Source organism: Martes martes (assembly GCF_963455335.1).
Source record: "Martes martes genome assembly, chromosome: 8".
Taxonomy (NCBI): domain Eukaryota; kingdom Metazoa; phylum Chordata; class Mammalia; order Carnivora; family Mustelidae; genus Martes; species Martes martes.
The window spans coordinates 90529437-90641368 of record NC_137895.1 but is presented as its reverse complement, the minus strand read 5'-3'; the positions used below and the strand labels follow the sequence as shown (position 1 = coordinate 90641368).

General features: G+C 34.8%; 7 protein-coding genes across 8 annotated transcripts; 1 reads left to right on the top strand and 6 right to left on the bottom strand.

Moving 5' to 3' along the window:
- Positions 1-18396: 18396 nt before the first annotated feature.
- LOC308347491 (olfactory receptor 6C6-like) lies at positions 18397-19335 on the bottom strand (the record flags this gene model as incomplete). Its single annotated transcript, XM_080810963.1, is given in 2 exon segments — positions 18397-19149; positions 19153-19335. Coding segments are annotated over 2 exon segments (936 nt in total).
- Positions 19336-25701: 6366 nt separating this feature from the next.
- On the bottom strand, positions 25702-26639 carry LOC308347473 (olfactory receptor 6C3-like; the record flags this gene model as incomplete). Its single annotated transcript, XM_080810948.1, is given in 2 exon segments — positions 25702-26519; positions 26522-26639. Coding segments are annotated over 2 exon segments (936 nt in total).
- A 15166-nt stretch (positions 26640-41805) lies between these two features.
- On the bottom strand, positions 41806-108809 carry LOC308347458 (olfactory receptor 6C74; the record flags this gene model as incomplete). Of its 2 annotated transcripts, XM_080810933.1 has the most annotated exons (2): positions 41806-41865; positions 107928-108809. In XM_080810933.1, the coding sequence occupies 2 exons, from the start codon at positions 108807-108809 to the stop codon at positions 41806-41808; spliced, it is 942 nt and encodes a 313-aa protein (XP_080667059.1). The 2 variants fall into 2 exon arrangements, with proteins under 2 accessions (XP_080667059.1, XP_080667060.1); XM_080810934.1 differs by lacking the exon at positions 41806-41865 and having other exon boundaries at positions 107871-108809.
- On the bottom strand, positions 54069-55007 carry LOC308347469 (olfactory receptor 6C6-like; the record flags this gene model as incomplete). The annotated part of the gene is made up of 1 exon (XM_080810944.1): positions 54069-55007. One exon carries the CDS (start codon positions 55005-55007, stop codon positions 54069-54071), a length of 939 nt encoding a protein of 312 aa, XP_080667070.1.
- On the top strand, positions 69754-70695 carry LOC308347459 (olfactory receptor 6C6; the record flags this gene model as incomplete). The annotated part of the gene is made up of 1 exon (XM_080810935.1): positions 69754-70695. The coding sequence occupies one exon, from the start codon at positions 69754-69756 to the stop codon at positions 70693-70695; it is 942 nt and encodes a 313-aa protein (XP_080667061.1).
- Positions 80291-81229, bottom strand: LOC308347477 (olfactory receptor 6C74-like; the record flags this gene model as incomplete). The annotated part of the gene is made up of 1 exon (XM_080810951.1): positions 80291-81229. The coding sequence occupies one exon, from the start codon at positions 81227-81229 to the stop codon at positions 80291-80293; it is 939 nt and encodes a 312-aa protein (XP_080667077.1).
- LOC308347465 (olfactory receptor 6C74-like) lies at positions 93817-94755 on the bottom strand (the record flags this gene model as incomplete). The annotated part of the gene is made up of 1 exon (XM_080810941.1): positions 93817-94755. The coding sequence occupies one exon, from the start codon at positions 94753-94755 to the stop codon at positions 93817-93819; it is 939 nt and encodes a 312-aa protein (XP_080667067.1).
- Positions 108810-111932: the final 3123 nt, after the last annotated feature.

Here is a 111932-nt window from a genome sequence, read left to right as displayed (position 1 = left end):
TCCCACCACCTAGCCACTGATTTTTAAAATTCTAGGTTGTAAGAACTCATGAAATTCAGTCCCTCTGGTTTTCATAGTCAAATATTGTAAGGATTTCATTTTCTCCTTCCAGGCTCCCTAGTGTGATAGTCTATTTCTCTCCTTTCTCCTCACTTATGGGTTCCAGGGTCTGTTTAGCTCCCCACCTGTCTTTGCCCTTCCTACTCTCTTCCATATGGTCTCTTCTCTACCTTTAGTTGTGGAGTTTGTTCTGCCAGACTTGGGGTCATTCTGGATTATTTACATGATGCCAGTGTTATCTAGTTGTATTCATGGAATGAGGTGAGTTTAGAATCCTCCCACTCTGGCATCTTTCTAGCCTTTTGAATCACATTGTCTTAATAACATTTTTTTCCTTATACTGGGTAATTTCTCCTTCTAATATCCAATCAAATATATGTCAGAACATCTCATATGTACATTGTTTTGTGAGCTCTTTCTTATTTATATTATCTTGACTTTCTACACTGTATTCAAAACAATTCATTCAGAAGTATTTTCCTGTTGACACATTAATCCCTTAAATACATCAATCAGTGGTTTAAAGTATACATAAAATTGCATTTCAATTATTTTAACTCTCATTTCATAAGCCTATTTTTCCAAAATGTTTTCTTTAAAACAACAACAACAACAACAAAAAAACAAAAACAACAACAAAAAAAACACAAGTTTCAGGGATGCCTGGGTGGCTCAGTTAGTTAAGTGTCTGTCTACCTTTGGCTCAGGTCATGATTCCAAGGTCCTGGAATCCAGTTCTGGATCTGGCTCCTCGTTCAGTGGAGAGCCTCCTTCTCCCTCTGCCTACTCTTCCCCCTGCTTGCAATCTCTCTCTCTCTCTCTCCCCCTGGTAAATAAATAAATAAATAAATAAAATATTTAAAAAAAAAAGAAGAAGTTTCATGTCTTTGGAAAGCTAAGACTTTGAAAGATACAGGTTACTGAGTTGTGTTTTAAACCAATGAAAGAGGATTGAGGAGAGCATGGAAAGTAAAAAAGTAGTGATGGTAATAATAGCTAAATGTAGGCAAAAATTGATGCTTTTTCAAATTCAGATTAAGAAACAAGCAAGGAGATAATTAGTAGGAATAGAATATTTTTAGGAATGTTATCTCAATGGAAACACTAGTCCAACTTTTAGTCAATAATATCATGAACAATTTAAAAGGACTTATAAATAAGAGTGCATTTGCTACTACAATTTTCAAATTATGGTCAGCTAGTTAAAAATAAATAAATAGAGATTTGTTAGACAACCTGAAAATTTGATTATGCCATATTTGGAAAAAGATAGCACTAAAAATGAGAAATAGAGTCCATAATTAGGAAATTCCATTTGAGATATTTAGAAAAAAAAAGTTCTGCAAAGAACTTATTATTATAGGAGAATTATCTGTACATTTTTGAGACTCTAATCATAGGTTAATGCCATAATCACTTAACCTAAAATAATGTTGAACTTAATAATATGGATGTCATATTCATAGTAAAACAATGATAAAACATTTTTAGTGGAGAAAGGATTTTATACTATTTTTTAATTGACCAAAAGTTGAGATGTTTCTTGAGACAAAGCATGGGAGTTTCCACGGATTCTTTTGAATAACAAATAAAAACCTCTCAGTTGTGAGAATTTTATTTATGATCTGGAAGACTAAATTGATAAATGAACACAAGTAAGACTAAGACCGTAATTAGATAGAGAAGTCCATACTATTCTAATTTATTTTGGAAAAATTAATTTAAACCTACTAAATTCATGGGCAAACCAACTGGTAAGTTTGGCACAACCTTAGTAATTTTAAGCCAAGAAGATATTAAAAAACAGAAGATTACAGGAACTTTAGGTAAGGATGATTACAAGCAGGGGTAAAATAGTACTGTTAGTACTCTTACTTTGTATTCAAAGTGCTCAAAATGTAAACCACATCTCAGGACTGTCCAGAGATTAGGCTTAAAACACAGGTTTAAAAGATATTAAGATTACTCATTGGAGTAATGACTACTAATGCTTCCTGAGTTTAAATTTTCACTAATCTTTTTAGCTATACATCTCTCAAACTGATTTTAGCTTCATTGACCTACCTCTTCTACTGTGCATAATGAATAATAATATGAATATCTTCTATGGTAAATAACTACTAGTAGTTAAATAACTAAAGTGCGGCTTCCCGATGGCGCACAGGAGAAGAATGGGGCACAACCAAGTCAGCTGCAAGAGAATGGGAGCAGGGGATGACAGTAAAAAAGACTGTCGCCCCAAACAACTCCTCAGTCTCATATTTATTAGAAAGTGGGTAAGAACCAACAAAGAAGCCAGAGTAGATTACACATTGACCAGGAATCTTGTAGATACGTAAGAAGAAAGGCAAAATATGTCTGGTTACATAATACATGAACTACAGTGAGCAAGCCGAAACGACAGGCTTGTTTGACTAACTGCTGATGCTCTCTGGGGCAGGAGACATAACAGAAAAATGAAGCAGGTGGCATTCTGCCCTAGGGGCCAGGCATTCCCAACCGCTAGGCTTGATCTGACCTGAAGCAGGCCTTGATCTGACCTGAGTGAGCCATGCATCCCAGCTGCTGGGCCTCAAGGATGGATATCGTCCTCTCTCCCAGAGGCCTGTTGTCAGTACATGTTTTTCTTAAGGATATATCTAAGCATACTTGGTAACTAGTGTAATTTCTCATAGGTTATATTCTAAGCAGTACTTTGTTCTGAGGGATGGTTACACTAAAGCATCTTAGGATGGCTTAATGATAAAATAATGGCTTAACTTGGAAGTATGTTTAAAGCAAAGTCATTTGGGTTGACCCATAGCAGGGTTGGAAAAACAACAACAACAACAAACACTTTGAGAGCCTTAGGTTTTAATCTTATTAAATTATCTCAATATATGTATCTTGTATTCTTTTCTGTGCTTTTTTTAATTTCTAAAATTAGATAATGTTCCTGGATCATTAGATTTATTTTCTCAAAATATAAAAGGTACACATATAAAGGATCATGGAAAAATATAATCAATGGTTTATCTGTTATTCCTGAAATTATTCATGATTTTAATATCTTTTAAGATCTAGTTCATTAATGAACTATACAGAGTATTTAGATAATAATTTTCAAACATTTTCAAATCAAGACCCATAGTTAAGATAAAAAGAAATAAAAAATGGCCTAATATACATATATTTTTATTAAAAATTAAATATGATATAGATGTATGAAGATGTTTTTATTATATTTAATATTATAACACTCTGTTCATGACATAGAAAGTTTTTGAAAATCCTAGATTGAAATCCTAGATTATGATCTATGGTTCAAAAATCCATAAGTAAATATTTATTTTAATTCTACTATTTTGGTTTTACTGGGGTAGCTAAATATGTATATATTTTTGTCACTTCAAAAACTGTTGTTGGGAAAACTGGTCAGCTATTTGTAGAAGAATGAAATTACACCACACACAAAATTAAACTCAAAAGAGATTTAAGATCTATATGTGAGACCTGAAAGCATAAAAATCCTAGAAGAGAGCACAGGCAGTAATCTCTCTGAAAATTGCCAAAGCAACATTTTTCTAGATATGTCTCCAGAGGCAAAGGAAATATGTTTCTGCAACAATCGTTATCATGTCTATAATTTAGATATTGAGACACTTCTCCAGTTTCCAGGATTGTGTGCTCTTAGGGCTGAAATGCCTAATTCTGAGTTTTAAGTTTAATGCCATTTACAGACTTCATTTCCTTCCTAGATTTTGGTGGAAGCTGATGACCCAGTCACTATTCCTGAGCTTAATAAGAGCTATGATTATTGCTATTCTTAATACATATTCTTTTAAATGTGGCCAGAAGAAATAAATGTGTTTCCTGTCTTAGAAATATAAGACTAGAATTGCCTTGGTTGTAAATAAAAGCAAAGTTCTTATTTTGTGGGAAAGAAAACAGAAGCCAGAGATACTAATATTCACATAGATAGATCTATATCAATATATAATTTGTACAGCATGCTGATCCATTTATATCATTTTTATATTTCTAATTTAAAATAGCAATTGTCTCTTTTTTTGTTTTTTCTTTTCTTTTTCTACTATGTTCACCTTGCTTTTTTACTCTCAAATTTCCCTGAGGACAAGAAGGAATTCATAAAGGAGATTTTTAAAAAGATTTTATTTATTTACTTGAGGGGAAGAGACAGACAAAGAGAGAGAGCAGGGGAAGTAGTGAGGGAGAGAAGCTGACTCCCTGATGAGCTGAAAGCCCCACCCAGGGCTAGATCTCAGGACCCTGGGATCATGACCAGAGCTGAAAACAGATGTTTAACCATCTGAGCCATCTAGGTGCCCTATAATAAGGGAGGTTTTTGATGACAAAATATCTCAATATCTTCTTTCTAAAAGACTAAAACATAGAATCAATAAAAATTCTCTCTAAAATTAACTGTGGGGGTGCCTGGGTGGCTCAGTGGGTTAAAGCCTCTGCCTTCAGCTCAGGTCATGATCCCAGGGTCCTGGGATCCAGCCCCACATCAGGCTCTCTGCTCAGCAGGGAGCCTGCTTCCCTCTCTCTCTCTGCCTGTCTCTCTGCCTACTTGTGATCACTGTCAAATAAATAAATAAAAATCTTTAAAATCAACTGTGTAAAAACCACAAATTGTTAAAATGTAATCTATATGACATTTATCCATCATGTTCTTTCTTCATTCTTAGCAACAGCATTTTGTCTATGAGACAAACATGAGAGTTTGGACAGTGAGTCACTTAAAGCACCAAAGCCATGGTATGGTATCCCCTGCAAGTAATGTTTCTAGCTCAGAGAACATGGGTCTGAGAAATTCATACTTCTCATTTTTCAGGAAAAAGAAAAACAGGTTTCTTAGTATCCTCAATATAAGTGTCTAATTTTAGCAAGGCCAAAGCACAGTAGTATTTGACCCTTTTCTGCAATTTCACTTCACCCCATCCACCCTCACCTTTTCCATTCCAGAACACCTGTGCTTTTCTTTCCTTATTTGTTTTAATAATCATACTTTTTCTTCTTCTTTAGGGTGTTCATAGTCACATATGGTCTTTTCCCTTTGGCAATTCAATTCATTTCTATTCATTCATCCATAACACTTTGTTTGTTTTTGTTGAATATTGCTGACACACAATGTTACATTAGCTTCAGGTGTACAACATTGCAATTCAGCAAGTCTATACATACATTGTGCTATGTTCACCGTGAGAGTAAATACCATCTGTCACCACACAGCAGGATTACAATAGCATTGACTACATTCCCTCTGCTGTACCCTTTATTCCTCTGACTTTTTATTCCATAAGTAGAAGTCTGTACTTCCCAATACTCTTCACCCATTTTGCCCATTGCCCCAAAGCTCCCATCTGGCAACCATCGATTAGTTCTCTGTATTGATGGGTCTGTTTCTGTTTTGTTTGCTGGTTTACTTGTTCATTTTGCTTCTCTGATTCTACTATAAGTGAAAGCATATGGTATTTGTCTTTCTCTATCTGGTATATTTCACTTGGCATAGTATCCTCTATGTTCATCAAAGTTGTAAATGGCAAGATCTCATCCTTTCTATAGCCAAGTAATATTCCATTGTGTGTGTGTGTGTGTGTGTGTGTGTGTGTGTGTATACATATGTGCATATATATATATATATATATATATCCTCTTCTTTATTAATCTATCAACATACACTTGGATTGCTTTCATACCTTGGATGTTACAAATAATGCTGCAAAAAATGTAGGGGGGTGCATATATCTTTTGGAATTAGTGTTTTTGATAAAATATTTTTATTGTTTACAATGGCAAGCAAAGTGATTTGTGTTCCAAAACCACTGGTTTCATATCCACTATTATAAGTCACTAACATGGAACTGACAGTTTTAAAGGAAAACACAACTCAGTCACGCTCATGAATTTGTCCATTTCTTCCAGGATACCCAGTTTGTTGGCATATAATTTTTCATAGTGTTCTCTTATAATTGTTTGTTCTGTGGTGTTGGTTGTGTTCTCTCCTTTATTATTCATGATTTTATCTATTTGGATCCTTTCTCTTTTCTTTTTGGTAAGTCTGGCTAGCAGTTTATCAATTTAATCAATTCTTTCCAAGAACCAGCTCTTAGTTTCATTTTTTTGTCTTTATACCATTTATTTCTGCTCTAATCTTTATCTCCATTCTGCTACTGTTAGGCATTATTTGCTGTTCCTTTTTTAGCTCCTTTAGGTGTAAGGTTACATCATATATTTGAGACTTTTCTTGCTTCTCAAGGTATGCCTATACTGCAATACACTTCCCTCTTAGAACTGATTTTAATACATCCTAAAGGTTTTGGGCTTTCATACCTTTAATTTCATTTGCTTCCATGTATTTTTTTTTTTTTTAAGATTCACTTATTTATTTCAAGAGGGGTCAGGCAGAGTGAGAGGGAGGGAATCCTCAAGCAGACTCCCTGCTGAGTGTGGAAGCTGACTTGAGTTTTGATCCCAGGATCCTGAGATCATGACCTGAGCCACAATCAAGAGTTGAATGCTCAACTGACTGAACCACTGAGGTGTCCCCTGTGTATTTTGTTAATTCATCTTTAATTTCCTGGTTAACCCATTCATTTTTTGGTAAGATGTTCTTTAATTTCCTTGTAATTGAGTTCTTCTTTGAATTTTTTCTTGTGGTTAACTTGCAGTTTCATAGTGCTGTGGTCTGAAAATATGCATGGTATGATTTCAGTCTTTTTGTTCTTGTTGAGGGCTGATTTGTCAGCCAGTATGTGATGTATTCTGGAGACTGTTCTATGTGCATTTGAGAAGAATGTGTACTCTGCTGCTTTAAGATGAAATTTTCTGAATATATCTGTTAAGTCCATCTTGTCCAGTGTGTCATTCAAAGCCATTGTTTCCATGTTGATTTGCTGCTTACATGATCCATCTCACTTTTTTTTTTTAATCTCTTGTTTTAAGTGGGGTGTTAAAGTCCCCTATTATTTTTGTATTATCATCAATGAGGTTCTTTATGTTTGTTATTAATTGGTTTATATATTCAGGTGCTTCCAAGCTGGGAGCATAAACATTTACAATTGTGAGATTTTTTTGATGGTTAGACACTTTAATTTGGATATAATGCCCTTCTTCATCTATTATTATGGTTTTTGTTTGTTTGTTTGTTTTAAAGTTTTTTTTGTTGTTTTTTTTTTTTTTTTTTTTTTTATTTGACAGACAGAGATCACAGGCAGGCAGAGAGGCAGGCAGAGAGAGAGGAGGAAGCAGGCTCCCCGCTGAGCAGCGAGCCTGATGTGGGGCTGGATCCCAGGACCCTGGGATCATGACCTGGGCCAAAGGCAGAGGCTTTAACTGGCTGAGCCACCCAGGCGCCCCTATTATTATGGTTTTATTTTAAGATCTAGTTTGTCTGATATAAGCGTGGTTACTCCAGCTATCTCCTGACATCCATTTGCATTATAGGTGGTTTTCCATCCCCTCACTTTCAATTTGCAGGTGTCTTCAGGTCTAAAATGAATCTGTTGTAGGAAGCATAAAAATGGATTTTTTTTAATCCATTCTTATACCCTATGTCTTTTGATTGGAGCATTTAGTCCATTTACATTCAGAGTGATTATTGAGAGATATGAATTTAGTACTATTGTGTAACCTGTAGAATTGGTATTCCTGGTGATGTTTTTAAGTCCTTTCTAGTCTTTGTTGCTTTTGGTATTTTTTTTTCTCCATTCAAAGAATTCCTCTTAAAATTTCTTGCAAGACAGGAAAGTGTTTAAGAATGCGTTTAGTTTTTGCCTGGAAAACTCTTTATCTCTCCTTCTATTCTGGATGAAAGCCTTGCTGGATAAAGAATTCTTGGCTGCAGGTTTTTCCCATTTAGCACATTGCATATTTCCTTCCATTCTTTTCTGGCCTGCCAAATGTCTGTGAACAGATCTGCTGAGAACCTGGTCTTTCTCCCATTGTAGGATAAGGACATTTTTCTCCTTGTCCTTTCCAGGTTTCTTTCCTTATTTATGTATTTTGTGAATTTGATTATGATATGCCTTGATGGTGGCTGGCTTTTGTTGAGCTTAATGGAAGTCATCTGTAATTGGATTTTGATGTCTGTGTCCTCCCCCATATTAGTGAAGTTTTCAGCAATAATTTCTTCCAAAAAAAAAAAAAAAAACAAAAACAACAAAAAAAACCAAACCCTTCAGCCCCTTTCTCTCTCTTCATCTTCTGTGAGTCCTATGATATGAATGTCATTATGTTTCACTAAATCACTGTATTCCCTAAGTCTACCTTCATAGTCCATTATCTTTATTTCCCTCTTCTTTTTTGTTTCATTATTTTCCATACTTTTATCTTCTATATCACTGAGTTGCTCCTCTGCTTCATCCATTCTCCTTTTCATGCCCTCCATTTGTGCTTATATTGCAGTTATAACATTTTTAATTTTGGCTTGACTACATTTTAGTTCTTTTATCTCTGTAGTTAGGAATTCTCTTGTGTCTTCTGAGCTTTTTTCCAGCCTAGTCTGTACCCTTACAATTGTTGTGGTACCTCTGTAAGCAAGCTCTCTCCCTGCCACTGCAACACATGTCTTAAACTTTCTTGAACCATTCTCCAGGGCTTCAACATGAGATCTTTGGTGTTCATTTCCTCAACATTCTCTCTGGTGCTCAAACTTTTCCTTCCTTATGTCTTTTATTATTTTTAAAAGCTATAATTCCTCCATTATCTCCTTTCTTTTCAGGGTCCTTACAGAAATCCTGCTTTCACTTGAACCCTGAGTGATGTAGGACCCATGCTGTAAGAATTTCCTAAATCAAATATGCTAAATGTAGATTTGGCCAAATTGCATGAGCAAAAATGAAAGAGGTTAAGGATGCACACAATAAATTGGGTGAGCCTCCAAAATATGGCTGAGCAAGAGAAACCAGACTTTAAATCTCACAATTTCTGATTTCTTTTATAAAAAGTTCCAGAAAAGGCAAAAATAATGTATATGGCTGAAGAACATCAATGGATACCTGAATCCAATGGCTGGCATGGGGAGTATAGGGAATAGCTCTGAAGACACAAAGGGAATTATTTAATATGATGTGAATATTCTAAATATGCTTTGTCAGTAGTTGTCTAAATATATTGGATTAAAATTATTGCATATGCTTTTATGTAAGGTACATTAATATATTTCATTACATTGACATAACTATAATGAATCAATAATATTTAATTTATAGATGGCTTAAAGTATGGGAAGATCCCCAAACACAGACATAAATAAATCATACCTTGAATTTCTTCCAAGATTCACTAACATTTGTATAATATAAGTGATTTTGACCAAAGCCTGAGCTTCAATTATTTCTACACAGAACAACTGACAAAATTTATAAACATTATATATTGCAATCAACTTCTTCTAAACTCCTGTTCATATTGACCCTTTTTGAATCCTTCCTATGAATCAAAAAATGTTCTTAGTGACATCTAGAGTAGTAAATCCTTATGAGAAAATTTTCAGTTTACTTTGTCTAGATCCATCAGAGAAACCAGTATCCATAGCATCTCTAGCTTTATGAAATGTATTTCTAAGATTATAAGACTTGAAAGCCAGAATTACGCCTTAATCCACATACTGCCGAATGGTGGTGTTAACAGTCATGGAAACAATACTAATTGTGATGTACATCTCCATTAGAGCTCTGGAATGGTCAGGTGCTTGTCAATGAACAACAATATTTTGAAAGGAATCTTCTACTGAAGAGTAGGTCTCAACAGTGAGCTTAAAATATTCATAAGCCATGTTTGTTTGTAAACAGAGGTACTGTCATTCAGGCCTTGTTATTCCATTTATAAAGCACAGGCAGAATACATTAAGCATAATTTTTAAGAGGCCTAGAACTTTCAGAATGGTCAATGAACATTGGCTTCAATTTAGAACCACAATCTGCAATAGCCTTAACAAGAGTGTCAGCCTAGCCTTTGAAGTTTTGAAGCAAGGCATTAGCTACTCTTTATCTGTAAGTCCTAGATGCATCTTCATCCACTATAAATCTTTTTCATTGGCATTGAGTGTATGGTTTAGTGTAGTCACCTTCATTAATAACTTTAGCTAGATCTTCTGGATAACTCACTTCAGCTACTACATCAATCCTGCTTACCTTGTACTTTGTGTTATGTAGATGGTTTCTTTCCTTAAACCTCATGATGTGTGCTTGCTTCAGATTTTTTTTTTTTCTGTAGCTTCTTCACCTCTCTCAGTCTTCATAGAATTGAAGAGAATCAGGGCCTTCCTGTAGATTGGGCTTTGGCTTAAGGAATATTGTTCTTGATTTGATCTATCCAGATCAATAAAAATTTCTCCCTATCGGCAATAAGGATGCTTCACTTTCTTACCACTCATGTCTTTCCCTGAAGTAGCACTTTAATTTCCTTCAAGAGATTTTCTTTGTATTCACAACCTGGCTAAGTGGTACAAGAGAAATAGCTGTTGGCCTATCCTGGCTTTTTATTGTGTCTTCCCCATTAAGCTTGATCGTTTCTAGCTTGACTTAAAGTGAGAAACATGACTCTTTCTTTTACATGAACACTTCCAGTTCACTTTAAGGTGATTATTTAGCCTAATTTCAATATTTGTGCATGTCAAGGAATAGAGAGGCCAAAAGAGAGGGAGAGAGAAGTGGGGAGAGCTGGTCAGTGGAGCAGTGAGAACACACACAGCATTTGCTGATTGTAGTTGCTGTCTTATATGGGCAGTGTTTATGGTGTTCCAAAACAATTACAACAGTAATATTAAAGATCACAGATCACCATAACAAATATAATGATGAAAAACTTGAAATATTGTGAAAACTACTACAGTGCAATACAGAGATGAACAAATGCTGTTGGAAGAACGACGCCAGTAGACTTGATTGATGCAGGATGTCATAAACCTTCAACTTGTAGGAAATGCAGTTATGCAAAGTGCCACAAAGCAAAGCACAATAAAATGAAAATGAATAAAATATACCTCTACCATGTTTTGTTTCTCCATTCATCACTTGAAAGTTACTTATATTTTTTCTACTCTTTGACTCATGCATGATGTGCCTATGAAAATGTGTGTTGAAGTTTTTGTGTGAACATATGTTTTCAATTCCTAGAAGTAGAATTTCTGGGTTATATGGTAACTCTATATTTACCTTCTTGATGAGATACAAACTTTTCCAAATGGCTACACATTTTACATTCCCACCAACAGTGTATGAGGATTCCAAATTCTGTACATCATCACTTGTTATTCTGTACAACAGCACTTCTTACTTTTTGTGATATATATAACCAACATATATGTACTCATATATGTACAGACACACACACGTACATATACACATATGTAACTGTCCTAGTGGTTGTAAAGTGGTATGTCATTGTGGTTTTGACTTACATTTTCCTAAATACTACTATTCTTTTTTTTTTTTTAAGATTTTATTTATTTATCTGACAGACAAAGATCAGGAGTGGGCAGAGAGGCAGGCAGAGACAGAACGAGGGGGAAGCAGGCTCCCTCCCAAGCAGGGAGCCCGATGCGGAGCTGGATCCGAGGACCCTGGGATCAAGACCTGAGCTGAAAGCAGAGGCTTTATCTCACTGAGCCACCCAGGAGCCCCAATACTACTATTCTTGTTCATTTTTTCATGTGCTTTTACCCATGTGTATATCTTCTTTAAGTCCTTTGTCTATTTTTTGTTGAGTGTTTGTTTTTTTATTGTTCAGTTGTAGGAGTTATTTTATGTAAATTTAACCATGGAAGTGCTATATTCTATCCAAGAAAATAACAAAACTTAAAAAAAAATTAAAGATGTCCTAAATAAATAAAAAAAAATCTCATATTATTTAATAGGAGACCCGACATTGTTAATTAAGATGGTAACAGTTTCTAAACTGACCCACAGATTCAATATAATCCTTATTAAATTTTCAAGTGCTCTTTTTGCATAAATAAGCAATCTAATCCTAAAATTCATATGGAATTGCAAGTGGCCCTGAATAGCCAAAACAATATTGAAAAAGAGGAACAAAGTTGAAACAGTCATACTTTCCAACTTCAATTTTCATAAAAGCTACAGTGATCAAGAAAGACAGTATGATACAGGCATAGCAATTGAGCAATAGCTCAAAGGAATAGCACTGAGAGTCTATAATAGACCCATACATTTATGGTCAATTGATTTTTAACTACAGTGCCAAGATTATTCAAAGGGGAAATAATAGCTTTTTCAACAAATCATGTTGTGGTAACTATTTTCATGCAAAAGTTGACTTTAATCTCTACCTCAAACCATACAAAAACATTAACTCGAGGGGGAGGAGTCAAGATGGCGGAGAAGTAGCAGGCTGAGACGACATCGGGTAGCAGGAGATCAGCTAGATAGCTTATCTAACCATTGTGAACACCTACAAATCCAATGGGAAATCGAAGAGAAGAAGAGCAACAATTCTAGAAACAGAAAATAGATCACTTTCTGAAAGGTAGGACCTGCGGAGAAGTGAATCCAAACCCACGGGAAGATAGACCATGGGGGGAGGGGCCGGCTCCCGGCAAGCAGCGGAGCAACGGAGCACAAAATCGGGACTTTTAAAAGTTGGGTCCACTGGGAGACATCACTCCAGAGGCTAAACTGGGGGGAGACCCAGGTGGGGTCAGCATAACCCCAGGTCCCACGGGGTCACAGAAGGACTGGGGGTGTCTGAGTGCCACAGACCACAATACTTTGAAGCTAGAACTCAATCACAAGAGGAAATTTGGAAAGAATGCAAATACATGGAGACTAAACAGCATCCTTCTAAAAAATGAATGGGTCAACCAGGAAATTAAAGAAGAATTGAAAAAAATCATGGAAACAAATGATAATGAAAACACAACGGTTCAAAATCTGTGGGACACAACAAAGGCCTGAGAGGAGAATATATAGCGGTGCAAGCCTTTCTCAAGAAATAAGAAAGGTCTCAAACACAAAACCTAACCCTACACCTAAAGGAGCTGGAGAGAGAACAACAAAGAAAGCCTAAACCCAGCAGGAGAAGAGAAATCATCAAGATCAGAGCAGAAATCAATGAAATAGAAACTAAAAAAAAAAAAATAGAACAAATCAACAAAACTAGGAGCTGGTTCTTTGAAAGAATTAATAAGATTGACAAGCCTCTGGCCAGACTTATCAAAAAGAAAAGAGAAAGGACGCAAATAAATAAAATCATGAATAAAAGAGGAGAGATCACAACCAACACCAAAGAAATACAAACAATTATAAGAACATACTATGAGCAACTCTATGCCAACAAATTTGACAATCTGGAAGAAATGGATACATTTCTAGAGACGTATATACTACCACAACTGAACCAGGAAGAAATAGATAACCTGAACAGACCCATAACCAGTAAGGAGATTGAAACAGTCATCAAAAATCTGCAAACAAACAAAAGTCCAGGACCAGATGGCTTCCCAGGGGAATTCTGCCAAACATTTAAAGAAGAATTAATTCCTATTCTCCTGAAACTGTTCCAAAAAATTGAAATGGAAGGAAAACTTCCAAACTCATTTTATGAGGCCAGCATCACCTTGATCCCAAAATCAGACAAGGATCCCACCAAAAAAGAGAATTACAGACCAATATCCTTGATGAACACAGCTGCGAAAATTCTCACCAAAATACTGGCCAATAGGATCCAACAGTACATTAAAAGGATTATTCACCACGACCAAGTGGGATTTATTCCAGGGCTGCAAGGTTGGTTCAACATCCACAAATCCATCAATGTGATACAATACATTAATAAAAGAAAGAGTAAGAACCACATGATACTCTCAATAGATGCTGAAAAAGCATTTGACAAAGTGCAGCATCCCTTCCTGATTAAAACTCTTCAAAGTGTAGGGATAGAAGGCACATACCTCAATATTATCAAAGCCATCTATGAAAAACACACCGCAAATATCATTCTCAATGGAGAAAAACTGAAAGCTTTTCTGCTAAGGTCAGGAACACGGCAGGGATGTCTGTTATCACCACTGCTGTTCAACATAGTACTAGAAGTCCTAGCCTCAGCAATCAGACAACAAAAAGAAATTAAAGGCATCCAAATCGGCAAAGAAGAAGTCAAACTATCACTCTTTGCAGATGATATGATACTATACGTGGAAAACCCAAAAGGCTCCACTCCAAAATTGCTAGAACTTATACAGGAATTCAGTAAAGTGTCAGGATATAAAGTCAATGCACAGAAATCAGTCGCATTTCTTTACAATAACAACAAGACAGAAGAAAGAGAAATTGAGGAGTCAGTCCCATTTACAATCGCACCCAAAACCATAAGATACCTAGGAATAAATCTAACCAAAGAGGCAAAGAATCCATACTCAGAAAACTATAAAGTACTCATGAAAGAAATTGAGGAAGACACAAAGAAATGGAAAAATATTCCATGCTCCTGGATTGGAAGAACAAATATTGTGAAAATGTCTATTCTACCTAAAGCAATCTACACATTTAATGCAATCCCTATCAAAATCCCATCCATTTTTTCAAAGAAATAGAACAAATAGTCCTAAAATTTATATGGAACCAGAAAAGACCTAGAATAGCGAAAGGAATATTGAAGAAGAAAGCCAAAGTCGGTGGCATCACAATTCCAGACTTCAAGCTCTATTACAAAGCTGTCATCATCAAGACAGTACGGTCCTGGCACAAAAACAGACATATAGACCAATGGAACAGAATAGAGAGCCCAGAAATAGACCCTCAACTCTATGGTCAACTAATCTTCGACAAAGCAGGAAAGAATATCCAATGGAAAAAAGACAGCCTCTTCAACAAATGGTGCTGGGAAAATTGTACAGCCACATGCAGAAAAATAAAATTGGAGTATTTCCTTACACCACACACAAAAATAGACTCAAAATGGATGAAGGACCTCAATGTGAGAAAGGAATCTATCAAAATCCTTGAGGAGAATGCAGGCAGCAACCTCTTTGACCTCCACCGCAGCAACTTCTTCCTAGGAACATCGCCAAAGGCAACAGAAGCAAGGGCAAGAATGAACTATTGGGATTTCATCAAGATCAAAAGCTTTTGCACAGCAAAGGCAACAGTGAACAAAACCAAAAGACAACTGACAGAATGGGAGAAGATATTTGCAAACAACATATCAGATAAAGGGCTAGTATCCAAAATCTATAAAGAGCTTATCAAACTCAATACCCAAAGAACAAATAATCCAGTCAAGAAATGGGCAGAGGACATGAACAGACATTTCTGCAAAGAAGACATCCAGATGGCCAACAGACACATGAAAAAATGCTCCACATCACTCGGCATCAGGGAAATACAAATCAAAACCACAATGAGATACCACCTCACACCAGTCAGAATGGCTAAAATTAACAAGTCAAGAAATGACAGATGCTGGCGAGGATGCGGGGAGAGGGGAACCCTCCTACACTGCTGGTGGGAATGCAAGCCGGTGCAACCACTCTGGAAAGCAGTGTGGAGGTTCCTCAAAAAACTGAAAACAGAGCTACCCTATGACCCAGCAATTGCACTCCTGGGTATATATCCTAAAGATACAAACGTGGTGCTCCGAAGGGGCACGTGCACCCGAATGTTTATAGCAGCAATGTCCACAATAGCCAAACTGTGGAAAGAGCCTAGATGTCCATCAACAGATGAATGGATAAAGAAGAAGTGGTATATATACACAATGGAATACTACGCAGCCATCAAAAGACATGAAATCTTTCCATTTGCGATGACGTGGATGGAACTAGAGGGTATCATGCTTAGCGAAATAAGTCAATCAGAGAAAGACAACTATCATATGATCTCTTTGATATGAGGAAGTGGAGATGCAAGGCGGGGGGGGTTTGGGGGGAGGTAGGAAACGATAAAATGAAAAGATGGGATTGGGAGGGAGACAAATCATAAAAGACTGAGTGTTGCAGGGGGGAGGGGGGACGGGAGAGGGTGGTGGGGAAATGGACATTGGGGAGGGTATGGGCTATGATGAGTGCTGTGAAATGTGTAAACCTGACGATTCACAGACCTGTACCCCTGGGGATAAAAATACATTATATGTTTATTAAAATAAAAAAAATTAAAAAAAACATTAACTCAATAGAAACTAAAGACCTAAATGTAAGATATAAAACTATAAAGTTCTTAGAATAAACAGCAGGTATACATCCTTGCAATTTTGGATTAAGTAATGATGTTTTAAATATGACACCAGAAGCACAAGCAAGGAAATACAAAATAAATTTAAAAATTTACTTCATCTTTGGGGCACCTGGGTGGCTCAGTGGGTTAAAGCCTCTGCCTTCGGCTCAGGTCATGATCCCAGGGTCCTGGGATTGAGCCCCACATCAGGCTCTCTGCTCAGCATGGAGCCTGCTTCCCCATCTCTCTCTCTGCCTGCCTCCTGCCTACTTGTGATCTCTGTCTCTCAAATAAATAAATAAAAATCTTAAAAAGAAATTTACTTCATCAAAATTAAACATTTTATGAACAAAGGACACTATCAGGAAACTGAAATGACAACCCAAAGAATGAGAAAAATAAAAACCAAATCTAATATGGGTCAAATAATTTTTAAAGTGCTTATTGGAAAGTTTTGAGGGCCTTGAATATAATAACATGAACTTATTCCCTTGTAATTGCCTTAGAAAGGAAGATGGTTAACAATGTTGGCTTAAGGGGTATCTGGGTGGCTCAGTGGTTAAGTGTCTGCCTTTGGCTCAGGGATCTAACCCCACAGGAGTCTTCTCATTCTTTTCCTTCTGCTGCTCTCTCACTCTCTCTCTCTCAAATAAATAAATAAAGTCTTTAAAAACAAAAAACAGGGGCGCCTGGGTGGCTCAGTGGGTTAAGCCTCTGCCTACGGCTCAGGTCATGATCTCAGGGTCCTGGGATCTAGCCCCGCATCGGGCTCTCTGCTTGGTGGAGAGCCTGCTTCCCCCTCTCTCTCTGCCTGCCTCTCTGTCTACTTGTGATCTGTCTCTCTCTGTCAAATAAATAAACAAAATCTTAAAAATAAATAAATAAAAAAAATAAAAATAAAAACAAAAAACAGTGTTGGCTTAAAATAGTAAAACAAATCAGAACACAAACCTGAGCTTAAATTGTTTTCTTCTCAGGGCCACATGGATAGGATTACAGCATTAAGTACCATAATGATTTTTTCACTCATATTTCTCTGATGGCACATTATATCCAATACAGAAGACATTATATTTCATGAGTTTCTTTGCACATCCATTTTTATTTTTATTTTTTTATCTGACAAGATACTGGTAATACTTCTTTAAAAGCATTTTAAGTATGAGTGAATACGTGGAGGAGTGGGCAGAAAGGAAGGCAAAGGGAGATCCAAATCATTTTTTAAATATTTTTTCAATGATCCCATATAACCAAATGTCCAACCATTCCTCTTTTTTTTTTTTTTTTCCTAAATATCTCTGGAACCATTTCCTGGAGCTTCAGATTCCTTTACATTATTACTTTCAACTCTCAAATAACCCATTTAGTTTAAAATATAAGCCTTCTAACTTGTCTCCCAGATTCCAATATCCAAAAACCCATCCTCAACACATTTAACATAGTGTCTTTATAAGGTAAAAATCTGCTTGCATAGGTTTTTAAAAAAGAAACTCTCAATGGTGCCACCTGCATTAGAATCACCTACTATCCATGTTTCTATATTGTACTCCAGGTAAATTGAAAAGACATTTTTAAGAGTGAGAACATTGACTTGTGTGTGTGATAAGCAAATCATGTGTGTGATTCTTAGTCATTTCACATTTTCAGGTCTCTAAACCTACCAGATAACATCCTGCTACATTTTAGAACATATGAGCATTTTATGACTTGAAGCCTGCCTTTTTTTCTTTCCGTGTTGAAACAAGTGAGTCACATTTGAAGAACTTCCTAGAGTTCCACTAGTGTATATTGTTATATTGATGTCTGTATTATTCTTTAAAATTCTAATGATGAATATCTATTTAAAATCATTTTTTGAGGAAGTCAGTACCGTGTTTTGTAGAATAAAAGAAATTTCACATTTGCTTTGATAACTCAAGATAATACTCTACTATAGCACAGAAAGGAATGCATTTAATCATAAAGAGAATTAGGAAGGAAAAGATGCACTGTGCCAAAATTTTTGGTTAAAATGTTGTGAGGTGAAAAAATATTATGAGTTGAGCTAATTGAAGGACAGAATAGGTAAACTTATAAGATGGGTCAAAATGAAAAAAAAAAAAAGATGGGTCAAAATGTTTATTTACTTTCTTCTTCAAGGTTTTAAAATTAAATTTCCTCTTCAATTTTTGAAAAAAGATAAAATCTTTTGGAGTGTGTCCTTGAAAGCTTGTTTCACTTGCTGGTTTCTGAGAGTGTAAATGAAAGGGTTTAATAAAGGGGCAGCTGAGGTATAAATAACACTTACACCTTTGGATAAAGTCACCCTTTCCTTAGCTGTTGGCTTTATGTAATTAAAGATAAAGCTACCATAAGTAAGGGAGACTACAGTCATATGAGAAGAACAAATAGAAAAAGCCTTTGTTCTTTTCTGAGCAGAGGGGATTTTTAGAATGGTCTTGATAATATATGTGTAAGAAAGAACCAGTAACAGCAACGTGACTAGGAGATTTATAAGAGATAAGACAAATGAAAGTAATTCCAGTAAATGAGTGTCAGTGCAGGAAAGCTGTAGCACAGGGGAAGTGTCACACATGAAATGATCAATTACTTTGGAAGCACAAAAATCCAGTGTCAGTCCTGAGGCCAATGGTGGAAACGAAAGCAGAAAGCCAACTGTCCATGAACTGAATAGAAGTTGGTAACACACTTTGTTGTTCATAATGATGGGGTAATGTAGAGGTTTGCAGATTGCTACATACCGGTCAAAAGACATGGCAGCCAGAAGGTAAAATTCTGTGATTTCTAATAAGAGGAAAAAGAATAACTGAGATGCACAACTATTGTAGGAAATTATTTTGTTTTTAGTCACAATGCTTATCAGGTATCTGGGAATACAGACTGTTGTCAATGAAACTTCCAAGAAGGAGAAATTTCAGAGGAAAAAATACATGGGAGTCTTGAGGCGGGGATCTAGCAAGGTAAGAAGGATGATGGTTAAGTTCCCCACCACACTGAACAGATAGTTTAGAAAGAAAAATATAAAAATCACAATTTGCAATTGTGGGTCATCAGTCAATCCTAGGAGAATGAATTTGATCTCTCTTGACTGATTCCTCATTTCAGACCTGAGTACTATTGAATAGAGATAGGAAGACAACTTTAGAATTGGAAAAAAGAGCATTTTTACAAAAGCTACTGGCAGGGGAAAAAAAAAAAACAACAAACGTAGTCAGAAATGTAAAGAAGTTTAAAAAATTGATCCAATTTAACAGGATAGATGATACTTAAAACTGTATTAGCCTAGGTCAATCTAACTGATTGCTGCATATAAGTGACAGTTATGATAAGAACACTACTAAACTTTTTCTTTTTCCCTATTTGAACTTGAAAGATCATTTAAATTTTAGCTGATTATTTCTGAATGAGGTAAATTCTCTTTCATGTCTAAATAGAACAAAAGCTTGACCTTAAGTGTATTTTCTATGTCTAGCTTAAAAATCATTGAAAAATTTCTCATAACATCCAGAAAATTAATACCAATATCTATATGTAATTTGCTCTTCAAAAATTCTTAGCTCATTAAAACACTTAAAAATTTGTGAAATATGGAAGTAATGACAGTTACATACTGTCTCTATGATTGAAATATTCAGATATATACCATTATTTTGTCCTTATGCAGTACTTTCCCATTGTTCCTTTATCTCATTTCACTTAATTATTATTTTTCATTCATTTCAAATACATCAGTCTTCTCAGCAGTTGCATTTAATCAGGAAGTTTTGACTGTTACATCTACATAAAAATAGAAAAGTAAATGATAGTTCAAAAGTCCATGGGTATTACCTGACTTTTACTTGTGGCAATGCTTTAATTTATAATCTAGATATTAACTGCAAATTGTAAGTGACTTACCATATCTAGAATACATTGATATAATTTTTCCCTTATGGGAATATGGTAGAAACAGGGGTCAAAAGTAAATGATGACTATTCTATCTTTAATAATGTTACAAAAAATTCAATAGTTTAAGAGGAAAGTTAATTCCAAAGCATTTCTGCAGAAAGATTCTAAAAATATATATGCATTCTGGAAATTATGTTAATCTGTTAATAACTTTCACTCTCACTGATGGTCATTAAAATGACAGGACCCAGATATTACAAATAATTAGAATCCTCTTTCAGGCTGGATGAGATTGATTTTCTGTCTTTTTTCTTATATATTAAGATGAAGGTAAATGTCTCTATAAAAATATTAAGTGAAAATATAATGGTCTAAATGAAAAGTGATTTGGGGAAATCCCTCATAGGAAAGAAACCCAAATTTTGTGATAAAGAATTCTTGCTTCAAATTGTGCACTAACAAAAGGAACAGTTTTATTACTTTGCTCATAGGATACACAGGGGATTAATTTAAAAAAAAAAAAAAGAAGAAGAAGAAGAAAAGAAAAAGAAATGCCCCCTGGAGACTCATATCAGGAATATCAGTGATGTGAAAAATAAGACAACAACCAAAAAAACAAAAAAGGAAGGAAATAAAAACTACTGTGAACTGCCTTAAGCACAAAACTGAATTTCTTTAACTACAAAACATATTCTCCCAAAAGAGAACTAGAAGTAATTTAAACCCTATACTTAATGCCAACAAGAATTTCAGATATTCCAGTACCCTGGGACAGTATAACTATTTCTACACATTAAGAGGGTTTAGCCCAAATGGAAACCGTTCTCTTGCTTCCCCAGTCAATAGTAGGATTTCATTAACTAGTGAATTAACTATGCCCCAAATTGGAGGTGTAGGGCAGTACTTAATATTTTGCTATTTTTAAAATTTTGATATAAAATATAAAGAAGAAAACCAACCAATAACCATGAAGATCATTTATTCCCAGATCATTAGTTGATCCATCTGCTATTCGATTTAATAGTATGTGTTTATAACAAAAAAGAATATTCTACTAGATAAGCATGATATAGCCATTAGTGTCAGGGCATTAACGTTTGTAGATTATTAACATACTTCTCCAATGCTATTTAAGTTTCACCAGTGACTAAAAGTTTTTTTAATAGAAGATAATACAATTTAGACTTATGTCTTAATTTAATTACCATAATGTTTTAGTTTCCTTTAATTTGGAAAATTCTGTAGTCTTTCCTTAACTTCAAGAATATTGATTGAAAATTTTTCTTTTTTTTCTCTTTAAATTAACTCTAAGTACATTTTAAAAAATGTACTTTAAAATGTACTTTAAAAAAATTTAAATTACATTTAAAAATGTACTTTAAAAAAAAAATTTGAACCCAGTATAGTCTACCTACAGTTTTATATTAGTTTCAGGTGTACAATGGAGTGATTCATTAATTCTATACATTACACAGTGCTCTTCAAGGTAAGTGTGATCTTGATCCCCTTCTGTACATGCACACTTGAGCTGCTTCTATATTTTGGCCATTGTAAATAGTGCTTCAAAGGCAGAGTGCACAAATCTTTTTAATTACTATTTTCATACTCTTTGGGTAAATGCCCAGTCGTGGAATTAATGGATCATAGAGTAGCTTTATTTTTAAGTTTTTAGGATGCCTCATATTGTCTTCAATAGTGGCTACAACAATTTGCATTTCCACCAATAATGCACAGTTTCCTTTTGAATTTATTTTTGTGTTTGATATAAGAAAGTGGTCCAGTTTCTTTCTTTAGCATGTAGCTTTCCAGTTTTTCCAACTCCATTGGTGAAAAAGACTGTCTTCCCACTGCTTACTTTTGCCTTCTTTGTCAAAGAGTAATTGTATCCTGGGTTTATTCTGTTCCATTGATCTGTGTCTACTTTCCTGCCAATACCATACTGTTTTGATTACTATAGCTTTGTAATATAACTTGAAGTCCAGAATTGTGATAACTCCAATTTTGTTCTTTTTCAACTTGCTTTGGTTATTTGGGTTTGTGATTTTGGTGGCACCCCTATCTAGAACAAATTTTAGAGTTGCTTGTTTTAGTTTTGTGAAACATGCTGTTAGTATTTTGATAGGGATTACAGTAAATGTTTAGATTGCTTTGGGTAGTATAAACATTTTAACAATATTTGTTCTTCCAGCCCATGAGCATGGAATACCTTGCCATATGGTTGTATCATCTTCGATTCCTTTCATCAGTGTTTTACAGTTTTTAGAGTACAGGTCTTTGATCTCTTGGTGAGGCTTTTTTTCCTTAAGTATTTTATTATTTTTGGTGTAATTGTAATTGAGCTTGTTTCTGTTGGTATGATTTATCCATTCATGTAAAATAGGGTGTGAAAGTCACCTACTACTATTGTATTATTATTGATTAGTTCCTTTATGTCTGTTATTAACTGCTTTGTGTATTTGGTGCTCCCATGTTGGGTACATAAATACTTAAAATTGTTTTATTTTCTTGTTGGTTTGTTCCTGGCATAATTAATTAGCATCATTTGCCTCCTTTTACAGTATTGGTATTAAAGTCTATTTTATCTGATATAAGTATTGTTATTCCAGCTTTCTTTTCACATCCATTTGCATGATAAATGAACAATATATATTTCTTTGAGTATACAGAGTAAGAAAGGAGCAAATATATGAAGAAAAAAATCAACAAGGAAACAATAGCATTGATGACACAATGGATGGACCAGATGAATTTAGCAGTTGTATTCAGAATATTCCAGCCTAAAACAACAGAATACACATTCTTTTCACACGCACACTGACTACTCTCTGGTATAGATTACAGGTTAGGCCACAAAAGAAGTCTCAACAAGTTAAAAAAGATCAAAGTCATACCACAATGCTGTGAAACTAGACCACAACACTACAGATCAACCACAAGAAAAAAAAAGCAGAAAGGACATGAATACACAGAAGTTAAATAACGTGTTACTAAACAATAAATGGGTCAACAAAGATAGCACACAGAAATTAAAAAAACTACAGATCAACCACAAGAAAAAAAAAAGCAGAAAGGACATGAATACACAGAGGTTAAATAATGTGTTACTAAACAATAAACGGGTCAATAAAGATAGCACACAGAAATAAAAAAAAAAAAGTACATATAGACAGTGAAAACGAAAACCCAATGGTTTAAACCTTTCAGGTGCAGTAAAGGTGAATCTAAGAGGAAAAAAATATCAGAAGGTGTTTTAAAACTGTCTGGTATGGTTTCTACACAGATTTTCTGTAGCATAAACTACATATTGTTTTATATGTTCTCTCTGCTGCTGGTTCACTGGAAATAATTCAGTATATCAAAATTGCTAGAGCAGGACTGCTCATAAAACACTAAGGAATATAAAAGATCATATACATTAGTATTGAATTTGAAAAGGAATCTTGGGGACAGTGCCCAATGAGACAGGGGAAAAAAAAACCAAAACAAGCAAACAACCACACTAAGTAAAGTTTGCTTCCCTTGACAATATTTTTCAGAGATTAACAACCAAACATCTAGTTCCTAATGCATATCTCTACTGAATGTGCTACCCCCCATGCCAATGTTTAAAAACTGGTAATCTACTACATAGTACTAAGTCCATTCTTGTTTTTAATTTAAATTCAATTAGCCAACATATAGTAGTACATCATTAGTTTTGAGGTAATGTTCAATGATTCATTATTTGCGTATAACACCCAGTGCTCATCCATCACGTGCCCATTTTAATGCCCATCATCCAGTTATCCCATCCTCCCATCCCCCTCCCTTCTGCAATCCACAGTTTGTTTCCTAGAGTTAAGAGCCTTCAGAAAGGATGAATACCTACCATTTGCATGACATGGATGGAACTAAAGGGTATTATGCTAGGTGAAATAAGTCAGTCAGAGAAAGACAATTATCATATGTGGTTCCATTGTTTACTTAATATTTTAATCTGCCTTCCAATAAGAAAGTTTGGTAATATAAGACTGCTAATACTTCATACATTTTTTCCTTCCCACTCTGTTGCTCACCAGCAATGGACCTCGAAGAGCTTCTTGTTTTGTTTGATTAGAATTTTAATGTATTTGCCAAGTATAATATTAGGAATTAGTACCTTCCCCAACTAGACTATAGTAATATAATCATGCCCAGATGAAATAATGTGAGTGTAAATACCAAAAAAATTGTGCAGGTCCTAAGTAAAAGCTGTAGATTCTTTCAGGTTCCCACAGTTTTAAATATGCATGAAATAAACACAACTTTTTGTCTCTGTTTTGTTTTACAAACCAGTTACCACATTGGCTGTTATACATCTAAGACAAATTACTCAACCTTTCCAAGTATCACTTTGCACACCTATAACAGAGATAATCAGCCTATGTTACCATATAGCTGTGAAGATTAAACATGATATTATCTAGGACATACCTGGTTAATTGTTCTCTGGAGAAGAGATATTATTATTTATGAAATTCCTATCAAACACTCATGTGGCATAGGTGTAATGGTGACTGCCTACATCTCCATCTGTTTTATATTTAAACAAATAATACAGATTTGGGAAGCCTGGTGGCTCCATTGGTTAAGTGTCTGACTTCAGTTCAGGTGATGATCTCAGGGTCCTAGAATTGAGACCCATATCAGACTCCCCACTCAGCAGGGTACCTGCTTATCCCTTTCCCTCAGACCCTCTTTTTCTCCTGTTCATGCTCTCTCTCTCTCTCAAATAAAAAAAATAAAATATTTATTTTTTATTTTTTGTGATTTTTAAAGCTTTTATTTATATATTTGACACAAAGAGAACACAAGCAGGGGGAGCAGCAGGCAGAGAAGTAGGCTTCCTGCTGAGCAAGGGTCTGATGCTAGGCTTGATCCCAGGACCCTGGGATCATGACCTGAGCTGAAGGCAGCAACTTAACCAACCGAGTCACCCAGGAGCCCCTAAAATCTTAAATAATAATAATAATACAGTTAAACAAGAGTAGTACACAAAAAAGATGTAACACATGCCCTGAGCATAGCTAGAAAGAAGACATATGACTTTTAAATAATTTATAAGCAGTAAAATAAACACTCAACTGAGCATGAAGAATGGGACAGATCCTGCAGTTTGTGTGCACAAAATATGATTGTTGGATAATTTATTTCATACGTTTTGTAGCTTTAAGAAAGAAAATGTAAGAAAAGGAAAGAAATGTGATATTAGTAATGGAACACAAGATTTTAGAATCAATCCATGAAAAGAGTGTTTACTCAAGTCTTTACAGTAAAAATAAGTATTTTTATTATTTGGAACATTCAGGAAAATGATTCTTGCTTTATAGCCACTGATGTCCTATCTAGTCTTACAAATCAATGAGGAAATGGAACCTATAGAGGGTTTGAAAGAAAGACACAACAAAGTTGCTTTAGGTTTAAAAGAAAGCTTAAGGAAATGAACACATCATAGCAAGTATTTGGGAGATAGATATTAGAAGATACTCTAGAAGTTGAAATTTTATTTGCCCTTTATAGGATCTTCACAATGACAACCATTCATGTTAATACATGATTTCATTTGTTTCTAGAAAGCAGTACTTTATGAAGCAAGTTTCTGAAAGCTTGTTTTACTTGCTGATTCCTCAGGGTATAAATAAAAGGGTTCAACATGGGGGCAATTGAGGTGTTGAGAATAGCTACTCCTTTGGTCAGTGATGCTCTTTCTTTTGCTGAAGGCTTGACATACATGAATATACAGCTCCCATAAGAGATGGAAATGACAATCAAGTGAGAGGAGCATGTGGAGAAAGCCTTTTTCCTCTGATTAGCAGATGGGATTCTCAGGATCATGCTAAGGATGCACAGGTAGGAAAGAATCACTAAGACCAAAGTGAAGATCAGAGTGACAAAAGTGTAGTAAAAGCCAATCATCTCTAAAAGCCATGTATCCGAGCATGAGAGTTGTAAGATGGGGAAATAGTCACAAGAGAAATGATCAATTACACTGGAAGCACAGAAATCTAGCTGGAGGATGAGCATGAGTGGTGGGAAAATGGTAAGAAATCCTCCTAGCCAGGACCCAAAGACAAGCAGCGTGCAGATTTTTTTGCTCACGATGGTGGTGTAATGAAGATGCTTGCAGATGGCAATGTAATGATCAAAAGACATGGCAGTGAGAAGAAAAAATTCAGAAACACCCATGAAGATGAAGAAAAACAGTTGAGCTAAACAACTGTTATAGGAAATGGTCTTGATATTCGTAATGATTGCCCCCAAAAATCTGGGGATAGAGACACTGGTGAATGTGATTTCTAAGAAGGAGAAATTCTGCAGGAAGTAATACATAGGAGCCTTGAGATGACAGTCTATCAAGGTGAGGATGATGCTGGTAGGTTTCCAGAGACACTTAATACATAAGCCATAAATAAAAAGATAAAGATTACAACCTGAAGCTGTGGGTCATCTGAGATGCCCAAGAGAAGGAACTCTGTAATCATTGTATGGTTTCTCATACTGCTTTTTATTTTCTTTAAACAAAATCTGTTGAGAAACAAGACAAAAAGAGTGTGTGAACAGTAAAGGAATTGAAATTTTAAGAGTTCCTATTATTAGCTCCAATGAAATGAAGAAATGGAACTTTTTTCCGTGTGCGGTTTTGCAATATCCATTCAGCCTGTTAAAGCATAAATATTTTACACATCCTCTCTTGAAATGGAAAACCGTATTCACAGTTCTATGTTAAAAGCCCCCTCATGAGTGACTTTGCATAACACCTGTACCTATTACCAAATTGTCTACATGTGCTATATATTTCTTAATTTTTATTTATTTATTTTTAGTTTAATTTCAGTATAGTTAACACACAGTGTTATATTCATTTCAGTTGTACAATATAGTGAGTCAACAATTGCGTACATCACCCAGTATTCATCAGGACATGTGCACTCCTTAATCCCCATCCCCTTTTCTCCCTTTCCCCCTTTCTCTTCTGGTAATCATCAGTTTGTTCTCTACAGTTAAGAGTTCCTTGGTTCCTTGGTTCCATTCTTCACATTGGATACTCCAATGGGAAAAAAGCAGTCTCTTCATCAGATGGTTTTGTAAACTGGTCAGCTACATGCAGAAGAATGCAACTACACCACTCTCTTACACCATACACAAAACTAAACTCAAAATGGATTAAAGTTCTAAAATGTGAGACCTGAAAGCATAATAATCCTAGAAGAGGACACAAATAGTAATGTCTCTGAAATTGTCCATAACATTTTTCTAGATATGTCTCCAGAGGCAAGAGCAATATGTTTCTGCAAGAATCGTTATCATGTCTGTAATTTAGAAACTGAGACACTGTTTTCTAGTTTCCAAGGTTGTGTGCTCCTAGGACTGAAATGTCTAATTTTGAGTTTTAACTCTGATGCCATTTTCAAACTTTGTTGTCTTCTAAGATTTTGGTGGAAGCTGAAGACCCAGTCACAATTTCTGAGCTTAATAAGAACTATGATTATAGTTATTTTTAATATATATTCTTTCAAATGTGATCAGAAGAAATAAATGTGTTTCCTGTCTTAGAAATATAATACTAGAATTGCCTTGGTTATAAATGAGAGTAGAATTCTTTATTTATGTGAAAGAAATCAGAAGCCGGAGATATTATTTAATACATACATGAAGCCATACAAATAACATAATTTTTACAGCAAACTGGTACATTTATGCCATCTTCTTGTTCCTTATTTAAATTAACAGTTGACATACTTATCTGTTTTTTTTTTTTTTCTTCTTAAACTATGCTCACTTTGTCTTTTTGCTCTCCAAATTTGTCTGAGGACAAGAGGAGTTCATAAAGGAATTTTCTGGTGATATTTCCTTGTCTTTTCTCCAGAAGACTAAATAAGTAGAATCATTAAAATTCTTTGTAAAATTTACTTTTAGAAACCACAAATTATTAAAATGTTATCTGTATGACTTTTATCCATCACATTCTCTCTTTATTCTTAGGAACCAGCGTTTTTTCTATGCCGTAAGTTCTTGATAGTATTATCAAGTATTACCAAGTATTATTTTTTTTCTATGGGATGAACTGGGTAAGTCTGTAGGGGATAAGTGTCAAGTTTGTATTGTGGCCTTTTTTCTTTTAATTTTTCTTGACAATCAACATTCTCTTCTTTTAGGAATAGACACGTATTTGTTATGACATACCAGCAGAATTGGCAGATCAAAAGGCAGAGATTGTTACTGTGTTTTGAACAATGACTGGAAATATTAAATTATACAATTAGTAACTGTACATATACTAGTTTGATAATTTGGGGATCCCTGCAATTTATTTCAACAAAATAACCTCTGGAATGGAAGAGAAATGAACACATTCATTGACAAGTGTAGAACGTACTTATTTTTTTGATATGTCTAATGACACAAGTCTTAAACATAACCCCAGATTTTCTTAATTTTGCCGCTTCCAGTCGGCGAACAAACGGGTGAAGAATGAGGCACAAACAAGTCAGCTGCCAGAGATTGGGAGCAGGGGACAACAGTGGAAAAAACTGCTGCCTCGAGCAACTCCTCAGTCTCGCTTTTATTAGACAGAAACAATAGCCCACAGAAGAGCCGATGAAGGTCAAACGTTAGTCATATGCCTTGTAGATAAACAAGATGGAGGGCAAAACATGTCTGTACAAGTAGTATAAAGTTTATAGTTGAACAAGCACATTCAAAGGACTCATCTAAGTAGCCACAGGTGCTCTCCGGGGGAAAAGGGGAGATAATGGAAAAATGAAGCAGGCTGCATTCTGCCCTGAGCAAGCCGGGCATTCCCAGCTGCTCAGCTTCAAGGCCTTATATCCTCCTCTCCCCCAGAGGCCTGTTGCAGTATTTGTTTTTCTAAAGGCTCTATCTAAATGTGCTTGGTAACTAGTAAAATTTCCCAGGGGTTTTATTTTAAGTAATACATTGTTCTGATGGGCAGTTGCATAATTTACTTAAAATGTGAGAGGCGGTGCATTCATAATCTATTTCAGGTTTTTGTCATGAGTTCACCCTTGCCTCTGTCATGTAAAAGCCTCTCACATTGAGAAAATGCAGGCTTGATTGTATGCAAGCTTTCTATAGTTTCTGCTCTAAGCAAAGAAATTTCTTTTTATCACTTTTATCTTTTCATATTACCATAAACATTGTTCTGACCTGAACTTCAAAAATTACTATTGTAAGCCTGTGAGTTCTTTAAGAGATTTCCAGGGAATAAAGCCTTCCTTCTTGAAGGTAAAATATTTCACAGCTTCCTGGATAAGATGAAGATTGACTGAATACTATCCAAAGACAAAACAATTTTACCTTCTCTGGTCATGGTATAAATCCCTGAGAGACCAGAGTGGAGACAGGAAAAGGAGATAACCTAAGAAGTATAGTGATGCCATGACATGCATCTATCCAGACAGCTAACAATATAGTGACATAAAAGCAAAAGTGTACCTACCAGCTGATCCAATCAATCTGGTTTCCCTTTGTCTGTCCTTATTTTTCCTCATATTCCCGTGGAACTCACTTGACACTCAGCAGATAATTTATTCTCCGTTCCTTTGGGACTAGTTAAATATAGTGCTGAGCTGCATAGTAGTGGACCCTTCAGTGAAGGTAGCAGCCAGACTTTATTAATTTATACATCTCCACCTGTATAAAGAAGAATGAATAAATAAACAATTTATTTTTGTTGTGTACTTTTATTACTAACCTTAAAATGAAAATAGAGTTCTGAAGTAAAAATGTCCAAACAGTTACCAGATTTGTTAAAAACAAAAAACAAAAAAACCCCAAAACATTTTCAGACATCAGTGTTAGGCTATTGCCCATCTTCTTCCAAAAACCATTCAGGATTAAATCCTCTGCCAGATCTAAAAGCCTCTCCAGAAATCCCTCATCCTTTCAAATCTCTGCCCCAACCTGCTTATTATATCCACACTCCACATCACTAATTTTGGATCTCATTATTCCCTTGAAAAATGCCTTCTCTGTGCTCAACAGATTTACCTATGCTTTCTTTTTAAAGTTATTACTTTAAAAAAATGTGAATATAGTTGACACACAATATTATGTTAGTTTCAGGTATACACTTAGTGATTTGACAAGTTTATACATTATGCTGTGTCCTCCACAAGACTAGCTACAATCTGTCCCCTTACACTGGTTTTATAATATCATTGATTGTATTCCTTCTGTTGTGTTTTACTCCCATGACTTATTCATTCCATAACTGAAAGTCAGTATCTCCCTCTCCCTTTCACCCCTTTTACCACCGCCCACCTCTCCTCTCACAACCGTCAGTTTATTCTCCATATTTAAACTTCTGATTCCAATTATTGTTTCTTTATACATTTTTAAAAATAAGTCACTTATGAAGAGAATCATATGGTATTTGTCTTTCTCAATCTGAGCTATTGCACTTATGATAATACCCTCTATGTCTAGCCATGCTGCCTCAAATGGCGGGATCTCACCCTTTTTTATGGCTGTGTATTTTTCCATTACATATATTGTGTATACATACACACACTAAGAGATATATATATGTACAATACATATATATGTACATATATGTGTGTATAGATATAGATATATCACCTCTTCCCTAGCCATTCATCTATTGTCAGACACTTAGGTTGCCTTCATATCTTGGTTATTGTAAATAATGTAAAATAATGTCAGTAAGCATATGGGTGTGTATATTATTCAAATTGGTGGGTTTTAAGGAGGGCTGAAAATACCCAATAATAAAATCATTGGGTCCTAAGGTATTTCTATTCTTAATTTTCTGAGGAACCTCCATAATGTTTTCTACAGTGGGTGTAATAATTTACATTCTTACAAACAGCATATGTAGGGTCCTTTTTCCCCACATCTTCCCAACATGTGTTATTTTTTGTCATTTTGATTTTAGCCATGCTAAACTGGTGGAAGGTAACATCTCAGTGTGGTTTTGATTTGTATGTCCTTATTGATTCATGATGTTGAGTATCTTGCCAAGTGTCTATTGGCCATCTATATGTCTTGTCTATTCAGGTCATCTGCTCATTTTAAAATCAGATTGATTATTTTTTGGCGTTTAGTAGCATAAGTTCTTTATATATTTTGGAATTTAACCCTTATCAGATATATTGTTTGCAAATATCTTCTCCTATTCAGTAGGTAGACTTATTATTTTGTTGATGGTTTCATTTGTTGTACAACAACTTTTTGTTTTGCTCTAATCCCAGTAGTTTATTTTCGCTTTTGTCACCATTGCCTAAGGGAACATATCTAAAAAATTGTTGCTATAGTCCCTGTCAGAGAAAATACTGCCTGTGATTTTTTTTTTCTAGGATTATTTGTGGTTCCAGATCTCACATTTAGTTTTTTAATTCATTGAGTTTATTTATTTATTTTTTTTTAATTTGAGTACACTGGGTTGGAAAGTAGCAGGTTTCATTCTTTTATATGTAACTCTCCAGGTTTACTAGCACTTTTTATTGAAAATACTGTTCTTTCCCCATTGTACTTTCTTAACTCCTTTTCATAGATTAAGTGACAATATGATCATAGGTTTATTTCTTGGGTCTGTAGTCTGTTCTATTGATGTATGTGTCTGTTTTTGTGCCAGTACTGTACTATTTTGATTACTATATCTTTGTAGTATAACTCGAAATCTAGGATTGGGATACCTTGAACTTTATTATTCTTTCTCAAGATTGCTTTGTCTATTTGGGGTCTTCTGTTGTTCCATACACATTTTACGATTATCTGTTCTTGTGAAAAATGCTATTGGTATTTTGATAGGGATTGCTCACTGAGGTCTCAGGCCACTGGATGCAGATCCTAGTCCAGTCTGAGCTTGTAGGGTATATGGGGAGACAGCATCCCTGCAGCTCTTTGGTGCTTTTAAACTGCAGCTTTTTCTTCTGTGCCCGAAGACAGAGGAATCTATTCCCAGTCCCGCAGTACTAACCCTCCCACTTATGTTCCTAGCAAGGGGGTGGGTCCTCACTTCATTACTGGGTCTCCTGTTTATTCTGTGCTCTTGACTTTGTCTTTGTCTTTGGTTGTTCAGAAGCTGTTCAGTCAGCCCTAGTTCTTCAGAAGGAATTGTACTACTAATAGGTATAATTTGGTGCAGTCTGTGAAGAAGGTGTGTTCAGGGTCTTCTCGCCACACCATCTTCTCCTATCAAAGATGCATATTAATATCTTGAAAAATCAGAAGAATATTTGAAACTGTAGCTTTTCATTTTCAATTATAGGAGTAAATTGCATAGAATACCAGAGGAGACTTTTATGTAATTTAACAGTTGTTTTGTTGGTTAAGTTTTAGGAAATCGGGTTGCTACCAATATCACATCACTAGCTATAGTGCTAAATCCATTTGTATGAATCCCTTTGCATATATACAAATACTTGTAGAATATTTATGTGTGTCTAAATTTTGATAACTATTTCAAAATTTTCCTCCTACAGACAAAAATAAAAACCCATTGCATGCTAACAATCACAGATATTAGAAATCACTCATATATTTTATAAACGGGAAGACAAAATGAAGCCACACTTCACTTAGTAATAAAGACAGTCTCATAAAGACCAGATCGCAGTGTCCAGATGTTGAGGTTAAAGAGACCCAATATCTTTGTAAACTTGCCATCTGTCACCATATAACAGGATTACAATAGCATTGACTACATTCCCTCTGCTGTACCTTTTATTCCATAACTAGAAATCTGTACCTCCCACTCCTCTTCACCCATTGTGTTCATCACGCCCAACACCTTCCACATGGCATTTGTGATTTTGTCCTAATATATGTTCTCCATATTGTTCTCTGCACTGATGGGTTTGTTTCTGCTTTTTTCCTGCTTTACTTGTTCATTTGGCTTTTTAGAGTCTACATATAAGTGAAAACATCTGGCATTTGTCTTTCTCTATCTGGCATATTTCAATTGGCATAGTATCCTCTGTGTCTATCAATGTAAATGGCAAGAACTCACCCTTCTTTATAGCTGAGTAATATTCCATTACACACACACACACACACACACACACACACAACCACTTCTTTCTCTATTCATCTCTCAACATACACTTAGGCTGCTTCCATATCTTGACTATTGTGAATAATGCCACAAAAAATGTGAGGGTGCATAAATCTTTTGGAATTAATGTTTTTGATAAAATATTTTTATTATTTATAATACTAAGCAAATGATTTATGTCCCATAACTACCAGTTTATATTCACAATTATAAATCATTTACATGGAACCTACAGATACTTTAAAGGAGGACACAACTCAGCCACTTTCGTGATATATAGAGTGTTTAGCAAATGAGCTCAGGATTTCCTATAGCTGTGACATGGATGTGGGAAGATAGCAGATTAGAAGTTTAAATTTTTTTCTCTTGTTAAATCTTCATGATAACATTAGTTCATATTAATCAGAACTTTTTGATTTCTTTGTATAAGACAGTACTTCAAGGACCAAACCTTTGAAGGTTTGTGTCTTTCTGGTTCCATAGAGAGCAAATGAAGGAATTCAGCATGGGGCCAACAGAGGTATTGAGAACAGCTACTTCTTTGGTCAATGAAGTCCTTTCCCCCCCTGCTAAGTAATTAGCATATATGGAAATGACAATGAAAATCATGTGAGAAATATTAGTGAACTAAACATTTTTTTCTTTCACTAGCAGATATGATGTATATTGGACAATATCACAAATGCCAAAGTAAATAGCAAAGTAACCAAAACAAAGGAAAAGCCAATTACTTCTAGGAGCCATGCATCTGAGAAGATAGTTGTATAAGGAAAAGATAGGCACAGACAAAGTTATGACATTGGACGCACATTTATCCAGCTGGAACAGGAACATAATGTGTGAGGAAATGGTCAGGAACTTACACAGCCGTGCATAGAGCACAAACAGGATGTATAGTTTCCTGTTTATGATGGTGATGTAATGAAGGAGTTTACAAATGGCAACAGAGTGGTCAGAGGACAGAGCAGTTAGAATGGGAAATTCATTCACCTCCATGAAGATAAAGAAAAATTGTTGGACTATATAACTGTTATGAGAAAGGATTTTGTCCTTGGCGATGATTGTCCCCAGAAATCTACAAATACATAGAGTGGTAAATGAGATTTCTAAGATAGAGTAGTTTCATCTAAGAAACACATAAATGTCTGTAGATGGAAGTCTATGAAGTTTAGAGTAATGACAGCCAGGTTGCCAGTGACACGTAATATGAATGTGATAAATAAAAGAGTAAAATCACAAGCAGAAGATCAGGATCATCAGAAAGGCTGAGCAGGACAAACTCTGATCACTGTATGGTTGTTCATCCCCCCCCCTTTTTTTTCCTTTTTTTAAAGATATGTGACAATATTGATGAGTCTGGGGGAGTTTACGTTAAGTGAAATAAGTCAGTCACAGGAGAACAAAAATTGCATAATTCCACTTATATGAGGTGTTATAATTAGTCTAACTCATGGAAATGGAGAGTAGAAAATTGGTTACTTTGGGATGGATCAGGGTGGGCAATGGGGAATTGCTGTTAAGTGGCAGGAGTTCAGTTCTGTATGGTAAATGAGTAGCAAAGATTTTGAAGATGAATATTGTTGAAGAACATTGTTTTCTGTGCTACATTTCGCTTAAAGTTAACAGTACTGTATTGTAGATAGTCCAAGATGGTGGATGAGTAGGAGACATTAGTTTTTGTCTGGCCCCAGGAATTCAGCTAGATAGCTTTCAAAACATTCTGAACACATGTGAACTCAACTGGAGATCTCAGAAAAGAAGAGCTGCAACTCTACAAATAGAAAAGTGACCAATTTCTGCAAAGTAAGAGATGTGGAGAGTGAATCTGAGGTGATCTACAGGTTGATAAACTGAGGAGGGAAGGAGACTTCATCAGCCAGCTACTGGAAAACAATATAGCAGAGAGCCTAAAATCAGAACTTTTAGAAGTCTGCTCCATTGAGGGCCATCCCTGTCTGAAAGGTGCTCAGGTGGTAGAAACAGGGTAGGATACTTGGTGGCACAGTGTGGTCTCAGGATCCCCAGAGTCACAAGAAGACCAGGATGTGGCAGAGTTCCCAGACGTCAGAGCAGGGAAGCTGGCTGCAATCAGTGATCCCAGGAATGGACTCTCAGGTCAGGTTGCCATATACCATGAAGAGCAGCATGGCTGACCCACCGCCCTTCAAGCAGGGGCCCAGCAAGAGGCAGAACTGTTGTGAGACCCCCTTTCCACCTGTGGAAGGAGTGGCATGAGTGTGAACCACAGGAGTCTGCAGGGTTTGGAGACTCCAAATGGGGATACATGCCTGGGATAGAAATGCACTCTCACAGGCTGGGTGGGCACTAAGAGTGGATGGAGACCAGGGAGATGGGAGTGATTGACTACTTTTGTCTGAGGGAACACTGAGGAGTGGGACCCTTTTCTTTAGTCTCTGGGGATGGATACTGGGAGGCTGCCATTTTCATTCCTAACCTCTAAAGAGGCAGGGAAAGCCTTCAGGGAACAAAAGCCACAGGGAGCAATCAGAGCAGATTACTTAGCCTGATCCTTTGGCAAGGGCAGTGCCAGTCTGTCTGGGGCAAATACACTGGAGAATCGGTGATCTCAGGAAGATCAGCAAGAACATCTGGCTCAGACCAGGTTTACAGATCATAGGAAATTGCAAAACTCCAGTGCTAGGTGAAAACAGTATATAGAATTCATGGTTTTTTCCCCACAATTCTTTTATCTTTCAATTTTAATTTTTTTTCTCCTTCCCTATTCAACCAATTTCTTATTTTGTCAACTCTTTTTTTTTAAAGGACTTTATTTATTTATTTGATGGAGATCACAAGTAGACAGAGAGGCAGGCAGAGATAGAGAGAGAGGAAGCAGGCTCCCTGCCGAGCAGAGAGGCAGATGCGGGGCTCGATCCCAGGACCCTGAGATCATGACCTGAGCTGAAGGCAGAGGCTTAACCCACTGAGCCACCTAAGCACCACTTACAACTCTTTTTTAAAAATCTTTTTAATGTTCATTTTCACCCTTACATTCTATCCTTTTATTATATTTAATTTTATTTTTGTATATATATACACATACATATATATATATATACACATATATATGTATATATTTTTTTCTTTTTTTACAATTTTGGGATGCAATTTCTTCTAACAAATAGGCAACAAACAGATACACCAAGAATCTAGTATATAGCAGTACAAGCCTTTCTCAAGAAACAAGAAAGGTCTCAAATATACCATTGAACCTTACACCTAAAGTTGCTGGGAAAAGAACAGAAAATAAAGCCTAAACCTAGAAGGAGAATAAAATTAATAAAGATTACAGCAGAAATCAATGAAGTAGAAACCAAAAGAGCAGTACAATAGATTAGCAAAACTTGCACCTGGTTCTTTGAAAAAATTAATAAGATTGATAAGCCCCTGACCAGACTTATCTAAAAGAAGGAGAAAGGACCCAAATAAATAAAATCATGAATGAAAGAGAGAGATCTCAACCAACACTGAAGAAATATAATTATAAGAACACTTTAGGAGCAACTATATGCCAATAAATTAGGCAATGTGGAAGAAATAGATGCATTCCTAGAAATGTATATCCTACTAAAACTGGAACAGGAAGAAACTGAACAGACTCATAACCAGCAAGGTAATTGAAGCAGTAATCAAAAATCTCACAACAAACAAGAGTCCAGGACTGGATGGTTTTCCAGGGGAGTTCTACCAAACACTTGAAGAAATACTATTCTTCTGAAAGAAAGCCTGTTCTTCTGAAGCTTGTTCAAAAAATAGAAATGGAAGGAAAACTTCCAAACTCTTCCTATGAGGCAAGAATTACCTAGATCCAAAATCAGAGAAAGACCCTACCAAAAAGGAGAATTACAAACCAATATCCCTGATAAACATGGATGCAATAATTCTCACCAAGTTACTAGCCAATAACATCCAAAAGTGCATTAAAAGGGTAATTCATCTCTACAAAGTAAGATTTATTCCTGAGCTGCAAGTGTGGTTCAACATCCACAAATCAATCAACATGATATACTACATTAATAAAAGAAAGGACAAGAACTGTATGAGCCTCTTAATAGATGCAGAAAAAGTATTTGATAAAGTACAGAATGCTTTCTTGATTAAAACTCTTCAGAGTATAGGGATAGAGGGAACATACCTCAATATCATAGAAGCCATATACAGAAAGCCCAGACAAATATCATTCTCAATGGGGGAAAACTGACAGCTTTTCCCCTAGGGTCAGGAACATGGCAGGGATGACCTCTCTCACCACTATTGTTCAACATAGTACTAGAAGTCCTGGTCTCAGCAATTAGACAACAAAAGAAACAAAGGACATCCTAATTGGCAAAAAAGTCAGACTCTCACTCTTCATAGATGACTTGATATTCAATGTGGAGAACCCAGAAGACTCCACCTCCAAATTATCAGAACTCATGCAGGAAATCAGAGTGGCAGGATATAAACTAAATGCACGGAAAACAGTTGAATTTTATACACTAAAATGAGACAGAAGAAAGAGAAATTAAGGAGTGGATCTCATTTACAATTGCACCAAGAACCGTAAGATACTTAGGAGTAAACCTAACCAACAGGCAAAGGATCTTTACTCAGAAAACTATGGAATACTCACGAAAGAAATTGAGGAAGACACAAAGAAATGGAAAAACACCTCATGCTCATGAACTGGAAGAATAAATATTGTTAAAATGTCTATGCTACCTAGAGCAATCTACACATTCAATGCAATCTCTATCAAAGTACCATCAACTTTTTTTCACAGAGCTGGAAAAAGAAATAATCCTAATATATGTATGGAACCAGAAAAGACCCTAAATAGCCAAAAGAATGTTGTAAAAGAAAACCTATATTACAAATCTGTAATCATTCAGATGCTATGGTAGTGGCACAAAAACAGACACATGTCTTTTGGATGCTATTGGCTATTGGAAGAGAATAGAGAACTCAGAAATGGACCCTCAACTCTATGGTCAACTAACCTTCGACAAAGCAGGAAAGAATATCCAGTGGCAAAAAGATTTTTGTTGAAAAAGTCTTTTCAACAAGTGGTGTTGGGAAAATTGGACAGCCACATGTGGAAGAATGAAACTGGACCATTTTCTCACACCATACACAAAGAGACTCAAAATGGATGAAAGACTTGGATGTAAGACAGAATCCATCAAAATCCTTAAGGAGAACACAGTCAGCAACCGCTGCGACCTCAGCCACCACAACTTCCTGCTAGACAAATCTCCAAAGGCTAAGAGAGACAATGGCAAAAATGAACTCTTGGGACTTCATCCAGAGAAAAAGCTTTTGCACAACAAAGGAAACAGTCAACAAAACTGAAAGGGAACCTACAGAATGGGAGAAAATATTTTGCAAATGTCTTATCAGATAAAGGGCTTGTATCCAAAATCTATAAAGAAATAATCATGCTCACACCTAAGAACAAATAATCCAATCAAGAAATGGACAAAGGAGGGGCCTCTGGGTGACTCAGTGGGTTAAACCTCTGCCTTTGGCTTAGGTCATGATCTCAGGGTCCTGGGATCGAGCCCCGCATCTGGCTCTCTGCTCAGCAGGGATCCTGCTTCCTCCTCTCTCTCTCTCTCTCTCTCTCTGCCTACTTGTGATCTCTGTCTGTCAAATAAATAAATAAAATCTTAAAAAAAAAAAGAAATGGACAAAGGACACTAATCAACATTTCCCTAAAGAAGACTGTAAAATGGCCAACAGACACATGAGAAAATGCTTCACATCACTCGGCATCAGGAAAATACAAATCAAAACCACAATGAGATACCATCTATAGCAGTCAGAATGGCTAAAATTAACCATTCAGGAAATGACAGATGTTAGGGAGGATAGAGAAAGGGGAACCCTCTTACACTGTTGGTGGGAATGTGAGCTGGTGTAGCCACTCTGGAAAATAGTATGGAGGTTCTTCAAAAGGTTAAAAATAGAGGTACCCTATAACCCAGCAATTGCACTACTAAACATTTACCTCCAAAGATACAAATATAGTGATCCGAAGGGGCACCTGTACCCTAATGCTTAAAACAGCAATATCCACAACAGCCAAACTATGGAAGGATCCCAAATGTCCATCAAGAGATAAGTAGATAAAGAACACGTGGTGCATTTATACTATGGAATACTACTTAACCATCAAAAAACATAAAATCTTGCCATTTGCAATGATATGGATGGAACAAGAGGGTATTTATTCTAAGCAAATTAAGTCAATCAGAGAAAGACAGCATATGATCTCACTCATATGTGGAATTTAAGAAAGAAAATGGAGAATCACAGGGAAAGAGAAGAGAATATAAAACAAAGTGAAATCAGAGAGAGACACACAAACCATAAGAAACTCTTTTTTTTTTTTAAAGATTTTATTTATTTATTTGACCAACAGAGATCATAGGTAGGCAGAGAGGCAGACAGAGAGAGGAGGAAGCAGGCTCCCCGCTGAGCAGAGAGCCTGATGTGGGGCTCGATCCCAGGACCCTGGGATGATGACCTGAGCCGAAGGCAGAGGCTTTAACCCACTGAGCCACCCAGGCACCCCATCCATAAGAAACTCTTAATCATAGAAAACAAACTAAGGGTTACTGGAGGGGAATCGTGTGAGGGGATGGGGTAACCAGGCAATGGACATTAAGGAAGACACATGATGTAATGAATACTGGATATTATATAAGACTAATGAATCACTGACCTTACCTCTGAAACTGATGAAACATTTTATTTTAATTAACTGAATTTAAATAAAAATGAAAGAAAACATTACTGTATTGTGCCTTTAAAAATACAAATGGGTAGATCTTAAGTGTTCTCACCACTTTACAAATATAATTTGTACTTATTCACAACCATAGCAGTCAGCTATATAATCCCATATTATTAATAATCACTACTATTTATTGATAACTAACTACACTATGTGCTTGACAGATTCATTTCCATCCCTATAGTACACTACGTGTGCCAGATTTATCTGACATCTGACTTACCAGTTACCATCTGACTTACTAGAGGGAAGCCTCTATTGAGAGAGGCTATAAAAACCCTGTTTGTCAACTATTTGCCTTCTTTCACATGCAAACTATACTTCAGTCAGGATGAAATTGAGAAACCATTCATACATTTTCTCTTATATTTTGAGTCCCCTTCAATTTTTTGTCACTTATTTTATTTTCTTTCTTAACAAATCCTGTGCTGTATTTCTCAATTGAATACATTGCATAGGGATCATTAGGAATGTTGAACGACTACTTAGGATTGTAGTATATTTTTTATTAATAAAAAGTGCCTTCTATTATTTAGGAAACATTTTAATATCCACAATTCTTATTTAACCTATACATGCGTGCACACACACACACACACACACACACACACAAACGCCACACATACATATCATCCAAAATTCTTTAGGCACTTACTACATTCAGTAGAATGGAAGAGTATTTTAACAGATGAAATTCTAATTTTATATAAGATGGAAAATTTTGTTCTGTTATGATGTTTTTATTTTCTAAAAACATGAGTGATTTTGTTTAGGCATTAAATAATTTACATACATGCCAGTTTTAAACTAGTCTAAAACTAGAGAAGGAGCTATGCATCTATATTCTAGTGTAGTGAGAAAACGGAGCTTACATTCCACGTAATTAGAGAAAGTGAATGTATTATATTGATCTCAAACAGCTTTATCCTCACTTTTTCTGCAGTATGTATTTCTGTATGTATGTATGCATGCATCTATCTACCTATATACCTATATATTGTAAGAGTCATTATGGGATTTGGAAATATGGGGATCTTTATACTGTTAAAGATCTATGCTTTTTTGTTTGTTTAAGATTTTATTTATTTATTTGACAGTGAGAGACTCAGCGAAAGAGGGAACACAAACAGGGGGAATGGGAGAGGGAGAAGCAGGATTCCTGCCGACTAGGGAGCCTGATGCTGGGCTCCATCCTGGGACCCTGGGATCATGACCTGAGCTGAAGGCCGATGCTTAACGACTGAGCCACCCAGGCACCCCAGATCTATGCTTTAAAAAAAATATATCAATAGTTAAATTATATGGATATACTCTATTAAGTATGCAATATATATTTTTTTATTTTAAAGTAAAAGCATCCACATTTTCAATAAATCATATGGCATTTGAGGAATTTTTTTTTTCCTAGAGAAACTGCAAGATATTGAAGGAAGTTTCTGACAAAGATCAATGAAAATGACAAGATTATATTGTCTGTTTTGAGTAAGAAAAATATCACATCAATATTTATACAGTGTCTCATCCATTCCAGGTGATAACAATTTTCCTAAACAAAACTCAAATACAACTTTCTGAATAAAACAATTATTGTTCAAGAAGTTGTAAATAACAATGGGTTCAGAAGAATGGGAACCAGAAAGTCATATGAAATTATTTCAGTTGAATGGGAAATATATTAAATGTGCTTATAAACTGTTAAAAGGAAAGAAAGAATGAATGAATAAGGATAGCAGGAAGACCACTGTGATTTAAAGCTGGCTCAAATTTCATGTTTGTATATTTTAAATTGCCCTGCAATGTACCTAATTTGTGACACCACAGCATTTCATTTGCTTGAGAAAAATACAATCTTCCTTTCCTTGTCCATGAAGGCTCGCTTGACTTGCTGGTTCCTTAGGCTGTAAATAAAAGGGTTCAGCATCGGGGCTACCGAGGCATTTAGCACAGCACTCCCTTGCTCAGAAACACTTGGTCTTTTGCTAAGGGTTTAATATATATAAAAATGCAGCTTCCATAGAAGATGGAGATGACAATCATGTGGGATGAACAAGTGGAAAAGGCCTTTGTCCTCTGACTAGCAGAAGGAATCCTCAAAATTATTCTGGTGATATATACATAGTACAGTAATATCGATGCCAAAGTGAACATTAAAGAAAATAGAGACCAGGAAAACCCCAGTATCTCTAGGAATTTTGTGTCTGAACAGGAAAGTTGCAGCAGGGGAAAATAATCACAGTTTAAGTGGTCAGTAATATTAGACCTACAATAATTAAGGTTTAAGAGCGACATGAGCACAGGGAATATGATTAAGAATTAAATCAGCCAAGCCATGAAGAGAAGACAAGGAGTCTGAAAACTGTAGGATTCGAATTAGCAAAGTTCCAAATATGGAGCCAGAATTTGGTTGAAATAGTATGTCATTTCGTCTACAGGTGAGACTTTAAGTGAACTGAAAATAGCAGTGATCCATTAATTTCCTCTCTTTTACCAGTGAACTTTTCAGTTAAGGCAAGTTTGAAAACATTCAGTATCACAGAGCTTGAAGGGCTAGAACAGGTAGTTTTCCCCATCTTTTCTGACTCCAAATAACACCTGTTAACTTTTGGGAATGTGAGCATGGGTTTCTTCCCAGTGAGAATAACCTTTGTGCTCTTGCTTCAATTGTTTACTGGTTTCCCATACTCTGTAAGTTAAAGCTTAATTACATTGAGAATCCTCAGAAATGGGAAAGATCCTGTATTTTTTAATGACGTGTGAATGTTTTAGCCTTAGCCATTGATCAACTTTTGCTAACACTCCACCTTTCCAACTCCTCCTACTATCTCATGGGTCAGATATACTAGAGTCATTGCCTCCAGCAACCTTAGAAGTTAGAGATAGAGGGGAGAAAGAAGCAGGAAATAATTTAAGCTGGAGAGCTTAGAATAGAGTTTGATCATATCTGAATTCCTGGTCATATTTTATGATGTTTCAGCCAGCATGTAATTATTATGACCTGTATACCTATACAGATATTTATACTATTTCATATTCTCTTTCTATTTAAAATCATATGAATTACTGCTATTAGTATGGAAGAATTTCCCTAACTTAAAGAGGTAGGAAAGCACTCTCCTAGAAAATGTGGGTGAATAGTTTAAATTTATTTACTTGTATGTGTTTTCAAAGTAGTAGGTTTTAATTTCTTTTTTATTTTCATTTTTTGTTTTTCACTATTATTACTTATTAAGATTTTATTTCTTTATTTGACAGAGAGAGAGTACAGTAGGCAGAGCAGAAGGCAGAGGGAGAGGGAGAAGCAGGCTCTCTGCTGAGCTGGAAGCCCCATGCGGGGCTCGATCCCAGGACCCTGAGATCATAACCTGAGCTGAAGGCAGCGCTTTAACCAACTGAGCCACCCAGGTGCCCCATAATTTCTCTTTTAAAAAATATTGAACAATATTACCATAGTTATTTCCATAAGGAAGAGTGAAGATATCTGGGTTCAAATCCAAACCACTTAACTGGTCTGAAACCATGTATTCTTTGTACAGCATGAACTGGACTGGTCAGTAGGTGATAAGTGTCAAAGCTTGTATTGTACCTTAATTTCAGTCTCTTATGTTTTCTTTTTTTTTCTGACAATCAGATTTGTCTTCCCCTAAAAAAAACCATATTTTTGTGACACATTTCAGCAAAATTCGCATTATCAAAAGGCAGAGTTTGTTACAATATTTTGAACAAACTGATATATTAAAATATTAAATTAGAAATAGTAAGTATGTTAAAGTGATAATTTGGAGATTCCTGGAATGTATTCCAAAAATAACCTTTTGAATGAGAGAAAGATAAAATATATTTATTGACAAATAAGAACATACTTAATTTCGGATATATCTCATGATTCCAGATGGAAGTATAATCCCAGATTTTCTTAATTTACTTAAAATGTGAGAGGTAATGCATTCATAAGCTAGTTCTGGAGACTTTTTGTCAGGAATTCACCCTTCCTCTCTTATGTAAGTGCCTCTCACACAGAGAAAATGCAGGCTTATTACATACAAATTTTCTACATCCTCTAAGTATAGAAATTTTTCTTTATCTCTTTCATTTTTTCATATAAACATAAACGTTATTGTGACCTAAATTTTAAAAAGCTACTATTGTCACTCTGAGAGTTCTTTAAGGAAATTTCCGGGGAATACTGCTTTGTGACTAAAATATAAACCATTTTAAAGCTCTCTGGATAAGATGAATACTATCCAAAGATGAAACAAATTTACCTTCTCTAGTCACTGTATAAATGAATGAAAGGCCAGAATAAAGAAAAGCCAGATGCAGGAGAGATGGACATAAGAGATATAGTGATGTCATGAAGTACATCTTTCAGAAAACTAAGCAATATAGTGAGATAGAAGCAAAAGTATACCTTCCAGCATATCCAATCAACTTAGTTTCTCCTTGGTTGTATTTAATTTTTCTCATATGCACATGGCACTTGGTCTTCACACAGGAGATAATTTATTCTCAACTCTTTTGGGTTCATTAAATACAGAGCTGAGCTCCAACTCTTCATTGAGGGTAGCACTCAGGTTTTATTCATTTATACATCTCTTCCAGCATAAAAAAGAATGAATGTATCAAGAAAGAATTGCAATAATTTAAAAATCAGAAGGGTATTTGAAACTCAGTTTTTAATATTTTAGTTTTAGGAGTGTATAGACTTAATACCATGAGAAATAAATGTCAGTGAATTAATTATAAGTCAATAGCATATAATGAGGGATGGAATGGCCCTTATGTTTCTAACTGATCGTCCATTTGCCCTCAAATCTTCAAATTAAACAGTATTAAATATTTATAGTCTATTATATCAGAAATTTTGTTCACAAACACAGTCATATTCACACACTCAGAGAGCATATTTTTAATATGTAATATGTAATATGTAATGTAATTTTACTACAGAAGTATTCAGCAATTTTTTTTCCACTTAACAATATGTACTAGATATCATTCCTTGTCAACTTACAGAGCTGGGACTCATCCTTTTATAACAAATTCATAGACTACCATAGGAAACTTCTAATAATTTAGTAGTTTCATTATTTATTAAGATTCAAGGAATTAGCTTGCTATCAATTTCACATCATTAGCCAAAATGCTAAGTCTATTTTTGTGCATTCATTTGCATATATACAACTACTAGAATAACATATATATAAGCACCACATTTTGATAAGTACTTCAAAATTGTCCTCCTACCGGGAGACAAACCATAAAAGACTCAATCTCAAAAAACAGACTGAGGGTTGCTGGGGGGAGTGGGGTCGGGAGAAGGTGGTGGGGATATGGACATTGGGGAGGGTATGTGCTATGGTGAGTGCTGTGAAATGTGTAAACCTGGAGATTCACAGACCTGTATCCCTGGGGATAAAAATACATTATATGTTTATAAAAAAAGTTAAAAATTAATAAAAAAAAGAACTGATCATTTAAAAAAAATTGTCCTCCTACCAACAAAAATGAGCCCTTTTCATTGGGTCCTAGCCATCACAGATATTAGAAATCATTTCCATATTTTATAAACAGAGACAAAAATGAAGCCCCAATTCACATAATGAGATATCATAAGGATCAGATCCCAATTCTTAGATTTTGAGGTTAAAGAGACCCAATAATTTTGTAAAGTTGCAAAATTTATTTAACTTACAAAATCTATTCAACCTTTCTATCAATTTCTGTACTCATAAAATGAGAGGGCTGGTACTCTTAACTCATAGTTTATTATAAAGATTAAGTGAAATAACTCATGAGTGGAAGTCATTCACTCTCACATATGTTGTTTACCCTGCTGGAAGTGGTTTCTTAGGCATCTCAATTCATTTCTACTCATTCATCAATGCTAATTTATTTGTTCTTTTTTTTTTTATATTGAGTATAACTGACACACAACTGTTAGTTACATTAGTACATTAGTTATATTGTTATGTTATGATCAGATGGAAAACATAATGAATTGACAAGTTTATACATTATGTTATGTTCACCACAAGTGTAGCTATGATCTGTTACCAAAGAAACTGGACCACTTTCTCACACAATACACAAAAATACATTCAAAATGGATTAAATACCTACACGTGAGACCTGAAACCATAAAAGTTGTGGAAGAGAGAATAGGCAGTAACCTTTTTAACATTGGCTATAGCAACATTTTTCTATATATGTCTTCTGAGGCAAGGGAAACAAAAGCCAAAATACACTATTGGGACTACACAAAAATAAAAAGCTTCTGCACAACAAAAGAAACAGCCATAAAACTATAAGGCAATCTATGGAATGAGAGAAGATATTTGTAATTGCAATACCAATAAAGGGTTAATATCCAAGATATATAGAGAACTTACAAAACTCAAAACACCAAAAAGGAAAAATCCAATAAAATAATGAGCAGAAGACATGAATGAATAGACACTTTTCCAAAGAAGGCATCCAGATGGCTAACAGCCACATGAAAAGATGCTCAACATCACTCATCATTAGGGAAATACAAATCAAAACTACAATGAGATATCATTTCACACCTGTCAGAATGACTAAAATAAATAATACAAGAAAAAACAAGTGTTCGTGAGGATGTGGAAAGTGGGGAGCCCTCTTGCACTTTTGTGATGAATGCAAATTGGTGCAGCCACTCTGGAAGACAGTATGGCAGTTCCTCAAAAAGTTAAAAAATAGAACTACCCTATGATCCAGCATTTGCACTACTAGGTTTTTACCTAGACAAAAAATTCTAACTCAAAAGGCTACATGGACCTATATATGTAGTAGCACTAGTTATGATAGCCAAATTATAGAAAGAGTCCAAATTTCCACCAAATGCTGAATGGATAAGAAATGGTATATATACACAATGGAATATTACTCAGTCACGAAAAAGAATGAAACATTCCCATTTGAAATGACATGGATGGAACTAGAGAATATTATGTCACGTGACATAAGTCATTCAGGGAAAGACAAATACCATATGATTATACTCGTATGTGGAATTTAAGAAACAAAACAAATAAGCAAGGGAAAAAACAGATGGAGGGAAGCAAACCAAGAAACAGACTCTCAACTGTAGAGAACAAAGTGTTGGTTACCAGAGGGGAAGTGAGTTGGGGGGATGGGTGAAATAGGTGATGGGGATTAAGGAGTGCACTTCTGATTAACAACAGTTGCTGTATGAAAGTGTTGTCACTGGGTCGTACACCTGAAACTCATATTAAGATATGTGTTAACTAACTGGAACTTAAATACAGACATAAAAAGAAAAACAAATAAACATAAATACAAAAAAATTAATTGATTTATTAATGAATAAATGAACAACAGTTCTCCTTCAGGATCTGGGATTTACTAAGTAAAGATAATTCATTTTCTAAATTATTGTAGTGGTCTTATTCTCCTTGGACATTAGAGGTTAAAATATATTTTTTAAAAAAAGTTGTTATTTATTTATTTGACAGAGAGAGCACACAAGTAGGGGGAGCAGCAGGCAGGGGGAGAGGGAAAAGCAGGCTCCTCACTGAGCAGGGAGCCTGATGCAGGGCTTGATCCCAGGACCTGGACTCATGACCTGAGCCAAAGGCAGATACCTAAGTGACTGAGCTGCCCAGGCACCCCTAGAGCTTAAAATTTACACCTGTGCTAGCCTCATGGAAAATTATACTACATTAGTAATAATATAATTTATTACCCTATTTTTATCACTTTACTGCTCATTCCTCCTTTAACAGAAACTCATCTATTCTACCCTGTAGAGATGTAATTTTCAACCAGATTGCCAAAGGTGTTGGAAATAACATGAGTGGATAACACGCATTCAGACATTTATAATGTCAGGATCTTGACATAGTGCCCTAAATAATGGAGGTAAATTGAACAAGAAGATGTGAAGTCTCTCTTTCTCTTTTTTTTCCCTAAAGACATTTATTTATTTATTTATTTATTTGTTTGTTTTTAGAGGGAGAGAGAGTGGGACAGAGTGGGATTAGGGACCGAAGGAGAGAATCTTCAAGCAGACTCTCCACTGAGTGTTGATCCTGACAGGGGGCTCAATTCCACAATGTATGAGATCATGACTTGAGTTGAAACTCTCGGTCCCTGAGCCTCCTAGGGACCATGCATCTCATCTCTACTAAGCTGCTCCCAATACCGATATAGCACTTCAGGCAGAGGCAGTGAAAAAAGAAATAATTGGCAATAGAAGGACTTGACTTTGGTTGTTTTCAAAGCACTTGCATTGAGCTATCTGTTGCCAACTCACATCACATAATACATTCTTAGTTGTTCTGTCAGTTCTGTAGAGAAACTGGGATGCTATTTCTGAGGGTTCCCTTCCATGTATGGTCTTAATTTATGATTTGTCAGTGATAGGACTTGGCACAAAATTTGGAAGTTGGAAGGGAAGTGGAGGCTATTGCTCTACAGTTTGAAGCCAGGCTGGTGCTTGCAGGCTAGATCATAGTGGATTTTCAGGAAGTGTTTGAAAACTACCAACTTTATTGCTAAGATATAGGTAGATGCTTTCTCAGAAATAACTGAGACTTGCTGTGATTTCCCATTAAGCTTTCTTGAAGCATTCTCACAGGGCTTCAACATGAGATCTCTGGTGTTAGTTTCCTCAACATTCTCCTTGGTGTTCAAACTTTTCCTTCCATAGCTATCTCTTTCATTATTTTTAAAAGCTATAATTCCTCCATTATCTCCTTTCTTTCCAAAGTGCTTACAGAAATCCTACCTTCACCTGAACCCTGACTGATATAGGACCCATGCTGTAAAAATTTGCAAATTTATGATTTCTTATAGTTACACCATTCTGTAATTCTATATATAACTGGCAGTATAGCCTTAAGCCAAATATGCTCATTCATGAGAGGTTAACAAAGATGAGAGGTAAGACAGTGTACTATTCTATAGCAAGTCTTTGAGTACAAAGTCCAAAAGATCAAGTAGATACTAGCACAAAGGAGAAAAGTAGGTTGTCTTGCAACATGCTGCAAGATGTTAATTAAGAAGTTGGGATGCCATGCCAAAAAGAGCAACAAAATGGTGAATGGTGTTTCTTTTCATGTATCCTTACTTCTTACATGTATCTTATCCTCTAAAGACAATTGGTGTAATTCTGTAATTCCAACTGCCATGGAGAATGGTAATTGAGGAGTAGAGTCAACAAAGAATAGGGGAATAACCCCCACCCACAATTAATTTTCCTTTGACACTTATTTCAGGAGGACATTATGGGAGGATATATGCTTTTAGGGACTGGCATTTCAGAATATAGTGTGTACTTGATTATGACACTAATTGAAACAAATCATTGAGTCTTGTGGAGAGATTCCACAGAGAAAAAGAACACCAATGTGTGGGAACTGGGGAGGGAAGGCTGGCTATAACAAAAGGATGCCACAGATTCTGAATTTGTTAAATCAAATATGGCAAATTTAGATTTGCCAAATAGCATTAGCAAAAAGGAAAGACTTTAAGCATGCATGGAATAAAATGGGTGATCCTCCAATTGTGAAATTAAATTTCACAATTTGTGATTTCTTTTATAAGAAATTCCAGAAAAAGTAAAAGTAATTGATGTGGCCAAAAGACATCTGTGTATATCTGAATCAATAGCAGGTATGGAGAGTAAAGGGAATGGCTCTGAAGAGGCCAAGGAAATTATTAAGCATGATGTAGATATTCTATATATGCTTTGTCAGCTGTTGGTCCAAATTTATTGGATTAAAATGATTGCATATGCTTTTATGTAAGATACATTAATAAATTTCATTACATTGACACAACTAGAATGAATCAGTAATTTTTAATTTATAAATGGTTTAAAGTATGGGAAGATCCCCAAACACAGAAATAAACAAATCATACTTTGAATTTCTTCCAAGATTCACTCTCATTGGTATAATAGAAATGATTCTGACCAAAATCCAGGGTTCAATTTTTTCTACACAGAAAAATAACTGATATTTATAAATACTACATGTTGCAATCAACTTCTTCTAAACACCTGTTCATGTTGACTCTCTTTGGCCCCTTGCTATGAATCATGAATGTTCTTAGTGGCATCTGGAGTGGTAAAGGCTTTCCAGAAAATTTCCCATTTATTTTGCCCAGATCCATTAGAGAAATCAGTATTCATGGCATCTCTAGCCTTATGAAGTGTATTTCTAAAATTATAAGACTTGAAAGTCAGAATTACCCTTTGATCCATGGGCTTAAGAATGATTGTTGCGTTAGCAGTCGTGAAAACAACATTGACCATATTGTACCTCTCCATCAGAACTCTTGAATGGTCAGGTGCATTGTCAGTGAGCAGCAATATTTTGAAAGGAATCTTTTACTGAGGAGTAGGCCTCAACAGTGAGCTTAAAATATTTAGTAAACCATGTTGTAAACAAAGGTGCTGTCATCCAGACTTTGTTATTCCATTTATAGAGCACAGGCAGAGTACTGTTAGCATAATTCTTAGGCCTAGGTCTTTCAGAATGATCAATGAGCGCTGGCTTCAATTTAGAGTCACTGGCTGCCTTAGCCTTAACAAGAGAGTCAGCCTAGACTTTGAAGCTTTGAAGTCACTCATTAGCTCCTCTTTTCTATCTATAAACAGGCTAGATGGCATCTTCATCAACTATAAGTCTTTTTCATCTGCATCAAAAGTCTGTGGTTTAGTACTGTCACCTTCATTAATTATCTTAGCTAGATCTTCTGGATAACTCACTTCAGGTACTACATCAGTCCTTGCTGCTTCACTGCATACTTTAATGTTATGGAGAAGGCTTCTTTCCTTAAACCTCATGAGCCAATCTCTGCTTGCTTCAGACATTTTTTTTCCCCTGTAGCTTCCTTGCCCCTTCCTGCCTTCACAGAATTGAAGAAAATTAGGGCCGCCTTCTGTAGTAGGTTTTGGTTTAAGGGAATATTGTGGCTGGTTTGGTATTCTATCCATACCACTAAAACTTTCTCCACCATAATAAATATAATAATGATGAGAAAGCTTGAAATATTGTGAGAATTACCAAAATGTGATACAGAAAGGAACAAATGCTGTTGGAAAAATGGCACCAATAGAATTGCTTGATGCAGGATTGTCACAAATGTTCAACTTGTGAGAAATGTAGTATATGCAAAATACAACAAAGCAAAGCACAATAAAGTGGAATATACCTGTACCACATTTTGTTTATCCATTCATCACTTAAAGGTTACTTGTGTTGTTTCTGCTATTTGGCTCTTATGCCTGATCCTCTGTGAAAATGTGTGTTGAAATCTTTGCATGAACATATGTTTTCAATTCTTAGAATTTCTGGGTTAGATGGTAACTGTGTTTACCTTCTTGATGAGCTGCCAAACTTTTCCAAGTGGCTGCGTGTTTTACATTCCAAGCAGCAGCACATGGGGTTTTTAATTCTCTACATCATCACTTGTTATTATGTACAACAACACTTATTGATTTGTGTTACATATAACCAACATATTTGTACTCACACCCACACAGTCACACACACATACACATACTTAACTGTCTTAGTAGCTGTGAAGTGGTATGTCATTGTAGTTTTGAATTACATTTTCCTAAAGACTACTGTTCTCGAACATCTTTTCAAGTGCTTTTTGTCTGTTTGTATATCTTCTTCAAGCCCTTTGTCTATACTTTCTTGAGTGTTGGTCTTTTTTATTGTTCAGTTGTAGGAGTTATTTTATGTAAATTTAACCATGAAAGTGCAACACTTGTACCAAAAAACAAACAAGCAAACAAACAAAAAACCCCACAACTTAAAAAAAAAGAAGTCCTAAATAAATAAAGACATCCCATGTTATTGGATAGTAGACTTGACATTGTTAACTAAGATGATAACAGTTCCCAAAGTGATTTGATTCAATGTAATCCTTATTAAATTTTCAACTGTTCTTTTTGCCTCAATAAGAAATCTAATCTTAAAATTCATATGGAATTGCAAGGGACCTTGATAGCCAAAACAATCTTGAAAAAGAGGAGCAAAATTGAAAGAGTCATACTTTCCAGTTTCAAAAATTAATATAAAGGTACCGTGATCAGGACAATGTGATACTGGTATAGCAACTGAGTTTTACTTCAAAGGAATAGACCTGTGCATTAATGGTCAATTGATTTTTAACAAGGGTGTTGTTTAATGGGAAAATAATAGCCTTTTCGACAAATCATGTTGTGATAACTGTTTACATGCAAATTGTGACTGGAATCTTTACCTCAAACCATACACAAACATTAACCCAGTAGAATCCAAAGACCTATAAATGTAAGATATAAAACTATAAATTTCTTAGAATAAATTGTAGGTGTACATCTTTGCAACTTTGGATTAAGCAATGGTTCTTTTACATATGCCCCTGAAAACACAAGCAACCAAATAAAAAATAGGAAAACTTGACTTCATCAGAATTAAAACTTTTGTGATCAGGGCACCTGGGTGGCTCAGTGGGTTAAAGCCTCTGCCTTCGGCTCAGGTCATGATCCCGGGTCCTGGGATCGAGCCCCGCATCAGGCTCTCTGCTCAGCAGGAAGCCTGCTTCCTCCTCTCTCTCTGCCTGCTTCTCTGCCTACGTGTGATCCCCGTCTGTCAAATAAATAAATAAAATCTTTAAAAAAAAAAAAAAAAACTTTTGTGACCATAGGACACTACCAGAAAAGTGAAATGACAACCCAAAGAATAAGAAAAATACTCATAATCCAAATCTAATAAGGGCCTAGTAGTTTTTAAAGAGCTTAATGGAAGGCTTTGAGGGCCTTGGATATAATAACATGAACTTATTTCCTTGTAATTGCCATTAGAAAGAAGATGGTTAAGAGTGCTGACTTAAAGTAGTAAAATAAATCAGAATACAAACCTGAACTTAATTTTTTTTCTTAGGGTCATATGGATAGAAGTTACTGCATTAAATACCATAATGATTTTTTTCACTCATATTTCTCTGATGGCATATTATATCAATATGGAACTCGTTATATTTCACGAATTTCTTTGTAGGCTTATATTTTGTTTTTATCTAAGGGCATACCAGTAATACTCCCTTCTTTAATAGCCTAAAAACATGAGTGCGTCCACACAGGAGTAGGCAGAAAGGAAGTTGAAAGACGATGTAACTCATTTTTAAAAATCTCTTCCATTTATCCCATATATCCCATATATCCAAAAGTTCAACCATTCCTCTCAGTTTGTGTTCCTAAATTTCTCTCGAGCCATCACCTGGAGCTTCAAATTCATTCACACTATCGCATTTCAACACTCAAATAACTCACTTAGTTTAAAACATTAGTCCTCTAACTTGTCTCTCAGATTCCAATACCCAAATACCCATCCACAATAGATTTAACATAGCAATGTCTATAAAATAAAAATCTGCTCACATAGGTTTTGATATTAAAAAAGGAAACATGGAAGCCACCTGTATTACAATTACCTAGGGTCCATGTTTCTACACTGTACTACAGGTATATTGAAAAGACATTTTAGGAATGAGAACTTTGACTTTATTTTTAAGTAATCCAAACAGGTGCGTGATTCTTATTCACTCCAAATTTTCAGGTCTGTAATAGACCTACCAGATGAAATCCTGCTCCATTTTAGAACATATGCACTTTTTATAACTTGAAGCCTGCCTTTTTCCTTCCTTGTTGAAAACAATTGACCTATATTTGAAGTGCTTCCTAGAGTCCCAGTGGTAGTACATGTTGTTATATTGATGTCTGTAAAATTCTATTAAAATCTTATGATATATATCAATTTAAAATGTTTTTTTTTAGGAGGTCAGTATCATGTTCTGGAGAATAAAAGAAATTTCATATTTGTGTTGATAACCTAATAGATGACTCACCTTGATCTCTGAAAGGAATTATGATAATAAAGAGAAGTAGGAAGGAAAAGATGCACTTCGCTGAAAAGTTTGGTTAAAATATTGTGAGGTGAAAAAATATTATGAAGTGAACTAATTGAAGGACAGGTTAAGTAAACCTGTAAATCAAAAATTTTATTTTCTTTTTTATCTAAGATTTTTTAAAATTAAATTTCCTCTTCATTTTTTGAAAAAGGAGAAATTCTTTTGGAGCGTGTCCTTGAAGGCTTGTTTCACTTGCTGGTTTCTGAGAGTGTAAATGAAAGGGTTTAATAAAGGGGCAACCGAGGTGTAAATAACAGTTACACCTTTGGATAAAGTCACCCTTTCCTTTGCTGTTGGCTTTATGTAATTAAAGATACAGCTACCATAAGTAAGGGAGACTACAATCATATGAGAAGAACAAGTAGAAAAAGCCTTTGTTCTTTTCTGAGCAGAGGGGAGTTTTAGAATGGTCTTGATAATGTATGTGTAAGAAAGAGTCACTAAAAGCAAAGTGACCATGAGTGTTACAATAGCTAAGACAAATGAAAGCAATTCCAAGAAATGAGTGTCAGTGCAAGAAAGCTGCAGCACAGGGGAAATGTCACACATGAAATGATCAATTACTCTGGAAGCACAGAAATCCAGTGTTAGTCCCACAGCCAGTGGTGCAAATGAAAGCAGAAAGCCAACTGTCCATGAACTGAATAGAAGTTGGCAACACACTTTGTTGTTCATAATGATGGGGTAACGTAGAGGTTTGCAGATTGCTACATACCGGTCAAAAGACATGGCAGCCAGAAGGTAAAATTCTGTAATTTCTAATAAGAGGAAAAAGAATAACTGAGACGCACAACCGTCGTAGGTAATTATTTTGTTTTTAGTCACGATGCTTATCAGGTATCTGGGAATACAGACTGTTGTCAATGACGCTTCCATGAATGAGAAATTTCGGAGGAAAAAATACATGGGAGTCTTGAGGCGGGGATCTAGCAACGTAAGAAGAATGATGGTTAAGTTCCCCATCATACTCAATACATAGTTTAGAAAGAGAAATATAAAAATCACAATTTGCAGTTGTGGGTCATCGGTCAATCCTAGGAGAATGTACTCCATCTCTCTTGACTGATTCCTCATTTCAGATTTGAGTCTTATGAAATAGACATAGGAAAACAACTCCAGAAGTGGAAATAAAGATTTTTTTTAAAAAGCTACAGAAAAAAAAAAAAACTAGTAAAAATGTAAATAAGTTAAAAGGTTGATCCAATTTAATAAGACAGATAATACTTAAAATTATAACATAGATCAACCTAGGCAGCCTCTAACTTATTGTTCCATTTAAGTAACAGCTACGTTAACAACATTATTAATTTTTTTCTTTTTCTCTATTTGAACTTAAAAGATAATGTAAATTTTAGCTGATCACTTCCAAATGACCTGAGTTCTGTTAAAGTGTTCTAAATAGAACATAAGATTGACTTTAAATGTATTTTCTATGTATAGCTTAAAATTTTTTGAAAAGTTCTTGTAACACCTAAAAAATTAAACCAATGTCAATTCACAATGTTTATTCAAAAATAATGCTTAAATATATGTGAAATATAGAAACAATGAGTTATATATTTCTCTATGATTGAAATTTCATGATATATACCATTATTTATTTTTCCACGATGCAGCCCCATTGTTTTTGTGTGTGTGTGTGTGTGTCATTTCACTTAATATTATTTTTCTTTGATTTCTAACACATCAGTGTTCTCATATCAGTTGCATTTGATCATGAAGTTTTGACGATTTAATCTATGTAAAAATAGAAAAATATATGACAGTTCAAAAGTCAGGGGATACTACCTGACTTGTACTTGAGGTATTGCTTTCATTTATGATCCAGATACTTATTGTAAACTATAAGTGACTTATCATATCTAGGAGACATTGGCATAATTTTCCTCCTATGGGAATATGGTAGAAATGGTTCAAAAATAAATGATGAACATTCTCTCTCTTATAACATTATAAAAAAATTCAATAATTTAAGAGAAAAGTTAATTCCAAAGATTTTCTCTAGAAGGGGTCTAAAAAATAATATGCATTCTGGACATGATATGCATCTGTTAATATCTTTCAACTTTCACTTACACTCATTACAATGATGACCCAGGTATTACAAATAATTCAATTAAAATCTTCTTCCTGGTCAGGTAAGATTCATTTTCCATCTTCTTTTCTTATACTTAAAATGAAGGTAACAGTTTTCATAAAAATTATAAATGAAAATATAATGCTCTAAATGAAAATGGATTTTAGGAAATCCCTCCTATGAAAGGAACCCAAATTTTGTAACAAGAAATTCTGGCTTCAAATCATGCACTAACAAAAAGGCACAGTTTTATCATTTTGCACATAAGAGACACAGGGGATTAATTAAAATTTAAAAAAAAAAAAAGGAAAGAAAAAGAATTGTCCCCTGGAGATTAGTGTCAAGAGGAACACTAGTTATGTAAAAAAATAGAACAACAACAACAAACCAAAGAAGGAAGGACATAAAAACTACTCTGAATTGCTTTAAGCACAAAGTGAATTTCTTTAGTTACAAAACAGATAATCCCCCCAAAGAGAATAAGAAATAATTTAAACTCTATACTTAAGCCCAACAAGAATTTCAGATATTCCAGTACCCTGGGACACTCTGACCATTTCTACACATTAACAGGGTTTATTCAAAAAGGAAACCTCTCTCTTGCTTCCTCAGTCAATGTTGGGAGGATTTCATTAACTTGTGGCATATGCCCCAAATTGGAGGTATAGGGCAGTACTTAAATGTTTCATTATTTTTAAAATTTTGAAACAATATAAAATATAAAAAAGAAAACCAACAAATAACCATGAAGATCTTTTATTGCACCATTTGATCGTCCATCTGCTGTTCAATGTAATAGTATGTGTTTATAACAAAAAAGAATATTCTACTAGATAAGCATGCTATAACCATTAGAGTTAGGACATTAATAATGCTATATTATTAACATGTACTTCTCCAATGCTATTTAAGTTTCACCAGTGACTAAAAATTTCCTTTATACAAAAAAAAAAAAATACAGTTTAGAATTACATGTTAATTTAGTTACCATAAGGTTTTAGTCTCCTTTAATTTGGAAAATTCTGTGGTCTTTTGTTAACTTTCAAGAATATTGATTGAAAATTCTTTTTTTCTTTTATCTTTTTCTCTTCTTTTTCTTCTTTAAATTGGCTCTAAGTATATTTTTAAAAATTTTAAATCAATGTAGTCTACATACAGGGCTATGTTAGTTTCAGGTGTACAATATAGTGATTCATCAATTCTATACATTACACAGTGCTCTTCAAGATAAGTGTGATCTTAATCCCCTTCACCAACTTCATCCATCCCCTCAGGTTACTGTCACTTTGTTTTTGATAGTTAAGTGTCAATTTTTTGGTAAGTCTCTCTCTCTCTTTCTTTTTTTGTTCACTCTTTTGTTTTGTTTGTTTATTTTGTTTTGTTTGTTTGATTTTGCTTAAATTCCACATGTGAGTGACATCAAGTGCTATTTGTTCTCCTCTGACTGACTTATTTTGCTCAGCATTATACATTCTAGATACATCCTGATTTGCATTTCTGTAATGATGAGTGATGTTGAGCATCTTTTCATGTGTCTAATGCCATGTGGATATGTTCTTCGGAGAAACGTCTACTCAGATCTTCTGCCCATTTGTTAATCGTATTGTTTGTTTTTTAAGTGTTGAGTTGTATAAGTTCTGTGTATACTTCGAATACTAACCCTTTATCAGATATGTCATTTGTAAATATCTTTTCCCTTTCGGTAGATTGTCTTTAGTTTTGTTGATTGTTTCCTTTGCTGTATAGAAACTTTATTTTGATGAAGTCCTAATAGTTTTGTTTTGTTTTGTTTTGTTCTTGCTTTTGTTTCCTTGCCTCAAGAAACATATCAGGAAAAATGTTGCTATAGCCAATGTCAGAGAAATTACTTCCTGTGCTCTCTTCTAGGATTTTTTTATGGTTTCAGGTGTCACATTTAGGTCTTTAAACTTTTTTCTTTCTTCTTCTTTTTTTTTTTTTTTGGTAAGAAAATCCATTATTTTTTTTGGTGTAAGTAAGTCATCCAGTTTCATTATTTTGCGTATTGTTTTCCAGTTTTCACAACCCTATTGGTAGAAAAGATTGTCTTCCTACTGCATACTTTTGCCTCCTTTGTCAAAGAGTAATTGAATCATAGGTTTATTTCTGGGCTTTTTATTGTCTTTGATTGATCTATGTGTCTACTTTCCTGCCAATACCATATTGTTTTGATTAGTATAGCTTTGTAATATAACTTGAAGTCTGGAATTGTGATAACTCCAATTTTTTTTCTTTTCTAGATGCCTTCGGCTATTTGGTTTTTTGTGGTTTCATACAAATTTCAATATTTTTTCCTAATTTTGTGAAAAATGCGGTTAGTGTTTTGATAGAGACTGCTTTAAATGTGTAGATTGCTTTGGGTAGTATAGACGTTTTAACAATATTTAGTGTTCCAACTCATCAGCATGGAGTATCTTGCCATTTGTTTGTGTCCTCTTCAATTTCTTTCATCACTCTTTAATAGCTTTCTGAGTACAGGTCTTTCACTTCTTTGATTAAGTTTGTTCCTTGGTATCTTATTTTTAGGGTAGTTGTAAATTAGGTTGTTTTATTTAAATTATATTTTATTTTTTTAAGATTTTTTATTTATTTATTTGACAGACAGAGATCACAGATAGGCAGAGAGGCAGGAAGAGAGAGAGGAAGGGAAGCAGGCTCCCTGCTGAGCAGAGAACCGGATGCAGGGCTCGATCCCAGGACCCTGGGATCATGACCTGAGCTGAAGGCAGAGGCTTTAACCCACTGAGCCACCCAGGTGCCCCAATGAGGTTGTTTTCTTAATTTCTCTTTCTGTTGCTTCAATATTGATATATAGAAATATGACAGATTTCAGTACATTGATTTTGTATCTTGTGATCTTGAATTGATTTATCAGTTCTAGTAGTTTTGAAGTTTTTTGGGATTTCTCTATACAGTATCATGTCATTTGCAAAGAGTGAGTTTTACTTTGTCACCAAATTATGTGACATTTATTCCTTTTTCTTGTCTGATTGCTGGACATCTAGTACTATGTAGAATAAATGTGGTAAGAGTGGATATCCTTGTCATGTTTTTTACTTTTGGGGAAAAGCTCTCAGTTTTTTTCCCATTGAGTATGATGTTAGCATTGGGTTTTTGTATAGGGCCTTTATTTTGTTGAGGTATGTTCCTTCTACATCTATTTTATTGAGGGTTTTATCATGAATGAGTATTGTACTCTGTCAAGTGCTTTTTCTGCATCTATTGAAATGACTTTGATTTTTATCTTTTTCCTTGTTGGTGTGATGTATGAAGTTGATTGCTTTGCAAAAATCGAAACATGCTTCCATTTCAGGAATAAATTTCTCTTGACCATGGTGAATACTTTTTAAAATGTATTTTTGGATTTGATTTGGTAATGTGGTGTTGAGGATTTTTGCATCTATGTTCATCAGAGATATTGGCCTCTAGTATTCTTTTGTGTAGTGTCCATATCTGGTGTTGGTATTGGAAGAATGCTGGTCTCATAGAACAAATTTGGAAGCTTTTCTTCCTGTGCTATTTCTTGGAAAAGTTTGAGAAGAATAGGTCTTAACTTTTCATTAAATGTTTGGTAGAATTCACCTGTGAAGCCTTTGGTCCTGAACTTTTGTTTGTTGGGATTTTTAAAATTATTGATTCATTTTATTGCTCATAATTGGTCTGTTCAAATTTTCTATTTCTTCCGTTCAAATTTTCTATTTCTTCCTGTTTCAGTTTTCATAGTGTGTATGTTTCTAGAAATTTATTCATTTCATTTAGGTTGCCCAATTTCTTGGCATATAATTTTTCAGAATGTTCTTTTAAAATTCTTTGTATTTCTGCGGTGTCAGGTTTTTTGTTGGTTTTTTTTTTTTTTTAATTGGTGAGTGTGACTAAGGGCTTGTCAATTTAATTGATTATTTCCAGAACCAGCTACTGGTTTTTATTTTTTTTTTCTTTTAGCTTCTGTTTTGTTTATTTCTGCTCTAAACTTTATTTCCTTCCTTCAACTGCACTTATGTTTTACTTATTCTTTTTTTCTGGTTTCTTTACAAGTAATGGCAGGTTGTTTGAGATTTTTCTTGCTTCTTTATGTTAGCTTGTGCTGGTATAAACTTCCTTTTTAAAACCACTTTTGCTATATCTCAGAGGTTTAAACCATTGTGTTTCATTCTCATTGTTTCCAAAATTTTTGATTTCCTGTGTGCTACCTTGTTTGACCCATTTATTGTTTAGTAGCATGTTATTTAACCTCCATGTATTTATGTTCTTTCCAGAACTCTTTTGTGGTTGATTTCTAGTTTCATAGCATTATGGCAAAAAAAAAAAATGCATGGTACGACTCTGATCTTTTTGAATACGTTGATACTATTTTTCTCACCAAGTTTGTGATCTATTCTGGAGAATAGTCATGTGCACTTGAAAAGAATGTATATTCTGCTGTCTCAGGATGGAATATTATGAATATACCTGTTAAAATCATCTAGTCCAATGTGTCATCAAAGCCACTGTTTCCTTGTTGACTTTCTGTCACTATGATCTATCCAATAATGTAAATAGGGTGTGAAAGTCCCCTACTATTACTGTATTACTCTTGATTAGTTCCTTTATGTTTCTTACTCACTGCTTTGTGTTTTGGTTGCTCCCATGTTGGGTGCATAAATATCTACAATCGTTATATCTTCTAGTTGGATTGTTCCTTTTAGAATTATCTAGTGTCTTTTGTGTCCTGGTTACAGTCTTTGTTTTAAAGTCTATTTTGTCTGGTATGAGTATTGCTAGCCCAGATTTCTTTTCACAACCATTTGCATTACAAATATTTCTCCAAACTCTCACTTTAAATGTGCATGTGTCTTTTTGTCTGAAATGAGTCTCTTAAGGGCAATATATAGATGGGGCTTGCTTTTTAATCCATTCCATCACCCCGTGTATTTGATTGGAAAGTTTAATCCATATACATTTATTGCAATTATCGATAGATATGCACTTATTGCCATTTTGTTTCTTGTTTTGTGGTTGTTTTTGTAGTTCTTCTCTGTTCCTTTCTTCTCTTCTCTCCTGTTCTGCTGGCTTTCTTTAGTTACCTACTTGGATTCCTTCCTTGTTATTTCTTGCATATCTATTACTGGTTTTTGGTTTGTGTTTACCGTCAGCTTTGTGTGTAACATCTTCTGCATATAGCATTCTATACTAAGTGATAGTCACTTATGTTTCAATGCATTCTTAACTCCCTCTCACATTTTAGGAATGTGGTGTCATTCATTACATCCTTTCATTTGTGAGTCCCTGACTGATTTTTATAGATACATTTATTTTTACTGCTTTTCCCCTTTTTACTATTTTCCTCTTACTTAAGGTCTTTGTTTTCCACTCAGAGTCCCCTTTAACATTTCTTGGACAGCTGGTTTAGTTGTCATAAACTCCTTTAACTTTTGTCTGGGAAACTCTATCTCCTCTTCTATTCTGAATGTTATCCTTGATGGACAGAATGTTCTTAGCTGTAGGTTTTTCTGTTTTTGGTTTGTTTGTTTTGTTTTTGTTTTTGTTTTCTTTTAGCCCTTTGAATATATCATGCCACTTTCTTCTGGCCTGCAAAATTTCTGCTGAATCATCAGCTCATAGCCTCTTAGGGGTTCTTTCATATATTACTGTCTTCCTTTCTCTTGTTTGCTTTAATCACTACTTTCTTAATCACTACTTTTTGCAATCTTAATTAGTATGTATCTTTGTGTGGACTTCCTTGGGTTGATTTTTTGGGGGTAACTCTGTGCCTCCTAAGTGTGGATTTCTGTTTTCTACCCCAGATTCAGGAAGTTTTCAGTTACTATTTCTTCAATTGAATTTTCTTCTGTCTTTTCTCTCTTCTCCTTCTGAGATCCCTATAATGCGAATGTGATTACACTTGATGGAGTCGCTGAGTTCCCTTAGTCTATTCTTATTTTGCATATATATATATATATACATATATATATGTATATATATATATGTATTTCATCTGCTCAGCTTGATTACTTTCCATCACTCTGTCCTTCAGGTCACCAATGTTGGTTGACTTCCTCTAGTCTGTTGCTTATTCCATGCAGTGTTTTTAAATTTCATTTATTTTGTTCTTAAGCTCTGATTGTTTCCTTTTAATATTTTTGTTAAGAATCTCACTGAGGGTCTCCACTCTTTTCTCAAGTCTAGTAAGTATCTTTATGATAATAACTTGAAATTCTATATCAGGCATATTACTTATCTCCATTTCACTTAGGTCTCTTGCTGTAGTTTTGTTCTGGTCTTTCATCTCACATATATTCCTCTGCCTCATCATTTTTTCTTACTTTCTGTTGCTTTGTGTTAGGAAAGTCTGCTACTTCTCCTGCTTTTAACAGTAATAGCTTTATGAAGAGGAGATCCTGTATGCCCTGAGGAGATTGTCCGTTATTCACTGGACCCTGGCATGAGGGGTGTCTCCTATCTGTGCTCCATGTGCCTTGCTATTCTATGTTGGCTACTTTTTCCTTCACTCCAATCATCTTAGTGGCTCTCTTTGCCTCTTGTGGGCAGTGTTGGCTCCCTGTGGTATTAGTGGATCAGTCTGGGGCTATCTTGGACTGAATTTAGTCAGACCAGGTGTTTGTCTGAGATGCAGTAGCACCAAACTGCAAGGGGATTTCCCTGTGCTGTCCCCTGAGAAACTTTCATTGGTGGATGGGGCCTGTAATCATTCCAACTGTCTTCTCCCAGCCCACTTCTAGGAGTGAGTCTGAGGGATGTGTGCTTATATTCCCTTGACTCCAGGGCACTTTGGAGTGACACTGGCCCCTGTCAAGTCTGCTTGCACCCTGCCAGGCTTGTGCCTGGTTTGAATGGGCTCTGGACAAGAACATATTGGAGGGAGTGGGGCATGCAATGTCTGCAAATTTTACATGCTAGTGAAAGAGGACATGTTGCCATTTACAGTCAGAGTAATTAACGAAAGATATAAATTTAGTGCCCGTAAGTTAGCTGTTCCTATGGATTGTCTCTGTTCCTCTCTAGTCCTTGTTACCTCCTGCCTCTTCTATGATTGGGATATTATTTTGCTTATGGAATCACTGAGTTCCCTCTGTCTACCTTAGTGATCAACTAGCTTTCTTTCCCCTCTTCTTTTCAGGTTCATTATTTTCCAAAATCTTACCTTCTATATCACATATGTTCTCCTGTGCTTCTTTAATCCTTGTAGTGATTATATCTACTCTGTTTGCATCTCTGTTGTAGCATTTTTTAAATTTCAGCCTGGCTAGTTTTTAGATCTCTGCAGCAAGGGTTTCTGTCATGTCTTGTATGCTTTCTTCAAGTCCTTCTAGTAGTCTTATGACTGTTGATCTAAATTCTTGTTCAGATATATTGCTTGTATCTGCTTTGAGCAAGTCTCTGGCTGTGATATCTTCCTGTGATATCTTCCTTGACCTTTCTTTAGGGGATAATTCCTCCATCTTGTCATCTTGGCTAAGTCTCTATCTTTTGCATATTATAAAATGTTGTTACCTCAGAATAGTGCTAAATTAAAAAGAGGTCATGTAGTGTCCAGGGCCTGGCACTTTGGGAAGTGTTTCTGGTGTATGCTGTGTGCACTCTGCTGTTGTGTTTTGGCTGTTCTCTCCCACTGGTAAGGTCACTGCAGAGTTCCTTCTTGTTTGCAGTGGGGAGTGTTTTGGCCATTATCTAGGTATGCATTGATTTGTTTGTTGAAAAAGCCTAGGAAAAAAGCAAAGAAAGAAAAAGAAAAAAAAAAGTTATATGTGCGGGGAAGTCTGATCCAAAAAGAAAAAGAAGCAGAAGAACAACAACAACAACAACAAAATCAACAACAGACACTCAAAAATACTACAGACTGATTCCAAAGAAATAGGAAAAAAAGGGAAAACAGAAGAAGAAAAGAAAAAAGAATCCTGAACAAAAATAAAATAGAACTAAATTGAAGTGAGGAAAGGAAATAAAAACAAAACAAAAAACTGTAAGCCTGATTCCAAAGGGAAAATAAAAAATAAAATAAAATAAACAATAAGACAGAAAAAAAAAATACTGCCCAGTCCTATTTTCACCAGAAGTGAAGGGGATACATTGGGACAGTTTGCTCCTCTGTGTGGGAGGGGGAGAGGCCCACTGAGATGGGTCTCTTCAAAAGACACTAGGGGAGCTCCTTTCCTTGCCTCTACCTACTTCTGGAGGCAACTGGTGTTCTTTGGTTTATGGTCACATTATCAAATCTCTGCCTCTGTGTTTAGATTGCTTTCTCTTCTTTCTGTCTCAAATATCTCTCTGCCTCTCTTTTAATAAGGATGCATTTAAAACCTATGTGGATAAACCAGGATGATCTCTCCATTTTAAGATCTTTAACTTGATCATATCTGCAAATACTTTTTTTTTTAATTGGGTAATATTTGCAGGTTCCAGAGATTAGGTCTCGTTATTTTAGGAGAACATTATCAGTCTACCACTTTCAGCTACATTATCATCACCATTTCTTCACCAGCAGATTATTATTCTCATTATTCTGGTTACTTACCTTTATGAGTTTGCTAAGAGGGCATTGATTAGTGTGGTGACCAGGGTCATGGACAGGGATGTAAATTTAAAATTCTTATGATCAATTTTTTAGAAGTCACTGTTTTAGAAATAATATATCCTGATTCATAGCATCAAAATTGTTTTATGTAATTCTCCAAGTTTGTTTCTTTAGCCTTATATTCCATAGTGTGATAATTACATTGACAAATTATACTGTACATTGACTATTTCTAAGTGCTATGCACAGTACAAATATCTTCTCATCAAAGTTAAAACAACTCCATAATATAAGAATGCTCTTACCATCTCCTTTTAGTCAAGTAGGAAATAAATGCTGGAATGATCAACCAATTCGACTGTTATAGTATAGCTAAGTAGTTTGGAGCTGAGATTGAAAAATGAGGATTTTCAAATAGTCTACTCATGGCTATCATATTGATTCATATTTTCTTGCAAACTAGTAGTTTGTTTAGCAGCATTTCTTATAGTTTTGCAAATTCTAAGTAGATTATGTGAAATCAGACAAATGTATGACTATGAAAAACAAGGAAGTTGTTGTCACAACATAGAGGTAATTCCTTTCTAGGTGTATCTGTGAATTTATCACATACAAAACAAGGCCCCCCCCCAAAAAAAAAAGAGAGAAAGAGAGAGAGAGAGAAAGAAAAACTCACCAAACCAAATGAATATATTAAGGATATAGTTTGTTTCCTTTTAATAAAATGAATCAATATTAGAGTTATCTGCAAAATTTGAATATGCATATTGTGTTCAAAATTATTAGAGAATGGTTATTTATTTATTTTTAAAGATTTTATTTATTTATTTGACAGATAGAGATCACAAGTATGCAGAGAGACAGGCAGAGAGAGAGAGGAGGAAGCAAGCTCCCTGCTGAGCAGACAGCCTCATGTGGGGCTTGATCCCAGGACCCTGAGATCATGACCTGAGCCAAAGGCAGAGGCTTAACCCACTGAGCCACCCAGTCCCAGGAATGGTTATTTAAAACCTGATATCTGGTAAACTGATTAATGTAGAAAAAACAGGGAGTATATTAAATTTAAATATGAATCTGTTCCAGTCAAGTATGTTATTTACTTGGAGTTTACAAGCTTGTCATGAAAATGAGTAGGACCTTGAGGGAATTCAGAAGATTGTGAAATGGCAAGCACCTAGAATCTGTCTCCCCACCTAGACAACATTTCCACTGGTAATATCTGTCTGATATAATCAGTTTAGAACTCTAGGGTTTAGTGAAGTCCTGTAACTTCCAGAGGAAGGCTAGGATGATGAATTATTGTTAATTTTGGTAATTTTAGATCTTAACACAGTAGCAGCGACCCACCCATGGCCCCAGGTGAGGAACTGAATATTTAATTTTTAATTTAATATTTATTACTTTAAGTTTAAGTGTATATATCCACTGTGGCCTGTGGCTATCCTATCGGACACCACACATCTAAGTAATCTTACTAGTAGTCTAATAAAAAGAAGTCAAGTCACATCCAGATATATTTGGTAGATTATTGAGATAGAATTAACTACAAAAAAAGGTCACCTTTTGGGGAGTATATGGTTTGATGAACTCTGACAAACATATATAATTAAGCAACCACCATTACAATCAAGATATAAAATATTTCTGTTATCCTACACAGTTTTCTCATGACAATTTTGTAGTCAATCTCTTCTCACCATCAGTCCCTAAAACCATTGATCAGATTTCTAACCCTATAGTTCAGTGTTTTTCAGAATTATAGAAATAGAATCACAGGATATGTAGACATTGTATATGGCCTCTTTCACTTAGTGTAATATTTCTAAGACTCAATAGTGTTTTTTTATCTAATTTATTGCATTTGTATGTACATGCCATAATTTTTTAAACTACTTACCATATGATGGAAATTGGATCATCTCCAGGTTTGGACATTATCATAAAGTGTATTTAATAGCTAAAATTCAGTTCAGTTATTTAGAAGGATCAAAATAATTTCATCAAACATCCAATTGAAACCTCGACCTATTAATATGATAAAATGTTATGCTTGTTACTTGTAAATAAATACACTACCAGGTGCCAGAGTGTAAAATGGTTTACAATAAAGTCTAAAATTACTTCTGTTGCTAATTGGAAGCAAGGCCGTGTGTTGGGCTTGTACAAATCAGCGTGGGATTTTTCTGTGTTGCCCCAGGACGGTGAACTGCTGATGACCTGTTAAATATTTCATCCATTATTCTAAATTATTAACAATACTCCCCTGGGGTACTTTCACTTCGGCTTTTGTTTAAGGTAGATTACAATGGTGTTTTTTATTGCCAGAAATTAGTATTTTTGGAACTTTGATCCTATGGATGAGGTTTTTGTTTTTTTTTTCCTCTTTGCTTTATTTTTGTAGAGCCCTTGAGTCTGTAGTAAATAGAAAATGATAAAGCTGCAGCATTTCATAAGTGGAAAGAAAGCAATATGGAGTCTCAGAATGGTTGTTTAACTTTCATCAGATGATGCCCCAAGTTTTTTTAGTTGCCTCACTTTATTTTACTTTAATGTATAACTACCGATTTGAGGCTTTGAATGTTATCAATTATAACAACCAACTTTTGCAAAATGCAAGTTATCTGGAAAAGAAGATGGATGTCCATTAAAATTATTAATACTTGAGTTCTGAACTTCAAAGTGAGTATAAATTTGAGGGATGTGGAAATTCTTTATGGAAGGACCATATGTACATGGTCCCTCCTACAAAAATCATTGATAGGAAATACCCAGCTTATAAAATAAAATATGATGATAAGAGAGTAAAATCATGATTAATTATGTTAACATACATCTCTGGCATGTACATGTAAGGGGACACTAGAAACAGTAGATCCCAGAAGGTAAGGGGACTATAATTTTAACTTGACTTCAAACTCAGAAATTAAGTACACAAGTCCCATTCAGGGAGTTGAATTTGACTACTACATTTTTAAGGTTTACAGGTTTTTTTTTAATGGTTGTATATTAACAGATGTTGTAACCTATTTTATTCACATATAGTTACATCTAACTTTCGTTTTCTCTGATTCTCTTCATCAATTATTATCCTGAGTAAAATAATGTGGAAAAAATGCTGAGCATCTCTTTTCTAAAATCTGAAATACCATAGTTCTAGAACAGTCCATTAGATCCACGTGATAACAGAAACTGTATGCTAGCTCCTGGACCATAGCTTTTCAAATAAGAATAGAGCAAGATGGGAGTTGAGTTATAACAAGGATATAAACATATATTTTTATATAAAACTTTGTGGCCACACAGTAGTTGAAGATTGCAAGTCTTCAATTGCCATTAAAAATATTAAAGCTATTCCCTAAAATCTGTTTCAGAAAAGCACATTGAGCATGGAACAGTTTTATCTTTGCCCAAATAAGAAAAAATAATATATATGCAGCAATATTAATAAGATAAATACAAAAGAATAAAAATAACAGAGTGTTTTAGCAAACCATTTCCTTTATAAGTCTGCAGGTAATTCATATAATGAAACAGACTAGCATGTTTCACATAAAAGAGAATAGTATGTCATGGAAATAAGTAGAATTCTTATACTTAAAAAGAACAGGTTAATATTATGTTAAGGAGGATATTCAAGATTCTTTTGGCTGATTTAAGAATTAAAGTGACATGAGACAGATTAATAAGAGAAAATGAATTTAATTGCAAATATATGGGTGGCTCCATGAGAATATGGGAATAATAGGCAGTCAGGCAATTGAGGCTTATATGCCATTCTGGTCAAAGAAGTATGTGGAGGTCTGGGACTTCAAAGGGAAGGAAGAGAATTCAAAGGAAAACAAAAAAGAGTCAGTGTTTGAGGAACAAATGTTTGGTGGGCCACATGGAAACAATGGGATATACAGAAGAATTTTAACAGACTTTGCTAAGTTCCTCCCTCTCTATCACACCTCCTTCATATTACATTGTAGTTGTTTATGGTGATGGTTCCCTTTCGGAGCAGGGAGCATTATCTAAATTTGGAGCATTATCTAAATTCTTTTAGATATTTGAGGAGGAGGTAAAAAGTTGTAAAAGGGGAAAAAAAGGAGGTAAAAGGAAAAACATTCTGAGTCTTCCCTTTCTCAAAAATAATCAACTTGAATTAATGATCATGCCAAAGAGACACATTTTGGGGTGGCAGATTTCACTTCCCTACGATAATTTCTATTAGTATTCAACAATTCTACAAAGAATATGGGGAAAGTAAAATAAAAAGGAGTGACCCAAATTATGTAGACACATGTAGGAACCTCAAAAAGGTTAATTAAAAAAGTACAGAATATTTTTTATTAAAATATGTTGTTTGTTTTTGTCATGTTTTGCTTTGTTGTATTTGTTATATATATTGAAAAACAACTGTCCATTTGAATATAGCAAAGCCAGTGAAGAAAATTCGTAATAATAATTGTGTACTCTAGGTGCAGAAAAAATTTCGCTTTACCAAATTAATGGAAATCAGTCCTGCTTCATCATTGACTATCACAGGATTTGTAATATAAATGTAAATCCTGAATTTGCAAATCACCCTGATACACATTCTAAAACACAGAACAACATAGTGTATTTGCACAGGTGGAATAAAAAAGATAGAAAAATACATTTAAAATAACTCATATTCTTTTGTTTAAATTATTCATGCAGAGTTGAGTCCATTAAGGAGGAATGGGTAAAAAATGCATATTAGCCAAAGAAAATATTCAATTTCCAGAGAAAAAATTGTGAGAAATATTATAATAAAGAGAACTAATGGATGAAAAAGAACTTAGTATTATCATAGCATGTAATTACGTGTCATCACAAATTTAAGACTGGAGAAATCCTTTCCAAATAGATAAATTTGAGAATATATACTTTTTCTTGCATTAGGTAAATATATAAAAATTTAGGTTAATATCTATGTTTAGTTAAGATGTGTAATTAGTATATATATATATTTATTTATTTAATATTTTAATATGTATATATTTAGGTTAATTTCTATATAATTAAGTTAATTTATATACACAGGCTTATTTATATGTATTTAGGTTTATATATATTTATATATAGGTTAATGTGTATATATACATATATGAAAATTTATATTACACTACAATATATCATATTCATGTATATGTTTAATTTTTTGTCTTTTTTTCTTATGTATATTTGTTAAGGTTCATATAAGAGAAATGAAAAACCAATCAATGGAAATAGAATTCATTCTCCTGGGACTAACAGATGACCCACAATTGCAAATTGTGATTTTCATGTTTCTCTTTCTTAATTACACATTAAGCCTGATGGGGAACTTAATCATTATCCTCCTCACCCTGCTAGATCCTCGCCTCAAGACACCAATGTATTTCTTTCTCCGAAATTTCTCATTTTTAGAAATCATATTCACAACAGTATGTATTCCCAGATACTTGATAACCATTGTGACTAGAGAAAAAAACATCTCATATAATAATTGTGCAGCTCAATTGTTTTTTATTCTTTTACTGGGAGTTACAGAGTTTTACCTTCTGGCTGCTATGTCCTATGACCGCTATGTTGCCATCTGTAAACCCTTGCATTACCCAATCATTATGAACAGCAGAGTGTGCTATTGGCTTGTACTTTCTTCTTGGCTAACCGGATTCCTAATCATCTTTCCTCCAATGCTTATGGGACTCAAGCTCAATTTCTGTGCTTCCAAAATAATTGATCACTTTATGTGTGAAACTTCTCCTATCCTGCAGATATCCTGCACAGATACAGGTGTCCTAGAATTGATGTCTTTTATCTTTGCTATGGTGACCCTTGTGGTCACATTGATGTTAGTGATTGTCTCCTACACTTGCATCATGAAGACCGTTATGAAATTCCCTTCGGCACAGCAAAGGACCAAAGCTTTTTCCACTTGTACTTCCCATATGATTGTTGTCTCCATGACTTATGGGAGCTGCATCTTTATGTATATTAAACCATCTGCCAAAGAAAGGGTGACTATATCCAAAGGCGTAGCTTTGCTGTATACCTCAGTTGCCCCTTTACTAAACCCCTTCATTTATACCCTAAGGAACCAGCAGGTGAAAGAAATCTTCTGGGATATGTTACAAAAGATATGTTTTTCGAAAAAGCAATTGTAATGAATGTTACAAATCACAGCCTTGCTATAAAAACAAAAAAAAGAGGGGCGCCTGAGTGGCTCAGTGGGTTAAGCCTCTGTCTTCGGCCCAGGTCATGATCCCAGGGTCCTGGGATCGAGCCCCACATCAGGCTCTCTGCTCAGCGGGGAGCCTGCTTCCCCCTCTCTCTCTGCCTGCTTCTCTGCCTACTCTGTCAAAATACATAAAATCTAAAAATAAATAAATAAATAAATAAATAAAAATAAAAACAAAAAAAATATTCATTCATTTCTTTTTTTAAAGATTTTGTTTATTTATTTGAGACAGAGATAGCATAAGCAGAGTGGAGGCTGAAGGGAGAGGGAGAAGTGGGCTTCCAGGGAGCCTGATGAAGGGCTTGATCCTGGGACCTGGGATCATGACCTGAGGCAAAAGCAGATGCTCAACTTACTGAGCCTTCTAAGCACCCTCATTCATTTCTTCTGATTGTGTTTTTCTGCCTCATTTCTTATCTGCTATGGACATTCTCTTGGAGAATTTTGCAGCTAAGTTCCACAGTTACATTTTATTATTCCTAATGAAAACACCTCTCAAATCTGTACCACAAGCTTTAAATAACATTTCTTTATTGTATATTAGCTTCTAGAAACCACGACTTTTAAAATATATGCCTTTTATAAGTATAATTTGCTATACTTAATTTGTTAATTAAACAACTAATATGTATCTTCCTTATTTCAGACATTGCGAAGTGCTCCATCCTTATATTTAAGAAGTTTGTCTTACTTAAAGGAGACAAACACATAACTCTAATATTAGTACATAGTGTATAATTAGCGTTGTAATAAAAGGATGTTAAAATATTATGGGGCATATTGTATAGTTTCTGAGTTATTCTGGAGTTCTGAGAGGCCTTTTAGCAGAAAGTAATAGTGAGACTAAAAATATACATAAGGAAAGAAGACTTAGGTATAAATATATGTAAATAACACAGAGGTATAAAATAACCACATGCATTTGAGGAATTAGTATATCTAATGTTTAAAACAAGATTTTTGAGATATTCAGCCTGGTTTCAGTAAAGTTTCCTTACAGCTACAATGTCGAATACTTCACAGAATACATAAAATTTTTGTGTCTCAGAATTTCCATATGTAAAGTAGGATAATGTTTTAAAAGATTTTATTTCATTTATTTTAGAGAGAGTGTGTGTGCACAAGAGCAGGGGGAGAGGCAGAGAGAAAAGGAAGTGGACTCCCCGCTGAGCCTAGAGCTGATGTGGACCTTGATCTCAGGACCCTGAGATCATGATCTGAGCCAAAACTGAGAGATGGATGCTTAACTGACAAAGCCACCTAGGTGCCTGTTTAGCACCCAGTAAAATAGACTGTTTATTTTGAACAATTCAAGAATGTGGTTCAACTAGTACTTAATATGGTATTATACAGGTAGAGGTAACAAGTATTTTGGACTTACACCTGGTATTTAAGTAATGTTGAAATGTTTTGTGAAGAATCACCTTGGTAGCCTTTTAAACGTAATTTACAGTTATAATTCCTGCCCTTTCATTCTTATGTCTGGAATACAACCAGTATATCCTATGTTACTTGTCTATTTTCTAAAATTGTTGTGAAATAAAGTCAGTGTTTTTCATAGCAATGTAGTGTCAAATTATTACCTGATAAAAGGTTTTTTTGCCAAAATCTTTCTCTCAATTCCAGCTTGTTTTCTACCTAGGAAAATTATGTTAATTCTGACCTGAAGAAAAAATGCACAGACTCTATTCCTTTGGCAACAATAGTGTACATCACCACATTCACAGATTCAGCAAACTTCCATCTAGGAAAGATACATTTCCTTTGTGTAGGTATTCCACCCTTACTTTTGGTTTAGGGAAGTGATAGAAGCATATCTTTCATCTATCTCACTCCTTTTCTTCAGGGTAATTAGGTTAACACTTTCATCTGTTTATAAACCCTATATAAATGCATCTGACCGCAATTGTTGGTTATTTATTTTTTTTAGAATCTTACCTACAAAAAAATTTTGTATTTGGCCTTTTTATAGCAATTCATGGGCAACAGGGAATTCTCATTTGACTTACAAATTTGCAAGCTATTTCTGAAATTTATTACTGAAAGTATGATTACTTTTACTTTCATTCAATGATTCTGAGAATCTTCTGAGACTATTAAAGATATTTTTTTTTCTAATGCTCTACTGTTATAATTCTTTTTTCCATTTCTTCTGAAAGCTTCATAATTGGGAATTTCAATCCTTCTGAAAACAAGATAATTGTTTAGATCATTAAAAGAGTAAACTTATTTGAACCTTTTAATTCACCAATAAAGGTCTTTTTATTCAATTAAAGTATAACTACAGAGATCTTTAAAGAAGTCTGCTCAGAGTCCGTGAAGTACTAGTCCAAAGATAAACATTGGCTTAAGGAACCAGAAGAAAAAGCTTGTCTGCCTCCATGCCAGTGTAAAACAACTGTGCTGTACAACTGTTGTAAGAAATGGCCTTATTGATGCATTCAGACTGGGTCTGAGGACAGGAGAGGGTCCCACAGGACCAGCCAAGAGGTCCTTGACTTCCCACAGGATAGAATTCAAATGTGAGCCAGAGAAAGCAGAAACAGAGTTTATTGATTAATGTAAGTGACAGAATAGTAAAGTGTCTGGGAGACTTGGAAAGGAAAGGAGAATAAGTCTTCTTGTTGTTTTGGGGGGTTAGGGGTTTATAGCAGAAAATGGTCTAGGGTGCGTATTTCCCCAGGAACCCAGGGAAAAGTGAGTATCAGGTGAACAACAGGGATTATTCTGTATATTACTAAAGGTAAGGGTATTGATGCTGGTGTCAGCAAAATTTGTTTGAAGCTAATGTCCTCGAACGTGTCTGGAATCTGGCTCTTCTTGGATGTTACCAGGTGTTTGGGGGCTAGGACAAAACTCAGAGAATGTTGAATTTTCTTCTCCTTTGAGGTGGGAACGTAGCTTCTTTGGCTTGTTCAGAGGCTATGTATGGAACATGAGTAAATGGGGCTTAGCACAAAAGAGCAGAGATGGAGTCATTCTGAAATGGAGTCCCTTTAGCTTTCCTACTTCCTTATCACCTGTTGCCATACTGATGAGAAATTTGGGGATGCAGATAGTTGTGAATGAGATTTCTAAAAATGAGAAATTTTGGAGAAAAAATATATGGGTGTTTTTGGATCAGAATTCATCACGGGGAGGGTGATTATGGTTGGATTCCCAGTGACATTCAACAAGTAGGTAAAGACAAAGATAAAGAGGAGAAAAATGACCACCTGTAATTGCAGATCATTGGTCAGTCCAAGAAGAATAAAAGGTGTCACTGCTGTGTGGTTTCTCACAGCTGATTTCTATGAAGAAGGGGGATAAATGGGAGGAGAAGAGGGGAAAAAATGAGAATTAAAGAGGAAAGGTTGCAGAGATACCTACTCTCTTAATATCCTCATAAACACATTGCTGTGGACACCCAACCTCCTTTAATATTCTGTTAGTCAGCAGTAACATCCTCTAAAACTTCACTCATACAATTTTCATTCAAAAATTCACCAACTCTATTAAACTCTTTGAATTTTTTTCTTTTAATCCAAGCTTCACAAAAGGATAACACATTGCATTAATAGAGCCATATAAAAATAAAAACAAAGAAAGAAACTAAAGAAGGCTATATTTGGGGTGCCTGGTGGCTCAGATGATTAAACAGCTGCCTTAGGCTTAAGTCATGATCCCAGGGTTCTGGGATTGAGTCCCACATTTGGCTCCCTGCTCAGAGGGGAACCTGCTTCTCTCTCTCCCTTGACTTCTCTGCTCTCTCTGTTAAATGAATGAATGAATAAATAAATAAATAAAATCTTATAAAAAGCCTATATTTCTCTATTACTATTTATGATGGCCTTTGCTATTCTGTAAGTCAGATTTCAGTGGACTCTGCCTTTTAACATAACACAAACTTGACCTAAACATCTCGAGCCCACATACAGTGCCAAACTTTTCCATAGTGACTACACAATTTTACATTCCCACTAACAATATAAAAGCATTCTAATTACTACACATCCACATTTTAAAAATTAGAGTCATCCTAATGGGTTTGAAGTGTTGTATCTTGGTATTGATTTGCATTTCCATAATGACAAATAATATTGAGCATCATTGCCTGTGCTTGTTGGACATTTCAAGAAATTTGTATTCAAATCCTTGCACATTTTTAAAAAAATATTTTATTTATTTATTTGACACACAGAGAGCACAAGTAGGCAGAGAGGCAGGCAGAGAGAGTGGGGGAAGCAGGCTCCCTGCTGAGCAGAGAGCCCGATGTGGGGCTCGATCCCAGGACCCTGAGACCGTGACCTGAACCAAAGGCAGAGGTTCAACCCACTGAGCCACCCAGGCGCCCCTCCTTGCACATTTTTAAAAGATTCATTAATTTATTTGAGAGAGAGAGCATGTGTGCACTTGCACACACAGATGTGTGAGTTGGGAAAGGGTCAAAGGGAAGGAATCTTCAAGCAGATTCCCCACTGACCGTGGAGCCTGACATAGGGCTGATCTCAGGACCCATGAAAGCACGACCTGAGTTGAAACCAAGAGTCGGACACTTCAACTACTGAGCCACCCTGAAACCCCCAAATCCTTGCACATTTTTAATTGGGTTATTTCTTTGTGATGTTATTACTGATTTGTAATAATTTTTTCATATATTCTGGATATTAGAGCTTTTTAAGATACACAACTTGAAAATATTTTCTCTCTTTCTGTAGATTTTATTTTCACTTCTTGATAATGTCCTTAGATGAACAAAAAGGATTAAATTTTGATGCAGTCCAAATTAATCCTTTGTTGCTCATACCATATCTAAAAATCCATTGCCAAATCCAAATCCAAGGTCATATATCCAACCTTTTTAAAAGAGCTGGATAGTCTGCTTTCACATCTAAGTCATAGATATACTGTATTTGAGGTGATTTTTGTATAGTCTAATTTTATTCTTTTACATGTGATTATCTAGTTATGCCAGCCTTTGTTGAAAGGCTATTCTTTCTCCACTGACTGATCTTGGTACCCTAGGGGAAAATTGGTGATAGATGTATAAGTTTATTTCTGGACTCTTCATTTTATTCCATGTTTCTATCTATCTGTCTTTTTGCCAATATCACAATTCTTTTGAGTAATGTGGATTTGTAGTGTGCTTTGATACTGGGATATTTGAGTCTTCTCACTTTTTTCTTCTTTTTCAGGATGGGTTTGGATATTCAGGTGTACTTGCAGTTCTATTTGAATCTGAGAATCAACTGTTCCATTTTTTTGTGGTTGTTTTCCATTTTTGAAAAAAGAAAGTAGTACTATTAGGATTTGATGGAGATTAAACTAAATCTATAAATTGTTTTCGTGGTATCTTAATAGTATTCTAAGAAACTGTGAACATGGAATGCTTGATGCTATCTGTTTTAGAAGGTAATTAATTATTAAGTGAATTTTTAATAGATATAAACCTTTTTGGTTTCTTATGTGAGTTTTGGTAAATTGTTTCTTTCAAAGAATGGTCACTTTCATTTAGGTTACCAAATATTAGAATTGTTCACAGGGTTCCCTTATTTTTATCCTTTTAATTGCCATATCCTACAGTGGAAACAGGTAACTGATTATAGATTTTTCTTGTTTTCTAGTAGATACATTTGATGCTATAAATTTCCCTCTAAGCATTGCTTTCACTGCATTGCACAAACTTTAATAAATGTTTCATTTTCATTTATTAAAAAATGTTTAAATTTCTTCCCGTTCAGTTTTCCCTCCCTTCTCTTAATGGTCTTCCATTGAACACTATGTCAAAAACTAATGATGTACTATATGTTGGCTAATTGAACATAATGAAAAAAACTAAATAAATAAATAATAAATAAAAAAGTTTTAAATGTCTCTTGAGATTTCTTTTTTGACCCATGTGTTTTTAGAAGTGTTATTTAATCTACACATAATTTAAATTTTCTCATTCATCCTTTTTACTGATTTTACTTTAATACCATGTGGTTTGAGACCCAATACAGTATCAATTCTAGTCCTCAAAAATTTTAAAGTGTGTTTTACGGCCCAGAATGTGATCTGTCTTGGTGAGCTTGGGAAGAAAAGGTATATAGCTGTTGCTGGTTGAAATAGTCTACAGATATCAATTATATACAGTTGATTCTTGATGTTGAGTTCAACTATGTCCTTACCAATTTTATGGCTGCTACTTCTGCCCATTTTGGATAGAGTTGCTGAAGTTTCTCATATGATAAGGATTCATCCATTTCTATTTTCAATGCTATTATTTTTTCTCATAATGTTGGATACATTTGTGTATGCATGTTAAGGGTTATATCAATGTATTTTCTAATGTTAAATGGACAGAGCATTTTACAAATAAATTCCACTTGGTCATGGTATACTACCCTTGTTATATGCTATTGGATTGAATTTTTATGTATTATTTCTAGAATTTCTTTATCTGTACTCATAAATAATTTTCTGAATTTCTTTCTTTCTTTTAATGCCTTGCCTGTGTTTTTGTGTCACAATAATGATGGCTTAGGGTGAATTGAGTATTCTGCCCTCCAGTTTTTTGGAGAATGTGTTTATAGTTGGGATTTTTAGAAATTTTTGGTATAATTCATAAGTGAACCCATCTAAACCTAGATGTGTGTGTGTGTGTGTGTGTGTGTGTGTGTATGGAGGGGACATTTCTAACAATGAATCATTTACTTTAGCTATTATAGAGTTCTCCATTTATAAATTCCTTCTGACTGCTTTGGAAGTTTATGTTTTATAAGGATTTTATCCATTTCATATAAATTATCTATTTTTGCCAAAAATTGGTTCATATTATGTCATTATAATCTCAATATCCACAGGATCTGTAGTGAAGTCATATTATAGTGCTAACATCAGTAATTTGTGCTTCTATTTTTCCCTGATGGATCTAACTAGAGATATCAATTATATTTATGTCCTAAAGATTTGACTTCTGTTTTCATTGTTTTTTGCTAGAGTTTTCTGTTTTCTGTCTTAGAGAGTTTTTCTTTAGTGATTCAGTGGATGTAGCACAGTGTTCAGCACTTAGTGCTAAAACAATTAGATATTCAAACACCATCAAGTGAACTTTGATCTGTGCCTCAAAGTATGTTAAGAGATGAATCTAGTTCCCATGAACTGAGTACAACTTGATACAAGTTGGTAGCACATTTTGCTGAGCATAATGATCAAGTGACTCAGTGGGTTGCAGACCACAACAGAGTAGTCATAGGACATATGAACACAAAATTCTGAAGCTCCCAAAAAGAAGAAGAAAAAATAATTGAGTTGTACCAATACTCTAGGGAAATGTTTAGTCTTCTGTCATGGGAGTTATCAGCAATTTAGGGAAATAAATCAGTGTAAATGAGATTTCCAAGAAGGAGAAATTTTGGCAGAGGGAATACATAAAATATTTAGATAGGGATTTGGCAGAGTGATTTTTTTTTAATATTTTATTTATTTGACAGAGAGAGAGAGATCACAAGCAGGCAGAGAGGCAGGCAGAGAGAGAGGAGGAAGCAGGCTCCCTGCTGAGCAGAGAGCCCGATGCGGGGCTCGATCCCAGGACCCTGAGAACATGACCTGAGCCGAAGGCAGAGGCTTAACCCACTGAGCCACCCAGGTGCCCCGGCAGAGTGATATTTTTCATCATGTTCAACACTATACCTTAGAAATAGAAGAAAACAACAATTTACAGAAAAGTCTCATTTGTTTGCCTAATCCAGATAAACTCCATCTGCACTGATTGTTATTCACCTTCTATGAATCTCACCAAAACTACACAATAAAGATGGTTAAACTGAGGGAAGTTGGTGAGCCAAATGGGTGATGGGTATTAAGGAGGGCACTCATTGTGATGAGCACTGGATATTCTATCCTGAAACCAATTTTGCAATATATGCTAAATAACTAGAATTGAAATAAAAAAATGCAAATAAAAAATAATTAAGCTAAACTTACTAAACAATAATGTTATTACAAGGTGATTTTTAAAAAAATGGTGACAACCAAAGAAAGACACTTTTTCAGAAGCTGATCATGAGCAAGTATTTTTTTTTTCCTGCATAAAATGTTAGCTAAATCATGTAACAGATCAGCTTAGCTATTATCATATCCTGAGAGATATTCTCTCTTTTGGGAAACTTATATAGTTCCTATTTGCCAAATGAAATTTACTTGATTATTTTTAATTTGACTCCTTGTGATATGAATATTTTAAAATATCAGGACATTTTAAAGAAAAATTTCTTTGGTATTAAAGAAAAAGAAATGACTAAAGTACATTCTAAATGTCAGTGTCAACTATAACCCATCCCCAAAACTTCCCTTAACGATAGATTTTTAATTCATGTTTTTCCAATGCCATACGTTCATATTTCATTTTTAATCCAGTTTCTGAATTGAAGTTATAAATCCAGAATATTATTCTATAGTTTTACTTTACACAGGTAAACTCATTCATTTATTATTCTTTTATCATTATCATACTTTTTGCTAACTGTATCAATCTACCTAGTTATCATTTGATATTAAATTCAGTAAATGAGGGGCTCCTGGGTGGCTCAGTGGGTTAAAGCCTCTGCCTTTGGCTCAGGTCATGATCCCAAGGTCCTGGGATCAAGCCTTGCATTGGGCTTGCAGCTCAGCAGGGAGCCTGCTTCTTCCTCTCTCTCTGTCTGTCTCTCTGCTTACTTGTGATCTCTGTCAAATAAATAAATCAAACCTTTAAAAAAATTCAGTAAATGAGATGATACTTTTCTAAATCTATACCACGTATGGGAAGAAACATAATTATAGGAAATTATAGGAAAGTTAAACAAAAGATACAGACAAAATGCTATCCTTAGTTTCACCTTTCAAAAGATATAAGAATATGTGTGATTAATAATTTATAATTTCTTCAACACATTTATACTCATGAAATCATCTGAAATTGATGTGTATATTATGATTTTCAAACCAGGCTTAGGTATTTGCTGAAATTATTATGCTGTTCCACCCTTCAGGAGGCAGGTATGCTCAATAATTTCTTATGATTGCTAGTATATTAATTTGTCAGGTTGAATTGAAATATTTATAATTGCTCATAATTCTCTAACACAAACTAAACAACTAGTTTCAATGGAATATACTCTAATGCACAATGTTTTATTAGTTTTATTTATTTTTTTTAAAGATTTATTCATTTTAGAAAGAATGAGAGAAAATACTTTATATTCTTGACTAGAATTCAAAGATAACAGACAGACTGAAAGCTTAGCTCCATTTCTTTCAGATATTCACAGGTAAAGGAATTGAGATAAGAAAAAATATCTCTTGAAGGACATAAAGAAAATTAAATTCTTTGGAACAAAGATTTTTTTGTGCAAATAGAGCTTGAGAAGAGATAAAGATGAATATCAAAGACATGAAAGCAAAAAATAAAAAATAAAAACAAACCAGAAGAAACTGTGTATTGGAAGCTACTACTGGATACATTGATATTATTAGGGGTTCCTTTGTTCATTTCCTTTGTATAAAATGCAACAAGACATTCATTTGCTTGAGAAAGAAACAACCCTGTGTATCATGTTCATGAAAGCTTTTTTCACTTGCTGGTTCCTTAAAGTGTAGATGAAAGGATTCAATAGTGGGGCCACGGAAGTATTGAGCACTGCAATTCCTTTGGAAAAAGATATTCTTTGTTTAACTGAAGGTTTAACATACATGAAGATGCAGCTGCCATAAGAGAGGGATATCACAATCATGTGAGAAGAACATGTTGAAAAAGCTTTTTTCTTCTGCTTACTTGAAGGGATTTTTAGAATTGTTAAGGCAATAAAAGCATATGAAATTATAACCATTAGCAATGTGACCACAAGTGTCATCGATGCAGAAATGAACCCCATGGTCTCAACGAGCTGTGTGTCTGAGCAGGAGATCTGCATGAGGGGAGTTGTATCACAGTAGAAATGGTCAATAATTTTGGAAGCACAGAAGTCAAGCTTTAGGCCTAAGAGGAGAGGTACAAAGATGGTAAAGAATCCAGCAACCCAACAACAGAAGACAAGTTGAATGCAGATCTTACTGTTCATGATGGTTGTGTAATGCAGGGGCTTACAGATGGCAACGTAGCGGTCATAAGACATAGCAGCCAGCAAGTAAAATTCAGATGCACCAAGAAGGAAGGCAAAAAATACTTGAGTTGCACAACAATTAAAGGAAATGGTTTTGTCTCCAGTTGCCATAGTAACCAACAATTTAGGGATACATGTAGTAGTATAGGAAATTTCTAAGAAGGAAAAATTGCGAAGGAAAAAATACATGGGGGTCTTGAGGTGAGTATCCACCAGGGTGAGTGTGATGATGGTCAGATTGCCAGTGACACTTAGCAGGTAGGTGAGAAGCAGAAAGACAAATAACACAACTTTCAACCGTGGGTCATCAGTCAAACCTGCCAGGATAAACACTATCGCTTGTGTGTGGTTTCCCATTACTGTCCTCTACTTTTCCAGTTCTAAATAGGAAAGAAAAACAGAAAGAAATTGACAATCCCAGTGGAAAAATAAGAGTGATTTAAAGGTCTAAAATAAAGTTAGCAAGCAACATTTCAGATAGAGTAACACAATACTCGTTCAGGTTTTGAAGATGGGTATGCCAGGAGAAACAACAGTTTGCATTTCCAGAGCATCTGGAAATTCCATCTTCAGTTTATAATTCTACTGGTGAATAACCTATATGATGGTATAAATTGTTGATTTTTTAAGGAAATAAATTTGATGGAAATTAGAGGGAGATTTCAAACATAGAAAAATGTTTTTCCTCTCTTGAATTTACACAAGAATTGGAATGGATGCCATTTCTTCTTCAATTAAAAGGTATGCATACTAGAAACAAAGTGGTATCTGTCCTTAAAAGTACAGCAATCCATTTACTCCATTTAACACACACACACACACACACACACACACACACACACACCCCTCGCTGTCTTCAATAAACAGGGCTATCATAACTTTACCATTTTCTTCAACTAATCAACTCAAATGCCTCATTCTTGTGTCATTTACTTTCATGGCTAATGTGATACAATTTCAGATAAGTGACTTTGAGGCATTGGGAATTTATTTATTTGCCATCCTTATTAGTGTTTCCATTTCTTCAATATATCCCCTTCCCAGTTTGTATCCTGAAACAAAATCAGTGGGAACAGTCTGGTAATTTCAGTGTATATAAGAAAAAAAGCTCAGTTTTCCTCTGCATGTTATAGTTCTGAGAATAGATCAAGTAAGATAAGGTGAAAATGAGAAAAATGATAGAGATGCAGAGAGAAATATACAAATTGGTGTTCAGAAAATTGTCTGAAGTGTTAGAGGTGTAAAGAGAAGAGAGCAATAAAGAGCAATAAAGACAAAGCTTTACAGAAACTCAGAAGATAAGAAAGGTTTAAAGAGACAGGATAGTAAATTTGAGAAAAAAATATTAGAAGATTTAAAATATACAAATTACTAAGACAATTTTTTTACATAAAAAAATAATAAATTGGTAACTACAATACATAACTTAGTAAGTTAAAATTTTAAGGAGAAAATGTTCTCCAATAAAATTTCTCCCCATCTGCTTCTGTGCTTTACACTTACCATTTTATTCTTTGTCTAAAATACAGACTGAAAACGTGAACAATTTTGAGATCAGCATGGCCTAAGGGAAATGGAGTGTGAGAGTATTTGGTACATTTCAAACACACAACATATCTCAGAACAGTGGTGACACCAATTTTAGGCAGCATATATTTCCCTATCATAACAACATTCAGCTAATTGATAATTAAAGAAACATTAACTATACAGATACTATTTTCAAAACCACACATATATTGAGACAATCATATGCTCAGGCTTGCTAGGCTGGTCAGTTGGAAATCAGGTTTAAGTTTGAAGGAGTATATTATCCAAGTCATCACCTTAAAAGTAAAATACTTTGTGCAAATAATTATAGGAGAGATTATAGTCTATTTCTCCAAAAAATTATTTGTATCTCTAAGGACTATTTCCTTCCCTGGTATCTTCATCATCAAGCACAATAAAATACTTAAGGTTTGGCTTTGGGCACTAGATAAGACAATACTGTCTGTTTTGATACCAAGGTAATTACTTTCAACCTCAAAAACACAAGTTATTATTATTTTTTAAAAGAGTTTATTTATTTATGACAAAGAGAGAAAATGAGAGACTGAACACAATGATGTAGGAGCTGAAGAGAGAGAGAAGTAGGCTCCCCACTAAGCAGGGAGCCAGATGTGGGGCTGGATCCCAGGACACTGGGATCATGACCTGAGCCAAAGGCAGACGCTCAAGAACTGAGACACCCAGGTGCCCTCAAAACATAAGTTGTTATTATTAAAAGGCATGTACAGGGGTACCTGGGTGGCTCCATCAGTTAAGTGTCTTCCTTTGGTTCAGGTCATGATCCCAGGGTTGTGGAATTGAGCCCTGCATTAGGCTTCCCGCTCAGCAGGGGAATCTGCTTCTCCCTTTGCCTCTGACTCTCCCTGCTGCTCATGTTCTCTCTCTCGTTCTCACACATGCTCTCTCTCTCTTTCTCAGAAATAAATAAAATATTTTTAAAAATAAAAGGCATATACATAAATAAAAAATATATAAGGACAAATAAAAGTTGCTTCCAATTATATCTAGAGGCATTTACATGAGGACTCTAAGATTAAAAAAATGAGATCTACTATCAAAATCACCTTAATAATGTAAATGAAAAAGAAAGGACTATTGTTTTTCCTGGGAATTCCTTTGACATTCACATAATTGTGAAGCAATCTACATTTACACAAAATATCCCAATGGCAGTAACTAAAGGTATACTTATAACACCTAAATCAGAATTTTACTGTCAAATTATTTCTTTGTTCAACTTTAACCTTTACACACACCAACTATCCCCAACACACATTGTTCAAAAATTGACAAAGCTCATATCACAGAACCATTAGAAGTCAGGCCTGTGAGTACAATGATGTTTACTTGCGTTAGATATTGTGAATACTGTTGAAATTTAAAAACAATTTTCATGGGGAACTTGGGTGGCTCAGTGGGTTAAAGCCTCTGCCTTCATGATCCCAGGGTCGTAGGATTGGCCCCACATCAGGCTCTCTGCTCAGTGGGGAGCCTGCTTCCTCCTCTCTCTCTCTCTGCCTGCCTCTCTGTCTACTTGAGATCTCTGTCTGTCAAATAAATAAATAAAATCTTTAAAAAATTTTTTTTCAATACCAAATTTTTACTGTATTCTATTTGTCTTCTGTCACTGTTTTCCCTACAATCAAAATTTAAAAGATTAGAAAATTTAAATTAAATTCTTTAATGGTAAAACAGAACAACATGGGTTAATCATAACTAACAGAAAATATGGACAGAAAATAACAGAAAATATAGAGAAGACATACCTCTTCTTTTCATTTTTTTTGAGTTTTAAATCATTCTGCCAAAGACCTAAAAACTCAAACACCTTTTCAAAAGAAGATATATACACAGATTTATTCAGATAAAATGATCTCTGCTCCAGTCTTTAAATCTTTTATCATCGTGCTGAACAGAGTACACTGACATCCATTCCTCTCTGAATGGGTCTCCTTCTAGTTTACAATCTATGACTGTTTTTTCTTTTGTATTTAAGACAACTTTGCAAATTGTTTCATTAGCTTTTTTTTTTTTTTTGGTAGATATTTAGAGTAGTATATTAAATTTCCCCATTGCTACGATTTACTTATTTTTGTATTGAATACTTTCCCATGTATTATCCTCAATGCCATATAAGTTAGTGATCCCTTGGAATATTTATGCTTTCTGGGCCCTGAAGGAGAAAATCTAAAGATTACTGAAGAATTCCCAGGAATATATGAGCTCCAAGAACACCATTCCCAAGGGATCACATATTTATAATTTATTACAAAATTCTCCCCAGCCACCAAATATTGGGGGACGTAGGTGGCTCAGTTGTTAAGTGTCTGCCTTTGGCTTAGGTCATGATCCCAGCTCTGCACTGGGCTTCCTGCTCAGTAGGAAGCCTGTTTCTCTCTCTTGATTTCCCCCTGTTTGTGTTCCCTCTCTCACCATCTCCCTTGCCATCAAACAAATGAATAAAATCTTAGTAAAAACAAATATAAATATTTTAAAAACCTACCTTAAATATTTATCTATTTCTATATTTATTTGAGAAAGAGAGAATGAGAGAGAGAGAGAGAGATTACAAGCAGGAGGGAGGAGCAGAGGGAGAGGGACAAGCAGACTCCAGTGTCAGCCAGATGTGGGGCTTGATCCTGAGATCATGACCTGATCTGAAATAAAAAGTCAGTTGCTCAACTGACTGAGGCACCCAGGCACCCCTTAAAAAACTACTTTTAACTGTGTCTCCTGAGAATTCAGTTTAGGACTTCTCTACTATGTGATTGTTCTTCTGGATAATCACATTTGAGTTAAAAAATATAGATAGCAGGAAAGAAAATAGGAAAAAAATTTATTTCTGTTGATAATGAAAAGTGATAATATTTATTAACCTGTCACAGAAAACACTGCCTCAAGTTAAATACATCACCATTAATCCTGCAGATACAACTAGGAATTCCTTTTATGCATGACCTCAGTTTCATTTCTGAAAGGTGTCTTTTTCCAGATAATCTTTGTTATATGATCTAGTAGATCTTAACCTAATGGATATTTCTTAATACCCAAGCATTCTCCACTTCCTCTGTGTTAATGGAATATTTATCTATGCCTATAGCTAGCCTTCCTTGCAACTTGTCGTGACCATGTGACGAAATTATAAACAAAGGGTGTAAGTGGAGATGAGCAATTTCTATGGATTATCCTTTAATAAAAGAAGTTTGCCCTCCTCTTGCTCTCTAACCCCTCTCAGTGTTGTGATGTAGATGGGATACAAGCCATTTAGAGCCAGAGAATAAGCAATCACACTAGAAATACAACAAGAGAGACCACACCTAAGTCCTTGACACCATTGCAGGTCCTTCCAGCTTAGAAACACAGTGATTTCATGGAGGAGTTTCAACATACCAGCCTGAACATTTAAGTGGGATAAAAATACAGTATCTTTGTTTAAATCATTGTAATATTTGTCTTTCTCATATTCTACAAATCCTTATTATTATCAAAATTGTTTCCTATATCTATGTATCTTCTCTGCCGACTTTTAAGTCAAAATATTTATCTTTTTGGTATTAAGTTGTATGGATTCTGTACATGTTAGGATTATTAACACTTTATTGGATATATTCTTTGCAAGTATCTCCTGTTCATAGGTTGTCCTTTTGTTTTGTTGATGTTTTCCTTTACTGTGCAAAGCTTTTTATTTTGGTGTAGTCCAAATAGTTTATGTTGGCTTTTGTTTCCCTGGCCTAAGGAGTCATATTCATAAATAGGTTGCTAAGGCCAATGCCCAAGAGATCACTGCCTTTGTTTTCTATCCGGAGTTTTTATGGTTTCAGCTCTCACATCTAGATCTTTAACTCATGTTGAGAATCTTTACCCTCTCCTTCCTCCCTCCCTCATTTTGAGATTATTTTTGTGTATAGTGTAAGTTGTTCAGCTTCATTCTTTGGCACGTAGCTCTCCAGTTTGCCTAACAGCATTCATTGAAAAGGTTCTCTTTCCCCATCGTATATTTTTCCTTCTTTGTCATAGATTAATAGTCAATATAAGTGTGGATGTATTTCTAAGCTCTCTATCTGGTTCTATTGATCTACGTGTCTATTTTTGTGACTGTATCATGCTGTTATGATTCCTGTAGCTTTGTAGTATAGCTTGAATTCTGGATTTGTGATAACTCCAACTTTGTTCTTCTTTCTGAAGTCTGGTTTAGCTTTTTGGAATTTTTTTGTGGTTCTATAGAAATTTTCTATAGAAATGTTCTAGTCTGTGTTTCTATAGAAATTTCTATAGAAATATTCTAGTCTGCTAAAAAGCTGCTAGTATTACAGGGCACCTGGGTGGCTCAGTGGGTTAAAGCCTCTGCCTTCAGCTCAGGTCATGATCTCAGGGTCCTGGGATCGAGCCCCACATCGGGCTCTCTGCTCTACAGGGAGCCTGCTTACCCTTCTCTCTCTGCCTGTCTCTCTGCCTACTTGTGATCTCTGTCAAATTGAAATTGGGGAGAGTATGTGCTATGGTGAGTGTTTTGAAATGTGTAAGACTGATGAGTTGCAGACCTGTTCCCCTGAAACAAATAATACATTATATGTTAATAAAAAAAATTCAGGCTCATTCATCTTCAATTCCTTTCTATACGGGACTTTTTCTATCCAACATAAGCCCTGGTTGGCATTGACAGATGTGGATTCCAATTTATTTCTCTCCAGCCTCATGTGAGAGAAGAGAGCAAATGTTTGCCATTTTATGCCGGGAAATTCACCATTCATGATATATTTACCATTCATTACATAAGAAAGAGCAAGAAGCTAATAGAAAAATTATAGAATGTATGGCATCCTCTCAGTCAATATAATTTTCTCAAAGACCACAGCTTCCCAAATCCTGGGTATTTTTGCTCTCTAATGACACAAATTGTTTTCTGTTTTTTTTTTTTTTTTTTTTTTTTTTTATGTTTTAGGGGTGGGTTCTTTTTCAAAAAACTTATCTGAGAAAATTTTACCCAGTCTCTGCTAATGTAAATGTATTTTATTATCAGTATATTATTTAAAAATGTATTTATTTGTTTTTAATTTTTGTTACAGAATTATGTTGATATGCAGTGTTATGTTAGTTTCAGGTATACAAGTTAGTGTTTTTTCAGTTTTATATATTATTCAAAGCTTACCATGATTATGTGTTGTTGCCATCTGTCATCATACAATGTTATTACAATATCATTGACTATGTTCCCTATGCTGTACTTTTCATTTCTGTGACTTATTTATAAGTAGAAATTTGAACTTTTTAATAATAACCTTCTCATCTATTTTGCCTCTCACCCAAACCTCCCATACTACTGTCAAAATAAAAAGACATATTAAAAAAAAAAGAATATGTCTTGGTGCAGGACTATTAACTAAAGTTTTGAATTTGTTTGTACTTCAATAGTTTTCTCTCTCATTTCCTTTTCTTATTATAGGCTCTAATCTAGGATACTATATGGCATCCTCTCACTTACATCTTAGGATATTTCTCTGCCTTATCTTGCTGTTCATGTTCTTATTGGTTTGAATGAGTACTTGTAAAGCAATTTCAAAAGTGTTTCTCAATTTGGATTTCTCTCTCTCTTTTTCAAAGTAGATGAGGGTTCTGTATTTAGAAGAAGAATAAAAGAGTGATAAAGCACTTTCTCATCACATCATATGTGGGGTACATGATATCAACATTCCTTACAACTGTTAATATTTTCCTTAATAATCTGTATAAGGTTTTGCAGTTTGAAACAACAACAAAAAAAAGCTTTATTTTTCCTGTCTATAGTTTCTTCTTGGAAGCAAGTCACTAAAATAGCCCACATCTCTGAAAGTAAGAAGGTTAATAAACTTCACTTCCTGGAAAAGTCAGTATGTCTATATATTTTAGAATTCTTCCATAAGGAGGAACTGTTCCTTCTCCTACATTTATTTATGTCAGTATGGACTCATGTCCGTAAGTTTTAAATTTAGCCTTTTGACTTCTAGCCTAATAGTATATGAAGAGTATTCTTGGGGTGCCTCTGTCGGTCAAGCATCTTTGGCTCATGCCATGATCCCAGGGTCCTGGGATCAAGTCCCCCTCTGGGCTCCTTGCTCAGCAGGGATCCTGCTTCTCCCTTTACCCTCCACTCTCCCTGCTTGTGCTCCCTCTCTCTATCTTACAAATAAAGAATAAATAAAATCTTCAAAAAGAAGAGTATTATTTTCAAATATTTCAATAATTTAAAAACTCTTTTTTTCCCATTTGTGCCATGGTTTGGAACATATATTTCAAAATATTCTGTGTACTGAAAAAAAATGTATAACACTTAAAGTTAAAGCAAATTATGAACCTATATTCTCAGTACATCCCTCTTTTCCCTTATACATTTTACCATACATTTCATTTTACTATTAATACCCAAGACATTACTACCACATTGCTTCAGTCACTCATATTTTAGAGTAGTTCAGGTGAGAATACAGATTATATTTTATCTTCCTTTATTCTATTTTTGAAGCTCTTTTTGCTTTGAGAGATTTCAAGTTTTTAACTTATAACATTTTGTTTTTGCTGGAAGAAAGTCCTTTAACAATCTTGTGGGTGGGAAGCCTGGGTGGCTCAGTGGGTTAAATATCTAATTTCAGCTCAAGTGATGATGCCAGGGTCTTGGGATGGAGTCCCATGTCGGACTCCTTGCTGAGCAGGGAGCCTGCTTCTCCTGCCAGCAGCTTCCTCTGCTTTGTGCTCTCTCTCTCTCTCTCTGACAAATTAATAAATAAAATATTAAAGAAAAAAACATTTCTTGTGAGATAGGTATATTGGCAACATATTCTCTCAGTTTTAGTTTATCTGTGAAAGTTTTTATTTCACTTCCATTTCTGTTTGTATTCTAGATTGTCACCCGATTGTCTTTCTGTTGGCATTGCTTCTGATGAGATCAGGCCTAATTGTTGTTCTAGTTTATTCGTAAGTGATATACTTTTCCCCTCATTGCCTAAGATTATCTTTTGCCTTAGTTTTTCATCAGTTTAGAAATATATACACCTGGTTTGGGATTTTTTTCTTGCTTGTGTTTTCTGAGCATCTTCAATCTATATTTTGGTATTTGTCAACAACCGGGACATTTGTAGTTATTCTACACACACACACACACACACCCACACACACAAAATTTGCAATTAGGTGTGATGCATCATTAGGGAAAGTGAGTAGAGTGCAAAGACAATGGAGAGATGGAGCTCAGATGGAGTTTGGAGAACTGGGGCTCCTGCTATTTAGGAATCAACCAGGAGAAACAGCAGAAGAAAAAAAATGAGGAAGGATTACCACCATGGTCAGAGAAGTCCACAAAATAATGTTTCATTTAACCAGGGCAAAAAAATTATATTAAATAGAAAGCAGTGATCAACTGTCAAATATTGCTGAAATATATTAAAATGCCAAAAAAAAAAAAAAAAAGATGGCTCCTGACTCTGGAAAGGTGGAGTTTGAAACAGTAAATTGATGGGTGAGTTACAGACCAGTGAGAGGGCTGAGGAGAAAACGTGAAGTAAAAAAGTAGTGATGGCAACAATAGCTAAATGTAGGCAAAGATTGATGCTTTCTAAGTTCAGACTGGAAAACAAGCAATGAGACACTTATTAAGAAAAGAATCTTTCAAGTATTCTGTTCACAGTGGAAAACTTAATTTAGCTTACATTAAATAATATCATAAATGAAATATAAAAATAATAAGTAAATAAAATTTAAAAAGATGACATCTGTGACTAAAAATTTCACATTATAACTAACCAATGGAAAAAAATTGAGTAGAAATTTGTTATACAATCTGAATATTGTAATTCTGCTACTTTTGGGGGAAAGAAACCTTAAGGATGAGAAATGTATTCTAAAATTTAGGAAATGAAATTTGAGATTTTCAGAAAAAGACCAGGGTCTATCTAACACTCATTTTTTATGGGACAATTATCTGTACCCTTTCATACATAAATGTTCAGACAACTTAACCTTATATTACTTTTTAACTGAATAAAAATATTGTATTGAATTTATAATAGGAGATATGCAAATAAAAATTTTTATTCAGAGGATAAGGGATTCAACTGACCAAAATGTGAGATAGTTTCCTGAGACAAAGCATGGTAGCTTCCATAAATTTCTTTTAAGTTTCATATAAGGATCTCTTAATCATAGGGTTTTATTTAAATTTAGGAAGATTAATTTGATGAAAGAACAAAAACAAGACTGTGAGCATAATCAGATGGAGAAATCCATACCTACTAGAATTTATTTTGGGAAAATTAAAACAGATAATTTTATGAGCAAATCTACTAACAAATTAAAGTGATCTTTGTAAGATAGATGCCATTGAGGGCGCCTGGGTGGCTCAGTCATTAAGTGTCTACCTTAGGTTCAGGTTATGATCCCAGTATCCTAGGATGGAGTCCCACATAGGGCTTCCTGCTGGGCGGGGAGTCTGCTTCTCCCTCTCCCTCTGCCTGCTGTTCCCCTGCTCCTGTTCTCTCTCTCTCACTGTCAAATAAATAAATAAAATCATTTAAAAAAGATAGATGCTATTGAATTACTAAAAAAATAATGTCTTGAGGATGAAGATGCCCAGAAAATTGAATTATTTCGTCTTCTTCGAAAAAATAAGTAATGGTCTAAGAAAGATGATATTTTTAAAAAAGATTTTACTTATTCATTTGACAGAGAGAGAGAGAAAGAGAACAATCAGGGGGAGTGGCAGGCAGATGGAGAGGGAGAAGCAGGTTCCCTGCTGAGCAGGGAGCTGGATGCAGGGCTTGGTGGGGGACTCAATGGGGGATTCGATGGGGAGTTTGTGGGGGGCCTTGATTCCAGGACCCCAGGATCATGACCTAAGCCAAAGGCAGATGCTTAACCAACTGAGCCACCCAGGCTCCCCAGAAAGGTGATATTTTAATTGAATACTTAGAGGGATCAGGACAGTTTACACATTTTGAGACAAGAAAATATTAGAAAGCACAAGAATGTGTGAATTTTATGAAAGTATAATGGCAAACAGATTGAAAGTGATACTACTAATACTCTTTTAGTTACCATTCAGAACACTCATTTTGTTAAGAAAATAAATGCCAGACATCTATGAGACAGGTCCATAATATCTGGAGAATAAGCTTAAGATAAAAATTTAATAGATAACAAGATCTTCAGTTGAAGTAATGAAAACTAAGCCTTCCTGAGTTTAAGTTTTCACCAATCATTTTAGCTGTGTATCTTCCAAAATGATCTTAGTCACTCTAAGCTTTCTTTTGGTACTATACATAATGCTAATAATAATTATATTACAATATTGTTTCCATAATTATGTGATTTATATATAGAACACCTAGCAGCGTGTGGTCACAAAATATAAATCTTATTTTTATATCTTATTTGTTGTCTGGCCTACATCACTAGAGCAGCAAAGCTGGAAGCATTTTTGGTAAAGCATATCAGCATTTTAGGTGGAAGCTCTCCCAAGAAGTTAGCTGTACCTGTATTTAAAATGCTGTAATACTTGTTAAAAACCAATTTAACAAGAACAGAAGCAAAAACAAAGCAAAATCCAGCAATAGTAAACTCTTCAGGCAATCAGGATTTGGAGGTCAAATGTTGCAGTTCTAGTAGACATGATATTAGGTGGTATTTCATAGACAAACAACAGAGAGGGCAGGTGGTACAACTGTCATCTCTCTGGGGTTGGGAATAAGTAGGAATGGAAAAGTCTTAGTTTAGAAGTGCTAGACCCTTATTAAGATTTAGAGACTCTGTGATAAATAACTTGTGACAGACATCTTAAAATATGTAAAAGAAGCTTTTTCAGAATAGCTCCAAAATAAACTAGTGGCTGACTTGGACAGTATGTTTTTTTCTTCTTTTTTTTAAAATTCAAATTCAATTAGCTGACATGTAGTATGTCACTAGTTTCAGACGTAGTCTTCAATAATTCATCTGTTGCAAATAACACCCAGTGCTCATCACATCATGTGACCTCCTTAATTCCCATCATCCAACGACCCCATCCCCCAGACAGTATATTTTAAGCAAATTCATTGTATTTGGCACATTAATAGGATCAAAATAATCAGAATATTGAGATGGCCTTAGTTTAGATTGTTCTTGTACAGCCGACCCTTGTACAATACAGATTTGACATGCACTGTTCCACTTACATGTAAATTTTTTTGATAAACACCTACAGTACTGTAAATATATTTTTTTATGATTTTCTTAATAACATTTTCTTTTCTCTAGCTTATTTTATTGTAAGAATACAAGATATAACATTCATAACATACAAAATATGTGTTAATAAACTGGTTATGCTATCAGTAAGTCTTCTTTTATCAGTAAGTCTTGACTACTTGTCAACAGTAGTCTATTAACAGTAAACTTTTTAGAGAGTAAAAAGTTATACACAGATTTTACTTTGCAAGGGGCATTGCCCCAGTCACTATGCTCTTCAGGGGTCAACTGTATTAGACTTTCTCAATATGGATATACATACATGTATATGTACACAGATATGTACATGTACACATATATACATACATATACACACATACATATATACATACTATGTGTATATATGCATGTGTATATAAACACATACGTTTATATATAATTACAACATTCTTGAAATCATATTTGTGACCCAAATATCTTTTAAGATGCAGTTCATTCTACAAGCTTTATATAAACATATAATAGTTCCAGTTGATTATATATGTAGTTGATTACATATGTAGTCTTCCTCCTCAGACATATTTTTCTAAATAACTAGTTACTATAGAATGCTCTTTAACAAAACAATCGCATTTTTAATAGACAATTTCAAAGATGAGTATCACCACTGATGACTAATCTCTGTTAAAATTTTATTATAATTACTTTAAACATAATTATTGCCAACAAACTGTATTTTAAAAATATAAATGAATATAATTTTAAGTAAATTAAATGAGTAATTTCAGTAAATAAACTCACTGTGTTTAAGAAAATAAACCTGATCAAAAATAAAGATAGTAATAACCTTCGAATTGTGTGTTACAGTAAGCATAATTCAAATTAAACAACATTTTGTAGTCTTGAGTAACTAAGAATTAAAGACAAAAGAGACAGACTGAAAAATGTGGCTTGATTTCTTTCCTATATCTAGAGGAATAAGAAGTGAGATGAGAAAAAAGGTATATCTAATGAAGAATATAGGGATATTAACTTTGGTGGAGCAAAAGCTTTTGTGAATAAAACTTGAAAGAGATTAAGATGAGTATCATAGGGATAAAGGGGGAAAAAAGAAGAAACTATGTACTGAAAGCTACTAATGAATACACTGGTATTATATGAGACTTCTTTGTTCTTTTCCAGTATGTTATGGTAGAGGATACTCATTTGTTTGGAAAAGAAACAGTTTTGTGTACCACATTCATGAAGGCTTTCTTCACCTGCTGGTTCCGCAAAGTGTAGATGAAAGGATTCAAAAGTGGAGCCACAGAAGTATTGAGCACTGCAATTCCCTTGGAAAAAGATGTTCTTTGTTTGACTGATGGTTTAACATACATGAAGATGCAGCTGCCATAAGAAAGGGATATCACAATCATGTGAGAAGAACATGTTGAAAAAGCTTTTTTCCTCTGATTAGCAGAAGGGATTTTTAGAATTGTTAAGGCAATATAGGTATATGATATTATCACCATCACCAATGTGACTATGAGTGTCACCAAAGCAGAGATGTATCCCATTGTCTCTAAGAGCTGTGTGTCTGAGCAGGAGATCTGCAGCAGGGGAGTTGTATCACAGTAGAAATGATCAACAATGTTGGAGGCACAGAAGTCAAGATTTATGCCTAAGAGGAGAGGTGGAAAGATGACAAAAAACCCAGCAAACCAACAACAGAAGACAAGTTGAATGCAGATCTTACTGTTCATGATGGTTGTGTAATGCAGGGGCTTACAGATGGCAACATAACGGTCATAGGACATAGCAGCCAGCAGGTAAAATTCAGATGCACCAAGAAGGAAGGCAAAAAATACTTGAGTTGCACAACAATTAAAGGAAATGGTTTTGTCTCCAGTTGCCATAGTAACCAACAATTTAGGGATACATGTAGTAGTATAGGAAATTTCTAAGAAGGAAAAATTGCGAAGGAAAAAATACATGGGGGTCTTGAGGTGAGTATCCACCAGGGTGAGTGTGATGATGGTCAGATTGCCAGTGACACTCAGCAAGTAGGTGAGAAGCAGAAAGACAAATAACACAACTTTCAACTGTGGGTCATCAGTCAAACCTGCCAGGATAAACACTATCGCTTGTGTGTGGTTTCCCATTACTGTCCTCTACTTTTCCAGTTCTAAATAGGAAAGAAAAACGGAAAGACACTGACAATCCCAGTGGAAAAATAAGAGTGATTTAATTTTCTAAAATAAAGTTAGCAAGCAAATTTCAGATAGAGTAACACAATATTTGCTCAGGTTTTGAAGAGGATATCCCAGGAGAAACAATAGTTTGCATTTCCAGAGCATCTGGACAGATAATTTCGTCTTTAATGCACTTCTACCAAAGAATGACCTATGTAATGGTAGCAATTGTTGACTATTTTTATATAAGAGGAAATATTAGAGAGAAATTAGAGTGAGTTTTAAAGCGTGGAAAAATGCTTCTTCTCTCTTGATTTTATGCAAGAGTTGAGATGGATCCCATTTCCTGTTCATTTAAGAGATTTTCATTCTAGAACTAAAGTGATTATTATCATTAAAAGTACATCAGAAAGTGGTTTTCATAAAGTACACACACCCCTGATCATGTCAATAAACAGGGTTACTATAGCTTTACCATTTTACTCAACTAACCAGATTCAAGTGCTTGATTCTTCTGTCATTACTTTCATGGCTAATGAGATACAATTTCAGAGAAGTGAATGTGAAATATCATGAATAATTTTATTTTCTGTCCTTAGTAGTATTTCCATCCCATCAATCTCTGTTATAATCCCTACTCTTCCCATGTTGTGTTCTCAAACAAAATCAGTAGGAATAGTCTGGTAATTTTGGTGTGTGTAATAAAAAAAAAAAGTGCAGTTTTCCTCTAAAAGTTATGATTCTGAAAAATGAAAAAAAATAAAAATGAGAGTAATTGATACATAAGTGGATAGAAATATATAAATATGGTTTCAGGAAATTACATGAGCAAGTAGAAAGATAAAGACAAAGCTTTATGGAAACCTAAATATGCTATGGTTTTTAGAAATAGGATAGTGAAAGATGCCTGAATCAAATAAGCAGCAGGCTCTTGATTTTGGCTCAGGTCATGATCTCAGGATCCCAGATTAAGTCCCACTCCATGTTCAGGATAGAGTTTGCTTCTTTTACTCTCCCTCTGCCCTTCCCCCAGCTCTCTGTCTCTTTTTCTCTCTCAAATATATAAATAAATCTAAGAAAAAAAAAGAAATAGAAGAGTGAGTTTATGAAAAAAATTAAAAGAAGTAAATTAACAAGTAAAAAGTAAAAGAAAATTAAAACTTAAATTAGTAATCTTAAAATTAATAATATGTAAATTAGTAAGAATTAGTAAATTAAAATGATAAGAAAATGTTTATCATAAAATTTCCCTCCATCTGCTTCTATGCTTTACACTTACCATTTTATTCTTTGTCTAAAATACAGACTGAAAAGCTGAACAGTTTGAGGTCAACAGGGACTAAAAGAGATGAAGAATATTGGGAAAGTTTCAAACACAGTGAATCACAAAGTAGGGTTTTGACAAAATTTTAGAAGACACGTATTTCCTTATTATAAGGATATTCAAATATTTGGCTAACAAGTAATTAAATAAATATTAACTATAGATAACTATGGTTATCACAACACATAGCATATATTAAGTGCGACAATCAGATTGTTCTGGTTTGCACAGCTATCAAATTGGAGATCAGGATTAAATTTGAAAGAGGATTTTTTCCTAAGTTGTCCTCTGAAAAGTACAATTTCTACCAACAATTATAGGGCAACTTATAGTACGTTTAAAAAAAAAATTAATGATTCTAAGGAAGATTTCTTTCTTTAGTTTCTTCATATAAAACACGTAAAATAATTAAGGTTTAATAATGGGGCCCAGATAGAATATATTTTCTGTTTTGAGAATTTTTATATAATTATTTCCAATCTCTAAACATACATTATTATTTCAAAGACATATAAATAAAAATAACCAAGTACAAATAAAATTTGTTTCCAGTTGTACCTAGAAGCATTTATAGGAGAATTCTCAGATAAAAAATAAGATCTGTTGTCAGTCATATTAGTAATTGAGTGAATAGAAGAAAGGACTGCTGTTTTTCCTCCACATTCCTTTTACATTCACATAATTGTAAAGCGATGAATTATAAATTTTTCTTCATTTACACAAATTACTCCAAAGGCAGCAACTGTAGGAATGCTTACGTCTAAAACACCTAAAGCACAGTTTTACTATATCAGGTTATTTCTTTGACCGACTTCAACAGATATACACACCAACCATCCCCCCAACAGGCATTGTAAGAAAGTTAACAAGGTCACATTACAAAACTGTTAGAAGTCAGACCTACGTTGGATATCATGAATATTAATGAAATTTTTTAAAAGGAATGTTTTTTAATACTTAATTTTCATTGTATTCTTTTTCTCATAATTTTTCTTAAGTCACAATATAAAGATTAGAAAAAGTTAATACCATAATGGTAAAAATAGGATAAAATGGGTTAAAGCACATCTAATGGAAATATGGCCTTTAAACTTTAGAGATACCAATTCTTTTCACCTGTTTGAGTCTTAAGTCAGTCTGCCAAAACGCTTAAAAATTAAACATTTTTTTTGGAAGATATTAAACAAACTTTTTCAGACAAAGTATCTCTGATTTAACTCTTTTATCATCAGGCTGAACAAACCACCACACTGACATTCCATTCCTCTCTGAAGGAATCTCCCTTTATGCCACGATCTATGATTATTTTTTTTTATTTATTCATAACTACTTTGTAAATGGCCTTAGGGCTTTTTTCCAGATTGGTAGACTAGTATATTAAATTTCCCCATTACTACAATTTACTTATTTATGTATTGATGCTTTTCTTAGTATTATTTGCAGTGCCACATAAAATTCATCAGCACTTGATCCCATTGAGTATTTATGTTTTCTGGGCCCTGAAGGAAAATATCTAAAAATTATGAGGAGTTCCCAGAAGATATGAGATCCAAGAACATCATTCCCAAAGGATTACAAGTTTACACATTATACATGAGTTCTCCCCAGGCACTGAATAATTTAAAAAATAAATTATATATATTTTTTCAAAACTACTTTCAATTATGTCTCCAAAGCTTTCACTATAGATGTCCCTAATCTGTGTTTGCCCTTCCAAACAGATGTGTTTTGATATTGCAAATACATAGATAAGAAATTGGAAGTTTTAAAATAAAAGATTATTTTAGTTGTAATATCAAGTGACAGTATTAGCTGGAGAAGTTATTAGCCAGTCATAGAAAAAATAGGTAAAACTTTATGTCCTATATGCTGTTTTGTTTCTATTCCGATTTTAGACTTTCATCCAAAAGGTTTTGCAAAATGGTCTAGTAGATTTTAAACTGATATTTCATAAAACCCAAGCATTATTCACTTCTTCTGTATTAATGGAATATTTATCTATGTCTATAGCTAGTCTTTCTTGCAAATTTTTGTGGCCCTGTGACTAAATTAGGAGCAAAGGTTATAAGTGAAGATGTGCCATTTCCATGGATTATCCTTTGAGGAAAGAGGTTTTCCCTTCTTTTCCTCTTTACCCCCTCTCATTGTTGGGATACCAGCACATGGGAAAAGAAGCCATTTAGAGCCATGAATATGAGCAACCATACTAGGAACACACTGGCTGTTCAACAAGAGGGAGTACACCCAGGTTCCTGACACCACTGCATTATCTTAGAAACACAGTGACTTCATGGAGGAGTTTCAACATACCAGACTGATCATTTAAATAAGATAAAAGTAAAGCTATTATTGTTTAAAGTGCTATGATATTTGTCTTTCCTATACTCTACCAAATCTATGGTATTAATCAAAACCTGATATTTTACCTAGAGTCTAACAGGTTGATCCATCATCATTTCACAGATACTGACAGAGAGATAGCTTATTGGATCAGTGACAGAAAACTTTATTATTTATTATATAGCAAGAAGCAGGAATTTCATGTTCTCATCAGTTCCCTTTCTCTTCAGGGAAGGGCCCTAAAGGTATTGTGTTATGCAGTGCACCTACATCTAAAGCTGAGGAACCCCTAAATTGGTAAATTCTCAGTCTTTTAAAGAGAAAAAACCTGCTTAATTTTGCCCTACTAGAAGGCAGTGTCTTTTTTTATTATTATTATTATGTTCAGTTAGCAGTCAAAACTACAATGAGATACCACCTTCCACCAGTTAGAATGGCAAAAATTAACAAAACAGGAAAGAGCAAATGTTGACAAGGATGTGGAGAAATGGGAACCCTCTTACACTGGTTAGTTGCAATGAAAGCTGATACAGCCACTCTGGAAAACAGTAAGAAAATTCCTCAAAAAGTTAAAAATAGAGCTACACTCTGACCCAGAAATTGCACTACTAGGTGTTTATCCCAAAGATACAGACATAGTGAAAATAAGGAGCACATGCACCTGAATGTTCATGGCAGCAATGTCCACAATAGCCAAAGTGTGGTAGGAGCCCAGATGCCCTTCAACAGATGAATGGATAAAGAAGATGTGTTCATATATACAATGGAATATTATTCAGCCATCAGAAAAGATGAATACCCACTATTTATATTGACATGGATGGAACTAGCGGGGATTATGCTAAGTGAAATAAGTCAAGCAAAGGAAGACAATTATCATATGGTTTCACTCATATGTGGAACATAAGGAATAGCATGGAGGACCACAGAGGAAGAGAAGGAAAACTGAATGGGAATACAGTATATATTTCTAAGGGGAAAAATCTGACAAATCTGTTATAAAATGCTGCAAATTCACATAAGTATGTTCCTCTCTTGGCCTATTTGATTAATCTGCAGGTCTGTTTTATCACTCCCAAGATGCCAGTCACAGTTTTCTCGAAAGGGATGCAAGCCAATGACCAGCCCTTACACAAGTACAAACTCAAGAGTACCTGAGCTCTCCTAGAAAAAGTTTACAATTTTGGAGGTTGGCAGCCAAATCAAACATGCATAATTCAGATTACAGGTTAGTAAGGCCTCTGACACAGCTTTCAGCTGGCTCCCAGGGCTCCCAATTCAATAACTTGTTTTTGGAGGGACTGCTTAAGTATATTTAATCCAGTCTGTCCTATTTGTTCAAGCCATCAGCCACATGACATTTGTCTGTCAGATAACATTTGTCTGTTGCACTATATGACTTAAAATAGGAGTGAGGAAGGAACTTGGAAGTGTTTTGTCTGACCAAAATAAAAAAAAAAAAAAACCACACACACACACACAAGAAAGAACACATACTGGTGAGGATGTGGAGAAAAAGGTACCCTTGTATACTGTTGGTGGGAGTACAAACCAGGGCAGCCACAGTGGAAAACACTATGGAGATTCCTCTAAAAATTAAAAATAGAACCACCTCATGACTCAGTAATTCCACAACCGGGCACTTACCCAAAGAATTTAAAAATATTAATTTGGAAGGATATTTGTACCCCTATGTTTACTGCAGGACTTTTTACAAATAGCCAAAGTGTGGAAGCAACACAACCCAAGTATCCACTGATAGATGAGTGGATAAAGAAGATATAATTATCTACTATCTATCTATTTATCATCTAACTATCTATCTACCTATCTAATCTATATTCAATTGAATATACATATATGATTGAATATTACTCAGCCATAAAAAAGAATGGAATCTTGTCATTTGCAAAAGGATAGATCTAGAAGATATAATGCTAAGTGAAATAAGTCAGTCAGAGAAAGACAAATACCATATGATTTCACTCATATGTGGAATTTAAGAAACCAAGAAAAAGAAACAAACCAAAAGGCGACTCTTAACTATAGACAATAAACATGGTTATCAGAGGGGAGGTGAGTGGAGGGATGGGTGAAATAGGTGAAGGGGACTAAGAGTACACCTATCATGATGAACAATGAAGAATGTATACAATTACTGAACCACTATATTGTACACCTAAAATGAATATTGCACTGTATGCTAAATTAAAAAAAAAATTTGAAAAGAAGTATTTTGCCCGAGGGTGAAGGTAGGTATGTGGGGTGAGTAGGAAGAGCTAGAGTGGTCCCCTATTATCTCTTTTATCCTCACAGAACCCTGGTGGAGGATGGCTTACCCAAAAATCAAGCAAATTTAAAGTTCTTGCGATGAAGTATTTGTCTTTTGGAGAAAGGCTCCAGGGACAGTTCTTAGTGACAAAGATCATTAATAGTCTTCTGAGGTCTAAAGTGTCTTCTTGCCTGATAACGGGTTTTCTCTCTCTTTCCACTTCCACAAAATCTGAGGAGTCCATTCCAGAGCTGTAATTTCATCTTGTTTCCAGTCATACCCTTCGAACACTCAGATCTTTCATCTAGAGGAATCTGGTGTATGAGGGACAAGGACAATTTTATAAAACTTATCCAGAATTAAGCTTGAATCTACTAGAACCCTTGTGGCCATGTTACCACCTGGAATGTGTACCAACCAAACTGATTTGAGTTTGTTAAAGCAATAATAAAACCACATATTTGGTGATATTATTAAATTTATTTAATTGTACCCTTAAGTTCCTGTACACTGTGACAGTTTCTTAGACATTTCTTATTTTGATAATCTAGACAATTTTGAGAAGTTCTTGGCAGACATTTTCTAGAAACCCCCTTTATTGGAATTTGTCAGGATTGTCTGTTCTGGATACCTTCAGGTGACAGAGCAAGGGGATACCTACCCAGATCTATATACACAACTGTGGATTTGCCGATGTATCCTTTTGTATCTATGTTAAGTTATTCATTAATTCATACTAATATCTTCAACTTTAACATAATATCTCATGAATCATTCTACCTTTGTCCTCTTGGTCATATGTATCACTCCAACAGTGAAAGAAAGGCTCCTACCACCTGCCAATGGCTTAATTTTTAAATTGCAATAAAAATGTATAGTAGGTATGAAATTTATCAACTAGAGTAGACTTATGACTTGAGTCTTACTAATTCACTCATTTCCACATGTAGTTTAGTACCTTTTCCTCTCTTTCCTTCAGTGAGTTTGTTTCATACATTCTTAATCCTGTTAAATCCTTCTGCATTCCATTTTAAGATCCTGGATTTATTTTTTTCTAAATTTGCACACATTAGAGTTATTCTTTGTGTTGTAAAGCTCTACTTGTTTTGATAACTGTAGTGTGATATACCTGTCTTTATAGTGTCATATGCAATTGCTTTACTACCTTAAAAAAAAAAAATCAACTGTGCTTCAGCTGTAATCCTCCAGCACCAAAGTTCTGGCAATCACTGATCTGTTTACTTTCTCTATAAATTTACCTCTTCCAGAATAGCATATAAAATCAATCACACACTATATAACCTTTTAAGGATGCCAAATTTCACTTAATAGTAGCTACTTTCAATCCTACCTCCTGACCCTCAGGCTAATTAAAAGGTAGAAGGGTCATAACTCTTCACTTACCACCTATGCAAGATTATCTACACTTGGATGAGGAATATTTCATATTCCTAATCTTGCCCATGGAAGGCCCCTGTACTCTTTCAGAAAACTATATATCTTCCAGAAAACTATATCTCTTCCAGCAATTTTTCTTCTTCAACCAAACTGTCAAGAACTGAGAAGGATATAATAGGTCAGCCAGCCACAGTTTCATAGATTCTGGCAAAAAGCATGAGACTGCTGAGTCAGAGACAATAGACATTACTACCCACAGCATGGCCAGTGACATAAACCTCATGTTTGCCACAGTTCCTCTTGCCTCCCAATCCCCACAAGGGGCGAAGCAGAGAGGACTCACATGGATGCTGCACATACAATAGGTCTGTGTAACAACTTAGAAACCCTGAGCTTAGAAAAATCCCAATATTTTAAAGAGGGTGCCAGCAAGCCTTCCCAGTCTTGCTCAGTGCCAGACATTATCTCAATTCTAATCAGGAAAAACAAAAAACAAAAAACAAAAAACTGCTGTCTTGCCTTGAAGAATAAATGATCTCTATCTCCATTGCTGAATGATATAAAAACAACTGTAAAAGTAATGTAGAGCAAGAGCTATTACAAGATATGTAGAAAGTCCATGGAAAATTGGCACTCAACAGTCATGACTGCACAGCTGCATGAAATGCACTCTTAAGGAGGGTTTTTTTTTTTTTTTAAATTAGTTATCTGAACTTGAAGTGTTTGAAAACAGTAAGAAGATAAAATAAGATATCAGGAATCCTTGGCATCAGGTATTGATGAGTTACTTAGATTATCACTTAGAAAGAAGTTTGTATGCTGAATGAAATAAGTCAAGCAGAGAGAGTCAATTATCACGTGGTTTCACTTATTTGTGGAACATAAGGAATAACACGGAGGACATTAGGAGAAGGAAAGGAAAAGTGAATTGGGGTAAATCAGAGGGGGAGATGAAGCATGAGAGACTATGGAAACAAACTGAGGGTTTGGAAGGGAGGGGGTTGGGGGGGATGTGTCAGCCTGGTGGTGGGTATTAAGGAGGGCACATATTGCAAGGAGCACTGGGTGTGGTGTATAAACAATGAATCTTGGAACACTGAAAAAGTTTTTAAAAAATTTTTAAATTAAAAAAAAATAAAAAGCTTGCATTGGGACACCCGGGTGGCTCAGTCAGTTAAGCAACTGCCTTTGGCTCAGGTCATGATCCCAGGCTCCTGGGATTGAGCTTTGCATTGGGGTCCCTGCTCAGCTGGGAGTCTGCTTCTCCCTCTCTCTTTTTCCCTCCCCCTGCTTATGCTCACTCTCTCTCTTTTTCTCAAATAAATAAATAAAATCCTTTAAAAAAAGAAAGATGCTTGCATGAAAAGATAACCTTTTTCAAAGTAAATGGAGATGATACAGAGCAATATGATAAGCATGTGAAATATATTCATTATTGTGAATATCTATGGTGGCTGCAACTATTAATGCTTCATGGCCCATTTGAAAGTTGCTAAGAGAATAAATCTTAAAAGGTCTCATTGCAAGAAAAAAATGTAACTGTGTATGGTGACAGATAGTAACTAGACTTATTGTGGTGACGATTTTGCTGTGTATATAAATATGAAATCATTATGTTTTATACCTGAAACCAATAGAGTGTTATATGTCAATAACACCTCAATTGAAAAAAAGATCAGAGCCTACCTTGTTTTCAGTAACAAAAGGCTATAAGAGATAATAAATTTCTTGAGGGTAGTCATGGGAACTCCATGGTTTGCTGAGTATAAATCGAGCTAAGAATTTAAAGCCACAAACTTGTCAGTTTCTTTCTCTCTATATAGTTAGATATAGCCTTATTGCCTTGTAGCACGATAGTGAATAAATTTCACATGCTTATAGGCTAACATTCAAACCTCAAAAGAGAAAACTTACATAACAAAAAGTATTATAATAATTGTTCTAGTCCATTTGGGCTACTATAACAAAATATCAGAAGACTGTGTGTCATACATACAAAGAAATGTATCTCACACGGTTCTGGAACATGGAAAACAGATCATAGTGTCAGTGTGGGACCATGGGAAGGCAGAGTTCATGTAATAGCACTTAGCTGACATTGGCAAGATGGGTACGGTTACTTATTAGTTGGTAGGATTAGACTGGATATCAAAATTGTATGATATGCTTTAGTTTGAAAACGACATCATGCTGCTCTTAAGGCTAAAATAAACAGACAATCCGTTAAGTTCCTATTTGACCAATATAATTGAAAGAACTCTACTTTGGGTGAAAGGAAGGATGATATAGCTATCTAATGGTGTTAGACTCCTTATCCAAATAAAGACTTTAGTGAATTCATAGAGCCAGAACCCATGAAGGAAGTTATCCTTGAGGAAGGGTCATACATTGATATTAATATCTTAATCTCCTTCCAGTTTTCCTGAAAGGATATAAATTCTTTTGTCAGGAAAACTATCCAACGAAGAGGGTAAAATCCAAAACTTTCTGGGATTGTTTCACCTCATCTCTGAGCTAATCTTAATTATAATGATGATAGAATGTCAGGGTACACACTTATTAGAGTGGAAAATAATGGGGGTGGAGAAAGTTTTATTGATAAGTGGCAGTCATGTGTTAGTCTCATTTACAGTGATTCTACTGCATGTGAAAAATCATCCTGATATATTGTTAAAACAGATATACTCAGGACCAAGTAGAAAATCATGGAGTTCACCCTCATAAACAAATAATAAATCAAAGCATCTTTCCCTGGCAAAACTGCAGTACTTGGTACTACCATCAAATATTTTAAAAAATGATGCAGGAAAGGTGATCCATTCCACATGCCCATTTAATTCAAATATTTGCCTGCCCTACCCCAGGCAAATTTTAGAGGGTAATAGTAGATTCATATGCTGAATTAGGTGGTCACACCAAATGAAACTGTGTTTTAAGTTATGGCCATTTATTAGACATGAACAGACACTTCTCCAATGAAGACATAAAAATGGCTATCAGACACATGAATAAATGTTCATCATCACTAGCCATCAGGGAGATTCAAATTACAACCACATTGAGATACCACCTTACACCAGTTAGAATGGCCAAAATTAACAAGACAGCAAACAACACGTGTTGGAGAGGATGTGGAAAAAGGGGAACCCTCTTCCACTGTTGGTGGGAATGCAAGTTGGTGCAGCCACTTTGGAGAACAGTGTGGAGATTCCTCAAGAAATTAAAAATAGAGCTTCCCTATGACCTTGCAATTGCACTACTGGGTATTTACCCCAAAGATACAGATGTCGTGATAAGAAGGGCCATCTGTACCCCAATGTTTATAGCAGCAATGGCCATGGTCACCAAAGTGTGGAAAGAACCAAGATGCCCTCAACAGACGAATGGATAAGGAAGATGTGTTCCATATACACTATGGAGTATTATGCCTCCATCAGAAAGGATGAATACCCAACTTTTGTATCAACATGGATGGTACTGGAAGAGATTATGCTGAGTGAAATAAGTCAAGCAGAGAGAGTCAATTATCATATGGTTTCACTTATTTGTGGAGCATAACACATAACATGGAGGGCATGGGGAGATGGAGAGGAGAAGGAAGTTGAGGGAAATTGGAGGGGGAGATGAACCATGAGAGACTATGGACTCTGAAAAACAATCTGAGGGTTTTGAAGGGACGGGGGGTGGGAGGTTGGGGGAGCCAGGTGGTGGGCATTACGGAGGTCACGTATTGCATGGAGCACTGGGTGTGGTGCATAAATAATGAATTCTGTTACATTGAAAAGAAATTAAAAAAATATATTTGCACTAATACTGAGTTATTGAACTTTAGATGTGTTTTTGGATTAATGGAACATAACAGATAGCTTGCATCACCTTGAAATAGTAAAACAGATAAGAAAGCAGACTTTCATCCTTGCTTTAGGGGCATCTCTAGCCTTTTGCTATTATTTAGACCATGGGCAAGCAAACCCAAATCTGCAGTGCAAGCCCACAGGCTGTTTTTGTACAGTCTTCCATCTAAGAATGGTTTTTACATTTGAAAGTTCAGAAGAGGAAGGAGGAACAGGTTGAGGGAGTAGGGAGGATAGGAGAATGAAGGAAGCATATAATGGTATGTTAAGATATATTTTTAAAAAATGTATCAGGGACTCAGAACTTCTCAGGCAAAGTATTTTTTAAAATACACATTAGGAGAAATATACAATTTTATTTACAAGTAGACATATTCCAATTTTCTCTTTTATATGAAAACAAATACCCATCAATAGTATGCTTCCATGAAGATATTTCTCTACCATTCTGTTCCAAAATACAGGGCATTTTATTTATTTTTTTAATTTAAATTCAATTAGCCAATATATGTACATCATCATTTTCTGATGTAGTGTTCAATGACTGCATATAACACCCAGTGCTCATCACATCATGTGCTAACCTTAATGCATGGTATCTTAACAGTATGTAAAAAAGTAACCAGTTTTCAAAAGAGAGTTGAAATAAGCAAAAGAAATTTAGAAATTGATTGTTCGAAATTATTGCCATAGTTATTGTTAATGAAGATTATATAAGCTCAATAATTACAAAAATGCTCATCCACCCATTTGGAAAACTTAGAATTATTATAATCTCTATTAAAATATTCCAAATAAAAACTTTCTGTGTGCTTTAAAAATGTTTATATAAAAATTAAAGTTTAGGCAGCAGATTAACATTAGAGCAGACAGAATTGTAGTAATTCAATATCAAAAACTAATTCAAATAGGACAGAAGAATATTGTCACTTTCACTCCTTTTGATGTGAGCAACATGCATTGTGAAGCATTAGTTTTGAACTATGAAGACCGTTCTAAGTACCAAGTTCAGAGAGGCTTAGGATAGACTTTCATATAACTTACCACATAACAAACTGATATTTGCAAATATAATAATATACATTTTATGAAATTGCATCTTATAGTGGTACCATTAACATTAAAATTAATTTATATCATACAGTTGTGTTATAAAATACATTGATTCTTTTGCCTGATGTCCTTGCTTAATTTCTATTTTTCTATTAACATGTTTAAATATTCTGTACTATAGTGAATATATAATTTATAAACAAATATACAGATACTGTGAAATTCAAGTGTTTTGGTTTGTGATTTTTTTTTACTGGTAGAGTACATGATAAAGAATAATAATAATAAGCAAAATAAATTTACAAATTGATTATTTGAAATGATTGCCATGAGCTCGATTTATAGAAACAAAAAAATTCTATATTATTTAAGAATATAGTGGTTAGTGCTTCAATAGCTCTAAGAGTTATAGGTCAATTCCCATTTTTTATTTTGCCCTCAGTCAGGACAATTTGAGGGTTTCTAGAAATATGTATTTTTTAGCTAAGTTTTACAAATTTAGGTGGTGCATTAACTCTATATAAAATATGTGTAAAATCGAATCTCTGAATTCCAGAACAGTGGAAAACAACACGGAAAAATTTAAGTCTAATTTTGTCCTCCTCTTAGAGAACTTTTAGAAGAAATAGATAAAAGCTCCAAATAAAAAGGCAAGTTATTTTGGCCTAATAAGGGACAGATAAAGAGAGAGAATTAGGCTTTGGAGATTAGTCAGGCCACCATGAAAATTATAGCAAGAAAAATAGTTATTATTATTTCAAGTATAAGCATTGAAGAGTTCTATGAAGCACTCTACCCTTTTGCTTTATTTTACTCATAACCTCAGTAATATCACTAAAAAGATTCACTTCACTGAGAAGATCTCAATCTTTTTGATAATGTGCTTAAAAGCATCTTGCACTTGTTTGTTTCTCAGTGTATAAATGAAGGGATTCAACATGGGGGTAACAGAGGTACTGAGCAGGGCTATCCCTTTATTTAAAGATACTCTGTCCTTTGCAGTGGGTTTCACATACATGAAAATGCAGCTGCCATATGAAATGGACACAACTACCATGTGAGAAGAACATGTAGAAAAGGCTTTCTTCCTCTGTTGAGAAGAAGGTATCTTCAGTACAGTCCTGATGATGTTTGCGTAGGAGAGAATCACTAATATCAGTGTAACCAGGAGGGTCAAAATGGCTGAGAGAAATGCCATTAAATCTATTACATCTGTGTCTGTGCAAGAGAGCTGTAATATAGGAGAAAAATCACAGAAGAAATGATCTATAGCATTGTCTGCACAGAAATCTAGCTGGAGACCCACAAGGAGTGGTGGAACAATTACTATAAAACCAGCCAAACATGAAGCAAAGACCAACAAGTTGCAGACTCTGTCACTCATGATGGTGGTGTAATGCAGGGGTTTGCAGATGGCCACATAGCGGTCATAAGACATGGCAGCCAGAAGAAAAAATTCAATTGCACCCAAGACAATAGTAAAAAACAGCTGTGTTGCACAACTATTGTAAGAAATGGACTTGTCACCTGTTGCCATACTGGCAAGAAATCTGGGAATGCAGACAGTTGTGAATGAAATTTCTAAAAATGAGAAACTTGGGAGGAAGAAATACATGGGTGTCTTTAGATGAGAGTCCAGTAGGGTGAGGGTGATTATGGTTAGATTCCCACTGACACTTAACATGTAGGTGAAAAGAAGGAGAAGAAAAATGACCACTTGTAATTGTGGATTATCGGTCAGTCCAAGAAGAATAAAGGTTGTTACTGTGCTGTGGTTTTTCATTGCTGACTTCAAAAAAAAAAATTAAAAAATGAGAAATAAAGGGTATAATCTTGCGTGAGATACCTATTTGCTTGAGATTGTCCATACATGTGTTGTTCCCGCCACCCAGCCTCCTTCAGTGTTATGCTAGTCAGCAGTAACAGCCTCTAAAAACTTGCTCATATAATTTGTACTCAAAATTTCACTAACTGAGTGTAACGCTAGGAGTTTCATTTCTCAAGTGTCATAAATTCAGGCATTCCAAAAGGATAATATATGGTATATGAAAGTCATATAAAAATAGAAACAAAGAAAAATTCAGAAAAATTGTCATAATATTTTAACTTGTGTCTTCTGTAGTTGCAATTTTTTCCCAATCTATTTAGTTCAGATTAAGTTATTTTACACCATCAGGTAACTCATTCCTCTTTGCTAAACTTATCTCTTTCTCTGTTCATTACTCCTTATGATAGTATTCTGTAAATTAGATTTCAGCTGAGGACTCCCTGCCTTTTAAAAATCATAAACTTGACCTAAATACCTGAGTGGGGATTCAGTACTTGCACCAAACTTCTGTAAACTTTTCAAGATTGAAATCCTCATGACCTCTTTAGGTCTGCTTTCCCCTTTTTCCTGAAGACTTGGGTGTACTTTTGTCTCACTCACCCTGGTTATTCTCTTTTCTCTGATATGGACCCAAGTAGATAGGAAGTATATCCTCATGCATGATGACTGTATTGTTATGTAGCATTCTTTATTTAGTTTTGCAGTAACAGAGGAGGGTTCTAGAAAACAAGCCATTTAAAAAAAGATGTTATCTACTCATGCCTGGTAGTTTGTTTTAGTGTCATTGCTCTGCATGGCTCCCCCTATTGCCATGGTAGCCTCTTCTCTCTTACTCATGTCCTTCTCCTTCTCTTCTCTTATCCTCTTGTTTTATGGTTAGCACCTTAAAATTCAGAATTTTATTAGCCTTTTCATTTTTTTCTTACTTTCCATCTTTTTCCAGACCATGCCTACATCCTCATGTTTATCATCTCAAAAGTGTATCACCAACTTTTTCTAAAGCATGACCATATTTTCCTTAAGAAGAATGTCATGTCATACATTATTTTTATATGTATATAAAAATATATTTTATATTTTTACATTTACTTTTATATGCATTTTAAAGCTATTACATTTCACATAGTCCAGTTCAGGTGTTAAAAAATGTAGAGATATTTCCAATGGTTATAAATAATTACAATATGACCAAGATTTTTTTCCTCTTTTGCTTCATTCCTTTCTTACATTTTTTCCTTTCTTTCCCCAGGCTCCCCAATATATCATTTTTCTAAAAATGTCTACATTCTGGCTATTTTTAAGCACAATTTATACTCAGTGATTAAATTTTTGAAATCCAAGTTTGGTCTACTTTCTTTTTTTAAGGTCGGTCTATTTTTTAAGGTCCAAAGCATAAGAAAATGTCAGTCAACAAAGGATGAATTATATAGGGTACCAAATTATAAAGTTAGAAGTGAATTCATACATGCATACTCCCAAGCTAAATTTAAATAACAAAACTGCAAAAAAAAAAAAAAAAACCCACACACAAAAACTAAAAAAAAAACTATTGTAAACTACTTGACATCATTATCTTCTTTTAACTCCAAATAAAATACTTGGTGAATGGCAATAAAATAGTCACTGTTTCTGACCATTTTTATAAGCCCAGGGACTTCTGTAACTACTTCTGCAATTTATCAGTAAGGGAGAGGAGATTCCTTTGGGATATTGTATGAAATGTTTAAATTCTATTGAATTCAATAAGAGGAAATTTCTCAAGTTTGGTACTAATTCATTTTTCCAATGTCATATTTTACGATATTGATAATGATCCTCTATACCAAAAACATACGTAACTATAATTATCTGAGGAAAACAACATATTCATTTAATAAAATACATTTCTGAGATTCTTTTGAATGTTATGAAGGATATCTACTCAAAGCGAGATTCCTGCGAAATGAAGGTTCAAAGATTCCTTATTAGGACAAGTCAACTGAGTTGTAAAAAAAAAAAAAAAAAAATAGTTCTAACTTCATAGCATATATTTCAATGGCTTACAAATGAATCAACTTTTTTGTCCAGGTTCATGCAATTAATATGACTAAAATTAAAAAAAAAATTCCCCAACCTTACTGTCTTTAGTAGCAATTTCATTCCCAACTGTCTTCTTCTGATTTGAGTCCCAGAACAGAGGAAATTTCTGAATGTTGCATATCCATCATATTTTATATTACTTTAAACTACTTTTAACTTGCATTCTTATCCAAAATACATTAACCCCAACATCTCACACTCAACCGTGTAAGCTGAAAGATTTTATCAGGACAAGAAATTTATCTCATTTCATTTCTTCTTTAAAGAGCCATATCTCTAATTTATATTAAATTTAGAGAACATTTTCTGTATTAAGTATAAAATAAATATATTTCGGGGCGCCTGGGTGGCTCAGTGGGTTAAGCCTCTGCCTTCCGCCCAGGTCATGATCTCAGGGTCCTGGGATGGAGCCCCGCATCGGGCTCTCTGCTCAGGGGGGAGCCTGCTTCCCTTCCTCTCTCTCTGCCTGCCTCTATGCCTACTTGTCATCTCTCTCTCTCTCAAATAAATAAATAAATATATTTCTTAAAACAAAAACTTAGAATAGAGTGGTAAAAAAAGATTTCAGTCTCCTTGTTTACTTTGAGATGTTTCTGGCCTAGATGAGAAGCACAATTGCTTCTTTTGTAGTTTTAGGATTTAATCATTTTTGTGTACTCTGCCATTGATCTCGAGAGGATTAAATGACAAAACAATTTTTAAAAGATAGAAACATTTCCCAGGATACCATCGTACAATTATGTTAAAAATACATGAATAATTTATTAAGTGAAGCAAACTCTATAATCTGTAAACTCAATGTAAAAACTAGATAAAATCTTCTTTTGAGGCATCTATGTGTTGTAAGCCATAGGAGTTTTTCGAACTTACATCTTACATATTCATAACAAATATACATTCCACACTAGAAAAAATGAAACTCCACAATTCATATTGTGAAAAGACTTTAAGGGGATTATTACCGGAAGTTTCAATCCTGATTCAAAAACGGGCTTATAT